This window comes from Rhipicephalus sanguineus, chromosome 7 (assembly GCF_013339695.2).
Source record: "Rhipicephalus sanguineus isolate Rsan-2018 chromosome 7, BIME_Rsan_1.4, whole genome shotgun sequence".
In the NCBI taxonomy this organism is placed as follows: Eukaryota; Metazoa; Arthropoda; class Arachnida; order Ixodida; family Ixodidae; genus Rhipicephalus; species Rhipicephalus sanguineus.
The window spans coordinates 165,975,019-166,113,306 of NC_051182.1; the positions used below are offsets into that span (position 1 = coordinate 165,975,019).

A 138,288-nucleotide genomic window follows, 5' to 3' on the forward strand; every position below is an offset into this window, starting at 1 on the left:
TCCGAAACGGATATATACTGGATTCCTGAGGGATATCTGTGGTTGCTTGGGAATTTCGAAGCATTTTTTCCTTTGATTTTTAAAACGGTGTCATCTTAGTAGATAATGGTCGATATTTTCGGGTTCGTTACAGTTGGGACACAAAGGGGATGGGACCAGACCAGACCTGTTTAAGTAGAATGCATTTGCCTAGGGTAACACCGTGGCCTAGGGCGACTCGAAGGGAAAAGCCATCTCGGAGTCAAGTGATATAACGTAAACTTGACGTCACAAGATTGGCATCTGTGACGTCGTGATGACGTCATCATGTGATTTTTTTTTTTTTGCATCACTCGTGTTGTCGTCGCCGACAGTAAATTCTCGTGTTTGATGAGAAATCTAGGGAAAGATGCTGGACATTGCGTCGTTCTGATCAGGCCATAGCTGCAATGGGGAACTCCGTCAGGTGGCAGGACGTAACACTCAACGGCTCAACGGCATTTCAGGCATCAGTTGATACAGAAGTCCAGAGCACGCAGAGAATGTTAAAGGGACAACAACATAAAAACCGAAGCTGCGATCGCGCGAGCCGGCGTCTCACTTTTCCAGCCAGGTAGGGGATCGGGACCGGCCTCTTCTCTTTTGTTGCCCGGCTCGCGTAGTGCCTAGCGGCTAACGTCGCCACCGTGCACAAACGTCGGCTCTGCGCCTTTGCGCGCCTCGGAACGAAGCTACGAGTCGCCGAGAATTAAAAACAGCTGTCCGCGCCCGCAGGGACTGTGTCGGCGACGACCAAAGATGAGCGCACATGGCTGTCCGCATCTGACAACTCTCAAGGAAACCAAAGGCACTCAAGCCTACCGGCTCATCCACTCTTACTTCGTTTGCTGCGTCTCGAAGGAGGCCCGTGTGAAAAAGGTGGGCGATGACGCGACATGGACCCCCCTTGTTTCCATGACAAAAGCAGCGTTCAATCGCGCTGTCTCTCCGAGACGTTCGATCGGTTTAACACCAGCAAGCTAGTTGGTCCAGATGCGATTCCATCGCATTAACGCACGCATTTCCGTCGAACGCAGCACTGTCTCGGCGGTCTTGTTATTGCTGTGCGCGAACCCTGAATATCGCGAAATTATCGATGTCGTCTTCTCTTACGGCGTTCAGTGAAGGCGACTCAGTGCCGGCATTTCCGACGAACGACTGTTCCTTCCGTAGTCGCATGCTAGTCAGTGCTAGTCGATTCGGCTAGCTTTAAGCGTAGAACGAACCCGCTCAACCTTTACAAAATAAAAAGAAACAAAAAGAGCGCAAGGTCAAGTTCAGGCTCGCGAAAGAAAGAAAGAAGTTGCGTAAACAAGCGCTCCATGTCATGTATGTTTTTTGTTTCTTTTTCTCGTCACAGTTCTCTCTCAAACAAAGCAAACATGGTTGATTAGTGCGTGCGGTCGAATTGCGATGCCGAGACCTGCCTACGGGTTTAGCTCTCGTGAAACTGCGTAGTTCAGCGTCCCCAGATATGTGTTTTATCTTTGTAGCGTATCGGTGTGAGGGCGTTTGATCAATCGATGATTACGCTAATCTCTTGCCAAAATTTACAGCTTGCGCAATTGAAAAGCAAGGCATATTAAGCTCCTTTAGCGCATGGCACTGCATGGCGTTCGTTTCTTGGTAGCGTTTGCATCTGGTCTAGATGAGCAGTACATGTAAATTACCAAACTGGGCATGTCATTGTGTGGGATCAGCTTTCCTGCCCTCAGCATTGACAACTGTTGTGCTAAGTTTTTCTTTCACTGTTTCATACTTTCAGTATTTTATAGGTTGCATACGTGCACATTACAATGTAACTGAAGCTGCCACCGGAAATTTCAGGCAAATTTCCAGGAATAGCCTTGGACATAAAGGTGTGATGCCATAAGGCACGATTCATTTACGTGGCATGTTTTTCCAATATGTGATTTTGACATTAATGCCTCTTAACTGCATCTCATTCCAAAATGAATAAATTCTAGAGTGTAAGGCATTGTATTGTTATTGTTGTTTGTCAGTGTTTAAGACTGGGGCCTGAGTGTTGGTACTGCAAGTAAAGCAGCAAGAACAAGACAAAAAACACAGAGGGAGAACACATGTACAGATCCCTTTGTCCATGTGTTTTTATTTGGCACTTGTATGTTACCTGCCATAGTAGCTTAGCAAGTAAGTACTAAGCTCAGGGGTGTGGGTTTGATTCCCAACAACAGTGGCCGCATTTTAATGGGGGTGAAATGCGAGAACACCTGTGTGCTTAGACTTAGGTGCACGTTGAAGGGCCCCTCACCAGGCCACATAGCAAATTTTAGTTAGACGCTGGAAGTTGTTGTGTGCCGAATGAAGAGCAGTATGCCGCAAGAATTTTTCAAATCGGTTCCTTACGAGCTGAGAAAAACAATAATTTGTAGCGGCGCGAAACCATGATGCGAGGAGGCGGGTTTCGAACCCTTGCCACTCGCCCCGTGTAGCCTTCGCAAGCCAAATCCCTTCCCTGCCCTCTTCACTTGACACATACGCATGAACACGTCATGCGCATCCATGGTTACATGCGCATGACGTGCCCGAGCCAGCCGGAGCACGCGAGCGGCGTTGCACGGCCGCTACCTTTTTTTTTATGTAGCGGCCATGGGCATTTTGTCGGCGTTCTCTGTGGTGTACTGCCTGTCTCTGCGGGACGGGTATGAAAGTTGAGACATTTGTACGGGCACGAGAGTGGCGGTATCATGAGCCAGTGCCGCATTAACGTTCCTTGGACGCCGTAGAATAAACGAGCATAATGAGTGCTCGAACGCGCTAGAACATTACTTTCGTTTCCAGGGCTGGCACCTGCTCGATGCGCTAACCGCGGGGACACGAACGCATGGGAAAGGGAGGCACATTAGTCCCGCATGTCGCTGCAATTTACGAAAAAAAAATGAAAAAGACGCACACATTCCCTTTGTGTGTCTCATTATTTCTCTCAAGTTTTATAAATCTATTCAAGCAACAAATTACACAAACTACACATGTCGTGTCAAATAATTATCGCAGCGTCACGTGCTACTGTTGGCGACGCCAGAGCACAGTCGTCTACGTAGAGGAGCGACGTGACAGCACTACCATCTACGTAGGGCCATTTTCTCATGTACGTCATCCCCTCATTCTCTAAAGCGCGCGCCCGCGAGAGGAAGGGCAAGCAGCGTTCACCTTGAAATTTGACCCATTTCCGCGGCGCGTAGCGTCGCAAATTTTGGCAGACGTGATCGTGGACGCCCAGTGTATGCATTGCGCTCGTTAGCTCAAAATTGTCAAACCTGGTGAGGGGCCCTTTAAAGAACCCCAGGTGGTCACAATTAATCTAGAGTCCCCCACTATGGTATCCCTCATAATCATATTGCAGTCTTGGCTCGCGAAACCCCAGCAATTATTACTATTATTATTATTATTACTTACTGTACGTTGTACTAGCGAGGCTGCATTTCTACGCTTCTGAACATGTAATGTGCAGGCCCAGCTGTGCACTTGCCACACTTGCCATGCAAGAGGTCCTAGGCTTCACGCATGTCTCCAGTGTGTCTACTTTGGCTGCTATGGGAACCGGCACATTCACGAGCATGCCCGTGCCAATCAGCATCTGTTAGGTAAGCACTCTTGTCAACAAAAGTCATCACGAGGGAGGACCAGAATATGCTCTATTGACAATGGCCAAAAGCTAGCCTACACGCTACCCATGGTTGTCTTCATGATTTACGGGAGTAAACATGTTTTCTTCCATAGACTTCCAAGAGCCCCCCCTCCCCCAACCTTTTTTTATTTATGAAAGCCTCAGAAGTGCATTGTAATTTATGTGGTACTTTTTAAATATCATATCGCCAAAATATGGAAGATGTGTAAATGTTGATCTGGCTCCTCTTAGTGCAATGAACAAAATTAGGAGAATAAATCGACAGGCCAGCTTATTTGCATTGGATGCTACCTTATAAAGCCAACAGACAATGAACCCAAGAAAAGCATGGGGGCGTTATTTGTAGTTTATTAAGTGAAGCTTAGTAATTATTAGATAAAGAGAAAAATAACTATCGCTGCCAATCGGGAGTTGTGAGTGAGCAAGCAAATTAGTAAATAAATGTTGGCCTGTATATTGAAAGTGTGATGGGGCCAGGAGGAGTTATTCCTAATATAGCGAACCTGTGAAACTGCTGGAAGTGCACTAAGAGGAACTTTTTTCTGTTGCCTAACTTTTCAGCTGTTGATATTTCGTACGGAGTGGTGTACTGCTTCACGTGTGCCGACTATGTGTACGACCGTGAACTTGAAGCCATGGCCCGTAAGCATCGCCGTCGTTGTGCCAGGCTACTTGGTAAGATAAGAATTGTAATCTTTTCTCCTAATTGTTGTTTATGGTCTCATATATCGAGTGTTTTAGTGAATGCTTGCTTTCTTTTATACGGGGCATTACGATAAATTATTTGCCTTATTGTTGACCTGTTACTTAGATTGCCAAACATATTGCGCAAGAAATAATCAGTCCAAAAATATTATGCAATGCACAACTTTAGCATGATTATCAGGTGACATGTATGAATTACATTTATTTATTTATTTATTTGTGTGTTTATTTATCTATTTATTTGTTCATTCATTCATTCATCTATCTGTGTCATAGTTCCACCAGTGACGCTAGTAGAGTTATGGATAGTTATGTGCAGTGTGAAAATAAGTGGTGTACATTTATTAACTGGATATAAAAGGTCTGCCAATTATGTTACAGGCATGAGAAAGCGAAAACAAATTGTAGTTTTTAAGAGGCACATATTTGGTTTGTGCCTCTTAATTGCAGAATTCTACATTTTTCTCTTGAATGAATGTACAGGCACTCGTGTGCTTCACTGAACCCTTTCAAATTGAAATATAAAGGTTAGCTCTCTCTTGCAGATGTCTAGAGTGTAATGATAGTATCAATGTTGGTAACTTACTTTTTTCTGGATAATTTCAGCAGACGGTGGCCAAGAACACTCCATATTTAATGGAAAGTAGCCAAAATTTTGGAGATGATGATGGCTTGCTAGGAGTTTGCTCTTTTATTTTATTTGTCCCTGGACTTCTGGCTTTTGAATCTATAGCTTTAAACTAACTTCTGTGAAAAATAAAGTAAACGGAACATTTTCTGAAATGATGTGTCCAAAATGGTGACAGTGTTTTCTGAAGTGGTGTCAGATCTCAAGATCTGACACCACTTCAGAAAATAGTGGTTTCGATGCAACCAGGCAGGCCCAACTACGTAATAAGCACTTTGGTATGTCTTTAGAAGTAACAAAGAAGACTAATATATCTTCCCTGGGATAAAATGGGGCCAAAAGTCAAAACTTGATTGAAATTCCCAGACAAGCATTAACCAGGCAGTTTACTTGCTATTTAGTATGTTACTAAATAGCTGGTAAGACACTAGAAAGGTGGAGTTGTCATAAAGGTGAATATTGCTACTTAGCAAATTTGTCACTGTTAGCAACACTAAACAGCATCCTCTGCTTCTTTTTTTTTTTATAGTATTGGTTGTGATAAATGCATCAGCTAAGTTGTCAGTCCTGTTCACTGTGAGCACAGTTAGCTGTACATTTTTAATTACAGAGGTGTAAGTTCATGAAACCAAAGTTGTGGTAGATCAATCATTGGCTAGTACCCGTGTTGCTCCATGATAACTTTCGAATGCTTCAGTATTGCTTTTCTACTTGCCGTTTTCTACAGAAATTATGCTTATTGTCATTATCAACAACACTTACTGTCATTGTCTTGAATGAATGTTACACTTGTTAATGTTACATTTATAGCTTTTGTAATATTATTAACAATCTTGTATAAATGTATTGATTGTTCAAGTTTTCTTCTTATTATTGTATCGAGTGTTTTTTTATTTTGGTCTGTAATATGCTTCTCCCTTCTGTAGCCTGCAAACCCCGATGGTTAAAATGATTGATTGGATTGATTGATTGATTGATTGATTGATTGATTGATTGATTGATTGATTGATTGATTGATTGATTGATTGAGCAGTCATTTCGGTTAGGCACAAGCATATGAAGGCAAGGAAAGCACAGTGGACATTATTTGTAGTTTTTTTAATTGACTTATAGCAATTATGGAATAAATGGAAACGAAATTGATCGGCAATGCAGCTTGCTGCCAGTGGGAATTTAACTCGAAACCTCCGCATTATGGAGGTTGCAGCATAAAGGTGGTGTGAGTTCATGTGAAGCAACGCCTATTCAAAACAAATTTGAATGACTGTCAAGCGGCAGCATTCTGTGAGTCATGCAACTGCCTCCCTGTTCAGGAACACATCAGCTTTAGGAATGGTTGCACATGAAGCTGTCTCGAATGCAGGTCTCCAAGAGTATTACCAGCACTGGGAACCCAGCAACTTCGAGCTGGACTTGCTTCGCAGAAATCCAAGGAGAAAGCGCATTGCTAACAACTCCTACATAGGTCTGTGTTTTTATTTCGTTGCTTTGAAGGGACACCAATGGGAAACACTGAGTCTGTTCAGCGTAATAAATGATTCATTGAGAAATATATTGTTATTAATTTCATGATTATAGGCTCATTGTAAGAACAGAAATTGGAGTACAATGTTTCACCCTTGAATTTCACACCCTAACTTCAGCACCTGAATGTCTGCACCTGAACGTCAATGTGACATTCAGGTGCTGGAGGTGTGTGGAGTGTGGTGTCAGTGTGACATCACACTCCACCAGGCTCCACTGACACTTCCTAGGGAGCCAAATGACTTTTCATCAGTGTGGCATCATAGATTTTAGTCTTTTGTATTTTGGCCACATTACCTTATCAAAATTACCTGAAGCTTGAAATTTCCCGATTGTTTTCCAAAGCTTGCTGTGTTATGTCTCTGGCTCCTTTAGAACACAAATGTTAATTGATTTTTACTGATAATAATTATTGCAAATCAGTTCTGTGGAATAATTATGTAGACCCTAGCAGGATGCCGTCAAAATATATGACATCACGGCGGGTTGGTGTGTTTGATTGGGTTTGATGTATAACGTCCATGTGGCAACACATCTGAAAGTGGAAATGCTCTGACACGATCTGATAGCACAAAGACAAAGGACAAGAAAAAAAGGGAAACAACAGTGTTTGTCGTGATCCTCTTGTCCTTAAAATGTTTCTGCGCTATGCATTTACATCATGGAAAGCCAATTAGCCCTGTCTGTAACATGAAAAATGCTCAGTGTTGTTCTGCATGTCTTGTCTTTCTTTTTCTCACCAGGCCTGCGGGGGCTGATCAACCTCGGGAACACATGCTTCATGAACTGCATTGTGCAAGCTCTGACACACACCCCACTGCTGCGCGATTACTTCCTGGCTGACCGGCACGTCTGCCAGTTCCGCGATGATCCATCCATGTGCCTTGTCTGCGAAATGTCAAGGCTTTTCCAAGAGGTGATGCCTCAGTCACTAGTGCAGAATGACTGTTACCAATGCCTGTGCTAGCATATTAACAGACATTTATTTACATTTGTTTGCATACCTAATGTGCAGAACGAAAAGAGGTTCTCAGTATTTTGACCCGTCACGGTGGTCTAGTGGTTATTGTACTCGACTGCTGACCCGCAGGTCGCAGGATCAAATCGTGGCCGCATTTTCAATGGAGGCGAAAGTGCTTGAGGTCCGTGTACTTAGCACGTTAAAGAACCCCAGGTGGTTAAAATTTCCAGAGCCCTCCACTACAGCGACCCTCATCAACATAACGGGGTTTTGGGATGTTAAACCCCAACATTTATTATTATTCTAAATATTTTGTTGCTTTTAAAGAAGGGGACACAGCAGTGATTCTGACATCTTCATTTTATCCATGCATCTCAGAAGTATGGTACCTGTATTAGCATTATTGGATGCTGTGATTTGCATCATACTGTATTTAAACTAAACTTTCGTTATATCAGCCTCTAAGTACTGAAGCCTCCCTAAAGCATTTGCATGTCCTGTCCTTTCCATTCTGAATTATATCGTAGCCACCTTATGTTACTATTACAGACGCCAACTGTAGGCACTGTCCGATGGTGCGTGGTTGCACTTTCTTTTTCAATGGTGTAGGAGTGCCGAACATGTTTCTCTGTAAATCTTAAGTGTACTCAGGTAATCACATTCAAGCACTCTAGAGTGCTCTGAAGGGGCAGCATGTTTGGGTGGCCCCAACCACATTCACTTGGTACGGACATAGTGCAACCGTACGACTGAAAGTGTTCCCAACTTCTGTTGGTTCAAAGTGTTGGGGAGCCAAGAGGAGCGCTCGTTCCTGCATGATACGACGTGATTGTGCAACATCGTGGCGGCAACCATGCTGTCCTCCTTGGTGAAAATTCGCTCTTTGCACTTTGTCTCTGCAGTCACAGCAGGAAATAAATCGTTAAATCATCGTTTGCTTTAACCCATCTCACATGGACGACAGTGTTTCATCATTCTTATTTAGATCAGTGGTTTGTTTTGGCACTCGCCACCGACAGCTGCGAAATTGTTTTGATTCATGGCACCACAGCAATTCACATCTTTGGGTTGGAACACATTTTTACCGGCAGTCATGGTGTATGAAATTAGATCTCTTGTAAAAACGTCGATCTCTCAGTACGTTTGCAATATTTTTTAGTTTTGCAATTGTATTTGTTCAGACAACACAAAGAGTTGTTGCTATGTTTTTTCACGATGTAGCATGCATGTTATGTGCGCCGCGATGCGACAGTGCATAATTCACGATGTGATGTGTTTGCCTTTTTCACTGCTGGTGTATTGTGGGCATGTAGCGTTAAAGGGCTGTGACTACATTCACATGTGTCCGAGCTGGAGGCCATAATTTCTTTATGTTGCACACACATGTTTACCTCGTGGCTTTCCACGCTGGCTGCGCTGTGGTGCCACAGAAGCTTTCACCCTAGGGTACCTTGATGTGCACCTTGATATGCATCAAGGTACCCTAGGGTACCTTGGTGGCACCCTAGCTGTTCCAACTGTTCAGATATCGCTACAGCATTAGGTTGAGATGCTGCACCTTCCACTCCGATTGCGGGTTGCCCACGCATTTGCCTCCTTAGTGTGGGGTATCTGAGCAGACCAATACGGTGCTCATTTTTCGTTCAGACGTTCACTTGTGGGTGAGTTGCACTTTGCTGAATTTTCGCATGGTCTCTGCAGTTCTACTGTGGCAAGTCGAGCCCCCACATTCCGTACCGGCTACTCCACTTGGTCTGGACCCATGCTCGCCACTTGGCCGGCTATGAACAGCAAGATGCCCACGAATTCTTCATTGCTACGCTGGATGTGCTACACCGGCATTGCAAAGGTCAGCTTGCGGGACAGCATTTCATGTCACTGCAATGGCTGCGTGCTCCAAAATGACCAAAGTAGTTGAGATGTCAAAATTTTAAGGGAAACTTGTATTCGATTGTGGGTTGCTCGTGCACAAATTGTCATGCAGAGTTGACCAACTCGAAGTAAGCTTGTATGACTGATGTCTTAAGACCTTATGGTCACAGCTTCTTATCCTTACTAATGCTGTTGGGCAGTCATAGCACTAATGATGCACTTGAGGACAGTGGCTGTTTTTACGCACAATGGTCATCAAGGTATGTACTATACTCTCAGGCCCAAAATATCCCATGACACGGACTCCGTGGCAGATACAAGTTTCTGTTCTGTTGACGCAAGACATTTCTAAGTTAATGGAAAACTGTGCAGGCCACAGCAACAACTTCACTCAAACTTTTATCGAGGCTATGTTCTCAGGCTAAATGAGAACTCGTCTTTTTCACAAATCGTGTGTTCTGGGCACTGTTGCTTCCAGCAGTACATTTATATAAAGGTGGGTACTGTAGCGCACACAAGTAACAAAATACACTCTCATTATGTTCATGTACATAGGGTAGTATGTAAAGCATGGCACAATACAAGCAGGGCTGGTTTCTTATTCCTTCGCAGCAGAACGCACGCATTGTGTTACATTGTCATGAAAGTTTGCCAACGTGCCGAGACACAATTGTAAAAATAGCAGTGCAGAGTGTGACAGGCTTGTTCAGTGCGCATTGGTGCCAGTGAAGTGTGATGGTTGCACTTCAGGCACCAACGGAATGTCCACCACAAATCCGCACCACTGCAACTGTATCATTGATCAGATCTTCACTGGAGGGCTGCAATCAGACGTGGTGTGCCAATCCTGCAAGTGAGTTGCCGAGCGATATTTGATTCACTTATCTTTATCTCGCTACTGGATACCTGACTGAACTTTGTACAGGCACCTTACGAGCCACTTTTTTGTAGGTATTATTATTATTATTATTATTATTATTATTATTATTATTATTATTATTATTATTATTATCATTCTTGTTGTTAAAAGAACTGCTATTGGAAGTGGCAGGTAAGAAATGACCAAGTATTATATTTGGTCCACTATATTTCTATGTAAGCTTCTTGTTTATGGGTATCTCTATTCTGTTTTTCGACCGCAGCATCAGTTTGTGTTTGAGAACTTGTCGAAATTAAGTACAATGCCTCCTATTACCGCAGATTTATTGGATCAGAAATTAGATTTTGGGCGCAAGGGACCAATTATTAAACACCGTATTTTATTAACCACCCATGAGCCAGCATCCTAACTGATCTCTCCATAAAGCTTAACAGCAGGCACTTCACCACGTGGTGAAGGCCTATAGCTTGCAGGGGCGCAGCCGGGGAGGGGGGTTCAACTGTACTTTACGCATGTCCCTGCGTACGTTTGTGTGTGTGTGTGTGTGTGTGTGTGTGTGTGTGTGTGTGTGTGTGTGTGTGTGTGTGTGTGTGTGTGTGTGTGTGTGTGTGTACACATGCAAAACTGAAAAATTACAGGGGTTGGGGGAGGTGTTGAGCCTCCCCCCCCCCCCCCCCACTCCCTTCTCCCCCCTGGCTACAACAGTGGTCAAAGAATGGCTCTTCTGGATAGTAAAGAGAATGTATGGAAAATTTGCACAGCTTGAGCTTCCAGTACTTCAAGTAAAAAGCATCAGGAAAAGTTGCATTCATCTACAAATATGATATGGATTCTGTGAAAATGTTAGGTGGCCCAAGGTCACAGGATTAAAGAAACATAGGGCTGTCCGCAGAAAAACAGAGCAGTAACTTTATTTCATCTTTTGGGGTATTCATAGTAAGCATCAGGGGCGTAGCCAAGGGGGGGGTTGGGGGGGGGGTTCAAACCCCCCCCCGAAATTTTTCAGTTTTGCTTGCGTATATATATACACACACATACAAACGCACGCACGAACATACATAAAGTATGGTTGAACCCCCCCCGAAAAAAATTTCTGGCTACGCCCCTGGTAAGCATGTGGTACAACTGCTGCAGCTTAGAGATAAATACTTGCATTCGGAAATTTTTCCTTGGTAATTGCTCCAAGAGGTTGTTATGCTGCTCTAAGGTGAGGTTTTAGCTGCTTCAGAAGTTGTGCCGAAGTGGCTTCAGGTGATCACATCACTGCATTACGTATGATCATTTATTATTGTGATGCCTCCTTACCCAATGCCTCTTACGAGGCTTGCAAGGACTTTCTAAGTGAATAAAGAAGTAGTATTGGCGCTGGCAAGAAAGGGTGGTGCACGCATGCAAATGTTACTCCATCTTCGACAGACTCCACCAAGGTGCCCAGGTGCAACAGTGATTGGACGGAACGGCACACCAGGGTACCGTGGTGTGTACCAGTGCAATTTGTCAAAGATGCCATTAGTGATCACAAGCCCTCATTAGACTATGCCTGTAACTGGAGGCATCAGGAGGCAGGGGGCTGAAGGGGTGCACTTGTCACCCCGCAAAGCCACCCCCTACCGAAAGCCTTACAGTTCCAGACGTGTAGTACTACTGTGCAAGAATGAAAGTAGCATAAATAAACTTAAATTTTTATCGTAACAATGATTTGTTTGGTGTGCCTCCCTCAATACACAGCTTATTTAGCCTTCCTCTACCCTGCCAAGATGGGAGAACTATGCTTCTGCCAGTAACATGTTAGTATATTTACGAATATTTACGATGTTTGAATGTACAGGCTCCCTTGATGTCTTCATAGAAGGGAGTTTTAGATGGGAGCAAACCAACTGGAAGTCAAACCACTTGGCATTAATTCAAAGCTCAACATTCACTTTTCAGTCTTGCAGTACATACGTCGTCTGTTGGTAATGTGTCACTGAAGATATTACGTAGTAGAATTAATGTTAATTAATGGTGCTGATTAGTATAAGTATTCTTCCTGAGGTAATGTATCATCATCATTTGTTTTCCCTTAAAGACGCCTTTTAGGATGTTACAAAAAGGTTGTGTATGACCCCTTTGTCGCTGTCATTATCCCCTGAAGACACTTCATACTCAATACCAAGCAGGAACACACAATTTTTTCTTTTGTTAAAAAAAAAATGAATGGGCTTTTTTTCGCTGGTGTGCCATTGAAAATGAGCTGTGTAAAACACTGACAGTCTCTAAATGTTGTGCAAATAAAACCTACCATAAAGTTTTAGTTTGACCAACCAATAGAGTAGGGAGCACAACCAAGCATGCTGTATTCTTCTTCTTTTTAAATTGGCAAATAATATTGGGCATGGTCAGGGGTCTTCATTGCCAGCCAGATGAGTATACTAAGGTACACTACCTGATGGTTCAAGTCTGGAGTACTTTTGGGAAGTCATGCATAGCACTGCGGGTTTGTCAGTCACATTACTAAATAGTTTTATTGGGTGCGTTGGTTCATTAGTTTTGAAGACAAAAAAACCCATAGCACTAAAGGAACTAGGATGACACAAGAACACATGGGACTGTCTTGGGGGGTCCTGATAACTCTGCGTTTCCTGTCTTGATTATCGCGAAGGGGATAGTAGCTGATGCTGGTCTTGTGATGTGTATAATTTTTTTTTTTTTTTTCGACAATAAGCCACAGTTTGAAGTTAGCACCAGTCCTGTGTTCTTGTGACATCCTTGTTCCTTTGGTGGTACAGTTTTTTTTTTCTTAAAAGTCAGTCATGTTTTTATCATTCCTAGAAGGGAGTAGGAAGGTACCTGTTTATCATATCCCAATTTTGTGTCTGTGTCTTGTCCTGTTGTAGGGGCGTGTCAACAACCATTGACCCGTTCTGGGACATCTCTCTAGACTTAGGACCGAGCAGCCACCAACAGCAGCAGCAGCAGCACAATTCTTCCCCAGGTGAACAGCCTTTCCTTGGAAGCCAACCGAGCCACGTTCTGAGGGGGCTGACTCATTACCATATCGAGCTTCTGGCATGTAAAATATCGGAAAAAGAAAGAAGTACAAAGAGCAGCTGTGACATTAGCTTTGGTGAAGAAGCACTTGTATAGTGGTGCTTCTTTATACATTGCAAATGGTGTTTGTACAGTTCATTGTTTAGCTAAGTTGGGCTAAATTAATTAGGAAAGTTAGAGGGCACAGAGCTTGCATAATGATATTTCTTTATAGGCATTCAGTGGTGTTTGTTTTGTTCAGTGCAATCACAAAAGAAATTTACCAGCACCTTGATTCAGATGTGCAATAGTTCATCTTTGCAACAAATGTGCATAAATTAAATCTCAAGCATTGCATTCATACTGCGAGGCCAGTGGCATCTGTTTGCTTAGTATGATGAAAGCTGCTTAAGCTTCACTAATTCGCATAGGGCATGAGTTTGTCAAGTTTTTTTATACTTATTAATTTTTCTAATTAACAACTTTTCCGCCCAGCAGTAGTTATCTTTGATGAACAATCAGCATGTTGCTTTGAAGAAAAGTTGAATAAAAAAATGTTCATTGTGAAGGTTATTTCACAGTCCTCTTCCTTTGCTTTTACAGAGGCAGAAGACTCGGAACCAACATCTCTCTTAGACTGCCTAGAAAGGTGAGCCAGGGAATTTTTGGTTATCGTAAAATCTAAGGAAGTCCCTTGAATATGAGTGTTCTTGTAATGTATATGAATATGAGTGCTCTTGTAGTGTAGTGAATATGAGTGTTCTTGTAGTGTGTGCACCTTATTACACTTCGCCTTGGTAGCCGTTGTGTAGTATGAATGTCAACAAAGAAAATTGTCTAGCAGCACAGACTGATCTGTGCAGGACTTGTAGCAATAACCTGTAGCAGTAACTTGTAGCAATAACAAGCTATACAAATACCTTTCTTCCACAGGCCAACTGCAAGTTGACCTTTTATTTTCTGACGTTGACGTGGCGTGCATCTAGCTTAACACAGTACAGTAAAAGCTCATTAATTCAACCTCCATTAATTCAGAAAATCAGATAATTCAGACGTGTTCTCTGGTCCCATCAAGCATATGTATTCTTTAATGGCATCAACTTTCGTTAATTTGGTCATATCTTGCCGCAACCCCATTAATTCGGACTATGACTGAAGTCTTGTTGGCGACCAAGACTTCAGTGGCTGCAGCACGCTTGCTTCGTTTTCTGTTTTATTCGGTGCACGCGAACCGCGTGGGCTATATATTTATGATCGCCTCAATAGTGACTGGGGTCAAAGCTGCGGCGAGCAGTAGTTTTGTTTTCGCCGCACGCCTTCAGTGCGTAGTCGCCATCCATGATTGTGCATTAGCGAGCCAGGTTTATTCAGCAGCAGATGCGGTGCTGAGCAGTTTCGTTTCGACTCTGGACGTAGGCTGTGCGCGTGCCTTCATAACTTTGTGCTTGCAAGGATCGTGTCTTTAGCGACCACGGTTTTGACTTCAGGTAATGCGCGGACAATGTCACAAAACTCGAATGTGGTGGAAGCTGTTGAAGATGAAGAGCTTCAGCCGCAGCCCACATGCTGGCATAAAACTCGCTTGCTACATTGTGATAGGCGAATGATAGTTGCTGGCCTTTTTTCTGGCAAAAAAATTAACGTAATGTGCACGTGGTGGTGTTGGGGTTGGCGGTACATAATGGGGATCGGTTCAGCGCACGTTTCGGCTTAAGACACGGTGGTATTGAGCTGCGGTCACCTTGTGAACGAAGTTACGAATGACGAAAATTACGGCTTTTACACTGCTTTTATGCAAAATAAGTACTGGATTTACATATTCATCACAAAAATGAAAATACACTGATGTAATAGACACTTGTTTATTATTTTCTTGGTACTTTCGAGAGAGAGAGAGAGAGAACTTTATTAAAAATAAATGAACCCCAGTTAATTCGGCATTCGGTTAATTTGGACATTTATTCCAGTCCCGTTAAATCTGAATTAACAAGCTCTTACTGTTGGTAACAGTATTTGTCTCTTTCATTATTACACTATAAAAGCAGTAACACACAGTATTATTAGGCCATGTGGAATTTCAGAAACATGACTAACTGCTTGGTATGAAGCCATGCTTGATAAGCAAGCTACAGCTTTCAGTTAATGTGGAGATGGACTTCACTGGGAATGTCCAAGTGTTTTTTTCATGATGTGCAATTTCAGGCAAGTATTTAGAAATGATGGGATGTGAAAAAGTACTGAGGACATTAAATGACTAAGTGTCAAATTCTCAATACAGCGAGCAACGCCTGTGAACAAAAGATGTACATGAACATGAGTACAGTACCAAGGCAGCTGCGAAGATTTCTGCTTGAGAAACCATATAGGCTTTCTATATTGCTGCCTGTGTCTGTTGTCCTCGTTTGTCGTTCTTTCACCGTCCCGTGTTAAGTGCTGTTTGTTCCCGCCTTAATCATGTACCAACAGGCCCAGTTAGGTGCACTCCTGCCTACGTCTTCACACTGAGCCCACTTTCGTCTGGATGCTGACATTGCTCTCGAAATTAAAAAAAATATACTATATGTGCCGAATTACCGGTGAAGTGGCACACTAGTTTATTTCTCATATTTTAAGAATGACCTCTTTATGTTGTGCTTTTGATCACATTAATATTTGTGTGAAAAATAGGGCTTCATAGGTATTGGCCACCAGAAGGCTGAAGCTAGAATCTTGTGGGAATCACAGTGCCACTCCTAAAACAATTTCATTCCTTCCCTGAAGAGGCACTAAAGGCAAAAATGATTTTTCTCACGTGAAATTCTACTCTTGTCTCTTGTAAATTACCGGTTCAAAATTTGAAAAGCCCCGCTCTTGGCTCGAGAAGATGATTGGTAATCCAGGAAGCGCGTGATAAGAAAATACAGGGGCCGATGCCGCATTAAGCTTCCTGCCCCAACTCGCTGTGACATCATAGATTTTGATGGCATCAGCTCGGGGCCTTGAATTCTTTATACGTAAAAGCAAATAACATTGTGTTCTAAAAGGAACCAGAGGATTGACGTAGAATGTTTTATGAAGTTTTATTGAGCCAATATGGCTAAAATATGAAGACATCACAATGACATTCTGGTGCTGATGTTTTGGCGCTGAATTTAAAAATAAAATTTTCACTTTAATTTTTTTTTTTGTAATAAGGAACCTATTATGGTGATGTTAATGCCAATGGAGTTCTTAGAGAATTAATTGACTTAGTGTTGCAACTTTAATGTCCCTTTAAAGGGATATTGATTAAAAATAGGAAAAGTTTACGAGGACATTGAAACTCTACTCGGAAGATGTGACTGTTCCGATAAACAGTGTTTATTTCACATATTTTTTAATATAGTTGGCTGTATTTTTGGTGGATTGACAGCGCACGGCGGCTGCATGCCAGTGCGAGCCGTGATGTCAAAGTCACCACGACGGATGCAAGGTGCACGTGTTCCTGTCCTGCTACTTCCCTTTCTCCACCTCTCCTTTACGTCCCACTTTTCCCATTACACAAAGGCACTGAGACTTTCCCCACCATTTAGGGGCTTTAGCCCACCCAAGAGCATTGTGCGCTACCGGTGCCATTCGTAGTGGTTCTAGGAACCGTAGTGGGAGCTGAGCGGATTGAGAGGCGTGGGCAACGGCTGGCACGGTTGGCACGCCTGTTTTCAGTGACATTAAAGGCCAACTCCGGTGATTTTTTGGCCATGTCAAAGTAATGGTGCTTTTATGTTCCTGAGACGCTCCTGTTACGGGCCCGATAGCAGAAATACTCGGCAAATTGGAGAATAATTTTAAATAAGCAAAAAAGCGCAACACCGAAACCGAAACCCAACCGAGTGTACTGTCTACGTATGACGTAGACGTTGTTACGAACGAACCGGAAGTCGTGCAAGGCATGCCGGTCACGCCGGCGCTGAGTATCAAAACTGTGACAGCCGGGACGACCAGCGAAGCGCCAGCCAAACCAACGCTGTCTGTGGCCTGGTGCACAGCAGACGCTCGCTGTAGCGGCCTAAGCGCCGAAGTTAGCGGTGCCCTCGGCTGCGTCACTTCCGCCGCCTTGCCAACACTGACGTCACAGACGCAATGTTGCCAATAATTGTGGGAAGCCAGGAGGGCGTTTGCAGACAATCTTTAAAATTCATTTGCAAACAATCTGCGCATGTCTCAAGCCTGTAATTTGGCATAAATGACGGAAACGTGCAAAGGAACGTACCCAGCGAATTTCACTGAGATCCATCGACCTCGAAAAATCGCCGGAGTTGGCCTTTAAGCATCACCTCCGCTAGCTCATGGCGCGGCTGCTAGATATGGCAGTTTGTGAAAAATGCATTAAATCCATTATTTTCCACAAGTTTCTGTCTGAAATGAACGTTGTGTCTGCCGATTTCAGCACCCAATTTTTCAGTTTGGCTGAAAATCTCGGCATCAAAAATTTTGTCCAGTATCCCTTTAAGGCAGAGTTTCTGCAAAAGTCATTCAGAATAATGTAATGTGGGAAGAGTCATTAGGCGGACGCTCTTTGCGTGTCACCAGGTTCACCCGTCCCGAGCACCTGGGCAGTTCTGCCAAGATCCGGTGCGGCCGGTGTGAGAGCTACCAGGAGTCGACCAAGCAGCTGACCATGAAGCAGCTGCCCGTGGTGTGCAGCTTTCACCTGAAGCGCTTTGAGCATTCGTCCCGCTTTCACAAGAAGATCTCCTCGCTCATCAGCTTTCCCCAGTACCTGGACATGAGCCCCTTCATGTCGGGACCCAGGGCTCCGTCGTCGTCTTCCAAAGGGGCACGGGCCGCCTCCTCTTCCACCCCAGCCAATCCAGCTCCTCAGCCCTGCCACGACAACAAGTGAGCCACAGAGCTGTCTCAGATTCTCGTGCAAGTGTGAGGTGTTAGCCAGGCATCAGCAGTATGCAGTGTTTACCCTGTTCTTGTATCAATTTGAAGTACTGTTTTTGTCTTGCATTAAGAAGTGGTACGAACTAATGAAACCAACAGACAATGAAACTCGGGTACGTACAGAGGACATTACTTGTATGTTTTAACTGTAGGGCTAAAACTGTAGCTTTAACTGTAGGTTAACTGAAGGTTGCAGCTACGGTGCCCTACCTGCTGCAGGTTGATTTGTCATCCGCTTTAATTCCTTTCCATTTCTGTCTTAATTCCCTATGAGACTACAGTTAAAACGTACTACAGTCGATACCGGATATATCGAACTCGAAGGGGATTGTGAAATAGTTCGATATATCGATAATTCGAAATGCGAAATATGCGTATTTAAAGCTTTAATTAAAGCACTGCAGGCCTCGACACAGTTTTCTGAAATCGTAAAAAGCGCGAACATTACGATTCGCTCACATATGCTAAAGACCAAGGCGAGAACTTTTTTTGCAAGTTAGCGCACTTTATTTCGCATGAAAAAAGTCTGTCAACTTGTCTTGCTTCTTGCGCACCGTGAATTCATGAAGTCATCGTCAGTATTATATAAGCTTTCCAAATAAGTAAATTCAGCACCTTCCGCCACAACAGCGGTGATCGACGCTGAACGCTGATGCGAGCTCTGTAGCGCGGTAAAGGGTTTAGCGGTGGCAGCGGCGGCTGGCATCTTCAAACCGCACAGGTCCATTTCCGCAGCACCGGCAACGTCAGCTATGATCTCGGCATCGACGCAGTCAGAAACAGCTACGTCATTATCTGCACCGATGAAGTCACTTGCTGTACTCCCGTCTGATACGGCGCCCGGAAACGTAAGTCACAAAATTCACTGACGCACCGTACGCCGTAGTCGGCGATCATGACGCGCCCGAAGTCGTCACCTGGCACCAAGGCCCGTAAGGAAACAGTGCACGACGGTGCTTTACTTGACGTCGTTTCAAGCACCGGTCATCATTTTTATCGCTACGAGCGGGACAATGTTTAGTTCGACTCCTGAATGACGATTTATCAAGAACAAAGCGCGAAGTACACACAGTACACATTCTGCAAGAGGCAACGCTGCACCGCTGCAAGAAGAAACATTTCTCCACTGTCAACACGTTGGCGATACCGATGGCACTTGTGGCTTTGCAGAAGGCAGCCGCTACTTTGGCGAAAAATGCGAAAAAAATCGTAGCCTCTGAGGTCAACGTTTTAAAACCGAAAACACTAAAAATGCGTCACGAGATTGCGGATCTCGAAGGCCATGCTTTGCGGGCCCGCATGCCATCGTGCGCGAAGAGACAAGGACGGGAATGCAAACATTACAACAAGACTGCGAAGTCACTTCGAATTCTCATTTTGGTGCCCTCGGCAATCAGCCTCTTTGAAAAACACTAGCCCATGCGTTAAAACCTGCGGACCGCGCGTCAAATATACCGGTGAACTGACAAGCGCTGCGCAGTGAACTAGAGCAACGCAATTTCGTCACCTGCGCGCAATGAGGGAGTGGAACTTATAAGAACGCGGCCGAAAAATGATCAATAGTTGTTAGGAAAAATGCAATTTCTGGGCTTCGGCGCGGGGCAGCGTTCGATATAGCGGATGTTTCGCTGTGCGGGAGTTCGATATACGTGCACACCAACCCCATACTTTTGCATTGGAAATTCAAGGGGATTTCTCAACTGTTCGATGTAGCCAATAATTCGATATATCCGAGTTCGATATATTCTGGCTCGACTGTAGTAATTTGCTCTATACCTTCCTTAGCATCGTTGTCTGTTGGTTTCACTAAGTGGCGTGTAGCAAAAGAAGCAATCCCTCGATCAATCCCCCCTCTTTCGTTTATTAAGAAACGGTAGGCATGCTCCGTCGGTATGTGTAGGTAGTGCGTGGTTAAAGAAAAACAACTGTGGAAACATCACAGAGGGACAGAGTTGTACATAACGTGTTACAAGTAATCGATTACATTTTCTTGCAATTTTGTATTATAATCCATTACTTTTTCTAAACTGTAATGTTCTGGGTAATTCAGTCACATATTCTTGCAATTGATTACCGGTGATCAATTACTTTTTTTTCCAAAATCAAGTTGTAACCAGTCTTCTATGGCAGTTCTCATCCTGAAGATGATGCGACCGCAATGTAGGGAGCCCCGTCCTGTCAGACGGGTGGGTGGGTCCCTACAGAGCCTATCTTCCCCCCCTTTTCCTTGGCCTTACCTGCAACACCTTACCCGAGCGAATATGGCGAAATATTGCGACATTAAGGCTCACTGCTCACATGAATGCCTGTCGGTGCTTGGTTCTGGAGTGATCAATTAATTCTGTTCGCTGTTAGAGCTCCATGAACTTAATTTATGAAATCACCTGCCACAAACTTATAGCAGCACCTTGTTCTGCCTGTGCAGTGTGGCACAATGTCTGTTCATTCTAGCGCCCAATTCGAACTCCGTTTAATTAGAACAATTTTAAAGTCCCCTTTGAGTTGGAATTAATGAGCTTTTACTGTAATTGTGATCAGTTACTTATTTTCTGTAACGTGTACAATCTGCGGAGTTGGATAAAGACAGCGTGAATTGTAGCCCATTAATTATACTCCATTGTCGTCGTCACCATGGGTGATGACAAAAAATGCACCATATTTATTTGAAATTAGAGAAATGGCTCGGTTCGACATTGGCTATGTTTGTACAGGTTCCACTAACAACCCCACTTGTTTGTGGTATATAAAGCATTAAGTGTCTTGCAGCAGCCAGCCCTGAGGAAGCCTTGATTTTGCAGGTATTGCCTATTTGCTGTCGTGAACCACAGTGGGACTATTGAGACGGGCCACTACACGGCTTATGTGCGGCAACACCGGGATCACTGGTTTAAGTGCGACGACCACCTAATCACGCGGGCCAGTCTACAGGATGTGCTAGATTCTGAAGGGTGGGTGTGCACAGCCGTGCCTGTTTCTGTCACTGCCTTTGCTTGAATGTGGGGAAGTTTTTTTCTGGTAATAAATTCGTCTTTCATCGAGAGGAACCTGGTCTCCGACCAAAATACAGCTGTAATGTTGAAACGTGTGTGTGTGGGGGTGGGGGGTGGGGGATGGGGGGTGGATGTTAACTGTATTTATAATCACCTTTGACTATAACTTTCTAAGAGCGCTTTTTTTGTTCTTTTGTTTTTTCAGCTACTTACTGTTCTACCACAAGCAGATCCTGGAGTACGAATGAGAAGAACCCGACTTTACCGTCGTCCATTCCTTGTTGCCATTGAGAAGTGGAGAGGAGAGTGAACTGGCCCCAGTTTGAAAACTCGCGTGCATTTACGTACATGTGTGTATGTGTGTGCTTGTGTAGGGACTTATTTTCCCGTGTTCTTGTTTCTCGTCACAGTTTCGCCGTCGGTTGTGTCTTCTCCTGGTGGACGTTAACACACAGACGCTAGAAAACGTGTCTGCATCATCGAGTTTTTTCGAGCAAATCATGGAGAGTGCGACTTAGGTTTTCCAATTGCTGTACAACACGCCCCTTTCACCAATCATCGTTACTGTCCTCTGAGCTTGGCAACACTGTGCCACTTCACTTGCTCAATAAATTATTGCTTCCTCGCATACCGTTACTCTGACTGTGCTCACGTTGGTCTAGGGGGGGGACACTGCTCTTTGAAAACTTCTTAAAAGGACACTAAACTGAAACAATGAATCTGTTTAGATTGATAAATTGTACTCGGAGAACTGTAATCTCATTAATTTCCCCATCACATTTTTTATTAATAGAGGAGAATATCAAGGTCAAAGCTTAATTTTCAAGTTTCGCTTCGAGATTGCCGCACGTGATATCCCAGACATCAAAGTGTATTTTTTGTATTTTGACGGCATTGGCTCAACGAAATTTCCTGAAACTTGGTATGTTAACTCTATGGCTCCGTCAGAGGACAATGTACTACATTTTTACTGGTTAGGAACTAGGTAGGGCCTAGTAGATGGCGTCAAAATCTAAGACGTCGCAAAGTTCGGTGCAGGAATTTGAAGATGGCATCGCCGCCCGTATTTTATTTTTGCGCATTTTCCTGCTCGCCAAGCATCTACTTGCGGCAAGTGTGGTAATTTTGGAATTGTGAAAGAGTAATTTACTAATATGAGAAAATTTCTTTTTCTCTTCAGTGTCCCTTTAAATTATTGATCAATTTTTATGAAACTTGCTGAGCTTATGTATATTTATGCGCTAATTTCAGATATGCAATTATTTTTCTAGAAGAAGATGTAGTTTTTAAAATATCAAACATTCCCTGTGCCATTTTGGGAGCCAGAATTTGCCTAAACTGAGAGAGTTTCAAAATAAATCAGTGCATCATAATAATCAGGAATAAGATCTGTATGTAGTAAAACAATAATGGATGTTGTAAACCCACTTGTAAACCCACTTGAGCAATAGTTATATGTTGAACATTTGTGAGTGAAATGTCGGCTGGACATCGACTCACTGGCAAATTCTGCCTTGACGAAGACAAGTCCACTTGTAGAAACGTTGGCTCCAGCAACACTTCCTGTTCAAGGATTTTGTTCATCTCTTCAAGTCTCTGTCTTCCCCTGAACTTCCGTCTTGTTTGAACAATCGAATTGTACATACAAAACACTGAGACAATAATTATGTGAACATCAGTTGGTGTAGCATGTGAAATAATATGTAAAACTCCCAAGATGTACAATAATGTAGCGAGGTTTCTGAAATGCCATATCTAGATGCTGATTGCAAGAAAAGCACTGATAAAATGGAAATATTCTCAAGGCATACAGATTATTGTTGTTTTGGAATGCATATGCCTCAAAGAGGGTGAATCTTTCTTGCAATTCACATCTGTTACCTGAATGTTTAACTGATCACGTAGCGCAAAATTTGACACAGGACAAGAGAGGGGGACGAAGACGAGCGATCAGTTATGCATTACCAACATGCCCAACTTCATACTCTTGTCACCTGAATGTTGTTTGTGGCTTATCTTGACGCCAACAGTAATCGTCATCTGCCTTGTGCGTCTTTTTCTGACGCTGTGTGCCCTGTGCTTCCACGTCACAAGCACACACAGGCGGCGCCAGCGGGGGGCGTGGGGGGAGGCAGCTGCCCCCCCTAAGGTTTCCGCCTCACCCCCCCCCCCTCTTCCCCCAAGAGTAAATATATTCAAAACACAGCGCCTAGTTTCACAGCCTCTCTGCCCCCCTGAAGGAACTCCATTGTCGTGGGTACCCTCCTCCCCCGGTAAAAAATCCTGGCGCGGCCACTGCGAGCAGGGGCGTAGCCAAGTGGGGGTTCAAACCCCCCCCCCCCCCAAAATTTTTCAGTTTTGCTTGCGTATATATACACGCACAGATACAAACGCACGCACGAACATACATAAAGTAAGGTTGAACCCCCCCCCCCCCCGAAAAAAATTTCTGGCTACGCCCCTGACTGCGAGCAAGCTTTATCGGGATGACGCAGCGTTCTCGAAAGAAAAAATAGCCAGTGCAGTTTTCAAAAACACTCTTGAAGTATTAGGGGCGTATTACCGCCACACGACAATAATCGTCTCACTCGCCTTTCGTTCGCGCCCGATACATGCCAGACACGAGCGGCGTGCTCGCTATCAAGTGTGAGATGACATTCTTGATGCACTCCTAGAACAATTTGCGCCCGTTGGGAAGTCTTTTCTATCCTGCAACGATCATTGGCATTCGCCCTGCTTGCGTTTTTTTTGAAAGACGCGATGCAGGTGTTGTCGTTGTGGGACAGAAATACTCTCCAAATACGCCCTTTTCTTTTTATTTAGTGTGTACACGCTAAAAGAGTTAACTTTCGGGAGGTTTTTTGTCTCGCAGCGGTAACCGTCACCTTGCTTCTTTGCATATTCCTGGAGCATAGGCGACCGCGCGAGGGGGGCAGCCCCCCCCCCCCCCCCCCCCGATCATCTGAAGGGGGTGCCCATTCTGCCCCATACCGTTACTCAGTCGGCTTGTTTGCAGACCGTTTACATGCCCGACGCCCTCTTATTTACAACCCCATTGTTTCGTTTTCGTGTGCTTCTTAAAAAAAAAAAGGAAAAATGGCACCATCTTTCACTAAAGGGAACCATGTGGGGATGCGAAGCAGCGCATGTTCCGTTCATTACGGGCACCTTGCCCGATGTTAACGCGTCCTTGCAAGTGGAGCACACCATGAATCCACTGTAGTTACTGTTGCTGTTACTCGTCCCGAACTCTTGTTGGAGCACGCCACGCGGGTTCATCGCGCGTCTGCAGAATCTCGTTCGCCGACGCCATCACATGATTGCTCAAAAGATGGAAGCTAGAAACCAACTCGCCCAACATATTGCCTTGTGGTTTTTCCTGTGTTCGTGTGATCTTTGCGCACATATCCTATAATAAGAGTTTAAACCCCCCCCCCCTTTTCCCCCCTCTGATGGGGAACCCTGCGCACGCCTATATATGCAAAGGAGAACATATATGCTTCACAATGGATGAAAAAAACAATGTAAGATGAAGCGATGACGTACGTGCATCTCACAATGGCCTGCCTTTGGTCCCTGGCCTTCCGGCAGCTAAAATGGAAAGTACACAGTTCTATATTCGGATAAAACTTTAGAAGTCCGCGGCATTACTGTCAAATACCTGCGTGGCCCTAGCTTGCGCCCCCCCCCCCCCCCCCAATTTTTAATGCACACCAACCCAAGAAGAGAACATAACTGGTCGCTCTGCCTATTCCCCCTTTCCCCACTCCCCTCTTGGAAAAATCCTGCGTCCGATTCCTGATCGCGGAGCGGCGCGGCGTTTGTTACGTGCCCCCCTGACACGGGTGACGGGCCAACTGGTGACACCAGTGACACGCCTTTCATTCAAATTACACAGCGGCGCTGTGACGTCATACGTGCCGTTTCTGCTCATCACGCGATGAGGTGCAAATAGACTATCCCGCGAAAAAAAAGAAAAAACGTGGAGCCGGCCTCGCGGTGAACGCGGTACATTCTTGAACATCTTGAAAACAACGCAGAAACGACACGGTGTCACGGATTATCCTTCCATCTTCTCCTGTCCGCGTCGTTTTCGCGCTATTTTCAAGATGTTCAAGAAGTGTCACCAACTAGCCCAGCTGTCAGTTCTTGTACGCGCTACATGCATGTGTCGCGGTTTGAAGATGGAGGTTGCCGCCGCCTGCTGTTGTGTATTAATGCGCCCTCTTCCCACTCGCATACTGGGACGCGGGCCAAAACTCCGCGTGGCCCGTGACAAGACCCGCCATATCGTGCGTCGTTCTTTTGTTTGTTTGTTTGTTTGTTTATTGCCATTCGGTCTCGTCAGCGTGACGTATACACTCTGGTGCCAATTCGGGCGGTGCGAGGTCGGGCCTGTCCCACACGAGACGGGTCGCGCCGTGCTGAGCCACGCTCTCTAGGCACACGTACCTTGGTTTTGCGTTTGTATTGTGGTACGCGTTGCTATGTAAAGCTTGCTGTAGACGTACCCAGGAGCTGGCTGATGAGTTCGAGGTAAGGATACTTTGCGTATTTCTAAAGAATAGAGGTATACATGCTTAAATTTGATCGTAGATCGCTTATAGTGATGGTGTCGATGTCCTCACAAGGGATGAGCGGAATGTCACCTTCCTGTAAATGCTGCCTATACACCGTAAGGATACTGTAGCCATGGGCGTCGGCAAAAGGGGCATCCATCCCCCTCCCTTTCCCCCAAGCCACACCAGCGATCCTCCTCTTCACCCACTCCCCCACCGCGATGCATTACGGGTTTGCACCCCCAAGGTAAAGCCCAGCCGACATTTTGTTCTAAGTTTATTATTATTATTATTTGTTGTTGTTGAACTGTGCACCATCAGTACTTATGTCGCCTATCCACCTTCGTTTATACACCGATTCATGTATGTCAAATGATAGGAAACATTATAATGTACATAGCCAGGGCGTACACAGGGCCCGTGCCCCCCCCCCCCCCCCCGCAATTTTTTTTTTTTTTTGCCGTGGCATACAGACGCCAAAATGACACGACGACACCTGCCTGCCCGTCCCCCAGTTCAGATCAAAAAGGTGCTCCCCCCCCCCCCCCCCCACCCGAAAAAAATTTCTGCCTGCGCCCCTGGCATGTACGTATATATACATACTGTGGACCTAAATTTCTTGCATGACGGCAATTAAAAGCACGCATGCAAGATGGCCGGATGACTGTTAACAAAACATGTTGCGGGGCTAGCTGGTGTCGCGCTACGAGGACAAGAAGAAAGGTACACGACTGGAATTATCGCAATAATTCAGCTGAATTATCAAACCGGAGGTATTTCCAGCTGGAAATGGAACTCTTTTCTCCTGGGGCGATACCGTTGCAAGCGGATGACTGTTATATCGTTGGGACAAAGAGGCCATAAAGGGCGCTACTGTTTTTAACTCTAAACACCCTAAAATAAGTTTGTACCATTTGGGGAGTCTTTCGTCTCGCAACGATAATTGTCATCTCGCGTGCCTTTCCTTGCACGTCACGTCACAGTTATGAAAAAAGTTCCATTTCTAGCTGTATTACATAATCGGAAAATTTTCAGCTGGATAGACTTTCAGTTCGATAATTCAGCTGAATTATGAAAGCGGAGGTATTTCCAGCTGGAAATGGAACTCTTTTTCTCCTGGGGTGATACCGTTGCAAGCCCGCGGTGCTTCCACACTCCTAAAAAAGAAGGCTTGTTTAGGGTGTATATCTATCTCAGAACAATAATCGACATCTTGTTTGCTTGAGTTTCCTTTCGTGAAAACTCCGCGATCTCCTACCAAGAAATGCGAACAATACAGAAGTTCAGGAAAAAAAACGGAGGCTTGAAGATATGAAAAACCGTTGAACAGCTAGAGAATGCAGCCTGTTCTGTTCAACATACGTTCGTCACTTCGAGGTAGGGCATAGCCAGAATATTTTAACACAATGAAATTTTCGCGAACCAGGTCAGAGCTGACAATCGCCTTTGACTGTGTTCAAGATATGCAATTTCCTTACTAGTGATCGAAGGGCGCAATGCGTTCATGTCACCAGTCTATCTCATGTCACTAGAAAAATCTTAAATGTGCGCTTACGCTCATGTCAGATATTCTTTCGACGCAAAAGGCTTCGAAAATTTTGCGTGCACGTGTCGCCGTAGAGCCTCAGTAAGAAGACTTCTTCGCATCCACACTGAGAGCTGTGTGCGGCTAGGTGACAACTGACGGGGCCCTTCATCAAATTCTTGTGTTCCCTGAGACAATCGTTAACACATCGGCCAGTTCAATTGGCCAATGCAACATCGATCCAACGCATGGGTGATTTCATAAACACCACCATGACAGCATTAAGCAAGCTTCATAGTATGCTTTATTTTCTTTTTGCACACGTCTTGTCCATAGTCTTCCCTTTTGACCTCATGAGACATGCTCGATGATGTCTTGTGCAAAAAAAGAACAATAAAAACATATGCTTGCTTAGCTTGGCTACCTTTTTTTCATACGTAAGAAATAAGTGCATGGGAGAGAACCGCAATGGCAAATACTCGATAAAAGTGCACTTTATGTCATCTCGTTGAGAAATTTTGCAGTAGGGTAGGTGCCAGATGAACAAATTATAGGAGAGTAAAAACTTGAGACCGAAGGAAGAATAAAGTGCCACAAAGCACTTCAAATCGCCCGCGCTCACCTAAGCAACACCACACATGCGCAGGGTAAAAAAAAAAAAAAAAAAAAAAACAAGCTGCGAAAACCATTTCTTTTGTGAGAGTAGGGTCAATCGAATTGCTGAAGCAAAGCCAGGCAAAGCGGTCAGATAAAGAAAATACCCTGCCAAATATAATCTATTTACAAAATTTTGAGAGAATACAAACCGCCGGTTCATTAGCGAGGACCATTTCACACAGTATGTCTAGTTTTTCACTGACACAATCGGATAGTTTGCTTGCGTTGGCTACAGTACGTTGGCGCAGTTATGTTGACGTTGCTCTAGCAAATACGATGTCTGAAAGTTCATCCGTTCATCGGCCATCATCTGAGAACTGTCGCCGTCGTGAAACAAGACTTCACGCGTCAAAAGTGAATAAGTGTGACGTAACCTTCCCGTAGAGCTTCCAAGGGGCCAGAACACTGCTGTTCTACGCCCAGAACTGCCAGAAAATGGATATGCTGAAGTGACACAGACGCATTCGTTCAGGAACGAACTTTTTTCGCTGTCTCGCACTGCAGTAGCTTTCGTAACCTTGGCGTGCAATGTCGAAGAAACTTGGGGAACGTTGTGAACACGGCGACGACGATGATTCGGACACGTCAGGTGAGAAGAAAAAAGTGTTGAGAGATTACTACAGCTGGGCTCATAGCCCATGCAAATTCGCTCTTAACACCTGTTGCTTTACATATCTATAAAGCATAGGACCTGTTAGGAAGTTTCTCTCTAGAGTTAGCTTGGTGACAGTAGGCTGACATTCAAGAAAAACTGAGCGTTTATGTCGAGCATGCAACACTAGCTAGTTTTCTCGTCATTTTCCATATTTTGCACCGCGACCGCGCCTTCGCGTGCACCGCTCTGCTCGAAGGCGCGGGTTCGGTTCCCGGCTTTCGATTGGGGCGAAATGCAAATACAACTCGTGTACTTAGATTTAGGTGCACGTTAAAGAACCCTAGGAGGTCGAAATTAAACCGGAGCCCCTCACTACGGCGTGCCTTATTATGATATCGTGGTTTTGGCATGTAACACCCCAGCAATTATTATTATTATTATTATTATTCGTGTGCGCTGTTGTGATGCGTGTTACATAGCGGCATAGCGCTGTCGTTTTTCAAAATCTGAAAGTCATAGCGTTGATTCAGAAGAAGCACGAAAACTTACAACCAGCGCTGTAAATCCACGACAGAAAACTGCAGCTCTGACATGACGTCATCTTATTTACAAACCTCCACGCCTCCACTACCCTGCCGAGATAAGCTGGAGATATCAGGACCGCACAACTGACGTGCCGCACAAAAGGGAGCACTCGAATTTTAAACAGGAATCTGATACACGTGGCTGATAGCCATTTGAAGTGTTACAAGTGCGATTATGATTTATTATATAATGACGTATATATCGTAGTGAAGCCAACAGACAAGGAGTTCCTTGGTTCTCATTGTTGTCTTATGATTAAATGGGATTAAGAGAAACTAAACCAATTAGTTACCCTTCTTCTCCTTCGTACTCATGCATGCATGTAGCCAAGAATAAATGAAGGTGAGAAAAGCATAATAATGATATCATTTTTAGTTCTTGATTGAGACATAGAAATAAAAAATAAAGGAATGAAAATGAACGAAATAACAACTTGCTGCTGGTGGAAGCTATACGTAACCGTCTATATATATGTCTTTAGCCTAGAACAAAGCTTTTCTGGGTGCAGTGAAATATTCACAGTAAAGCAGAGGGGCATGTGTGAAGCAATTGAAGCAATGCATGGATGGGCAATTTATTTTATGTCCACTGCAAAACGAAGGCCTCTCCCAATGAACTTCAGTTTGCACTATCCTACGCAGGCTGATTCCATTTTGTCCCAGCAAACTTCGCTGTGACAAAATGGAAAGAAGCTTGTTCAGATATAAGTGGGTATCACATTTTATTCATGGCATATAACAAAAGGAATAATGAGCTATCACCTTATTCAGAATTGCGGGATAAAAACTTTCATGGCATTTTTTTAATGCACTCGTAAGAATTTCTAAATTGCAGTCTGTGTTATGACACTATAAACTGACTTGCAGGACCTCTTATGAGCGGAACTCTGTTATTGGACTAGAAAATATACTGGTATAATATATTTGGCAGGAAAAAAGGCAGTATTTACAGGGAGGTCAATGCGGATAGGACAGGCAGACCATATAGCAAGAGCATCTCAAATCATTTTCAGCCACTCGCAGTCATGGTGGCAGGTAGCCGACATTTGCTGCGAAGTTTCATGCTTGCATGCAGCACCTCCACCAAAATGTTGCATGAAACGGGTAGGTGTTATCACATAAGATAGAAATGCTGCTGGAGTGGCAGTCATTCATCATCATTAGTTTAAGTAACCTTCTTCATTCTCCTTACTGCAACAGTGTGGGTACACTCAAACCTCATTATAACGAAGTTACATCGTACACGAAAATAACTTTGTTATATCCGAAAATTCATTATAAAGGTATATTACTAACACTGTATGTATTGCAAGACTATTTCTCACTTACTTCATTATAACCGATGTTTCGTTATATCCATGTTCTTTATATCGGGGTTTCAGTGTAAATCTGTTTAGTTCTTCGATTCAAGTACAATCAGTGACTGACAGGCATATCCACAGCGAAATGAAATTACCAGCATACACCATCAACTACTTTAGAATGCAAGAAAACATTGGCAAAGCAATGTATATGAATTTGACCAGAAAGAAAAATTACATTTTGTAACCATATATAATACCATCTCAACCACTCACAGAATTCAGTGAATATACATTGGCGTGACGATAACTAAAAAATTCACTTGGAATGAACACATTTCTAACATACATGCATCCATTATTTGGAAGTTATGCTTCCTCAGGCAGAAACTCTGGAAAGTTCCAGCACGTGTTAGGCTCATGGACTATATGACCATCATTAAACCTACTCTCAAATATGCACATATCATTTGGCACCTGCATGCTAATAAAAGCATTGACATCTTCAAAAACTGTTCAGTGGAAATCTGTCCACTTCATTTTTCATAAATACCACGTGACTGACTCTTCAACATTACTAGTGCGTCAAAATAAAACTGGCCCTGTTGGCTATGAGCGGCACTGGCTAACACTCTGAGGGATTACACATACAGAAATACCCAATAAAGTTGACTGAGAAGGGCTTTCCGGCTTAGCTTAATTGGTAGAACATTGGACTCCTTATTCGAAGGTTGTAGGCTCAGATCCCACCGACGGAAAGGGTGATTTTTTGTCCACTTTAGTTCATTTTAATTTCGGTCATTATTGCTACATGACAGTTAAAGGCAACAATTAATGTCCCCTATTCCTTTCCTGGCCTAATTGTCTGTTGGATTCATTTGGTTGCTTCTAAAATAAAATCCCACAACTTCAGTTGTGGCATAAAATGCTCAAATGAAAATTTCTTGCTCACCTTAAAAACAACCACCTCATCTAAACCCTGATTCGTATATCAAACCTCTGATGTCAAGTATAAGCCGAAATCATCACGCTCATTCAATAACACCATTTAGAATGCAAGCTAATGCATTTAAGTGCTCCATCTTCCCTTGTATGACTAAAGATTGGAACACATTGCCTCTACGTATCCTTCATAATAGCGATTAATTCTGAATGATAGCGTCATGTTTAGTGCCTTCTTTTTTTTTTGTTCTCCTTTTACCACTCTTCTTTCTTTTTATTCATGTCACAGTAATCCAGGCCCTAATTGTGCCTTATTGCTTTTTAAGTGAAGCTTCTATGAGTTAAAGATTTTGGTGGTGCCATCAGCAGCATAATTTGCAAAAAAGCAGCACCAGCGAGTGTACGGAAATGCGGGTGTACACAAATAGGCCCTCGTAGGTGCGGTGGTCCCATGCATATTTGTGTACGCCATTTTCCCATAACTGATGATTTATCGTTCGTGGGCTTATTGGTGATCGGCCGTTTCTGGTCTGGTCTTTTATCGAGATCACCTGTCATTTTTATATTGCCACATTTCGTTGTTGCCTTTCACTGTTGCATTTCATTGTTTGACACATGAGCGTTGTTACCGCCTGCAGCAACCAAAGTGTTGTGCTGCTAAGCATGTGGGTGAAGGTTCAATTTCCGGCATCGAGAAAGGAAAAAAAATTGAAGCTTCCACTAAGCCACGCAAGGCTTGAAGCAGTGAAACTGGAAGATTCTGAAGACTAATCTGGTTGCTTCTAGGTTGTTTCTAGGCCTTAGCTAGGTGATGCAGGCTCTAGGTTGCTTCTAGGTCATTGCTAGGCTTTAGCTAGGCGATGCTAGGTTGTTTCTGCGTTGCTTTTAAGCGCAGAGAGCTTCGAGTTAAACCACAGATAGTCACAGACACGACACGGTTGTGCAAACTCCAGAGACAGATGCTCTCGCTGAAACCAAGCATTCACACCTCTCATAGATCTACGGGCACGTCGTCATTGGCGTAGGCCTTCCATCGCTTCGGGGTCTTCTCATAGCCGCCGTTGCCTTTCCTGTTCCCTAGTATTCTCTCGTACGTACACGGGGTCTTCAGCTTGCCGCCATCGCTTTGCAGTCATTTGTGGGGCTAACTGTTGCCTTCTTAATTTTTAGTGGACTAGTGGTGAGTAGTGGGGTTTACCCAATTTCTATGGCACATCTGCGTTTATGATGATAGCTTTCTGGTAGGCCACACAGTGGCAGATAGCCGTTAAGATGACGATAGTTTTCTGCAATCCACTCACAAGGAATGATTTGCTAAACAGCTTCCCTGTTAAAAATTAGGAGAGAGCTTTGTGCATTGCGATAGAAAGAAAGAAAAATAGTGGGTCAGGCATGCACACGCCAAGCTTCGCTTGCCCCCATTTTCCAGTTAGGGCTCCTAATTTCTTTTTGGCATAATGGTTATTGTAAGGGGTTTCTGTTCTTGATGCCCTTTCTTCAGATCCTGAGGAAACTTCGTTTTTATGAACTGTTATTTTTTTATTAATCTTTCTGTATTACTTCTGCCTTTTTTTTGTTGTGTTGTATTCTTATTTGCTACTTTTTTAGGGAACACAGTTATTGTAGACAGGCAACTCATGTGCTCCTTTTCTGTGCTGTCCGTAATAATATGCGGGATGGGAACACTGCTTTATAGTAATGGCTAACACGACCGTCCAGTGTTCAGAAACTGCTTGAGAATTATTTGATTTGATTTATGTGGGGTACTCATTGTTTTGTATTAAATTCTGTATCAAAAATTACTCTTTGCATGTCCTTACTGCACACATTTATGATTCTGGACCAATTTGTGTATTGGCATCAGTCTTACTGTCAAGGCATTGTTCATCTTTTTTTTTTTTCTTTACAGGAAGGCAGACTGCATTTAACTTGCCCATTATTCTTAATCTGCGCAGCTTTCATACAGTACATCATGAAGAGTGAAATTTGTTCCTATCTTTAAATTATTCGAAGCTAGTTAAGCTTTCCATACATAACATTTCTTTTAATGTAGTTTCAGCTCTCTGTTGTGACGCTGTTTGCGCACAAAACCAACTTGTGATGGCTCTGCTGCCATACATAGCGCTTTCGAAAATGACACACGAGCCATTGTTGTGTCAAAATGAGCCAGTGAGGAAAGTACCTTGTCGCAGAACATAGTTCCACGTGGTAGCATGAGCAAAAAGCTTTCTTTTTTTTTTGCTATGGATTGCTCACATGCATGTTGGATTGTTTTAAGCTGCATTGTGTCGCTCTAGCCCAACATGCTTTGTTGGCTTTTCTTGAAAGCCTCTGTTCCTTACAAGCTCAGCCAGATGCTATCGGAGGTGTCTTGTTGTAGGCTCGCTTTCCTGCACAGGTCAGTGTAACTTCATCAAGTACATTCTTACTTTTAGATATCCTCCTTGTTATTGTTTATATATATATATTTATAGTCCTTGCTTTACACCATGACAACAGTTTCACCGACATGGTGGCTTTTTCTAGACCCAGCATTTTTGTTAAGCCAGTGAGCATAAAGTTGAAGTGATAACCACTTCGACTGTTTTTATATCATGAGTGTAATTTGTCAAGGAGGTCGGTGAATGCAGAAATTTAAAGCTGCGAACATTTAAATATTTTTATGGCTCACCTTTCGTCGTGTCTACACTTGTAAATTTTTATAACTCTTCTGTGCAAGTTTTGTTTTCAAGGAATTGTGACACCTATGTCAGTTTTGTTTTACAAGCTTATATTATTTACACTTTTTGGACATAACAGCTGGAGAGTGGGAAGATAATACACATGACCCTCTGGGAATTAAACAGGACTGGTGAAACGTAACAAACAAGAGTGTGCCAACGTTTTGCTGCACATGTGAGCCCACAAAAGAGTATTTCATCAGACGGGCCAGCCTCTGTTCCTCTGGTGAAGTCTTCTCAATATATTGCTGTTCCTGCTGAGTGAGCCTTTCAGATTTCTTGGGGATCTAAAAGGTACAGTGGTGTTTCACAGTATAAGCTGGAATTGTTCAGTGAGCAGGTATATCTTATGAAACATGAATTTGTGAAATGTCCTTATAGGAGACTTATTAACCCATACTGAGACATTGGTCAATGGGTGAGAGCACAAATATTATTAGAAGCATTAGAAGAAAAAAAATGAAAAGTAGTATTAATTTACCAAGTAACGAGGACGTCTGGGAGGCACAGATGGAAGTGTCGGAACAGGGAGAAAGGGAGACTCTCCACACTAGCGTTTGCACCCTCCTTAACCCTTTCAGACTTGCCCTGTGAAGAACTCTGTAAATCTGCAAATGCGTCAACCTACACAACATTATTGCAACGCACTCTACATTCCATCACAACAAAAATGTTCTCATAATACGTTGATTTGTGTGGTTTACACTAATTAATCTTATTTAAGTTGTAAATAAACATCTATTTATTCTGAAGTCACTCAAGTTCTGTTCCCACATAAACAGAATCGGTTATGTTTATTTCGAGCAAAGAAAATTTTACTTTTGATGTTGCTTGCAGAAAGCGGCATGTTGAACGACTCGTCGAACATGGTAGTGCCTTCAGCAAAGTGATCGTATGCTACAGTACTCTGCAAAATGAAGTTAAATGAATACGAATTTATTACGCAGGAGGTCCATTTCATCCACACCTCAATGTATCATGCTCTTTCTTAGTGGCGTGTTGGCGCAGGTGGCAAAAACAAATGATGTGCGCAATTGTGTACAAAGCGTCTCAAAGAGTTAACATTTCAGAACTGAAAACACTTCTTGGTTCATTCATAGTCATCCTGAAAGATCATCACTCTAGAAACACACAGATGCTGGATTGAAACAAAGTAAGGGAGAAATGTAATCGAGAATATGCACGGCCAAGATAGATGCAGACACCACTGCGCATTGGTACACCTTCTTTATTTTTAAGGCGAAAGCCTTCTATGTCTCGTGTGAACGTGGCCTTGAATGAAAAGCTGGTGTGAGAGAAGTGAAGTGAAAAAGATCACGTGATGCCTAGGGCAGTAAAAGTCACACAAAAGTGTGTGAAAACATGACTGTGCATATATATATGATGATAATTAATATGTACTAATTAACATGCTAATTAGCAAAATGAATTAGTGGTCATTTAGTGGAAGATAATTAATGAAAGACAATTAGTGAACATTGGATGTCGATATGTAGTGCATGGTAAAAATAGCCATACCTGATGGCTTTCACCTTCAAGTCATCTTAGGCGAATGCACAAGGGACCCTGTGAGTCTTTCTTTTAAAGCAGCTGGTTTCACATGGTGAACGAGCCTGGTAAGTGTTGCAAAACATTCACTCAGCAAGGCACTCCCTTAGTGAGTTGGCCTTTCTTATGTTTTAGCGCAAGAAAAAACGACGCAACAAGAGGCATGACAAACCGGCAGATGCCTGAATGACCGCATGCGAGAACATTCTAATAATTTAAGCAAACTGGCAACAAATGATCATCTTGCCGCACACTGCATGCGTTGTGGTTGTAAGCCCATGCTGAATAGAACTAAAGTGATCGCAAGAAATTCAGATCAGATCACCAGAGAAATTGTTGAGGCTTTTGAAATGAGCAAAAGCAAAGGTTGTGTGAGCTGCCCATCAGTTTTGTTGTCCCAAAAAGAGATAGTGTTCTTGTCACGGTAGCGGTGGCGCTGTTGCTGTAAAGCGATATGTGGTGCGATTGTGATTTTGACATGCTTTCCTTCCTTCTTGTACATTGGCATTTATGCTGTTACCAAGTGCAGTAAACCCCACTTGTTGGTAGCGCTGTGTCCTCACGTCTTCTTTTACGCCTTAGTTTTTTTCTTGCGCTAAAACATAAGATATGCCGTACCGACTACATACCAGCAGGTTTTGTTAAGTTGGCCTTGTTGACTTATCACATCTGAGAAGACTATCTGTAACAACTCATAAGCAGATTCTTCAGAAGTGTTTATCAGCTTTTGGCTCACACAACTCTTTCTTCAAGTGAGAGTCTAGTGGAATAGTTACTGCATTCTTCACAGAGTACGTTGCTGCAGCAGATGAATGAGCATTTGTGTGACCCTCGTTTATTGCAGTGCACATCATCATGGGTTCAAAAATAGTTGTGGATCATGCTGTCATGGAAAGGGAGTCAATTTGACATATAAAATATGAATTCTTGCTGTGTTGCCGGACCACTTGGCATTATCTTTGCCCTCTGCATATTCATCTTCAACTCCACTTTGATCCTTTCTCGGTTGAACTCATCAGTAATTTTTTTCATGCTTGACCTGCAGATCATATTTTGTCTGTGATGGTTTACGTACATGTCTCCCAAATTCTTTGCTCAATATATCGTGAAATGAAAACATGCATTATAAATGATTAGGATACTCTCTCTCGTGCAAAATTTGAGTACAGTTCTACGCCGTGTAGAGCTGCACTCAGATTTTGCATTATGGAGTATCGTAATCGTCGGAACTTCTTTTTTAGCTTTGAATTTAATGGGTCTTTTTTGCTTGGCAATGCAGACACCGAGGGGGAAGAGGAGCGGGTGCAACTCTGGCAGTACACCCTTGGGCGGCGGTGTAGCAGGACTGACCTTGGCGAGCTCTGTAACACCCTTTCGCACTGGAGTGGTCACCGTGACTGGGCACGGGCAGTTTGCACCTTGCTGCCATCACGGCGCCGAAGCACTGCTTATTCTGAACGGTTTGCTGCTGCAACCCTGCCAGCCATGTCAAGGGTGCGTGCAGATTTCCTAACATTGGTGTGCAGCTTCGATTTGAACCTGTTGTGTGTAGATCATCCAGACATAGCCTTCTACGCTAAATACTGTGTTATAGCATGTCACAGGTTGCCTATAGATTTGATGATTTTATTTATGACCATCTTGTGACATCACATTTGTAATGACATCTGCAGCCTTGCTGCCACAGTGTTATCTCCTTGTAATGAAGATGTATGTGGCATGAAAATAACTTTGTTATATTCAGCATTTGTTGCAAACCTGTGTCTGTTGCATTCTAATATGAGCAGCAAATATTTTAGTGTTATTTTGTTAAATTCAATAATTTGTTATATATTCTTCACTGTTGCATTGACGTTAGTGGCAAGAAATGTTTCAAGAGTAGTATTGCCATATCAAGATTGTACGCACAATCATAGTCACTCTAGTGTCGATGTGAAGAGGTATGCTATGCGAAAATTGAATTTAATGTTAAAATAACTTGACACTTGGTCAGAGCCATCTCTGCATACAGGAGATTTGTATAGCATAGTAAACTCAGCTTGGAAAATTGTTGTCAGTATCAACTTAACATAACATTATTTTTATACCGCCGAAAGTAGTGTGAATCTTGGATTTCATTATGTTATACCACACCTGCAATATGTCATAGACAAGTTTTATAATTGTGCTCAAGAAACCTGGAATTACTTGTTGTGCTTTCAGACATACTTTTTTGAAACTTGTGTTGTGCAGGCATCCATTGAAGACCCGGACACTCTAAACGTGCGGCGGCAGTTGTCGTCCGCATCACATAGACGGCGAACTGGCTCCAGCTGCTTGAATCGTGCCTTGAGTATGCGTTCACCAGGTGGTCTTGATGCCTATGATTCAGTGGTAAGTGATCAGAGAGGAGTCTTGACACCAGGATTTCACTGGCTAATTAGTCCCCAGTCTGTATGTTTTGGGAACAACCACAGCTTTTGTGGTTGTTCTTATTTTAACTATGTGACAGCTGCCATAGTGTATTACAGACTGTAAACACTACGGCAACTTACTGCAAATCTACGTCGTTTGTCCAGCTGTAAGACCTTTGCAAAAATTTTCATTTGCGTCGGTGTTCTCGTCAAAACAAAATAAATCAGAGTGCTGTGAGTTAATGGTTATCTTACTGTCAATGCTTTACACCAACATTTAAGTAAAGAGTGTTAAATCACTGCAATATTGTGTGTCTCTGGTTAGGTTCTGCATCATCAGGTGTCGCTACCAGCATTGCCCATTACAAACCAGTGTTGCCCCCTGGTAACCCTTAAAAGCATGACCGGTAAGAAGTCCATGAACAAACTAAAATTCTCGAATTTCTCCTTCCAGTTTGAGTCGGGACTGGAGGAACCGCTGAGTGAGGAAGAGCAAGCGGAAATGCGGGCCGCCATTCGCAGCCTCCCTGTGCCACTGGCAATGCGTAGATTGTTTCGGTGAGTATGGGCCAAGACAGTGGCGCGTTTTTTTTTCTTTCTACATCCTCGTTCAGCTTTTCTTAAACATTCTATCATGATATCACAGGTAGCCCTTTTTGAAATGTTAACGCCTCAACTGTGGACACTGTTGTTATGACAGTGTGCTTTAGTCGGGTGCAGTGACCTGTCATCAACATTATGCAAATTTTCTTAACTCATCAAGCCATTCCTGATATCATATTTTCTAGGAAAAAATTGTAGCGAATTCAGATGTTAAAAAAGTTTGTACATTATAAACTAAATTTTTCTAAATTTATTATGGCAGTTAAGCAGCGATAAGCTGGGAGTTTATGGTGAAACTTCAGTGCGCATGAAAGACATACACACAATCAAGTCGACAAAATGAGCACTTAACTCTCGGCTGTTTAACAGCGCAACTCTCAACATCCACATTCTTTCAGAAGAGAAAATTATTTACACCTGTCTAGGCACTGTAAACAATAGCATTGTGATTGTGTTTTTTGTGACTGCTGTTTTGTTAAAAATAAACATGTGGAATAACTGAGGCTTTCCACACAAAAAAAGCGTGCAGACAGATGTATTAGTGAACCTTCGGTTGTAATCAGTGACAAAGAATTAGCATTATCGAATTCTGCATAAACTTTTTTATCTCTTTATCTTATAATTCATAACTTGTTTTGTACGTTGGCAGTGCAGACCACTGGTGCTTGTAGGGTCTGTCTTCTCTAAAATAAAGAGGGTCAAGTGCTTGTTTTGCCCCGCAATGGTGGTCTAGTGGTTTTCATATTAGGGTTTTGGGACGTAAAACCCCAACAATTATAAAGTGCTTGTTTGTATACTTCACCGTCTCTCTTGTGTGCTCGGAGATACCACCATAAATAGTGACCAACTCGCCCAACTTTTAGTTTTCAGCTGGGAGTTGTCTTTTTCTTTTTCTGGCCATTCTCATTTAAGCTGCTGTGAGTTACACATCAACCTTGACCAGGACAATCAGTGCTGTTGATCAGTAGGTGCGATGAGACAAGGTGAGCATGTGTGCCCACAGCTCTTAAGCAAGGTTGCAGCTTGATATGGATGCTCGCTTCAAGCTCACAGATGAAAAAGCAAGATAATGCACGAAGAATATGCCTGCACGTTTCGGGGTCTTTTCACCTACATCCCGATATGTTCATCTGTTCTTACTGACATATTAGACCATGTGACGTTTGTCTGCATACGTACATTGCATTCACTTGTATATGCTTCGTTCGCTTCGATAAATGTTTAGTTGGGATCTTTAAAGGGACACTAAAGAGAAACAGTGAATCGGTTTAGATCAATAAATTGTGCTGTGAGAACTCTAATACTATTAGTCGTTAATTTTGCCATCATAGGCTTATTAACAGAGGAGAAAATCAAGTTCAAAGTTTCATTTCTAAATTTCACCCCGAAATCTCCCTGCGTGATGTCACGAATTTCAAAGTGTATTTATCGTATTTTGGCGCCATTTGGCTCAACAAAATTACCCCAAACTTGGTATGTTGTCTATGGCCCCCTCAGAGGACAATGTACTTCATTTTCACCGATTAGGAACTACGTAGTCCCTAGCAGGCGCTGTCAAAACATGTGACGTCACGGCGAATGGTGCGGAAACTTCTAGGTGGCGTCGCCACCCACATTTTGTTTTGCGCGTTTTCTCGCTTACTAAGCGTCTTCTCGCAGCAAGCGTTGTGTTTTTGGTATCGTGAAAGAGTACTTTACTAATATGAGAAAAATCGTTTTGCTCTTTAGTGTCCCTTTAACAAACAGCGTAATAGTGGACAACAGACAAGGAAGGGAACAAAGACAGTGCTTGTGTTTGTTCCCTTCCTTGTCCATTGTCCACTCTGTGCTGTTTATTGAAGATAGATTACCAACTAGCTCAATCTCAGACCTTGCTTTAGTTGAAAGTAGGGGCTCATCCTGTCATTATCTTGTCTTGGTCTCTGTCTCTTGGTGCTCTAATTTTCATGTATGATTAGGTTAGCATTGGCTGAATGCACTGATTTAAGTTTCTGGTGTGTTATTGTGCAAATACAAGTATTATTAGGGCAGCCGCACTCTTTTTTATCATAGGTGCGGTCTGTCTGGCTTTGGGGAAGCATTGCTTATCTCACAGTTGAAATGGCAGAGCTGTTATCGAACATGCGTGCCGAGAGTGAGCAAACTCAGATAAGCACGAGGAAGTGTATGCACGTTATCTCTTGGCTTTCTGTTGGCCCATCTTTGGTTCCTTGTGTGGTGGCTTGGTGTTTCCATTTGTGTGCAACAGAGATTGTATGCATGAGGGCTACATTGGGCAGTACCATTCAAATAAATCATATTTCTTTGATTGCTACTTTCTAAAAAAGAAAGGGAGAAAAACAAATTCAAAGTTTACAAATCACATTCTTTAAACAGAAATTTATTCTGTTTTAATAAGCGCATGACAAATGACATACAGAGCAGGAAGGCCTAGTTGGGTGCTGACTACGGCTGATGCTTAGGATAATCGGTGTTTTTGCATCAAATGCAAATAATAAATGTAGAAGACAGCTCTCATTTGGCACACTGTACCCAGTATGTAGTAGGTCCTCTTGCAGTGCAAAGTCATTGCATTTATGTAGATGGGCACATGAACATTGTGCGTGCACAGCAGGCCCGTAGCCAGGGGGGGGCCCAGGGGGCCTGCCCTCCCCCTCCCCGAAATTTTGATGACAGATGGTGTTTTATCGAAAATAAAGTATGAAAATAGACGTTTTTCTCAAATTATTAAGGTTTCCAGCAAGTGCCCCCCCCCGAAAAAAATTCCTGGCTACGGGCCTGGTGCACAGTAACAATGAAAATTAAAGATAGGAAATGTATGCTATGTTTCCACAAAATTACTGAGATACTGAAACTACTGTAAATGCATAGACAGTAGCCTAGAAACATTCAGGCAGAGAACAGCTGTAGCAAGGTCTATTTTCTCTGTAGGTGCTTACGTGTACAATCTATTGTATGCTCATCAAGGCATTTATTATTGTTCAAAACCGTGATTATTTTGTAATCGTTTTGTAATTGCTTAAGAGCAATAATGGGTGCTACCTTAATATGTTTGTGTAAGTGAGGAAAACACAGGTTGCCTGTGTAATTAATGATGCTGTAAGAATCTAACAGTAGAATTAACATAGATGGCTAGCATACCCAACCTTTACCAGCATTGTGCAGTTCTGTCTTGGTTGCTTTATAATTGACTACTGTTGTTGCTCTTTTTTGTTGTTGTTTAACTGTTGTATTCAGGCTTGTATGAGTCCAGTAAGCAGTAGCCTGGGTGTTGAAGGCATTACCTAAGAAGCTGGGCTGCGGACATGCACCTATATTATTATTTAATAATGATACTCTCTGGGTCAACAGACATTACAGAGAGAAGTGGTAAGAAAAAACAGAAAAGTAAGATTATGAATTACAAAGAAGGAATAAAATGTTCATAATGGTGCGATTGTAGTTATTAGGAAGCAGAATTACAAGATGATGTTACAAACTATTGGTTCATAAAATCATGACACAAACACCTAAAACAAGCATTGAAACAGTACATTTAAAACATAATCTAGGCATTCTGACTTTATGAACGAAATATGTTAACTTAATAGTTAGTAGAGGTTGTGTGCCAATTTCTCTTTTTTCCCTTATGATTGCATATGCTTGTGCAATTTCTTTATCCCAGAAATCGTGCGCTGCAGCTTCTCAGACGGAGTACTAGGAATCGCTTCATACAGTTACCTTATCTAGAAGGTGCATGCTGCACCCTTTTAGACTTTAGACAGCGCACTAGGCATTGCATTGTTTGAGGCCACCTTTGAACACTTATCGGCACAGCTGTCAAGGAGAGCCGGTCACCGGCTTGAAGCTCTCAAAGGGGCCATTATCTGCGCGGCTCTGATAGGGTAGCACACGTTATGCTGAGAGGCCCGTCTGGCACATTCCCCAGTTGTCGTGGTTCCTGCATGCTGTACTCCTAGGACTGCGCGAAGCAGTCTCTCATGGATCGGAGAAGCAAGGATAAGCTCAGGCAACATCGATCTCATGTGTCGGATGCTGATGGTTACGAGGACGGTGGATACCAGGGTCCAAGAGGCCGCGACGATCGTCTATACTTGGGTGCTGCCGGTGATTCGTGGAGGCAACGTGAGTGTCACGAGGGAAGACTGAGATGGGATTATGAAGCCTACGAAAATCGAGGTTACGAGCCCGAGACTTATGCGCATATGAGCGACGAAGAGGTGAGAGAGTGTGATTATTATCGAGATAGTGGACGCGAGGAGAGGCATCCTCAGAAGAGGTATGTCAGCGAAAGAGACTATGAGGGCTACTGTAATGATGGTCAGCGCACGTCACAAGATTGGCTTGGCAACAGCTATGATGATGACTTTTATGACGAGCAGCAGCAGCAGCAACAGAAGTTGGCAAGACGCAGCGGTCACGACCAGAGAGGTAGCGGCGGTCAACAGAATGTGATAAGAGATGAGAGCAGGGATCACGAGGTTGAATGTTACGATTGTTACGGTAGCACTCAAAATGTACGCAAAAGGAAAGAAAGGGAAGATAGCTTTGCAAGAGGTTACAATGGTCGCAGAAGTCAACGACCAGCTATCACAGATTCTGAAATGAGCTATGGGAGAGGTTACAGTCACGGCCAAGATTACAGCCACTCTTTGACAGATGAAAGACGTGAGAATGACATTAGAACTTCTGATGACTACTGTGGCAGGTTGAATGGAAAGTACAAAGCTGAAGAAGAATATGTCGAGGATAGTAGCAATCGCTACCACGGAAGTGGCCACCACCACACAGATTTGAGACAGGGTGCGCATCGCCATGCTGAGGTTGGCTATGACGAGCCTAGCAGCTACAGTCTTGAGGATGCTAGAGAGTGGAGCTGCGACAATTATCACAGGGATGAAGACCAGCACCGTGAGAGGAACAGAAATAGTGTCTATGAGTACGATGACACTCATGATACCCATGACACTTATCACGGCCATCATAGGAACCAGGAAGACAGTGACAGTGAAGAACACTTGTACTATCGTAAGCGAAGGGATGATGATGAATACCTGCCACACCAAAGTTCACAGCATGTGGACAGAAGAAAGAGCCCCGTTGGGAGTTTTCGTCAGCGTGGGTTACGCAGTCCTAACCCTCTGTCGGTGCAACAATGTGTTGATCGTTACAGCAATGAACGTGAATCACACATGTACAGAAACAGTGCGTACGAAGGTGATGGCGTGTGTGGTAGCGAAGACGTCTTCAGAGCCCAAGATCTGTACCGAGAAGAAAAAAGCAGTGACAATCATACTCCTTACTCTATACAAACACTCAGGGATGACAACATTTCGGATCGTAGTTCAGAAAGGTTTGTGGGCAAGAGTTACAGCGGTGAGGATAGTGTTGAGGGTCGCCGAGGGGAATCGCGAAGCGCTGACATGGAGTCCGAGTGGGCGATACTGGACCAAAGTTCTGCTAGAAAGCGACATGGAAAGGTACTCCCTAAGCTTGCACTCACTCCGGAACCAGCAACGCACGAAGGTGCAGTCGTTCCAAGGCGAACACCATTGACACCAACGACGTTTTCTCCCAATGGCGATACCAAAGATGGTCTTCTCGAAATTCCGCGATGCAGAGAAAGAGAGAGGCAACAGCGTGGGGCATCGGGGAGGCGCGTCGGATCCCTCGTGGCTGGAGGGTCGCAGAGGTTTGCGACGATGAAGAATGCGAGGAGGATTGCAATGGAAATGGGAATGGAAGAAGCTAGAGCTGAGGCAAGGGCTGTAGAAGAAGAGGCAGAAGAACTTTTGGAGGAATTTCATGGAAAAATTAAGCGCACAAGTTGGGCTAAAAGGTATGCAGAGGTGCTTGGGGTGCACATTGTGGTTGTGGCGAATGCTTGATCTGTCTGTAGTGGTAGCCATTTACGCAATCCTAAATGCGGTATTTGTTGATGTGCGAGTCTGTTTTACTGAGCAAAACGGAATTTTTTCGTCTCTGAGATCAGCTTGAACTTGAGCCAGTTGCTCTAACAACTGTACTGTGCCATTTCCATCCATAGTGAAAATTCAAATGCAGTACAAAGACTTATGGCCTGCTTAGTTACCGATCTTTGCATTGGTGTTTTAGTAATAGATAAATAGGGCAAGACATCTCTGGGTCTACCAACCTGCCTCAGCCATCCTGCATTAATAGATGCATTAGGTAATAGGTGAGCTTAAATAACTTATTAAGCACGTCTCGCAGGCGTTCAAAGTTCATGGTGTCATAAGGAGTTAACAGCGACTGGATGGTACATATTAACAACAACAACGTCAATGTGTAGGCCTCACACTAAACCAACTAGAGCTTGTGCTTATAGTGAGGTGTGGCATGCATACTGTGCAACACTAAGACTCATCAAAAGCGTTTTATTGTAGTGGAATGCCTCGATTAGGCAGCTTGCATGTTTTATCGCATCACTGGTTGTCTCTTTGGTGTTCACTTTAGAGCTTGTCCTTGTTCTCACAGGCAGGCTAAGAGGGATAATAGAAATCAAAGTTGGCCCATTGGTTATTGAAGTACTCGGTAAGAGAAGTGCAAAACTTCAAGGTTGTGAAATAATTAGTACAGCCTTATTTATTTGTTGAAAACATATAGCATTTCATTGTATGCTGTAAGGTGCAAATAAATAAATAAATAAATGGACAGACGGGCGGGCGGACGGGTGGTCGGGTGGGTGCCAAAAATAGGCAGGCTAAACAGCGTTTAGGCACAAAAAATAGGCAGGCAAAGCACGTTTTACGCCTCCCAATGTTGTAAATGCAGGCACAATAAGTGTTTGCATAAATGCAAATAATTTCAAAACAAAGACATGCGCGATCTATGGCAGAAAAAAAAGAAAGTTGTTTGTGACGGCAAAAAGGCGCAAACAGTTTAACATAGCCTTGCTATCGACCTTTTTCCGCATGGTTTGCAGAATACAGTCTCTCCTTTTATTCTACAGCATGGTGAGTAAAGTGCCTACTGTCAAATCAACACACTCCTAGGTCTCTTTTTTTTTTTCGGCATGGCTTAGAAAGACAGCATAGCAGCAGATAGCCAGACCTCTAAAAGACCAGAAGGGAGGGATGCCTCATATTGGCCGGGTCTTATCATGTATGGTAAATTTCTTCTCTGTCATTGAACACCTTAAGAAGTAAATTACAAACAAAATAAAAGCCGCGTGCTCATCACATCTTTCTTTCTTTCGCTCTTCACTCTCCTTTCCTCTGATGGTTCTCCACGGTTTTGCATTTGGCAACTGCTTGCACCATGTTAACGTGGTGGCGTATGGTGGCCGGCACGTCCCATTGCACGTGCTGCTAGCGGTTAAATAGACAACCACCCATTTGTAGCACGAAGCCACCAGGAAATTCATACGGATTTCACAGAAAGAAAGCCTCTTAGTCTCTTGGTAGAGCGACCGCCCCGGAAAGGCGTTGGTTGCGGGTTCAAACCACGGACCAGGACGAATTTTTCGGCGACTAAGAGGCTCTTGTGGCTTCGTGCTACAAATAGGTGGTTGTCTATTTTTCCCTTTCTTAACGCTTCCGCCACCTTGCAGAATTCCGCAGAACTGATTTTCAATATGCTGCTAGTGGTTGTTTTCCGGAAGTTGGTGGAACCTGAGGACTAGGTTGAACCCCAAAGAGTTTGGAACAGTCAATGTCTCTCGGTCTCAGACTGCACTCGAAAGTGATATTTGAGGTTAAATAGTGTCCATATAGGTGCTGATTTTGAAAATAGGCATTTATAGGCACTTATAGGCATTTATAGGCGCTATAAAAACACTATAAAAACCCTTCTTAACCTCTAATTCATGCTCACATATCAAAGTAGGGCAATAGGAATGCAAGGAACAAAATAGGCATATGCCTAAAATCCGGTGTCTGCTGATAACTGATAAGTACCGATCTCAAGTGCCACTCTGTCCTCTAACAGCTGTGGCTATCAATCTATGAGCAAGATGATGCAACGAGAGAGAAAAGCTTTTTTGTCCCTGAAGTTGCATTGTCCCACCGAAGGGCACACTGTTGCTGCAACTCCAAGGCCAAAAATGTTTTGTCTTTTGTTCCTACAGCAACGACTGCTTTGTGGGAAAGTCAGAAGTGACTGAGCCGTGTGGTGATAGTAGCTCACTGTCGGAGAGGCAAAAGGTGCTTATGTTTTGCGTGCGCCCGACAATGGCTTGACCACGCTGAGGTACACGCACGCGCTTGTCTGTCATTGAACTTGGATTTCCCGCAAAGTGCCAGTTGCGAGAGCAAGAGGAGATAAAACATCATACACAACACTGGTCTTACGGCACACATCTAATACACGTATACACACAAAGTAATCTGTCGTTAGGACAAGTCTATATTGCAACTAAAAAAAAACACCTTTCCTGTCGTGTGGTCTTCCTGCCAAGTTGCTGCTGTTGAAAGGCCAAAGGGCATGCGCCGTTAGTACTTCATCTGGTTGATCATGCCTCACGAGTTTCCTCACATGAAGTACCGTATTCTATGTCAGTAAGGTAGAAAGGTGGGCAAGTTGGAATCCATACATACGTGGAAAACCAGTGCGAAAACAACAGAGACATACAGGAAAAGAAGGACACAGGACGAGCGCTGTGTTGAACAACTTCAACACAGTGCTCATAAAAATGCCTTAGAGCATAAAAATACCTTAAAGGGAACGCTGACATCACATCTTTCAGTTCATTGCAGGTCATGTGGGTCTAACCCTTTCTTCAATAACACAATCATCATCTTGAAGCACAAACTTAAAAAGGCTCGGAACTTGCGGAAGCGTTTTTCATGAAAATGATGCGTGATGACTTTATGTCGGAACTTTCGTTTGTTTGTTAGATTGCAAGGTACACATGCTTAGAAGATTTTCTTTCATGTAACCTAGAGTACTGCACACGCATGGTGTTGGTTTTTCATTTCTTCTGCTTTGTTCAGTAAATTTCAGTTGTTAGACAGCTGTGTCCTTATTTTCCTGTGTGTCTCAGTCATTTTTGAGCTGGTTTTCCAAGTATACTTTGTCTTACACCGTGGTTTGCATCAAACTGAAATCCCATCAAAAAATATATATATTTTTTTGATTGATCATTTTATGAGATCACTGATGACCAAGTATCTATTTATGCTGCCTTGCATCTATTTATGCTGCTGTGGGCCTCCAAATGGGTGGCTTATTGTGCCAACACAGTGCTTATGCTGTGCACTTTTACTTGCAGAAATCAACTGCAGAGGTCGCCACCGCACGAAGGGGAGAAATTTGATGCCTGGAACTTGAAAAGCTTCAAGGTTTAACATTTTACATTTCATTTTCTTTATACTTGCCTTTATTAGTGCAAAACTCTTACTATATGAAGCCTACTAACAGTGAAGGCCATGGAAGCACTGGGGAATTTTAGTATAGTTTAAATTGAAGTGCTTAATTTATAAGCTAAAAGGGAATGAAAGTGGAAAAATAAAATGTCAGTGCAAACTTTCAACCTCCTCTGTGCTGTGTGTACATTGCACTACATAAATACCCAATAGTGTGGACAGGACTGCAGCTGCCACCATAACGCAGATAGTAGCGCACGTGCAGTGTGAAGGTTGTGTGGTTTGGCTACCACAAAGGCTGCATTATTTTTTTGTGCACTTTCATTTGTCTTTAGATTATTATTCCTGCACTTCGAAGAAACTGCAATTTACTGTTCCGTTTGCTCTCCTTGGCTTCATTATCTCTCGACTTTGTGTTGTTGCGACCAACAAGAACTGGTATCTTTGATTTTCCTGCTTTGAGGGTTGTTCTAGGCATTTTATGTAGCTATGTTCACTGGTGTGGCAGTGCTCTGCTGTTCACTAATGTAGTGTTCAGCAACTGAAACGTAATACTCTAAGCATGTGGCTGCTAACTGTTACTGTACAGGGTGTCTACCGACCGGGAAAACCGGGAAAACCGGGAATTCTCAGGGATTTTGGGTAGTCTGGAAATTCTCAGGGAAAACTCAGGGAAATTGTGCTCCCATCAGGGAAAATCCACAGTATCTTTATTGAAAGGCGACGAAAGTCGCGGTAGCGCTTGCTCGATATTTTGTGAACGCATTTTTCAAATCAAACGGCCGCTGCGGCTGCGGGGAAGTCATGATGCTGTCATCGCCTTCGGAGCGGTGAAGTGGGAGAGAATCCGGCTAATGCGTGGCATGCGGGAACCGCGAACCACGACACATCGTATCGCGCAATGTTGTCAGGATGTTCTGGGAGTACGCGGTGTAGTTCTGTAATCTTTCTCGCGCGTGCTGTGCGTTAGCGCCCGATATGGTGTTTTTGTTATCGCCGCGTGTCAAGTAACAAGCATGATTAGTTGTAGAAGCGGTAGCAGTAGATGTAACGAGCTTGAGTTATCTTGCAAGCGATCGCGATCGCGCAGGAAGCGGATGTCTTCGACAAGGCTCGTATCTGGCAAGCCATCCCGATCGGCGAGAAAAAAGACGCTTGTTGGCTGTTATCGGAGAGCTCACTCGCTCTGATCCCGAGCTTCAAAGATGCTATTTAGGACTCCGTGAAGAATATAATAAATTTCCAGGCGAGAGCTAGCGTAACTAACGGGCCCATTCACAGCAAGTGAAAGCTTTTTTATTTCTTTTTTTCCCCGGTGAGGGCACTGCTGAAACAAGTTTTAGGCAGTCGACTGAAATTTTTTGCGGCTGCAGCTGGCAATTACCAGCCACACCACGTGGGTGTTTGCTATAAAGCCGAATTACAAAACTTTTTAGAGCCATGGCATAGCGGCGACCGAAATTCGCGACACCAGCACGGGTACCACATGCTCGATCCGGCGCGCGGTGTCGGAAAACGGTAACGTTTCCACCATAATCGGATGTGCCGTAATTCAGGCTGTTGCCGTGCTTTCATGCGATGTTAGCCCGCAGCTATATTGCTTTTTTTTTGTGCGATAGCAATTATATAGACACTCCGACGCGAATTTTTTGCCTTCGCCATGATCTTCCCTATCAAGTCCAAATTGCGATTACATCACCTCGCGCGTCGCATGCTCCATGTGCGAGTAAAAATGCGCGAGCGCTGCCGACGAACGGGGCTTAAGCAGAGATGAAACGAGCCGACCGTCTCATTCGCACGATGGGCACATGGATAGGAGCCGGCGCGTTGGGAAGGGGGGGGGGTGACTGCGTGAGTCCGACAGTAAGTGCGTACTTTGTACCAGCGGGCGTGGTCGCGTGCGCCGCGGTATCTTTAGTGGGGATCAGCAGACGGCTCATACCTTTGCAGGTGTTGTGCTCTAATTGCAAAACTTCCGTTGAAGCCATAGCAGTGGCAGATCCCGGGGGGGGGGGGGCGATAGCGGCGATCGCCCCCCCCCCCGCCCCCAAGCCAGCCCCCGCCCCCTCCCTTCAGTGCCTGTCGTCCACCTCCTTTGTCAGGCTTGCTTGTCGAGTTTGCCCCCTTTGTCAGGTTGCTTTGCCTGCCACTGCCCAAAAGGGGTAAAGAGAATCTTGTCCCTGCTCTCTACATCTCTCCTCATCGTTCCGCTCTTTCCTGCTTCCCTATGCACATTTCCAACGAAGGCTTCTTAGGCACCGCCATAATCCCCTCTGGGCTGTTGTAAATATGCGTGACCCACCAAAATGCACTGCTGAGCGTTGGCTTCAGCCTTTGTACCCCCCCCCCCTCATTATGTACCTGAATCCGCCCCTGAGCCATAGATCATAGATAGGGCACTTCTCTTAGTGCAGCGGCTGCGTTTCCTGAAGGAGCGAGCTGCTAGCCTATATTCATATAAAATTCCTCTTTGTTGCTATCGGATTTACTATTTTGCTCTCGCGGTGAAACTGACTCTTTTTATGTTGTGCGTTCGTGGAGAGCAAATTGTTCGGTTGGGCAACATGATAGCAAAGGCGTTGCATTGCTCTGGGCAACGCGCGAGGATTTGACAACAACCCGCAGCAGCAGAACAAGCGCAATTCCACAGTGCATTAAACCCGCATTTGTTTCGTCTTTACATGTGACACTCTGGCAAGGCATCTAACTGTGATTGCTGCATCTCAGGCTCAACAAAATTGATTTTTTTCACGCAAAAAATAAAAAAAAAAGTTTTTTCATGTTGCCATATTAGTCGAGCATTCTTGTGGCCTTTTCAGTTTAAGATTAATCCTTCGGTAACTGTGCTTGCATGAAAGGTCGAATTTCAGTTTAACGAAGTTTCGATATAACAAAGTGAGTTGCCGATTTTACCAACTTCGCTATATTGAGGTTTATCTGTTCTATGTACTATTAAAATGGGATTAAGTCGTTTTCATTTTCTAAAATGCGTATTAGAGAGTGACATCACCGAGCGATATGGTCTCTACCCATCTTGACATAAAACAAAGTTCTGTTTCACTCAGGGAATTTCAGCAAAAACACTCAGGGAAAACCTGGAAAACTCGGGGAATTTAGAAATGTCAACTCGGTAGACACCCTGTAACACTTTTTAAGGCTAAAGGCTCATATAGCTCACGAGAAAAAAAAAACCCAGTTTTCAGTGTTGTCAACACAAATAGTACCAAAAGGCACATGTGATGTACATGGGCGTCGGCAGGGGGGGGTGCAAATGGGGCACTTGGCCCTCTTGCCCCTTTTCCAAGCTACACCGGTGCTCCCGATGCAACGTGGATTTGCACCCCCCAAAACAAAACACTGCCGACGCCCATGGCGGTGCACACTCTCAATCCCTGGTTGAGAATTCAAGCTAAGTAAAGGTGAATAAATTGTGAAACAAAGTGATCTAAAGTAGCAAGTGTATGCAAAGTAATCAGAAGTGATCATCAAGTGCAAAATGTGGATGAAATATGAAGTATGGTGAACTTAAAGGAATAAAAAGTGAATTAAAGGTGAATAAAATGTGAACAGACAGTGAATCAAACATGAGAGCATATGCTTTTGCCTGTGCTCTCCTTAGCATTAGCTAAAGGGACTGTCAGATTATTTTATGCTTTGGAAGGCGCTGATGACAGCAAGCTGATGTATTATGATGTATGATGGAAGCAAGAGCCTTTGTGATGCATTATGACTGCATTTGCACCCGCTCAAAGTGCAGCCATTGTGCTGTCTGGTTATTGCGTTTCAATGACTGAGCACTGTTTAACAGAGATCTGTATCATTGCTGCTATTTTTTTACTTCATTGGTGATGATGGCTGACGTGTGGCGTATGATTCCTCACACTGCACATTGTACAAGGAGAATGCATTTCTGACGTCAAGCAGGGGATAGAATTGACACTAAAATAACTGCAATAACATTGCTGTCATCCACGTATAATGAATGAGAAATGAGCCATTTAGTTCAGATGATTTTTCGATTGCCGCCAAGTTAGGTTATATATCTGCTTAGAATCTCTTCATTGAATTGGATCGAAAACCTAACATCCCAGTTCATGGGCTTAAATGTTTCACATTGAAGTTCAATAGGGTTGAAAACTGGGCTGGTTGGTGTTTGATCATCATACCTTATAGGTGAAGTTGTGCACTTTTAATGAGGACAAAGAGCCTTTGTGATGACAAGACAGACATGACACTTGCTACGTACTCTAAGTATGTGGCTCTAAGCATGTGCTCATGTTCATGCTGCCACATTAAGGTAGCAAGTGTCGTGTCTTTCTTGTCCCCTTTGTCCTCGTCAAAAGTGCGCTACTTCACCTATGAGGTATGATGATTTCACCTTGAAGTTTACTGCCATAATTCTTTCATGTGTAGTACCTGGTAGCTTATGTTGTCATTAGTGCCTTAGTTTTAATAATTCGTGCTACAAACAATAATTCAGAACGGTAGTGCAAAGAAGTGCACGGACGGCGACAGATCAAGACAGGACACAGCGCTGACTAACAACTTGGTGTTTATTGCACGTGATCGCATATATATACACACGACACCGCGCGAAGAAAAAAGAGGGGGGGGGGGGGTCACACACTGTGTGCTTTGACTATTCTGAATTATGCACTACCAACTAGCCCATCAGTCTGTCCTTTTGAGCAAACAATAAGGTGCTTGCTGGGGCTCCATTAATCACTGCTTGGTTTCTGCCGACATAAATAGTTTAATAAGCATCAAGCCAAAGTAAATACATTGTTTGATTTTTTTTCCCCCCTCAAGGTGTCCGTGACTGTGCTGTCCCCAGCATCATTTTTTCTTGTGGCTCACGCAAGGCTGACTCTTCCCTTTTTTCAGGCAATGAAGAAAGCCTCAGAACTTGGCAGGGATATCACAGCATGGCTCACGATGTGGTCAAGTGCACTTAAAACCATCGAAGGTATGCCTTGCTCTCATGGCAATGTTCTTTCAATTGCTCTTTCTTTCCCAAGTAGCATCTTTTCCACTGTACTGTTTCCACTGTGTCAGAGAATTTGTGCACGTGCACGAGGACGAATTAGCGATAGAAAGTGCAAACTAAGGTTCACCAAAGGTACAGGACACAGCACTGCTGCTTGCCTGATCTTGTTGCTCTGTTTGTGTTGTACCCAGGAAGCTCAAGCCCAGAATATGTTGCATATGAATATGTTGCATTGCGTATCCAATGAAACCGACAGAGCTAGGTAGGCATGGGGGACATTATGTGTTGTTTTTAACTGTAGTGTAATGATTATGAACTAAATTGGAAGGAACTAAAGTGGAAGAAAAATCGCCCTTTCTGTTGGTGGACTTCGAACCCAGAACCTTAGAATATTGTGAACCCACCACCTTTGAATTTGAAGGTTGTGGGTTCGCATCCCACCAATGGAAAGGGTGATTTTTTGTCAACTTTAGTTCCTTTCAGTTTAGGTCATAATTATTACACTACAGTTAGAAACAACAAATAATGTCCACTATGCCTTCCCTGGCTTAACTTTCTGATGGTTTCATTGGTTGTATCCAACAAAAAGAAATTTCACTGACGATTACAATAATGCTTAATGCAAATTATTTCCGCAAGGTGTCGACTACGCCATATATCATAATTTTCGTGAAGTAGGACAGCACCCACTATGCCGTTATTCGTCTTTCTGCAGATAAGCGAGGTCCCCGCTACACACCTGCAAGGTATTATGTGCACTTTGTTGGTGCTACATGTAGCTGATGACGATGAAGAATTATGGCTGAGCACTTTGCAGTGGGTAGGAAGCACTAAAACACACTCTTTGCGCAATTAGCATTGTGTGACGACTGGTTATTATTTTACTCTTCTGCCACGCTATATTACATATGTTAATATGATTCCTTGCCCGACATGACGCCTGTATAGGGTCTTTTTGCTAATGAGTTTCAAGCACCAGCATGGCTCTGTGGTAGAATACACGACTGCCACGCAGAGGGCCCGGGTTGAAATCCCATTGGATCCTGGGTGTTTTTTTCTCATTTTATTTTTTCATGTCTATCGGTTATGCCACCGATGGTGACGGCACCGCCACCACTCAATGCAGGAACACGTGCCTAAGAGCTGTGCTCTAAAAATGAGCCTCTCAAGCAATTCCGCTTCTTTCATATGCTGCATTTCATATGTTGCATTAAGGGTGCAAGTATAGTTAAACACATTTGCATGGCACACACTTTAAAATTGATATGTTCTAGGATATATCAGCCACTGATTGGAGATGTATGAGTGTCCACAAGAAATCTGTCTTGCAAGTTATCTCACCTTCAAAATTTTTAAGGAATTCCCGAGTGCTGTTATTGTTGTCAGTGGTCCAAAACTTCCTCAAGAGTCTCTGTCTGGTGCAGGTCACTTTGGCACTGGGGTGGTGTCGTACTTCCTTTTCCTGCGCTGGCTACTGCTGCTCAACCTGCTCATGTTCATGCTGCCGGCACTGTTCATCATCACCCCGCACTGGATTCTGCCAACTGTGTTCGAGCCAAATGAAACAATGGCTTCCACTGCAGTTACTGGGTGAGATCAACGAGTGCTGAAATTACCGTATTTACTCGAATCTAACGCGCACCTTTTTTCCGGGAAAACGAGTCCAAAAATCGCATGCGCGTTAGAATCGAGTACCGAAAAAAAAAGAAACTCGGTTATCGTATTGCCATCGACATTTCAAAATGGCCGCTTCCTACGCGCCTTGGCCATTTCTGCGATTTTTTCAGTTCGTACGTGTGCTGAGGAGATTGTCATCCCGTTCTGCGTTCGCATCGACGGCTCCAAATACTCGACTAGTGTACCACGATGCCGCATTTAAGAGAATAGTTATTACATGTGCAGAGAGACGGACGGAAATCGGGCCGCATCGCGGTCGTTCGGAGTTCCCAAAACGTGCGCGCGAGACTGGCGCAAACAGAAGCAGATTTTTTACAGCAAAGCTTCACGAAAAAGTTTCTGTGGACAAAAGCAGGGCCGGTTTCCCGAAATCGAAGAGTGATGACAGCGACAAGGAGTTGTCCGACAGCGACGAGGACTGATCCATTACGCGACTCGTATCGCCGCCGTAGTGGTGACAGTTTTAGCGGCAAGGCCCGCTTTTTGACTTTGTGTTTTACTTTTTTGAAACTTTAGTTCTTTAAAACCCAAATACTTGTTCTTCTGGTTGTGCGAAGTTTGACTCCTACGGACTTTTTTTGTTCTTTTCTCTCACAAAAAATGGGTGCGCGTTACAATCGATGTATTACTTTTTTTTTTTTTGGTGGCGGAAAACGGGTGCGCGTTACAATCGAGGGCGCGGTAGAATCGAGTAAATACGGTAAACTGCGATGTTGTTGTGGTCCTAACACACCACTGACGACCGAGGTGATGCATTTAGTTTTGATGCACTCTGTCTTGGCAGGGCTGGAGCAGCTCTTGTTTTACTGATTTCTGTTAATAATTGTTGGGATTTAACGTCACCACGATATGATTATGAGGGACGCCGTAGTGGAGGGCTCCGCAAATTTCAACCGCCTGGGGTTCTTTAACGTGCACCTAAATCTAAGTACACGGGCCTCAACCATTTTTGCCTCCACCGAAAATGCAGCCGCCATGGTTTGGAACGAGTTCCTGTTACCGCATGACTTCCAACATATATACTGCTAATTTTTGCTAATGGTGATCCCCACAGGCAGCCTGAATAATGCATGTTGCTGGGCGAGTCAGTCGTGCATGATTAAAACAAGGTGCTGCGCAAAAGAAACACGGACAAGAAGAGGTGCTGCAGCCAGTCCTCGTTCTCTTCTTGTCCTTGTTTCTTTTGCACAGCACTTTGTTTTAATTTTTGAAATTAGGCAACCTGACAAAGGATGTGGATGGCACGCATTAAGAAAGGAAGGTGCTGTCAAGGGTTTTGCCTCCCCCTCCTCCCCCCTACCCCACCCCCTGATCAGCTTGGTGTCTTGGCCTGCACAATTGCACACACAGAAGCTGAAAGAATTAATGGCCACATAGAACACGTTGCACAACGAAGTCGCAAAATGAGAGCTTTCCCTTTTTTTTTCGATTTGAAAGAAATCAGTTTATATATTATAAGTAGAGCTGTGCGAATAGCAAAATTTTGGGTGCGAAGCGAATTTGAATATTGAAGTGTGAGTGCGAATCGAATAGAATAGTTTTCGAATATTTCTAGAATATTTCTAGAATATTTTTCGAATACTTCGAAGCTAAATTGCATAAAAAAAAAGTTAGACAGTATTCCTAAGCATATTCTTATGAGATAGCAACATGAAAGTGTTTCTTTTCGCTAGGTTGATGAAGCACTGGCAGGGTGGTCTTTCATAGTTGTCTTATCAAGAATGAGGCAATGTAGAGGCCGAATTCTATTTATGTACATGATATGGTGCAACCAAAGTGTTGCCGACAACACTTTACATGTGATAGGCAAAGATGCCATTTCCTCAGCCTCTCCTCCTCTTTCAACTTCTTTGAAAGCCCAACTGATGTGGCAGACAAGGGTGTGCTCCCTTCAAGTCCGGAGTTCCGAATCTGCCTTGTAGACGTTGATATATAAGAACATCTGAAATTTTGGATGCTAAAAAGCTTCGGCGACCGATTTTTCGGACTTCCTACCCAAATTTCAGGCCCAAAACAGCATTAATTGAGCCCCCAACTCTTCCACATCTTTCATCTCCATGTTGGAACCAACGTTTTCTTGAGTTAATACATTTGCGACCGTAGCGAAGCTTGAAAGGCAGCTTTGCCGCAATACGCCGGTGTGATGAGGCGAAGCGTACTGAAAAATCTAGGGACCACTTTCAATCGGGCGTTGACAGTGTCTTGGCAAAGTCCGACCGTAACGGAGCTTGAAAGGCATCTTTGCCGCAATACCGGGGTGTGATGAGGTGAAGCATATTGAAAATCTAGGGACCACTTCCAATCGGATGTTGATTGTGTCTTGGCAAAGTTCGACTGTAACGTAGCCTGGAAGGCAGCTTGGCCGCATTACGAGAGTGCAATGAGGTGAAGCATATTGAAAATATGAAGGGGTCACTTTCAATTGGATGTTGACTGTATTTGTTTTTGGGAAGTTCGAATAGTTCGAATATTAAAATTCCAGTGCGAATCGAATCGAATAGCAAACACTATTCGAAAAATATTCGAAATTTCGAATATTCGCACACCCCTAATTATAAGTAATCCTTAGATTGGAGTATCTGGGGTAAAGAGCGAGACCATAGTGAGGCATCAAACAGCTTTCATTTGTGTGTGCTTTCTTTTTCTTGTGCCTACTGATATCAGTAATACTATCCATTTAGCGAAATGATGAGGTACCTGTTGCAAGTTCTCATGACAGTGACTTTACTTTCAGCATGCCGACACTGCCACGAATGATGGCATGGTCAGTAAGGCTGACTCCACCAAACCAGCTTTCTGTGAGTGAGAAATTCCTCATTGTCTTCTTGAAAACTTACTGTACCTGTTTTAACAATACACGTGTAAAAGACATTTAACATGCCTAAAAAACATGATAAACTAGTTTAATAGGCAAAGAGTAAGAAGCATAGTTTTTGTGCCCGTCTTGAGAGAGCAACATAATCTACGTCAGCTGAGCTATATGGCGTTAAGGAGGCTCTTACGTTTATACTACGACAGCAGCTTCCAAAAACATGGGTGATATTTAGAGATTCCAAAGCAGCCCTACAAAGTATGTGTAACACGCATAGGCGAGGTAATCATGAACCTGTGGCATCTGATATTGCCTATCTTCACCGCAAGGCTAAGATTGCTGGACATGGCATTACGTTTCAGTGGATCGTCCTGGTATTTCGGGAAACGAAAAAGTGGATAAAACTGCTAGAAATGGACTCCAACCCGGAATTTTTCAAGAATATTTTTTACCAAAGCCAACGCCCTAAACAGCAGAAAAAGATATGCCTCTCAAGAAAAAGACCGCTGTCACTGATCTCGGAGGCGTGTGCGTTGGAGATAGATTGAGAAGGCGCAGGTTGGCACAGCAAACATAATTTAATTGCACACAGGGAAACTATAAGAAAACACTCAAAATAACTAACAGTGAAAATCTTATAAACACAAAAGAAATATGCGAAAGTCAACAAACACAATTCTCAGTACTTTCAAACCTACGACTAGCGTCGCTACCAGAGTGTCTGGCCACGTAGGCCTCGCCGTCGAATCGTAGTCTGGATGGAACACGCTTACTTGGTTCCGTCAAACTCCATAAGTCCCGCCTCCGTGGGGTTGGATCCGCAGTCGATGTATCCGACGATCCTCTTCAATTGTCGCTCCGATACGGGGCGGCTAGCCAAGCTGCCGTAAGCCTCTTCCCGGTCGCTGACGTGGCAAGGCGTCTCTGTCGCTTAGGCCTAAGTACGAGCTCGGCCCCTGCTGTACATGATGACGTGGCGTCCCGGGGATTGTTGCTGGCCGAAGTTTGAAGGGGGACTGCTGCTGGGGCGTCCGGAATTGCCGCAAGGTGCTGCAGCACCTCCGAGGAGCCTCGCCCGAGCGCCGTCGAGGTCAACAGCCACGCCACGGAGTGCCAGCGTCACGGCCTCCGGAATCGAATGCCCGCTGCCTTCCCGTTGACAGAACGTAGCTGCCAATGCGACCTTCTTCTCCAGTAGCCACGCAAACAATCCCAGCTCATCGAACTGCTGCCTTCGTTTACGGCTCGTGTCACGCGCATCGCGCCGTTTGCTACCATGCACGCGCTCGTGCCTGTTCCGGGTGCTTCTCCTCCTACTTGGTCGTCGTCCATACGTCCTCTCCTTACTCATGACAACCGCCTTTTAGAATCTGTCGCTTCACCAAGACAACTTTCTGGCGTTTTATTGACCCAGAAGTGCGTGTGACAGTTTCCCAAACACTTCCTCGACACCTAGAGGCACTGTATCATCGTGCATACACAAGCATTTATTTGTACCGCATAGGGCGTACCACTAATCCCTACTGTGATAACTCTGGCAGCTTAGAGGCAGTGCAGCATATATTACTTGAATGCCACGACAAGAGACAGTTGTTTGAGCTACACATGGAGGTGATTTGCCACGATCCATTAATGTTACGGAGCATATTAGGTGACAGCGATGGGTTTTAGAGTCATAATTTAACCTCAGGAATTGGCCTAATTGGAAAGCTCTAATGATTGGCTTTTTATACAGAAATCTAAACTTACCTGACACCCGAGTTGTAAATATTTATATCAGGTTCACTTGCACATTTCGTATTTGTTTATATTCTTTCTTTTTATTATTGTTTTTTCCTCTCTTCAAAAATATTTTAATTCCATTCCCCATCCCTATACAGAGTAGCATGCCAGTGGTTATATACATGCTGGCAAAAATCTGTTTTTCCAATGAGGAGCCGCTCTGCCTCTGAGAAAAGCTGTCACGGAAATAACTTTTCATTGCTCTAAAGCTCTCTTTAAGACCATGTTACAGTAGAACCCCGCTGATACGTTTTTGAAGGGACCGTAGGAAATAAACGTAAGAGACGGGAAACGTAAGAGCCGAAAAACAGCAAAACGGCAAAATATTTAGGGGTACAGAATTTTATTTCAATTCTCACGAGCAGCACGGAAATTGGCGCGCCAGCCGCGATCTAGTCGATGGATAGAAACGCGGAGCTTAGGACGGCCTCATCCACAGAAATGTAATCAACGTATGTGATTTTTTTAACACCAACAGCTGTAGGCATGAAAAAACTAAGCACACGCAATCACGACCGGCGCGGCGAGTCCGACCGCGAACCGCACGCACGACCATGCGAGCTCCAACCAGCTCGAACTCCTCCCGTTCTCCGACAAATAACGATGATGATGAGTCTACGCCAACGCGATGGCAGAAGTGAATGCCAATCTCGAAGGCCTTGCTTTCGCAAGCAATTACGTCATACACGCCATGTTCGTGCAATACAAATCTCAAAGGCTATGCTTTTGTCAATAGTAAGTGCCAATCTCGAAGGCCTTGCTTTCGCGAGCAGTTACGTCATAGACGCCATCTTTGCAATTTGAATCTCGAAGGCCATGCTTTTGTTTGCATCAATTGAAAGATTCTGTTGCTTGCGCCTCTCACGCGGCTAATATTACGGTCAAACGAGGCCAAGCTGCGTGAAAATGCACCATGGCCGCTCTCTTTGGTAGTCACTCGGTCGGCTCCGAGCGCACTTCGCGACGTATCATACGGGAACGGTTCGACAGTTACGACGTAACAGCGGGGTTCCCAATACATTGTATCCTATGGGAGCTATGCCGGGACCAGCGGAAAACGACGTAACAGCCGGGAAAACGCAGCAGTGAGGAACGTAACAGCGGGGTTCTACTGTATTCGTACACCTAGGAAGAAGCGATGAGTGATGTCTGGGCAGCTGGCAACCGCACCTTGCAGAAGATGCAACAGTGCTACGACGAATACCACCTTCAAGTGACCGGCCAGACCAAGGGGGGCATCTCACCGCTACAGGACTTCCTCCAAGGAACGGTGAGCTCTTTGCTGTCCTCCATATTGCGTGAAAGACTTGCTCATTAGTGAAGTTATCTTTAATGCTTTTAAGGCATTAGAAGAAAGTTGAAACGTGATAAATATTAACCCGTTCAGGTGTGACCTGTGAAGAACTGTCTGTAAATACGTCAAATTTAAAACATTATTCCGAGGCGCTCGATATTCGATTGCAACAAAAATAATCTCATAATACTTTGATTTGTGTGTTTTATAGCAATTAATCTTAATTAAATTGTAATTAATTATCTATTTATCCTGAAGTAATTCATGCTCTGTTTTTGTATAAGTAGGATTAAACCTCTGGCTAGAAGTATTGTTCAACTTCGTTTCCGGTTATATTCTTTTTGAGCGAAGCAAAATTATACTTTTATTAGCTCGCAGAAAGTGGCACGTCAAACAACTTGTCGAACATGGTAGGGCCTTCAGCAAAATGATCATATGCAACAGTACAGGAAAATTAAGTGAATTGAAGAGACATATAATACACAGGAGGTTCAAGTAATCGAAACCTCAATGTATCTTGCTCTTTCCTGGCGACATAACTAGCACAAACATGTTGTGTGCGCATTTGTGTACGAAGCACCTCAAAGGGTTAAAGAACAAAAATAAAATTAGAATACGAAAAATGAGCTAAAGAACTGGGACTTCAAACCCGCGACAGATGCCCATTGCTTTAACTCTTGCAGCATAAATGCAGGTTGGTATAGTTGATAGAACAGCCTTAAGAATTTTCTGCATGCAAACTAGTGCATTGAGATGCTTGACATGTTTTCATTTCACCGTGGATGTATTGACCCCCAACAGCTTGACTGTGTGTCTGCATGTCATGCTGGTTTATGAAAAAGTTCATTATTTTTTCCGCACGAAGCTACAATAAAACCCAAATGGATTTCCTTGTAGCTTTGTGCTGGAAAAACAGGTGGACAACTATTTTTCCCGTTCAAAAAGTAATCGATCAATTACACACAAGAAATTGGTTGATTATAAATAATCATGACATGTCTAAACTGTTACGTACAAGTCTGGTAAAAACCTACTGTAAAATTCCGAGCAAATTCCCCCACCTGAGCAAGCGCCTTCTCCAATTTCACAGCTTATATCAAATTTCCACGCCATTACGGGAGAGCGCCCCCCCCCCCCCTGTCATGCTCCACACCCTGATCACACACTGTGTCCAGGCCTGATCTTGAAGCGCCTGTGGCCGAAATTTGTCGCCGAAATTGTCGCCAAAATTTCATTTTTTTTCTTTCCCGCATAACGTCCTTACCCAGAACTGGGCGCATGACACTCATGACGATTTTCAGTTTGCCGCGAGCAAAAGTATGGCCTTCAAGATCTGTATTTGCAATTTGACATCTGCTGCACGCCGACATGACAGCTCTACGTAACTTAATAAAGTCTGACCTATGAAGCCCAAAAAGCTCTCGTAATATACGGTAGTCAAAGTGGCCTGTTTCGAGTGGTGTAGGAGAGGTCGACTGACTTCGTGCGAAGGCATGACATGAAGATGCTCTTCACCCTTTGATCTTCTTGCCCCTTTCCCACCTTATACCCAACAACGACCAAGAGTCGTCCTTTTATTTCAATAAAGGTCACATTCATTCATTAATTCATGATGGTGTCTGTGACAGACTAGTTAGCAAAAGTAAGGCCTCCAAGGTCTGTGTCTGCTGCCCAAAATAGTTGCATTGGCGGGGGCTCATCATCTGAGGTGCTTCCATGCCATGCTTCCCGCTGTCTGATTGCATTGCCTTCGTGTTTTTGAATTGGTGTAAGGCACCATGCCATGAGCGAGAGCCAGGCGACTTTTGAGGAAGTCCATGTGCACTCTGTTTTTTTCTTTTTCTGGCTTGCCGCTGCCATCTTGAATTTTGGTGCCGTTCCGGAAAAGCACCCCCTCCACTCTGCTGGTAATTTCAAATTGTTGAAGGAGGGAAGGGGGGGGGGGGGGCTGCTCAGAATTTTATAGTATTTGGACTTGACTCTTGAACTTTTCACATTTCAGGGCTGGTTGGAACTGACAGCCCTGTTTGCTGGTCGTTACATCAACTCGGTTGACCACATCGCAGGCACCAAGCTTCGCTACAACTTTCCCTTGGCCTACGTGTTGACCAATGTTGCCTGCTTTGTGCTCTGTCTGCTGCTTATGGTTCGATAGTGAGTCTTAATTCACTTTTGTTGTGACTTTGCTGCAGCATATTACTAAAGAGCCAACTGGGAAACAGCGCAGCGCGCAATAAGAGACACACAGAAAGATACCCACTGGTTTAATGGAACCTTAGGCATTAGTTAAATAATACAATAGTTGCAATATCCAAGTTATGTCTCACTCGTTTTGTAATTCCATTGTTTGTATTTTACTGTGTGAAATTTTATTGTTTAGTTAGCTGTTACGATCAAAAGTGTATGTTCTCTTGCCTGTTCAGTTGTATATATTCCAGCACAATACTGCTAGTTTTTTTCGTGCGCATCTGTTACTCTAACATTTTCTTCTCATTTTCATTCCTCTCTATATTTGTGTTGCTTCTTCATGTTTTATAATTATTTTACATGTTATGATCATTGATTGTATTTTCCCTCTTTATGCAATGCCTCTAGGGGCCTGTAAGGTATCTTTAAATAAATAAATAAATAAATAAAATAAATAAATAATGTATATGACAGTTTAAATGCGCAGGCACAAACAAATCAAAGGTACCCTTCTCCCACATCCCCACAGGGCTTTCTAATGCATCTGATTAAATAAAAAAATCTGCACCTCCCTGAAGGGGATCGTGAGGAAATGCGAATGCATTTGGGTGCACCCGATTAGTGTGCGATTAATTAATGAAGAGAGACGAGAGTGTGCACGTAGAGGCGTAATGCTCGAGTTGCATTGTGTTACATTTCGTCCTAGTGGTATCGTTGCCGCGAGAGATTCGACTTTACCGACTTCCATCACTATCAAGACACCAAAGCGCGCTCTCCCTGCATGATATATAGGTCCGAGCGCGGAGAGGAGGAGTGCCCGAGCTCTCTCTCCGCCGAGCGAGCTCCGCAATGCGAGCGCCCTCACCGGACACAATCCTCCTCTCCCTTACCCTCCGCTGCTCCGCGATGCGAGCGCCATCACACGCCCGCGCGCTCCTCCTCCCCCTTACCCTCCGCCGCTCACCACCTGCTTCGGTTGCTAGGCGCGGCGCAGCTGTTGCTAGGGGCGAGGAGGAGCGCGCCGAGAGATAACACCTGTGCACATGCCGGCCAGGGACGCAGGACAACCCCCGAATAAGAAATGCATTCGCATTTAAAAAAGATATTTCTGCACTAAACAGTGATACAAATGGGTCACTTGCACAGGCACTACCTCTTTTTTCAATAAAAAAGTAGGGATGGGTGAATAGTGAATTTAAGCTTTGAAGCGAATCCGAAGCGAATAGTGATTTGGTCGAATAATTCCGAATCGAATAGTTCGAATAGTATTTACCACATATTATTAAGAAAAATGAGCATTTTTGTCATGACCCTTTACCGATCAGCGCTCGCCCGTTGCCGATCGGGCAAGGTGGCTACTTACTAATACCACTGCAGAGGAGGGAACGACCCACATCCTAAGGAGCTTCGCCCCTAACGAGAAGAAAGCAAGGAACTCGGGCACTCTGCTTGGCAGTGAAGTACTCTGCCACAGAGCCACAATAATGCTTGAAGCTGCTTCGAAAGGGGACCCTCTAGAAGCTTCATGAGAGGTGAAAAGTCATGTTAGCAGCTATGAAAATATTGCATGGCAGAAGCTTAAATTCGCACCAGGCATCATGCCTTGTGAATTTCCTAATGAGTGGGTTTAAAGCTTCCCACTCATTATGAAAGGCTTAGCCATCACTGATAATCATCATCAGTTACAGCATCAACAAAGTATGCAGCTACGTAGGTGCACATATTGCCTTACAGATGTGTCGCGGATACTTTGCAAAATGATGATGAATTATGGCAGAATGGTACTTTGCAGCTGTACTTGCGGTCGGTACCCTAAGAGAATTTACAGCGGGCTCTAAGAAGGCTATTCCTCCTGCTTGCGCTGTGACAGTGCTGCATGTTCCTTGCAGGCCTGGAGTTTTTTGTGCACCTGTTCTTGTGAGGTGCCCTGATTCCTGATTTGTGCATTTGGATGAACAATTTTTTTATTTTATTTATTTATTTCATTTTTACATGCTGCAGCCCTGTGAAAGGGCTATTGCAGGAGTGGGATTATACAGTGCAGAGGAGGTCGCAACAGACAAAATTTAGCTCCACTTTAGACATTCTGCGTTGTGGCATGCAACAGCAAGTGCTGACATCCTGTTGTCGTGTTCAGCACGACAGCTGGAGTGCGGGAGTCACTGCTGGTGTCGGAAGGGAAGCTGCATCGGTACTGCAACATGGTGTTTGCCTCCTGGGACTTCTGCATCACCGACGAGCGAACTGCACGACTGAAGCATGTCAGCATTGTTCAGGAGCTCAAGGTAACCATTTTGTCCTTCTCTCGAGCTACTGCTTTCACAGAAGGCAACTGTAACTGTAGCTATTTATTACTTGAATTATGGTGATGATGGAATAACTATAATTGGCAAATGAGTTCTGTGGAAACCCAAAAGCTGAAGGAAAGTTCATGAAAGGGAATTGCAGTTCACCTGATTGTGGCATGAAACTACATAGAAAATCAATCAATCAATCAATCAATCAATCAATCAATCAATCAATCAATCAATCAATCAATCAATCAATCAATCAATCAATCAATCAATCAATCAATCAATCGATCGATCCATCCATCCATCCATCAATCCGTGTGGATTTCTCACATAATAAAACCTTAATTTGTGAAGAAATAAACTAATCTGGGACCAGGATGAATTTTTAATCAACAAAGAGGCTTTATTTGTGTTTGATGCAGTGCTTCACTTGTAGTGACACCACTGTCTACTACAATTTCGTCATCTGAAAATGACAAATAGGAAAGGAGCGTGTGTTTCAAATGTTACCAGCTACAAGGCCGAGCTTGCATGTCTGTCAGCTGCTCTTTCCTTGCATGGATATTCAGATACATGTGGCCACGGTCACCTCGCTGCCAACCCTCCCTCATTAGAGATGTGAACTAGTGTATAGTTGATGACGAAAGCAAAATAATTAATGAGCGAGGAATAAGGAAGATAGTCAAGTGAGCAAATGAATTTTCTCAACAGAGTGACCTGGCGGAGGAGCGTCGCAGAGCAGAGATTGCCAGCTGGACTCGGAGCAAAAAAGTTGGCCTGTTCGTTGTGCGACTCTTGGTCAACCTCTTTGTGGTTGCTGTCGTGGTGGGCTCTCTTTTCGCTGTCTACCATGCAACTAAATTCTCATTTCAAGTGAGTTGGTTGTCTTACCCAGTCTTGCACCAAGTCCCAACCGGTGTTGCCGTCTTAGTTAATTTCTCAGTAGCTGCAACAGTTTGTCTTGTTTACCAGCTTGGATAGCAAACATTGATTAATGGGACACTGCGCTGAAAAACCTCTGAAATTTGTTGATCGATTTTGATGAAACTTGCTGAGTTTATGTATATTTGAGTGCTGATTTAAAGTGTGCAAACATTTCATGTGCCTTTTGGGGAGCAAGATTTTTCCTAAACTGACAACAAAGTGAATCAGCACATCACAATAATCAGCACCGTATGCAGTACAACAGAATGGATGTTCTAAACCCACTTGAACTAATGTTCATTGTTGAGCATTCATGAGTGAAATTCCAGCTTGACATAGACTCACTCATGAATGTTCAACATGTCATAACTTTTAAGCGCTCGTTTTCCTGCTTCACTGTGTGCACTGAGATATCACCATGAATATCCATTGTCCATCCTAATGGCTAGAGTCACCCATTAGGTGACTGTGACAAAGATGAAACCGGTGAAACACCTGGCACTCGTTGCCTAAGAAAGAAGTAGATGGACATGTATGCTCCTTTATTTTCTTATTCTTTTCACACAAGCTATTTATTCTAAACTGATAATTTATTTTTCTGACATGAACGAAGAATAACAGTACATTGTCTCAGTCAGGGCTTCCTTCTCACTGCACTAATGTCCGTCTTTTTGTACTCTTACCTTTGCATACCAGGAATAAATTCTGAAACAATTTTTTTTCTTTCACATGAAAACTCATAGGTACTGTTCCTTTTCTTGATAAAAAATGTGCATTGCTTGTCCTGGTTTTGTTTTTAGCCTAAGCAACTGTGCAGCCATCTCATCATCTCATTTTGTCGCTGCAAACCTGGCTGATGTGTTTTCGCTGCTTTTACAGAGGCAATCTCAGGCCCAGACCACTCACAAGACCCTGGCACTGGTGATTCAATTTGTGCCTTCGTTGGTCATCACGGGCCTCAACATCATTGTACCTGCACTCTTCTCGAAGCTCATTCGGCTGGAGAACTACTCGGTTGCATATCAAGTCAAGCTCACCTTGCTCAGGTAACCTTCAAGATGCATCGGTGCATGTCAGCAATGTTTTAAAGGTACCCACAACTGGCCAGAACATGAGATTAGATCCTTGTGGAAATGATAAGACCGTGAATTATTGGGCTGATTCAGGCATCCTTTTTGTGATGTGAGTTGGATTTATGTTTTAAGTCACGTTTAAAAGTCATAAGAAACTGGTATGTCGTGCAGCCTAGTGTAAGAGCCTTGAAGCTGGATTATGGAGTCTTTCACTTTGTTGTCCGCACAAATCTATCTCACAAGTCATCTTGATATCCGCAAAAATATTGATGGCTAATATAGCCCAGAACATGTTCAAAATCAATTTTAAAGTGTGAGCCGTACGACTGCACATGAAACGGACCACCTCGTGACATCGACGTCAACTTGGTTTGAATATGAACAACCAACACAAGTTTGAACAACCAACACCTTCGACACAAGTTTGTGTTGCATGAAACCCTTGTCCTTATTATCTTCTTTGTACATACAGCTGGGAGCCTGCACTTTGTTGTAACTCCTCAGGACCCCACAACGTCTGGCACAGCTTTACAAAATTACTCCCGCTAAACCTTGTAAATTGTTCGTCTGCTGTATGGGTTGGACAGTGTTTGCAGTGAGCAATATCTGATAACCTGCACGAGAACTCTTGCAGTACATGACCCTGTAATGCGAAATGGATCGTAATGCGTGCTATGCAGTTTTGATATGTCTATATTTCTGACGTGTTGGAAAGGTTAATCAGTGGCACATATTCAACAAGCCAAGGAATCAAAGGTTAATCAGTGGCACATATTTAACAAGCCAATGAATCATTAATTGCTGTACTGATAAAGTTACAGTTCAGGTAACATTTCTTTGTTTTTCTTTCGGGCAAATGTGAGGCTCTTTATAGCCAGAAATAAAGGTGAACTAGTAGCTTTAATTTTTCTTGATGTGGAAAATATGTTTAGGCTTTACAGGGTTAGGTTTGGGCAACATATATGGAGAACAGTGCTGAGTAATCAGGAAGCGATGTCAAATTGGCTTCACATTTAATGAGCCTCATGTAAGTGGGCAGCGCTGAAAGAGTCCAATGAGCTTGCCCTTGCCTTTCCTTTTTCTAGGACAGTGTTCCTGCGCTTCACATCCATCTTTGTGCTGCTGCTGTCTCTGTACAAGCAGATCAACTGCTCCCCCGTCAAGGAAGACAACTGCCTAGAAGGTGATGGGGATTGCAAAAAGCCAATGGTGAGTTTATCCAGTTGAAGCTTCAGATGGAGATTCAGTCGGGGATTCAGTTGAAGATTCACTTGGGGATTCAATTCAGCTGGAGATTCATTTGGGGATTCAGTTGATTCACTTGAGGATTCAGTCGTGGATTCACTTGAAGATTCACTTGGGGATTCAGCTGGGGATTCGATTGGGGATCCAGTTGAAGATTCTCTTGGGGGATTCAGTTGGAGATTCACTTGGGGATTCAGCTGGAGATTCAATTGAGTCACTTGAGGATTCAGTCGTGGATTCAGTTGAAGATTAACTTGGTGATTCAGCTGGGGATTCGATTGGGGATCCAGTTGGAGATTCACTTGGGGATTCAGCTGAAGATTCATTTGGGGATTAAGTTGATTCACTTGAGGACTCAGTCGTGGATTCAGTTCAAGATTCACTTGGGGATTCAGTTGGGGCTTCAGTCAGGGACTCAAGTCGGCAATTTAGCAGGGGATTCAGCAGGGGATTCAGCTGGAGATTCACTTGGGGATCAATTGGGGCTTTCTATTATTGCTTTTTTTGCAGGCCACCACCCGAAAGGTTCATGTCAAGACCCAAGTCTATAGAGATCTAATCAAGACTGAGGTTATAGAAAAGATAGAGGCTTGAAGTGATGAGAGCCCCTTCGAATGAAAAATGTCACTGGAGCCAATGTTTTGATAGGGGACTTGGCAAAGCACTGGCTCCATTGGCATTGTTTGTTCAATCTGTTCACGTCACTAAGTGTCTAGAGACGTTATGCACCATCAATACCATGACAGCACAATGATGCCAGTAACGTCAATGAGCCTTTAGTGTCTGTGTAGTCGCTATCGTCATAAAAATGAAGACAAACAGTGGCAGTGCGTTATCGTAATGGTGCTACCTTGTGCAATGTTTGCGGGTTGATATAATGTGCCTCTTATCTAATGTTAGTGCTCCTTTTTGACCTTGTACAAGATAAAAGTCAAGGTTAGAATAACAGAGCACTTTGGTGCATTTCAATGCGTGGAAATAAAACAGCTCTAACAACAAAAAGAGCGAAGTTTGTGGTCACTGTCCCTGTGAGTGTGGGATGTCTTGCATTTTATTTGTTTAAAGGAGTACTGACAATATCTTGGACCTCTTTCTTTTTGCATTAAAGGGATGGTATCACCAAGGCTTCCTCTGTATGCAAGGACACTGAGCATGAAGTGTTGGACACAGCAAATGTTTAGAATATATTTTAATTCGCTTTCAAAGTGTGCCTAAATGCTCATTCTCGCTATCAAGACCCATTGCTAGCGCGACTGACATCGACGTCACTGCGTAGGAAGCGTAATGAAAGTTTTAGTGGCGTGGAACGAGCGGTGACCCACAGCTCCACTGCACTGGGCAGGCCAAGAGAGCATTGGCTGCGAACTACACTCATTTTGTCTGAACTTTTTGCTAAAGTAACCAAAGTTGCTTGCATTTTGCAAAGTGTTTCGCGTCATCACGCAAACCTGTGAAGGCGACATTAGAGAATTTAGTTCGTTCGCACACTTCTTCGTTTTTGCATACCTGGTTACTGTAACCATAAACGTGAGAGGCCGGATAGGTGGGGCCACCTGGTGGCGCTGAGATGAACCAGACAAGCACAGAATTGCTATTGCAGAAACATAATGTATTCCATTTCTCTCTTGGTGTAAATTCTCGGCAGCGGCTTCGTTCCAAATGTATTTCATTTTAAAACATTTGTTCGCCATGGTCACTCAGCACAAACAAAGAAACACACCTATAATTGTGGTTGCATGAAGCGTCACAAGATGTCGATACCATCGTGCGGTAATCCAGTACTCTGGAAACGTCTCTGCGCATACCGGAATACCGTACGCGCTAACACTTTGTTACAGAATTTTAGCGAGTGTTGAAGGCATCCGGATGGTTGCTTGCGTATGTGTGGGAGAGAAGACAATGCAGCACTGCATGCGTCACAGCTTTGTGAGCTCATGTGTTCAAGTTTCCTACACAGTGAGGTCAGTGTCCAAATCGGCACCCAGAAACCGAAACCAAATGTCGTTGACATAAATAAGGTGATAATAAATTATTTACCGAGAATACATCAATCTTGGAGCGTGTATCATGCTTCCTGGAGCAATAAGAAACATTTGAAAAAAAGAATGCCCAAGCCACAAATTTGATGACATCACCCCTTTATCACCAGCTGTGCTGTGAGCCAGCCTTGCGCGACTTAGTGCAACCTGTCTATATTTTTTTTTCAGTGCTGGGAAACGGCCGTTGGTCAGCAGATCTACAAGCTCACTATGTTGGACTTCATTGTTGGAGTGACTCTAGTCTTCGTTGTGGAGTGCCCGCGAAAGTGAGTTTGTAAACTGCTCTGTGTGTCGATTTGTACGGGTGGCGTTAAGCTAACCAGCGTAACTGATGTTATTTATTGCTACGTTTACAGCACAAACACCACTGGAAGTTAACGTCGCTATTTTTTTAAATGCTACATGGGGTCTTACCTTCACAAATTTTTTGTGAACATTTCCTCTAAATAGGCCTCGTCTGACACCATTTGCCCACTTGCTATGTGTCTTTATTGGTGTGGTGTTTTGCAAATGTTGTTCATCAGCACTGCTTTTCATCCGCTACATGGTGAATCAAAGTAATTTCACGTTTTTTCTTTTAGGAAGAGACGATCCACCTAATCTCTGAACATATGCTTTGCACTGTTGTACTTTAACCTGCCTCATTGTATCATTGAACACTTATGTCATGGGAAATGCTTATTCCATAATTGTTTTGTTTTCTAGTTAATTTACATACATACTTGAATATTATATCATTGAAAAATCGTTCTTGATTGCATTCGATTTTGCAGGTCACAGTTTCCTTTCACTGTGCAGCTCTCTAACACCGTCTTTTTGTACAGGTTGATAGTCACTCGCTGCCAGTGCAAACTGGCGAAGGTGATTGGCCAGCAGGAGTTCAACATTCCAAACAGAGTCCTGGATCTCGTCTATTCTCAGACACTTTGCTGGTAAGCGCAACACTTGTGCTTGTTCCTTCTAATTATTTTCTGTGATGATTTGCTGTAGCGCTGCGGTTATTTTCATGATTTGAATGTAACCGCAGGTTAAATCATGCTGAATAGTGGTATGCTTAGGGGCCCTGATATTTGAAATTTTCTTTTAATTCTCGATTGATTTTCATGAAACTTGCTGAGTCTATGCATACTTGTGTGCTGAATTCAAGTGTGCAATCATTTTCCCATTACGGCATGTAGTTTTTAAAATATCAGACATTTCATGGTGCCTTTTTGAGAGAAAGATATTTTCTAAACTGGGAGATTTGCGAAGTAAATCAACGTATTATAATTTCTGGATTGAGAACTGTATGTAGTAAAGCAAGAATGAATGTTGCAAACCCATGATGTGTTGAACATTCGTGAGTGAGTTGATGTCAAGCTGGGATTTCATTCATGAATGTTCAACATATCATAACTTTTGTTCAAATAGGTTTAGAACATCCACTCTTGCTTTACTACATACAGTTCTCATTCTCAATCATTGCGATATGCTGATTTACGTTTAACCCTCATAATTTATGAAAAAATCTTGCTCCTAACAAGAAACATTGAATGTCTGATGTATTAAAAACTACATATTGTACTTGAAAAATAATTGCATATTTGATGTCAGCGCACAAATATACATAAACTCGGCAGTTTCCATCAAAATCGATTCAAAGATAAAGAAAAAAGCACCAGGGCCTGTGCGGAACATGCAGAACAGTCACAGCGAAAGCTGGAAGAACGGCCTTTCTAGAGTCTTTTGTAAACTTTCTTGGGGCAACTACAAGTATACCTGCATGGCACCCACTGTATCATAAATCATCATACTTCTTGTAAAGAAGGGAAGCATCCACTAGGCCATTATTCATTATTCTGCGGATAAGCGAGCTACCCGCTACACATCTGTAAGGCATTATGTGCACCCGATTGATGCTGTCGCTGATGATGATGAAGAATTATGGCTGATCCCTTTGTAATGGGTTGGAAACTTTAAACGACCCACTTGTTATGCAGTTCATAATGTGTGACGCCTGGCTGTCATTTTACTCTTCTACCACGCTATATTACACATGTTAACGCGATTTCTTGACCGACATGACGCCTGTATAAGGTCTTTTTTGCGAAGGAGTTGAAAGCACCGGCATGGCTTTGTGCTAGGATACTCGACTGCCACGCGGAGGGCCTGGGTTCAAATCCCATCTGATCTTGGGTATTTTTTCTGATTTCGCCTGATAGTGGTTACCTACGGCAGCAATATCGGCTGTTGTGATCTCATAACAGCTTTCGCTGTAAAATTTAAAGAGCAGGGTCCTCCCACGGCTGAGGCATAACTGAACAGATGAGGATGATGGTCAAAGTTTTAAACTCTGTTGTAGTCGCAGCTAAAATTTAGTGCACTGTTCTTGTATGTTATGCCATGTGAGCGTTGCTTAAAGGGAACAAAATTTTTAGCTGCTAAGATTTTCAGCCAGATTGAAAGATTGGGTGATGAAATCGATAGACACAACCTTCATTTCAGGCAAAAACTAGAGGAAAATAATGAATTTAATGTGTTTTTCACACACTGCCGCGTCGTGAACTAGAGGAGGTGACGTTTGCTGACGTTACATACACCAGAAACGGGCATGCCAACGATGCCAGCCGTCACCCGCGTGCCTCAACCCGCTCGGCTCCCACTAGGTTTCCCAGAACCACTACGAACAGCACAGGCAATGAACGATGCTTCTGGCTGGGGTAAAGCATCAGGGCTTTTGCGGAAGGGGGAGTGTGGGATGAAACGAGAGGTAAAGAAAGGAAAGAGGAGGACAGGAACACATGCACCCTGCATGTGCCTCGGCGAATGTGACGTCACGGCTCGCGCTCGCGTGCAGCTGCTGTGCGCTGACAATCCACCAAAAGTACAGCTAACTGTTCAAAAATTTGTGAAATAAACTCTGTTTATCGGAACAGTCGTGTCCTCTGAGTAGAATTTTGATGTTTTCGTCAGTTTTTCCAATTTTGGTCGGTATCCCTTTAGGTTTTGCTTTCAGCTGAACAGTAAACTGCGGCATTTTCTCAAAAGTGCTTCTCTTACATCTTTTCTCTGTATGCATAAACATGTAGCCTGTGGCTGACAGTGAAAATATCTTGTTGCTGTTTCATGTCAGGCTTGGGACTTTCTACTGCCCACTCTTGCCTGCCATCACCCTGATCAAGTACTTCATCATCTTCTATGTGCAAAAGGTTTGTAACAGCTCCACGTTTATTGCTTATCGAGTATAAAGGCTGATGCCTCGAAGCTTTTCGTGGAAAAAGCATTTTCTATTACATTCATTTCATTTCTATAAGGCACTGTCGAAACAAAGATATATGGACGAAGGGACTTGCAAAATGGTTTTGCATACTGGTAATTCGAAATGCAGTGTATGCTTGTCTGAAGCTTATCCGGAAACTCTGCATGTCTGGGACAGTCGTGGGATTGTGGAAAGTGTGAATTTACTTATTTGCTTCTCTGTGATTGTGTGGTGTTGTCTGCTTGTCTGCAAGAATTATTTTTACGTTATCTTCCAGTTCACACTGATGAACAACAGTGCGCCATCTCAGACGCCATATCGAGCCTCTCGATCCAATACGTTCTTTGTCATTGTCCTGTTGTTGGCTCTGTTCCTTGCTGTGATCCCATTCTCTTATGCCTTAGTCGAGTAAGTATGCTTCATCTCTTCCTTATTGAGCTTTCTCAATTTCTCTCTTTTCTGTTCAATTTTCTCTTAAAGGGGCATTAAGGCAGAATTATTTCACCTGTATTAATAAATTGGCCATCCACAATACCAAAAGCACTACTTGTGCCATGATGAGGCGCTTGGTTAGCCAGAAAATGCAAAAAATAAAAATACAAGTGGCAATGCCACCTTGAAGTTTCTGGTCCCCCTCATGTGAAATCATAGATTTTGATGGCTTCTACTAATGGCTGCATAATTGTCTTTCAATATATCGATAAAAATTTATTGTGTTGTGTTCTGAGGTAACCAGATTGTTAACATGGCAAGTTTAGGAATCTTATTGAGCTGATGCAGCGAAATTATGAAAAAAGACCTTGCAATTTGTGATGTCACATTGACACTCAGGTGCTGAGATTTTGGCGCGCAATTAAGAAATTTATCTCTTGTCCTTCACATTCTCTTGTAAAAACGAACCTATGATTGCAAAATGAATGGCACTAGAGATCTGTCTAAACTGGGTTACTGTTTCACTTTAGCATCCCATAAAAGGGGAAAGGTTATGAGGCATTTAGACCCCATTGATGCTGTCATTACTTATTTGTTTCTGTTATGAAAGTTATTGTCACTTAAGGTGGTTGCCAATGCAGGGACCAGAAATTCTTCCAAGCAGCCTATTATCAGCTAGGTACTTGCATTATAACACCTAGAAACACACACACACACAAAAAAGACTTTCTGCTGTCTTTGACTGTGCTTACCTCCCCTTGACAATCATTCTGCTGCTCTCGTGGACAACTCGTTGTCTGCCCTATGCACTTATTTTTCTTAACATTATTAACGCGATAGCATTAGAGAGCTTGTGTCGCGGAAATTCCGGTGTCGGTGATGGCGTTGCTACCGATGCTTGTGAGTGAAAAATCGTCCGTGACCGAAAAATCGAGAAAGATGCAAATAAAATAAACAATAAAAATCTTCGGTCCCATTGAGGATCGAACCCCGGGCCGTTTGCGTGGCAAGCAGATGTCCTACCACAAAGCCACGATGTTACTTGCAGCTGCTTTGGAAAAAAACACTACATAAATGCCATGTAGTGGAAGGAGTCTCCTTAATGCATTTTGTTCGGCAGGTGTCACCACAAAAATGAGCCCATTCGGCGATTTGTAGGCGCATTGGCGAGGCCATCAAACTACGTTTTTTGCGCGATGAAAAAGGCCAGGATAGTGCAGCCATCGCCGCTAAAAACACACACTAACTTTCAAACAGCTCTAAAAATGGACAACTATGTCCATCTAGCGGAAAATATATCAAGCCAACGCCTGCTTTCCAGAGGAGGCGTTGATCAAGCAAACAGCAAACGCTAGATAATGTGCTTCCATCTTTGAGGCATTGTGAGAAATATGTATCGACTCTTGCACAGAGAAGTGCTTTAGATCGAAAACCTGTACCATTACTATAGATACATCGCGCGTGTGCACGTGTTCGTCTGTGTGCGTGTGTGTGTAACAACACACAATAATAAGTATGCACTTAGTGGTTGAAGTGCGCACTAGGGGCCGGATTTCGCTATCGTGTTCAACTCTTAAAGGCGAAGCTTAAGGGTCCCCCAATTTTTTTGGTGTAGCCGCTTGAACACTTTGTTTTGTTTTTCAGAATTTTATGCTTAAGAATGTTTGGTTTTCAGTGAGAGGGATAGGGAGATTGCCAGCTTGAATATTTTATTGTTTTGGGTACCTCACCTATTTTAGCCCAGTCAGCCAGAAAGTTGCTTTGATGAAGCATGCTGGGAGTAATTAGTTGATGCGTGCTAGTACTCTGCGCGCCTGTGTCATTGGTTCTTCAGTTCTGTCACACACATATATATATGTCTCACCTTGATAATAAATTCAGTTGGAAGTTTGTTATGCCTGTTCGTGTCTGTGTCGTCCTTTGTCTAAGAAAAGTTTTTCGTGCAAGTAGTAGTTGAGCATAGAGTAGCAACTAGCTCGTACCCTCACCTTGTTATGCTAGAAAGGTCTGCTCAAGCAGTAACGTTGTATGCTGCTGCACTTGTTGAAAAAAAAGAAGGGACATTTTGCTGTTCTCAGTGGTGGAGTGTTTTGATTGTGTTTCATGTGTTCCAGGATACAGCCATCGCTGTCGTGTGGGCCATTCCAGAAGTTTTCTTTCACGTGGGAGGTGGTGCCTAATTTAATCAATTCGTGGAAAGATCATCCATGGGGACGGTATGTGGTCAAGGCAGTGAACTTCCTCACCAGCGTTGCATTTGGCGTGCCTGTGGTCGTGGTGTTGGCGTGAGTATCGCTTGCCCCCTCATACATAACTGGCCCGAAAGGGTGTACAGTCGGCAATTGCAATCTCTTTGTGCCATATCCAGACTGTCGTTAAAGTGATCACGTATTAGCACCCAAACGCCTAGCCAAAATACAGTAGACTCCCGTTAAGACAAACTCGAAGGGACTGCGGTCATCTGTTCGTCTTATCAGGAGTTCGGCTTATCAGAAGTGCCCTCAAAAAGAGACATGCCAACATGCCAAGTGCATCCAGATATGTTGCTTGAGAACACTGAATGGAGTAGACTTATAATGGAAGCAGAAAGACAAGAAAAAGCATTTATTTGGCTCGTCTAGATAAAAACTATGCCTTCAAGCAGAGTATTTACACGAATCTTACGAGCACCCAATTTCGCGTGTTCAAAAATAAAAATGCCCATGAAGATATTTGCTACCACATTTTAATGATAAAACTGTAACACGCTCCTATGTTGACGATTAGAAAAAAAAAATTAAGAGACAAGCACAATTTTCCTTCAAAGAATGTAAAATTTATTGTCCTGGCAGTTCCTTTTCTTCTGTGAGCCTGTTTTGCTGGCTCTAAGATCACTTCTGGATACGCCTCAGTCGCGTGCTGTTGCCTTGACAAAGTCATTATACGCTGAGTTGCTTAAGATAGTCTGCAAGGTTTTCTTCGAGGTCCGGATATTTTCCCGTTTTCGGCCCGTAGTAACTTTTCCTGATCGACGTGCAGCTGAAGATATCCCATCGGGCTACTCCTAGGTGGTGTTGGCTACTCACGGTCACAAGCCTCGCCACGAAAAAGACACAACGTAGCTACATTCACTGTGCAAAATAGCCTTCCTTGGTCGTGCGCTTCCATAATCAAAATGGCTCATCACAATTTGCACTTCACTGGGAACAGATACAATGCGCACAGGTCCTACGCGAACCAACACGAACTGACCACAAAATACGTGTGCTGGGCCACCATTGTGGGATGGCGATGACAATGCACCTGACCCCTCTGACGGGAGTGCGCCGCGATCGTGGTTTCGGTTTCGTACTCGATTGTAATGCGCAGACCATTTTTGTTCCTGTTGTCTCTTTCTTTTTTTCCCCCCCGACTCCCCTTGCGTTTGCCCCTCTGACCATGGTGGAGGGGCCCCAAGCTCTTGTGTTCTTCTGTTCTCCTTTGTACTAGTGATGCAGAACTATCGATGGTACTATCGATAATATCGATAGCTGAACCACTATCGAACTATCGATGGTGAAAAATACTATCGATAGCGCTATCGATAGTGAAAAATTCGATGGTACTATTGGTAGTATAAAATCAACAGCGCGGACTCACTGCAGAGTAAACTTGTTTCCCCGCTCTCGTGGTACATAGAGGAGCCGGATGAGCAGGCTGAAGGGCAAGAAAGTTGACATGATTGAGTTCTTCACCAGGGTACTGTGCTGACACATGATTATAAAGACAAACTGTTCAGCTGTAGCGGAAAGGAAGCCTTTACATGCGGTGGGACTGTGCTGCTTCAAATTGATATTGCATTTTATGATTTTAAAATTAAAAAAATATCAAGAAGTTAATTGTAAGGTCAAACTGGTTGCTTTTGGATATGAATTTATTGATTAATATATTCAGCCATTTTCAATGCGGAAATATTTATTTTCTCTGCCGAAAATTGCTCGATAATTAAGCGAAGCTGGTAGTAGGCTATCGCAAATATTTTCGCAATATGACCGGCCAGCAACCGCATCACTATTCACACCACTATCCATAGTATCGTCACGTGGTTGTGACGGTGTAGAATGCTGCAGCAAGACTGGGAAATACGGAGCTCTTTATTTGGGCGAACTTGTGCCCAGAAAATCAAAGCTCAAGATACAGCAGGTATGTGCTGCGCACTGATAGCGGCGGGAGCAGTCGTCAGCCGTTGAGTTATTTGATCATTGGTGCAACGCGTCGTCCTTTATACATCAGTCATCAAACCTTCCAGTGTTATCGCTGGCGCTCGCGTAAGCTCTCGAATAAACTTGACTATTCGCGTACGGCGCGTAATCTTAACAGAATGATCTCAAACAATTGTGAAGCTTCTCAAACATTACGGCGCGGTCTGCGTCAAACGTTGCTAACAGTCTTTGTGGGTGAAACCCGATTAAGTCAAAACGAAGCAATAAACACGCGTGGCAGTAATATCGCTAGTAATATTACGATGGTACCACCAATTGCACTATCGATAGTTTGTCGATAGTAGCACTATCGATAGTTTGTTTACACTATCGATAGTTTCAAAAAAACTATCGATACAATCGATAGTCAATTTACCAATAGTTCTGCATCACTACTTTGTACACCAGCTGGGAAACCGAAGAACGGGGGGGGGGGATACAAAAGGACGCAATGGCTTGGGGGTCCACGTTGTAAATCCCCCACTCTTTTTGTTGCTTTCTTTGCTGATAAAGCCCACACCTCCCCCACCCACAGGTTGGGGGTGAGAGGGGATACCGGCCTTATCCGCTGACCGGTCTTCTTCGTTTATCTCGCGCCCTCCGCGTCGCGATTTGCTTCGCGTCTTTGCTCCAGAAAGCGCTTTTTTTTTCATCTTTTTTGCTTTTTCTCGGTCGCCTGAATGCCCCACCAAGACTGCAGTGTTCGTTTCGCAGAATCGCTAGCGTTGTTGATCACCGCGCAAGTTTGTCTTAACAGAAGACTACAGTTGGGCGGTTCGTCTTAAGCGAATTTTTTTTTGCATTGAGTCTATGGGAAACCAAACAAATGGCCCCGTGTTGTTCGGTATAAGCGAGAATTCGTCTTAACCGAGTTCGTCTTAACGGGAGTTCACTGTATGTAAAAAGGTCAAGGTTTCTGAAGTGGTTTTTGAAATTATGTAAGCGATTAGGCTACAGCTAGAGTAAGCCATTCCCACCATAATATAAGCAGAGCACCTTGTATTGAGTTATAGCCATTGGCGTAGCCAAGGGGGGTGGGGGTATTGACCCCCCCCCCCCATGGGGGATTAAAGTTCAATCTCCTCCCATACCATTCTCTTTCTTTTCAACTTTCGTACCAAGCAGTTGGAAATGAGCTCTGCCTTAACAAAAGTTGTGATAATATTTTTTCTAATGCTTTTTGTTCAAGTCTTATTCTTATTATGAAGCCCTAGTGAACTTAGCCTCTGTGTGCATGATGTGCTCTTCTTTACGTTTCAGCATCAGCATCTACTACTACTACTCTGTGGCAGCTGCACATGCTCACATGGAAAAGGTCCTCAAGGACAAGCTTGTCCTTGAAGGCAAGGACAAGCAATTCCTTCTTGCCAGGATTACTGAAGTTGCACGTCAACGACCTTCATCAACAGCGTAGCCTTGGGTGCACTCTTGTGGCGACACTATTTGATGTGGCCTGTTCGCATCAAAGCTTGTTAAGTACCACCTCAAGTGCCCAAGGCGGATGCCGTGTCTCAACTTGGAATGCAGTAGCAGCTGCAGTTGAAGTCTTTCAATGCCTGCGATGAACTTGTAGCTGAACTGCACCCAGTGTGGCTATGGTATTTAGGCATCAGGCCTGCGTTTGTACCTATACAACCTTCCACGGTTGTTTTTTATCGTTTCGTGCAAGTTTCATTGGACAGGTATGGGCTGTTGCAACTGCATTTTGAGCAGGAGTGGTGAGTGGTTAGCTTTCAAGATTGCTGTTCTATGATCTGTAATCTCTATCCACAGCTCTCTGGTAGAAATTAGGCATTTGTACAGCAGGTTCAGAGCACAGTGGTGATAACCTGTTTGTGGCCACATTGCAGGAACAGTTGTAGAGTTAGCCAAGTTTGTGTGGCATGGCTTCATATGGCTACAACTAACGAAATCGATCCTGCAGTCAGTTTCACCTTCGTGTTCATGGCTGCGTGAAGTTACTTGATCCTACTTTCCCAAGCAACCACTGCTACGTTTTTTGCAACATCGTCTGTAAAGCCCGCTATAAGCTGAGAAAGACTAGCTGGCTGCCTAAGTGCATTTCGTGCTTAATTTTATTATTAACTCTGATGCGTCCTCTCTCTGGACAGTTTTACGAAACATGTTTGCTTTTAGGGATTATGACTGCCTATTACTTTTAAGCGACCTGATTGAATTTTGTGCCTTAATATGGAAGACTGTGATACATAGTATTTAAAGACATATAACCTGTGTAATGGCTTCAAGTCCATAAATCTGTAATGGCATGGGTGAAACCTGCGCAATTGCTGCTGGTCAGATATCCTGGACAGGGGTGTTCATGTTCTTTGGTTGCATCACGCCTAGATCACCTAAGGTTTGTGGTCCAGCTTCGTATTACAAGCTTTAACCAAGTGTCAGTTAAATGTCTGCCAACTCACTTCGTGTGGCCACATTTTTATCAAGTTTCCCTCAATTTATCCGGATCATCTCTTTATTGGGAATTCTAGTGTGTGTGACGCTTTTTGATTGGAATTGCTCGCACTGTTCAGATTTAATCTCTCCTTGCATGAAGAAGTCTCAGTTTTCAAGGACCACATTGCTACTGACTTTTTAGAAACGGCATTGCTTGTGTGTTCCCTCAGGGGATCGAATGTCTTGCGGTAAGTAGCTGATCTTTGCTGAAGGAAATTGCACACCTGGCTGTTCTTATTATGACACTTTTGTCACAATATTTCCTGCACACGCTAAAGGTTGTGTTAGCCCCTAGTTGGGGTTACTTTTTAGCATGTTGTTGTTCTCGGTTGCTGACCTTTCAGTGGAAAGAAAAAAGTTTTATTGTATATACTGTTGTTTTATACTTGAATGCAAGTTTTTGTACTTGTGTGTATTGAATAAAGTGTAGTTAGTGTTAGAAAGACAATCTAAAAAAGCTCACAGGCTCCCTTGTGCATTCGCCTAAGATGACTGGAAGGCAAAAGCCATTTTCTTCTTCTCAGTCGATGTATTGATCCTCTACCGCGCCACTCCGAAAGCTTTCTGCACATAACATGGTTTGCACTGCCTCCAGTGTCGGAAGTATCGCAAGCTTTCTACACATCATGTAGTTTTGCACTGCCTCCATGATCGGACTGCCTTTGACCAAGCGACGATGTCACGCGATGACGTCACCATGCGACTTCATGATGGCGTCGTAATGACGTCACGCATTTTGGTGATCTGTGACGTCATCGCGTGGTGATGACTTTTTTTTTTTCCATCACTTGCGTTGACGCCGACAGTCAATTTCCGCGTTTGATCAGGCATCGAAGGCTTTCGCCTTAAAATGTTTTCTGTGAGTGCATTGGTTCAGCAGGTGTGGTAAACTGTTGCTGGGCACAGCATAAGGTTCTGTGCTTGATACCTGGCCACTACACGTTTACTACAATTTATGTGGGACTTGAAAAGATTCTTTGTTCCTGAAATTTGGATGTGTAGCGAACGATCTAGGTGTCACGCTAGCTTTTTTCGTGGTCTTTATTTAGGATATGAATTATTGATATTATGGCCCGGTGCAACAAAGCAACGGCATTTTTCTCTCATAGGCGAATGCACCCAATGCTACACCACTCTGCGCGTGCACTAGATTGACGTCATAAGCACATGTTTGCACACGTCATAAGCACACGGTCGGCGACAGGCCGTCGGAGAGCATCGCTGGGTACATGAGCGCGACTAGTTCTGTGGTCGCGGAGGCAATCGGCGGCCGCGCTTCGGTCACAGACTACATTGGTCGAATTATCCGGGAGGCCGCAATAAAAGATGCAGCGAAAATTCGGGAAAATATTGCGATGCGAAACATTCAGCAAACATTGTGATGCGGCTTGACGACAGTAGCGGTGCACTGTCGACAGCGCACCGCTACTGTCGTCAAGCCGCTCGTTGTCGCTTTGAATGAAATGTAATTGCGCTGCGCACTACGGATGGTCACTTTCGTTTCTTAGAATGACTGCGCAATCGTGGCGAACGATGGATCATACGGCAATTCGTTTTGCGACTCAAAAAACTTGGAGGACGTTTGAGCTTCGCCTTCAAGAGTAGAAGGCGATAGTGTTATCGGGCCCCGTGCGCATCGCCTTCAACCGTGCCGCTATAGGTAAGGAACGTCTGTGCACGTAACATTGGCCGTTCCAAGCTATCCTGGAATGGCCTCTGCACGTACCGTTGCGAAGTGACCACTGCGCCATAATTCTTCCTTTTGCGAATTGGCGAAGTGCCCACTACGCGACCGTAGGGTGCCACGCGCAGCTGCACGCTTTGTAGTGTGCACGGGCAGCTTTAAACCACCCACTCGTTGCGCAATTCAGATGTTTTGACGCCTGATGAGATTCTCTGCCATGCGATATTACATGCGTTAAGGAGACTCCTCCCACTACATAATTTCTTACTGAAATGCAAAAAATTGTATATCATTACTTTCGGCCAGTTGTAATTTGGAATGTTTAACTACAATTTGAAAAATTCCTGGAAAGTAATGAGCAATGTAATTTAATTACTTTTTAAGAGTAATACCGCCATCCCTGGTCTATTGGCACTTCTTCATTCACACACGCATGTACTCGCGACTACAGCCCACAAACAGCAAGTTCTAGTAAATAAATCACATGGACAACCGGGCACCAATGCTGGATGTGAGCGCCGCTCATATCCAGAGCGCGAGCGCCGAGAAAAAGAAGGAACAGAGACGGAGTTGATAACGCCTGCTTTCTTTTATTGTCTCGACAACGTCATCGAAAAATAACGAAGCGATGAGTGCTTATGTACATGTTACAAATATTTCCGTACTGGTGCATATCTATAAGTTCGGGCTCCTGCATAAAATCTTGATTGAATGAAAACCTCGGTTAGACGGGGTGCGTTGGGATGAAAGCCGGCGACGGAGAGACCTGCACGTTAAACTCCGGATGCTGCTGCCACCCCTCGAATCTTAGTCGAGCTGTTTACTCCGCTAAATAAAGGTCTCGTTCAAACCTGCGACAAGCACCGCTCTCGCGGCCATTTGCGACTGGCGACTCAAGGCGACAGATGTTCACACCTGCATGATACTTATACCCGTTGCTACAGAATTCACGTCTGCTCGCATTGCTGTTGCCCCTCAAAATAAGCTGACGTCATGATCCTGCGCATCTGATTGGTTCGGATGTTTGCGACTGAAAAATCGAGCAGCGAGCGAATGAGCCAAGCAGTCGCTTTGCGACCAAAGCGGCCATTTGCGACCACTTGGTCGCGCGATCGGTGCTAGTGCAGGTGTAAAGGCCCGAATACACGTACGCGTTGCAGCGCGTGAACGCGGGACTTTTTGACGCGGCGCCGCCCCTGTCCCTATGGAGAGGGAGGGCGCCGCGTCTCTCTCCGTAGGGAGAGGGCGCGGCGCCGCGTCAAAAAGTCACGCGTTCACGCGCTGCAACGTGTACGTGTGTTCGGGCCTTAAACGAGCCTTTAACGAGGCATGCATTTCGCGCACGGTTCTCAATACAGCCAAACCTCGTTACAACGAAATAGCATCGGGACCATAAATGAGTTCGGTGTATCCGGTATGTGTTGTAGCAGTACATACAAGAATCTGCTCTAACTAATCGGTACACACTAAACTTGACAGCTGGGCGAGTTGGTGATAGTTCGTACTAACGTGTGAAGCAGCGCACGGGGACACGGCACAAAGAAACGAAGCGACAGGACAACCAGTGCACTCGCAACTAGTTTATTTCGAAGAAAAACATTGTTAATATACATATATGAAAGCGTACCACGTGTGACCATGACGTTCAAGTTACCTACAGTTTTTCGGTGATCGTCCAAAAAAAGACACTTGGCAATCGCTTAGAACTATTGATGCTTGGCTGATGCAATCATCTTTTCTTTTAGTGATATGGAAGGCCTCGATATTAACCATGTTTTTCCATAAACTAGTTGCGAGTGCAGCGGTTGTCCTGTCGTTTCGCTCCTTTTGTGCCGTGTCTCCGTGCGCTGCTTCACGCGTTATTCTAGGCATCGAAACCCCTATAAGCGAGGTAATACTTACACTTCTCTTTGTGGTATTTCAAGCTTAAGAAACCGCGTCATGAGAAGGTGAAATTACAATTAAACAAAGTGAGAAACAGGCGCGCGTTCACATTTGTTTGATCAAGGGTGCGATCTTCGACTTGGCGGCTTTTAACACCAATTCATGACCACAAAAAAAAAAAAAAAAATGTTTCGAATTGTCTTACAATATTTATTTTGCCTTTTATGCTAGCTGTCGAATTTTCAGCCTCATGCGAACCGAATATTTATTCGTTACTGCCGATCTTGCCAGTTCTCGCGTTTTCGGTCTCATCCTAGAGCAGGTAGCGCAAAAAATACGGGGACACAAGAAAGCAACATAAACACCGGACGCTTTTTTGCGCTACCTGCTCTATGATGAATTCTTACAAACTCGCCCAGGTTTCCGTTCTCGTAAGCATAATTTTTGGTTTCGTTATATAAAGAAAAGATGTTACTGAAGAGCGACCAAATTGTATTCAGTTCGCTTTAACCGATGATTCGTTATATCATTGCTCGGTATAACGAGGTTCAACTGTACTGGCATAAGCGATGGTGTTAACTCTTAACCAAGCCCTGCGTAAAGTGCCATCTATATATATCCAGTTAACTAGATCCATTGTTCTAGTTTGCGGCACCTTTCAGCACATAACTACGGATGAAATGGCAGTCAACTTCGAAATCGCAATTTCAGACCAAGGTCTCTCCGTCGCCAGGTGTGTCGGCGTTTTCGGCCGTACAGGACTCCGCGTACAATATGCATGGTTGCGCGGATTGCTATACTGTGCATATATTAACTGTACACTCGTGGTGACGCGGGTCGGGTGGTGTTTTGCTATTGTATATATATAAAACCTTTTCAGAAAGTATAGAATGTATGAGGCAAGGCACGTATGAGATGACGCGCGGCGTGATTAAGGGAGCGCGCCTTGGCTTGGGCGATTATACAGTATGTGACTGCCGCGGTGCGCTCCGTTTAAATTGTGCACTAGCTGGGTGTTCGCGTGGCCTCCGAAATTAGCTCCTGCAGCCAATCTCGGAGGCCACTGTGTTTGATTTTATGCTAACGCGCGCTGGCAAGCATCTATGTGCGGGCATATTATATGCATCGTGTAAATCCTCACTTCTACGAATCGAATCTCTTTATAAGTTTTCAGCATTTCCCGTGTCGTTTTCAGAACCCTCCCGAACGTATGCATGCCGTACCATGTTGAATCGTGCTAACGCCTATGTGTGTGAGCTTGTAACTTAATCTCGTCAAACGTGGTTTCCCGTTGTAGGTTGCGAGAAAGTTTTGAAGTTTAATGATATACTGAATGTAACCACTCGGAGGTGGACATTGAGGATCGCTGTGCAGTGGAGGGATTAATTTTGGCAGTTCTCTAACGTGTGCCAAAAGGACGGTACAGTTTGCATATTTGGGAGACCGGAGCGCCCCTAGTGGAAATGAAGCGGAACCTCGTTGATAAGTTTCCCGTTTCGTACGATCTCCCGGTGCCAACGTTCGCGATATCGTTATCAAGCGCAGCTGCGCGATGTTTTAGTGAAGTCGGATTGTACGTTTTCCCGCATAGTACGTTTTTTCGCGCGTCGTTTTTTTTTTCTCTCTCGAAAACGTGTGAAAGCTTATAATGTGTTAGAGCTGTAGATACCATGGAGGGTCGAATGAAGCGGTTATGAAGTTAGGCCAAAGCAACGACGAGCGCTCGTCGTATACCAACATGTTGCGGATTAACTTACAACTCTGCGCCGCCTGTTGTGCACTAGGGTTATATGTATATAATGGTGCATCCAAACGCATATGAATGAGACCTCTGCGATCTCGTGTCGAACCCGTTGCATTGGTGGTCCCCATGTGTACTCTGTATAGCACCATCACACGGTACGAGAACGCGAAGTTGTCGCTAATCTTAGCTCACGTTTCCTATTTATGCCGGCACGTTCTGTTTGGAGGGAAGCGAAATGCCCAGTAGTAGGGTCGCGGGCGCGCCTCCCTCGTTTCCGCTGCTGCACTTGGTCCCTCGCCGTTAACCAAGAGTGAGGATTTACGCGACGCAGCGAGCAAGTCGAACGGGCGCTGTGCGATCAATCTGCGTGCGTGGAGCAAAACGTTGGGAGGATCGTTTCGCTGCGTCACGTGACGCTTAGTTTGTCTATTGTTTATATCACCATACTCGTGATCTCACGGTATTTGTTGCGGCTCAATATACAGAGCGAATATTCCGTCGTGTTTTTTTTTTGTAATTAACGCAAATTAGTTGCATAATTCAAACTTACATTCTAATGAAGGCATTATAACTACTGCAACGCATCACGAAATATTCAGATCAATTATTCATTATTCATAAACGTTGCTCATCAGAAAAAAAAAAATACTCGCAGGGTTCCCTATGAATTTGCCTTAAACGACTGGAAGGCGAAACGCATTCAGGCGTGGATATCTTACCGTGCACTTTATATCGACGTCCAACGTTCACAGAGAATACTCAATACTCACGTTCACGAAGTGATACACACTTCATTTGCGTTGTTTATCATAATGTAAATAACTTTCGCTAGTTGAATTGTGAGCTGATAACTCACATTCAATTAAATTGCTTTGTCATAATTAACATCTAAAAATTATACTTCGTTGATTAACTCGCTAGTTACTTAATTTGTATTATCATCACGTATATGCACAGTCATGCTTTCACGCGCTTTACTTCTCTCACGCCGGCTTTTCGTTTATGGCCACGTTCGCATGAGTCATTCAAGGCTCTCGCCTTATATATGAACAATTGTGAACAATCGTCCTGACGTTTTGCTCCATCTGACCAAACATTTCTGTACACTCTGAAAGAAAAGGAAACTTGCATCGCTGGCCTGTGCAGTGGCGCTATCTGCAAGCATCGCTGTCTACTCTGTGCTGCTTAATATAAGTTGGAATGAAATAACGAAGCGACTGTGAGAAGATAGTATAAAGGAACGACGTGCATATTAGCGTGGATTGCAAGCGCAATGGCTGTAAAATTGGACTGTGCTATAGGTGATGCATTTGCGGAGAGTATAGGCAGCATGTATTGCTCGGGACAAGTTGTGTGCATGGTGTCAAAAAACTGCGTGCACCTTAAGGGGTGATAGTAAGTGAAAGGCGGGCACTATGGTGGTCGGAAAACTTTGTACACACTCGCTTTATGAATGCGCAGCGTTTTTCCTCGCTGCCACAGACGACTCGTGCAGTTTCATGGGTTGCCGCGAACGTAGGCGAAAGTTATAATCGAGGTGCAATATGATCTGCTATTGGCGTTTGCGCGAAACGCTGCGTGCTCGCCGGTTTTCACGAACTGCTGGCTTTCTGCCAATGCCACATAACGTACTCCGCACATAATTGCAGCACGTATACACATGCGGTGCATATTTCACTGCGGGAAAGCACGTTATAGTTTTAGCATGCCCGAAAATGGATCACTTCATGGAATTCCGGGTTAAGGTAGAATGGGATTATGGATGATAGCAGTAACGTATCCGGGGGGGGGGGGGGGGGGTGTTCACCCGGTATCATAAGCGGACACATATATGTATATTACGCACGAACAAAAATAAAGCGTACTGGATTTTCGGACGCGCTTGAAGAAAACGAGCACACAGTGAGACACACAGAAAACTACAAACGGAAGCACTTCCGTTTGTGGAACTGTTGGTGGTAGTGGTTTGAAGAGGAAAAGGCGCCTAATTTCTGATTTTTTCTCTTTTTTTGTGGAACTAGCCCGAGAAACAGCACCCCTCAAATACCTGTATATAGAGGACTCTCCCCCCCCCCCCCCTCCCACCTTTTTCTCATTCACTCATACATTTTTGCGTTTGTGGGTGCGCTTCGAGAGGAAAACTAAAATGAGCAGCACGACGTTGCTGACGCATTACAAGTGCAAGAAAGTTGAATATGTGCTTGCGCATAGCAATAGCACATTTTTTTTCCCACTCTGGCTAAGCTCTGTGGCACTAGGCGACGCCACCAACCAGACCGCTCACATTTACGTCTCTCTTAACCCGGTATTCCACAAAGGCCAATACGTTTACGTACAAGCTGAAACAACCTAAATTATACTTTTGTGGCAGCGTTTTTTTTTTTTTTTCGTCTTTGAAACAACGCTTGAACTCTTGAGCTGCTTTGGTGCAGCTTTTATTGACGTCTCACTTGAGGTCGCGACTGCAGCTCTTTACTTATTTTTCTTTTCCTTTGCGGAATCAAGTTACCAGGCCCATGGCCTCTGCGATCAGATCCGGCAGCGCGCCGTGCCGGAGCTGATCGCGGAGGCCACGCCAACCCCATGAAACAACACGAGCTCGATCCTTACGGGCGAGTCGAATGCACCGCGTCTTCGCTGTAGAAAGGCGGATTATAGCAATGAGGAAAAAAAAAAGTGCGAACAGACGCTGCATCGTCGAATGTACAGCTGAATGAATGAGTTGAACAGCTCGCCTCAAAGGCGGTACAATACTGCACGCAGCATCGCTGGTCTGTGTTTGTTCGATACGCGCCCTCTGCGAGAGCTCCGCGATATCTACATCTATACGGCGCATGCTCGGCTCCGAGTAAATTGATTTTCCCGGTTTGCATAGCGCAACTCTTCTGTCCGTGGCTTCCACTGTCTCGGCGACTTCCTCACTCGTGCCATTTGCGATTCAAAACCTGCACAACCCCTTTGACCAAGAGTGATAGCCTCGACACCGTCAAATTCGCCATCTTGTCAACTCTGTTTGGCCGAGAAGGCCACTACGGCCTCTGTGATTGGCTTAAAATGCCAGCATTACGAAATTTGACAATATGGAGGAATCTGACAGTGTCCGGCATATAGCAGCGTAGTTTAGTAACGTCATTAAACCAGAAACGCCTTACTTAGCTGATGGCTGACTCTAAGAAATTGGACATTTGGCTCATTTTTATAGGCGGCTCTTGGATTTCTTTGCAGCAAAAACTAAATACGTATTTCAACAGGGAGTTTTAGGTCTAAAGTACGCAAACGACTCTGGGCGTTTGCGCATCCCCACTGTTTGCACACCTCACGGTTCGCGTCCTTTAACTTTGGGTGTTCAAACTTAGCGAACAGTTGAGAGCAGGTGTCCTTTCCATAGCTGTTAATGTTTCCCAGGCGAGGATGCGATTCTTTGAGCTCGATGCAAAAACTGCTAGGTAAACACATTGTAATGACAGTAGTACGGAAAGCCGAGCTAGTTGGTACGAATTCATAGTGCAATAGCGCAACAAACACAGGAACACATCGTCTCTCTTGCCTGTGGCCCTGTGTTTGTTGCGCTATTGCACTATGCCATTGTAATGATGCTAATGAGCTCGCAGAACATTCAACTGACTCTTAAGCTGTCTACTTTGAGCCATATTTTAGAGTAATTTTTTCGCTCGTTTAAAACCGCAATATGCAGTCTTCCACTGAGAAGGCTGCACAGAGTCAATTTTCTGCTACGCGATATATTTCCCGCGTAAAGAAAGAAAATAAAAATAAATACTCGATGAAAAAACAACGAACGATGCAGATCTGACGCAGATTCCGTACTTGATATTTGCAAAGCTGACGTTCCTGCTCAGCTCGCGTCACTCCGAGCTGTAGAGGTACAAACAGACTCTCTCGTTTCAAACAAGAGGCTTGCAGTGCAGATATGCTTCGCAAATGGCTGTGACGGAAGCGCCCATTGCCACGACACGCTAACTACAACAACGATCACAGCACCTTTTAAGTCATCATCGTCTCCCGGGTTATAAGACGCTTTCACTCGCACCGTGTGCCTTGTATGAGGGATTTGTCCTGCGAGGCTATTTGTGGCAAGTTCGAACGGTGTTCAGGTGATACTATATGTGAAACCATCGCGCCGATGACTGCCTACTGACGCGCCAGAAAAACTTGCCCGTCATTTCATGGTCCCTTCAGTTCCTAATTTTAGTGGAAAGTCTTGCGATGAAATGCCCTGTATCACGAACAGATATTCGTTTGCGAGGCTGAGAAATGTGGCGATCGAGAGTTTTCGAACATTTTGTATGTATTTGTGTTTTAGTTCATCTTCGCCACAAGATAGTGGTCGAACTATCCAACAGCGGAACTCTGAAACCTAAAGAAAGTTTCAGAGTTTCGTGCAGATTTGACCAAACTACGAGGATATTTCAAGCGGAAATGATAGGCCGCCCTTGTGCTGCCTGTGGGTAACTTCAGAACCTGACACAGATTAGTAAGATCATTGACGTGTGTGAGCTGTATTCTTGTGTCTCGTCTGAGTGCATAAAACACGCCCAAGTGGTGTCCGCAGCGCTTCACTGTGCGGTGGGAAATCCCTGTCAACGTGTTGTGTAGAATGTGTTTTTCTGGCGTCATCCCGGCAGCAGCGCCCGTTACCTGGACCGACTTGGAGGAACTGAGGTATTATATTACCGAGGTGATTACTGCGTGGACGCGAATTTTGTGCCTCTACCCGAGTTTCGTAACGAAATGTCTGAACGAAATGGCACGCTGTCGGCACTTGGCTGAATCCTCATTCAACTATGGTTCTCCTTGAGTGTGCGCATCGACGCTGTGGTATTCTGCTAAAGGCGGGAACGGCGTTGCTATTCAACGCATGACTCGGCTGTTCGGTAGCCAGTTTTCTCGAGGCTGAACAGTCAAGTTCTTCCTTATTCTCGAATTCACCGTCTTATCAGTTCTAATTGGCTGACAAGACTGCTTGGTCTTTCTGAGTGGATCAAACACGGAGGAATCTTAGAATATCTGAAATGGTACACAATCCGCCTTTTTCCAAAAGGATCACCACGCGAAGCTCCGCCCCCCTACCAAAACGGCCCTCTGCCGTTTTGGTAGGGCGGCGGAGCTTCGCGTGGTGATCCGGGACAACCGGGATCGCCAGAACCAAAGCCTCCGAGATCGAAAGGCGTGCGGTGACTCCAATCCTAATTGGGAGACCCTACCTAGTACACTCCACCCTATCACAGCGTTTCGCGACTTTCCCGCCAGGAGGAGAAGGGCGCATGCGCCGTGGCACCGTGAGAAAGGCGGATTGGTACACTTGTTCGAGTTCCCTGACCTCGGCTAACAGCGAGTATCTAATGGCAATACCGTGCGCCTTGTGTGGTTGGGAAGGCGTGAGATCGGTACTCGCGTCCTCCTTTTCCTTCAAGCCGGTCCGGGTACTTGGCAGTTCGGTTCAATGTTGGGAGTGTTCGCATTGAGCGACGCATTCCAGTCCTCATCCTATTGGCTGAAGCTCGAAAGGCACGATGAGTTTTGGTTGCGCGGTCACCGCTTGCCCATGGCTGCTGCTGCCATCTGCACCAGCTTCCGGGTCGAACGCTTCCGGCCGCTGCTCCCTGACTGCCCGTTCCTGCGAATGGAGTTGATGCACTCGTTAATGCGATACTCAGCTGAGAACGGATACATGACGGATAAGTAAGAGACAGTACTAACTGCTTTCGAGACTGCGTGTACTTGTCGACGTGCGCCCAGAGGCCGGAGAGCAGCGCCGAAACGTCGTCCAGGGCGTACTCCTCGACCATGTCTTGCACGGTACGACCCAGCGCGTCCTCCACCGCCAGGTTGGCGCCCCACGAGAGCAGAGTGCGCACGCAGTCGGCGTAGTTGCTGCGAACGATGGGGAGCAATCCTTAAATGACATTGCGTAGAGCTTGTTCTCTAGTGCCCCTCGAATTTGCGCCTTACTGTTGGCATTGCACGGCAGCGCATGCACGAGACCATGCACACTGGAGACCACGCCTGTGTTTTATAAACTGTTCGTGGAACTTCAAACGCATTTTGACTTTCGAAAAACAAGAATGTACCTATTACTTCCCTGTCGGGGTATTCATAATGATATGCAAGCGATTAGTGCTATTGTTTTTGTCCTAAGTGAAGATTGGATCTACATACAACATTGTACGAACACAGTCGTACAGAAAGTAATGTTATCTCATCATTTACATGGACAGTTCTGCCGATTCCAACAGATCTACTGGAGCACTAGTTATTAAATTTATTCATTTTTCGGACAATACAAGGCATGGCCCGCGGTCAGGACAAACGGAGGTAGTTTACCTCCTGACGTGGTCCTGTTCGCGCTGGGCGTAACCGCAGCAGTGCTTGCTTAGCCATACAAAAATATACAGAATCACCAAAGCAGCAATCAGCTTGACCACAAAACACTTATCTAACATTATCTCTTATTTTAACTCTCCTTGAAATTTCTAGTCTTCCTTTAACAAGTGCACCGTAGCACTTGACAGGGTAGGACTTATCGCCCTTCAACTTTATGTACGAAACATTACGGCGACTGCGAATTTTGCTCGGAGTATCCCTCTAGTTGCTATCGCAGAAAAGGGACGAGAATGATACATGGTTGTGTCGTAACGAAAATACGCTTGACAATCCGCTTGACAACAGATAATGCCAATCAAGACTCAGCCTCGCGGCGATGCCGAGATGGATGTGTCGCCAGCAACAGCATAATATGGATTCGCTACGCTAAATTGTACAGATAAAGCTCAGCCCTTGGCGTTTCATTTAAGTTGAACACTGAACAGGTGTTTAAAGGTGTATGTTTCGCAAACAGGTAATCCTGGCGACTAATGGAACGAGCGCGTGGGGGATTTAAGAAACAAGAGGCTCACTTGAGTGCGGCCAAGTGCAGGGGCGTGAAGCCATCGGCAGTGATATTGTCCACGTCGGCTCCCATCTTCAGCAGTACCTGCACAGATAAGGGATGTGTCCATCAATTAAGGCCGTATCCGGGCAACTTTTTTCCGGTGTTCGCTGTAGACAGTTAACGGTGGCTATTTTGAAATGTTTGTATTGTTAAGCGGTTTATTGGACAGCACTCGGCGACAATGCACTATGGCGACAGTCCAGGCAAAAGCACGGGCTCCGAGCGCGAGTGGCGTTTAGAAGAGGACGACCCACTAGGAGCCGCTGGAGAGCGCAACCGTTAAGTAGTACCAATTGCTTCGCCACAATTACCCCGGGTACGAAAAGGGAGCCGTCCGGCGACCTAACAGCTCGTTACTATGAGTGGGTCATAGTAGGCCTTGAGGCGCTCCACGTTGACTATGTCGCGCCCTCGACGGCGCATGTCCGAAGCTGGTTCGATCAGGTAGTTGACCGGGGATGTGCGCTCGACGACCCGGTAGGGGCCTTCGTATTTCGGCAGTAGTTTTGAAGAGAGGCCGGTTGCAGTGGTAGGGACCGAGAGCCATACGAGCGCTCCGGGGAGGAACGTGGACTCAGAAGTGGAGGCTCTTCTGCCGCTCTTGTTCGTGCGTTGTAAAGGCCTTTGCAAGCTCGCGACACTCTTCAGCAAGCCTGGCTGTGTCAGAAATAGGTGCACAATCAGATGGATCCGGCTTGTAGGGTAGTATCGTGTCAATGGTGTGCAACGGGTGCCTTCCGTACAAGAGGAAGAAGGGTGAAAAACCAGTAGTGCTCTGAGGGGCGGTATTATAGGCGTAGGTGACGAAGGGCAGAATGGCATCCCAATTTGTGTGATCGGCGGCGACGTACATTGAGAGCATGTCGCCGAGCGTGCGGTTGAAGCGTTCGCTTAGGCCATTCGTCTGCGGGTGGTAAGCAGTAGTTTTGCGATGAACAGCATGGCACTCTTTGAGAATGGCTTCGACGACTTCCGACAAGAAGACACGGCCTCGATCGCTGAGAAGCTCCTGGGGTGGACCGTGACGCAGCATGAATCGGTGTAGCAGGAAGGAGGCAACATCACGCGCTGTAGCCGCTGGGAGGGCAGCGGTTTCGGCGTATCGCGTTAGATGGTCAACGGCGACGATGGCCCAACGGTTACCAGCCGACGTCAGAGGGAGTGGTCCATACAAATCGATGCCCACGCGCCCAAACGGACGGTTAGGGCAAGGTAATGGTTGTAGACCGACTGGTGACACGTGCGTTGAAGGTTTTCGGCGTTGGCAATCGAGGCAGGAGCGGACGAACTTCTGCACGTAGCGGTACATTCCTCGCCAGAAGTATCGTTGTCGAATGCGGTGGTAAGTTTTGGATACCCCAGAGTGCGCGCATTGCGGATCAGAGTGGAAGGAATCGCATATTTCAGCACGCAGACTTCGGGGTATCACAAGTAGCCACTGGCGGCCGTCGGCGTTGTAATTGCGTCGGCGCAGTAGGTCGTCACGAATGGCGAAATGGTGGGCTTGACGACGCAACGCGCGAGTGGTTGGTGTTGTCGACGGATCAGTGAGCAAGTCTATTAGCGAAGCGATCCATTTATCTTTGCGCTGCTCGGTAGCGATGGTGTGAACATCGATAGAAGAAACAGCAGTGTGAGACACTGAGCAGGAGGCATTGTCGTCAGGCAAGGGGGAGCGCGAGAGGGCGTCGGCGTCAGCATGCTGACGTCCGTTGCGGTACAGCACGCGGATGTCATAGTCTTGCAGGCGAAGTGCCCAACGGGCGAGACGGCCCGAGGGATCCTTCAATGACGACAGCCAGCATAGTGCGTGGTGATCGGTGACGACATCAAATGGGCGACCATACAAATAAGGTCGGAATTTTGTAAGGGCCCAGATGATCGCCAGACACTCTTTTTCCGTGACAGTGTAATTGGTCTCGGCTCTAGTAAGCGTACGACTTGCGTAGGCGACGACATATTCGGGGAACCCTGGTTTGCGTTGCGCAAGAACAGCACCAAGGCCTACACCGCTGGCGTCCGTGTGTACCTCCGTTGGGGCCGTAGGGTCGTAGTGGCGTAATATGGGAGGAGACGTCAACAAACGACGGAGCTTTGCGAACGCGTCGTCGCATTCGGACGACCACGAATGTAGGGGCCCGTTCCTTCCAAGGAGCTTCGTCAGCGGCGATATGATGGTGGCAAAGTTGCGTATGAAACGTCGAAAATAGGAGCACAGTCCTACGAAACTGCGCAGTTCTTTGACGGACGTAGGTTTGGGAAATTCGGCCACGGCCCGAAGCTTGGCCGGATCGGGAAGGATTCCGTCCTTGGACACGACGTAGCCTAGGATTGTTAGCTGCCGTGCTGCAAATCGGCACTTCTTCAGGTTCAGTTGTAGGCCGGCATTGGTCAAACACGTCAAAACATGCCGCAGACGTTGAAGATGCGTGGAGAAGTCCGGAGCGAAAACGACAACGTCGTCCAGGTAACACAAGCACGTGTGCCATTTCAAGTTGCGCAGAACGGTGTCCATCATGCGCTCGAAGGTCGCGGGCGCATTGCACAGACCAAACGGCATGACGTTGAACTCGTACAAGCCGTCGGGCGTGACAAAGGCTGTCTTCGGTCGAGCGTCATCAGCCATGGGTACTTGCCAGTACCCCGAGCGCAAATCGAGTGATGAAAAGTATTCTGCTCCTTGGAGGCTGTCAATCGCGTCGTCGATTCGCGGCAGGGGATAAACATCCTTCCTAGTGATCTTGTTGAGCCTTCGGTAGTCCACACAGAAGCGCACAGAACCGTCCTTCTTGGCAACGAGAACAACAGGAGACGCCCACGGGCTGTCCGAGGGTCGAATAACGTAATAATATCTGGGGTTTAACGTCCCAAAACCACGATTTGATTATGAGAGACGCCGTAGTGGAGGGCTCCGGAAATTTCGACCACCTGGGGTTCTTTAACGTGCACCTAAATCTAAGTACACGGGCCTCAAACATTTTCGCCTCCATCGAAAATGCAGCCGCCGCGGCCGGGATTCGATCCCGCGACCTTCGGTCGAATAACGTCGCGTCGAAGCATATCGTCCACTTGCTCATTAATTACCCGACGTTCTGTGGGAGACACGCGGTATGGACGTTGCCGCAGTGGTGGTTGGGCGCCAGTGTCGATGCGATGCGTAACAGCGGACGTGCGGCAGAGAGAAGTTTGCCCGACATCGAAAGAAGAACGAAATTCTTCCAACAGGCACAGAAGCTGGGAACGCTGGACCGACGTAAGGTTGTCAGCAATGGAGGGACCAAATACATCCGCGGGTGAGGAATCAGACGTGGAAACGGCACTGATGGTGCGGGAACTGGTGCAGTGCGAGTCATCGGGTGCGTCCAGAACTTGTGCGTCTTCGAGGGGCTCCACTCGGCCGAGACATTCCCCTCGCACCAACGTAACAATGTGCGGGGATGGGTTGGTAACAAAAATAGCGGTGCTACCCTGAGTGACTTGCACGGTCGCGAAAGGTACCAGCAACCCTTTCCTAGTGCAAACGCGGTCAGATGGCGAAAGGAGTGCAATTGTGTCGCAGAGACCGGCGCAGTAAACTGGCACAGCCGTCGACGAGTTTGGAGGAACTTTGGTATCGTCTTTGACGAGGGTCTTGGTGAATGCCGATGGACTGTCTGCCGGCGTCAAATGTGAGAACGGTGAGAGTTCGAGGGCGGCTGGTGCGCAGTGAATTATGGCGTCGTGGCGGGAGAGAAAATCCCATCCCAGGATGACGTCGTGGGAGCATGCAGCAATTATGATGAACTCGACGTCGTACAGAACGTCCTGAATGACGACGCGAGAAGTGCATACTGCTGTAGGCCTAATACTCTGGGAGCTGGCGGTACGGAGGGACAACCCTGAAAGTGGCGTCGTCACTTTTCGAAGTAAGCGGCTAAGTTTTGCGTCCATAACGGATACGGCGGCTCCAGTGTCGACAAGGGCAGATGCGCGAACACCGTCCACAAACACGTCTATGACATTCCATGGACTTCGCTGAGGGCTTTTACAGTTCGATAGCGTCGCAGCCCTTGCCTCGTGGACTGCGACGACTAGTTTTCCTGCTCTCGTGCGACAGAACGTGGCCGCATTGGTGACAGTGAGCGACGGCGTGGAGACGGAGAGCGGCGAGTGGATGGAGCTGGGCGTGACGTCGGCGACATAGGCGGGTCGTAGAATGCACGGCTGGACTGGCTGGTGGTGGTTGACGCGACTCGAGGCGGCTGCACGCGATGGCAGTAACGGGCCACGTGACCGGCATAACCGCATGCAAAGCAGATGGGCCGATTATCGGGTGTGCGCCATCGGTTCGCCGGGGCAGGTCCCGTCCACGTCGCAGGATGCGATTGACGGGGCGGCTGCTGAAATGACTGCAAGGGGGGTTGCAGTCGGGGCCTAGGGATGACGGCAGCATACGTAGCCGGCACGCCCGCTTCGAAGGACGGAGGTCTAGCGGTGGCTTCGGCGTAACTCAACGGTGCAGCAGTAGGGATTGCCTGGTGCGTCCTGGCGACAACCTGAGCGTAACTCTGTGGTGCAGGAGCCGGAGGTTGCTGGTGGTACTCAGGCATCACCTCCGCGATTTCCTGCTCAATCGCTCGGCGGATGGGAGGAAGAAGGGTCGTCGACGACTGTTGAACGTGCGGCGGTTGGGCGAAGGCCAGGAGAGAGAACTGGCGTGCGATTTCCTCGCGCACGAATGCCTTCATTTCTGCTAGCAGCGTGGCCTGGTCAGGTATGGCCGCCAAGCCAGCAAGCTCTTTGTCGCGTGATGGAGAGCGACGGGTCATCGAACGTTGCCGGCGGAGCTCCTCGTAGCTCTGGCACAGTGTTATGACCTCGGCCACGGTGGAAGGGTTTTTAGCGAGCAACATGGTGAAGGCATCGTCGTCAATGCCCTTCATAATGTTGCGAATCTTGTCAGACTCGGACATGGTGCCATTGGCTTTCTTACACAAGTCCAGGACGTCTTCGATATAACTGGTGAAAGATTCACCGGCCTGCTGAGCTCGTTCGCGTAAGCGCTGTTCTGCTTGCAGCTTACGAACTGCAGGGCGGCCGAAAACGTTGATGACGGCGGTCTTGAAATCCGACCAAGTAGCAAAATCGGACGCGTGGTTGTTGTACCACAAGCTTGCTACTCCCGCGAGGTAGAAGACAAAGTTGCTCAACTTGCCTGCTTCGTCCCATTTGTTGGGTACGCTCACGCGCTCGTAAATTGCGAGCCAGTCCTCCACGTCGGTGCCATCGGCGCCAGTGAAGATAGGTGGATCGCGGATGCGTGGGACACCGGGACATGTGGTCGGTGTAGGAGGCGGCGTTTGTTGGGCGGCGTCTTGAGGCATGGTAGATGGCAGAGTACGGGAACGAAGCTCCAGAGGCATTGAATGGGAGCACAGCACTCTCCACCAATTTCTTAAGCGGTTTATTGGACAGCACTCGGCGACAATGCACTATGGCGACAGTCCAGGCAAAAGCACGGGCTCCGAGCGCGAGTGGCGTTTAGAAGAGGACGACCCACTAGGAGCCGCTGGAGAGCGCAACCGTTAAGCAGTACCAATTGCTTCGCCACAGTATCCACATAATTTCGAGCCTTAATAATTTGCACATCGGTGACATAACAGCATAAATATACTCACATATACACATAACCGTAATATACCCGCTTACAGTGCAATTATCATCTGATGGCATATTTGCATGTGACCGTCGTGTGCTGCCAGTGTGTCTCCAGGGAATCGTCAAGATGCATAGAACAGCTTTTAGCCTTGAACACCTTCCAGATTTTCCGGGTGAAATAAACTTTCATTGATTGATTGATTAGTGATATACATGAGAGTTGTGACTGAGAAGTATGTCGGCGCAATGATTGCTAGAGACATTCATTGTTTAACGATTTCTCGTCAATTTAATAGCCTCAACAACTCATGTAGTCCTCACGCGGGTTCTCAATAGTCGAGGTGTCATTACGGTCATGCCCAAGGAGTCCTCATCCTAAAGTACACCCACGCTGGAAAGCAATGAGAAGAAAGAAGTTTTACCTCAAGGCATGCGTTGTGACCGTTCATCGCGGCCAAGTGCATCGCCGTGTAACTTGTTGGGTCGAGTGCAGCCACGTCGGCGCCTTCAACCGCCAGGTACTGCGCGATGCAGTCATGTAGATGATGAGTAGACGTGCGAACAAAGGCCCTGTTTTAACACCTTTTTACATGCGAAGCATTTCTCGGCGAACCAAGGCCATTATTACCGTATCTATCTATCTATCTATCTATCTATCTATCTATCTATCTATCTATCTATCTATCTATCTATCTATCTATCTATCTATCTATCTATCTATCTATCTATCTATCTATCTATCTATCTATCTATCTATCTATCTATCTATCTATCTATCTATCTATCTATCATCTATCTATCTCTCTATCTATCTATCTACTCTATCTATCTATCTATCTATCTATCTATCTATCTATCTATCTATCTATCTATCTATCTATCTATCTATCTATCTATCTATCTATCTATCTATCTATCTATCTATCTCTATCTATCTATCTATCTATCTATCTATCTATCTATCTATCTATCTATCTATCTATCTATCTATCTATCTATCTAATCTTCTCGCCTACGTCTGAGTGCTCCAGTGGTCGTTTCGATAACTCTTAATATATCTAAATTGGCATGGCATGACATGAGTGTATGGCGAACATGATTACATCATGCTTATGAAGTACGTCGTGACATCTATGACAAGGTCTTGGTAGCCACGTGGTCGTTAACTTTGATTTGTCTCTTTTGTCTTATCCTTATCCTATATCTTTGATTGACAGCGTTGCTTGTGTATTAATTTGTCAGTGACACATCGCATCGTTTCGACGTTGGGACTTATGGCATCTTTAATTTTGTGATACCAGTATTATCAATGCACAGCTCTGTAGTCAAAAATCGACGCGAGCGTTACGAGTCTCAAGTCGATGTGACGCATTTAGACACGACCGCGTTTATAAGCATCTTGCAGAGAACAATTCAGCCGAACCATTAAACCTATTGCACTTCGATTAGTCTCTACGCTCGCGCTCATCCCGACTGTATTTTTGGCCCAACAGGCCGACTCAAATAGACCATATCGGGTTCATTTAAACGCGACTCCTGTAGTTCTCGGCTGGTCCTGAGAATGGCGGTAGTAAACTGAACCTCACAGTGTCCCTTATGCATTTGGCCCAAGATGACTCGAAAGCCGTCCGGTGTGTCATTTCACCGCGCAATTTATATCGACTTCAGACGTTCACTAATTATTGTATACAAATTAACTTTCACTAATGAACTCCCACCGATCAAGTTTAAAAAATTAACTCATGAATTACTTAATTGTTTATGATGATCACTACACAATTAACAATAGTTAAATTAGCTTTCGCTAATAAACGCTGTACTCAATTTGCTTTAATTATCATCACGTATATACACAGTCATGCTTTCCAGACGTCACGTGATCTTTTTTTGCTTCACTTCTGTCCCGCGGCTTTTCGAGGCCATGTTCGCATGAAACACACAAGGCTTTCGCTTTAATAATGGTGTATGCGCGGGAGCAGCAAACAACTCACCCGCACAATCTCTGCGTGCCCGTTTGCTGCTGCTAGGTGAATGGGTGTCCAGCCTCGTTCGTCGACAGTTCTGCAAATAGCGCGGAAAGGAAAACATGTTCGGCATTCACAATGAAAGGTGTGCAAGGAACACTGGGCTAGAAATAAATAAGAAACAGGCGATTAGGTTGACATAACGTGGCATTCGAAGGTATACTTGGGCTAGCCGTCTTTTTAGCGCTGTAGCATGTGATGACGTCATCGTATGACTCTATGATGGCGACACAAATGATGGAAATCTGTGGCGTACGTCACATGATGACGTCGATGACGTCTCGACAAAGCGTTTCTTCTCCACACGCCGCTCACTCGGAAGTCACATCGGTTTTGTACCACTGTACCTGCCGTGTTTCACTCAAGGCCGCTGGGCAACAAGCCGCTTAAGCATTTCGCTTTAAAAAAGAGCTTTGGCAAGATACTTGCACGTGATGGCATGTCGAACGCGTGTGTGCTGTGCAGTGGTCATTGATCAAACGAGCTACATCCGCATAGTTGTTGCATAGTTTATCTCTCCTTTTTCAAAGTTAATAACATTATGTGAAAAGAAGTAAGTCTTGCAGGGCATGTTAATACTGCCCTCGGACACGATAAAAATTTGCAGTGGCTTAGCTCGGCTATGCCAGGATATACGTAGCGTTAGCAAAGGTTCAGCTGATTATTCTTAGCTTTCCAGATTGTCTAGGATTATTAGCCTTCTTGTGTTCATTCTTCGTACACTGAACCGCTAATTGCCAGGCAACTACTTTGGGATCCGATGAGATAAGCTTCTCGGCTCTTCTGCGCCGTTGAGCACCATTTGCGCTCTCCTTCTCGATGTCGTTACCCACCTGCAAACGCCAGTCAGAGGCGCTATCAAGCGGCTCCAGCGCAGTGTCAGACGGCGACTGCACAGCGAAGGCGAATAGCTGCGCGCGCTGGCGCCAGTGTGTCTACCATGGCTACGACGTCACTCCTCTCGAATGCCAGACCAGCAGCGTCGAGTCGCGCGCGGCGGTGGCGGAGTCTGCGCGCGCGCCGGCGCCAGTGTGTCTGCCGCGGCTACGACGCCACTCCTCCCGAACGCGCAGACAAGCAGCGGCGAGTCGCGCGCGGCGGTGGCAGAGAGCGCGTGAGATGCGGGCTCCGGTGAGCCAGCTGTGTGACATCACTGATCCTCGCGCATGCGCAGCACGGCTCATGAGGATCCACGCGAAATCGGCTCCGGCTAGGCAAGTGTAGCTAACGCTACAATATGCTCAACGTGGTGTCGTAACAAAAGCAAAAATTAGCACTGACGCACGTAGCATGAAATTCAACATACGTCGTACGCTACGTGCGATGTTCGACCGCGTTTCCTGTATGATCGTGCTTGTGTTTGCGTGTGTTACACATGTAAAATGCAAAGAATTTTGGGGGGTTAAACCCCCTAACTTCCTACCCCCCCTTTCCCCCCGTGACTACGCCACTGGAACAGAGACATAGTCTCCTCCGTAAACGCGGTCATGTTCTGGCGGGAACTCATTATAGGTTCCTGAAATGCATACGGGGACGTAACGGTGTAAGTAGTACTCACTCCATTCGCTTGGGGTCGCTTTTGAGCAAGAGCTTGATGACGTGGAGGTCGCCGGTGCGGGCGGCTTCGTGGATGCTCAGCCGAGCCACGAACTCCGCCTCGGTCATCTTGGTGTACGAAAGACCCACGCCGAAGTCCCCTTCGTCGATCTCGGGCTGCATGGGCGTCACATTCACGGGTGAGCGCGTTTCGGCACCCCGACAGACAGTTGTACTTTGGCGCAAAGGATTATGCTACATACAGCAAGCATAACTTTGCTACAGTCCCCGACAATACAAACGAGAAGGAAAATTGTGTATTGCAGAATAAATGATCTTGAGGTTAGCAATAAACTGAGATGGGACGAAACGAAGGTGTAAAACGACGTTCTGTGAGTGCTGTATATCTCTTGTTTTTTTTTTTTTTCGTCCCATGTCAGTTTAGTGCCAGCCTATAAGACCATGCACAACTACCAAATTGCCCATTCTTTCTAATGCGATTATATTGCTTATTTAACAGCACCTTCTTTAGTCTGGCGAAACCAAATTGCATTGCATGTAAATAGAGTGTGAGGCCTCGAAATATCAGAGCAACATTGAAGGTGAGCAAGGAAAACAGAAGGGCCGATTGTTTGTGCAGCGACTAAGCGAACGGCAGGGTGAATGACAAGGATAAGCGCACATAAAAGAACAAAACGGACAAGGACGGGCATTCGTTCTTATTTGCTTTGTTCTTTTGTGTCCACTTATCCTTGTTTATGCCATCCCCTTATGCGCTGTTCGCGAAGTATGCATAATAAAGAGCTGTATAAATAAATATGAGACTGGATATAGAGAGCATAATACTCTTTTAAATGAGGGCTGGAGGTACGTTTGGGAAGGATATAATGGAGGTAAAGTTAAGCTTGGCTCAGTAACAAGGCCTCATATACGAAGCTTCATCGTGAGCTAGGTGTCTCTTTGACAGCCAGGCGTTCACCTTGGCCGTGTGCAAGATGTCGCTGCTGTCGATCTCTATTGTTGGCCTCAGGAAATGGGGTGTCGGCGGCGCAGACAGTTCGACAGGTTGCATGGCTTGAGCTTCGCCTTCTGTCTGGCCTTCAGCAGGCTTCGTGTCATCGTCTGCTGGTACCTCGCTGGCCGCCGTCATCTGGGAGACGTCCTCCGTGTCCAGCGACTGTGACTGCTGCTCTTCTGTGGACGTCACTTGCTCGCTCGTTCCAGGCTCGCTCTCCTGCTCCGTGTCTTCCCTCTGGGCAGACACGGTGACAACTCCGTAAAGAGACAATTCGTTGCCACTTTCGTTCGGTTTCAGCATTGTCTTGTGAAAAGACTTAGCTACCCCGAAGTTACCCTTCTTTGCAATCATTGCACTTTACCAGTTCTAACATGTGGGGCAGAAACCTGGAGATGAGGGTGGCGATTTGGGCTTGTTGGTATGGTTGCATGATAATTGATGGTAGCGCAGGTTAAAGACACGGACAAAAGAAGGCACATTCGAGACACCACAGCGCTAAGTTTCAACAACTATTTTATTACCAGCTGATCCCGCTAGTATATGTACTCCCTCACCGTCATACGTCACGAGTGCATGGCTCTGACACCCATAAATTATAACCTACACGCATACATCACAAACATGACACCACTGTATCAAACGCATTTTTCTTATAGTGCTTATCCACAAAACCTGGAGAATAACAAAGAAACTCGAGGAGAGGCTACGCACCACCTAGAGTGCAATGGAACGAAACATGATAGGCGTAGCTCTAAGAGACAGGAAGACGGCAAAGTAGATCAGAGAACAAACAGGGGTAGCCGATATCCTAGTAGACATTAATTAAGAGAAAAAAAAGTCGACCTGGGACACGTTCGGAAGAGATACCAAGAGATGGGAGGCGCCGCCGAAGATGACAATGGGTTAGGTGGATGGGGCGACGAAATTAAGAAATTTGAAGGCATAAATAAGTCAGCTCTCCCAGGACAGAGTAGGTTGTAGAACATTGAGAGGGGCCTGTGTCCTGCAGTGGGCATACGATAGGCATACGGGGATTATGATGATGATGACAGATTAAGGGCTTAATTGGCCTGCATTCCTGCGTGGATGTTCAAAATTAGCGGTTACTCTGCCATAATGTTCTGATTGCGATTAGGTGGGCGATGCATAGCAATTAATTTGGTCCTGCAAACGTTTTTGTCCTGTACACAAAGAGTAGGCTTCCGGATAGCACGATGAAAAGAATTCTTCACCACAGTTGACATCGTCTGCCACAGGGTATACGTAAAAGATTCTGTGTGGTCTAAGAAAAACAAACGATTAAGAGGACAGAGAGAGAGAAAGTGGTATTTCGTGGTACAGCATCCTCACCTCTCCACTCGGCGCATGCGAAATGGTTGTCGGCGGCCACGTGAAGGGCGCAGCTTGAGTTTGGGTCTCCAGTTTGCTGCAGTGAAAACAGTCAAGATAAACAAGCATCACTGGGAAATCTATATATCGTAGTTATTGTATGCAATAGCTGTGCAACATTATGTAACAAGTATGTTATTACAACTAGCCCAAACGCAGTTTTCTTCGAAACTATCGTCATACCCCTCCCTCCTCAGCAACGTAGCCTTGAGATTGCTGTACTCACCTGAGATCGACCTCGCCGTTGTCCTCGTCGTCGTCGTCGTCATCCTCGGCCTGAGTCTCGTCCTGGTCGTCTGACACCGAGGCCAGCGCCCCGGAAGCCGTGTCTGCCGATGGCGACGACGAAGAGGACGGTGCTGCCGACGACTCCGTGGAGCGACTCCAGCTCGACTCCTGTTCCTCTGAAGACGAGGTCTCGCCGTATCCCGTGTCGCCGCCGCCGCCGCCGCCGCTGCATTGCGCGGCTGCGTCGCCGGCTCCGCTGCTGGGGCATTGGACCGACGACGAAGCGCCCCTGACGGGACTTGGTCCCTTCGGAGAAGAGGGGGAGAGCATATTGTTCAATAGCCAGCGTATTTTCGTCTACATGTCTATCTGTCTATCTTTCTTTTTTGTATGCATTTGACTGCAAATTACTAACTGCTTCCGTTCTCATCCTAATGTCTCAGTCCGCTTTCCCTGTTCCTTGTGCAAAATTGCCAACCGGGATCGATCAGCCTGGTCAACCTCCCTGCTTTTCCTATCTATCTATCTATCTATCTATCTATCTATCTATCTATCTATCTATCTATCTATCTATCTATCTATCTATCTATCTATCTATCTATCTATCTATCTATCTATCTATCTATCTATCTATCTATCTATCTAATCTATCTATCTATCTATCTATCTATCTATCTATCTATCTATCTATCTATCTATCTATCTATCTATCTATCTATCTATCTATCTATCTATCTATCTATCTATCTATCTATCTATCTATCTATCTATCTATCTATCTATCTATCTATCTATCTATCTATCTATCTATCTATCTATCTATCTATCTATCTATCTATCTATCTATCTATCTATCTATCTATCTATCTATCTATCTATCTATCTATCTCACCTTTACCTTTTCAGAGTGCACTGACGCACTGGCTCCGCCACTAAACAGGACTAGCCTCGCTGGTGGCGCTCCACCCGAGCCGCTGCTACTGCTCACAAGGCTCGAGTCGAGGTCCGAGGTACGCGGGTAGCAGACGCCGTCGGCACAGCTGCTTTTTCGTCTTCTCGCCTGAGGAGGGCTCGGGTGATCTGCACAGGGAGACGTACAGGAAGAAAAAATGTCAGCTCCGCCCACATCTATCGCTGTCCACAGTGAATTTGCATAATTGCTACCTTCAATAGCGCTTACTTATTTTCGTGACGTGAAACACTCCTCGTGAGCTTCAGATAGTTGACTTTCCTATACAGACACACGTTTGCGTCACTGGTTTTAGGTCGCAAACTGTAACTTCGTGGTATTTTTCGTAAGGGATTGTGACAACGCTGCTCAGCCAAACGTTATGTTTATTTAGCCCTTTGAGGGTCGAATTTTTTTCGCGAAATGCAGTCCCAAAATGTGTAACTTTTTTATTGCTTAAATAAAGTCTTCAGACGATTGTACGTAAGAAAAAAAATGTCTAAAGCTTCTTTGCGTGACCGTAAAGTGACAAAAAATCATTTTTTGTTACATACACATGGTTTATTCGTAGTAACATCAAGCAAAATCCTGAAGAAGAACACTTATACGATATTTTATAAAGAAAAAGTATGCATTGCAATAAACATAGGTCACAGACATACAAAAATAGGCGCACCAGAGTACTATCCCGGTAAAAAATGTTCGTGCTCCCCAAAACAGGAAACGCAACCATGGTGGCGTCGTTTGTGTAATTTAGTGCCACACGGAAACAGATGTAATCGCGCCCCGGGGAGCAATAAACGAGAGAGTCACAAGCGGTCACCCTTTGAGAGATTAGAAACCGGACAGCCATCAGCTTCGCGGGCGCGAGAAGCGACAACCACCCGGATGACGAAACCGGAACCTGCCGCACCGCGTGCGCCAGTTCTGATGCGCAAGATAAAGCCGCCGCGCCGCTTCGGAAGGAAAAAAAAAAAAAAACAACAGAGAGACATCGGCGCATGAAAAAATTTCCACGTATTCCCGAAGCGTGGCAGCACATGCCAAGCAAGAGAAATGATCGAAAGAAGGCGCGTGTTTTAAACATACATGCTAAGCCGTACGTGTACGACGACAACCCTTTCGTGCCTCTTAGGTGATGCCGTACAAGTACGGCGAAAACCCTCGAAGGGTTAAGGTAGTAACGATGAACCTTTAACTCTTAATATACGTAGTATTTACATTAGCCGAGATACAGTACTTAGGGTTTAGGGTTTGAGCGGAAACCAATTAGAACTGCTGTCTTGTCCCGGTGTAGGGCAGACGCGCCGCGGTTCCGTGGGCGGAGCTTACATTTTTTATTAGGTTGTAAGCGAGTGTTGTTATAAAGCGTCCGTGCTGAGGCTGATCACTTTCGACGACACATTGTCGCGGCGATAAGGTCCATAAAGGGGTCTCATCTTAAGGTCATAATAGGTTGAGCTTAGGCTTGGTGTGGCCTTTGCCAATGCTTAATTATTTCGTATTTTAATGGTCAAAAACTTTACGTGCGACAGCTGAAGCAGCGAGGAGACGATTGTCCATATTCTGTGAATATACCACTTTCAGTCCGCCCAGAAAAATGCTTTAGGCAGTCTTCACAATCGCCATTTGTCCGAGGAATCACCGGACACCAGTCAGGAGGTGTTATTGAACTTCTTGATGACAAGAGAACTGAGAGACAGACTCTGAGAAGTGTAATGCACTACACCGGATTCACGTCATATTTAAGAATGATAAACTTGCCCAATCCTCAACACTAGGGCTCATCATGTTCCATGAGTATATACTACGCCAGTACGCTTCTACCACTTTCGGTGCAAGTCGAAAAAGTACCGTAATTGCAGCGCCCGTGTAATGCATTTCTCTGCCTCCTATTTTTGTGTTGTTTGCCGTATCGCAGTTATGTCGATAAACTCCCCGGTATTGAATGACACAAAAGTTTGCAATGTCCGAGAAATTCAGCTTGCACATTTTGTCGTGCCGCCGTACAAGCAGCAGTCACTGTGCTCGTATCGAAATAGCGGCTCGGTAAAAATGCAAGATGCTCACATTTTTGTAAGGGAGAGCCACAGCTTCCCTGAGTAGAGTCGGTTTCTGTGCAGGGATCTTCCTCCGTTTGCGACGAGTGGTGCCGCAGCAGTCGACGCCTTAGGTAGTACACAGAAGGCTGCGAATCAATCAATCAATCAATCAATCAATCAATCAATCAATCAATCAATCAATCAATCAATCAATCAATCAATCAATCAATCAATCAATCAAATGGACAGTTCTTTAAATGCTCGTCATTTTCTAATTGAAGAAAGGGCCCAGTTGTTGTTAAATTAACTTTATTCTGGTCCAGAGGCCCATTAAATTTATTTTTGGAGAAATTAATTATGAGGCAACATAAAAAAGCTGTTCCGTAACCAAAGTGCGTGGTGACGTCACAGACTGACAAGCGTGCACGCGCAACTGTAGAGAAATAAGGACGAACAAGATAAGCTGAGCGTTCCTTTTTTCTCTAACGTCTTTAGAAGTGTTTGTCTGCAATATGTGCTAAAAGCAGACATTATTTCACCACTGCACAACTCCAGTTTGGCAACTCTAAAATGTGTTCACCCTAACAGTGGACCGGCACTGTACATCATAAAACCGAACTACAACAGTACAAGTTTGTGCTCTGAATGGTTGGGTTTGTGGCGTGGTAGTTACAGCGCTACAAACTGGCGTGATTTCCGTGACGGAAATGACGTCAGTAAAATCTTGTTGGACCCCGACATGAAACATTTTCGTGTTAAAAAAGAATATAGAGGAGACGCATTTGAAACATAAACAAAAAAGAGAGAGAAAAGTGTATGCCGAAGTACACACAGATCTCGGAAAATCACTTGACATTGAGCATTGCCCTGTTTTACTAATGATGCTTTTACGTGTAAAAGTCGGTGTGTTGTTCCACTAGAGTTTCACGTACCATGGCATATGCGCTTGTCGTGGCTGCCGGGTTTGCTGCAGGCTCAAACTCCTTCCTGTTCGTCTCCGACGGCGGCTGATGAGGTCTGGTTGTCGTGCTTGCCCACTCCGACCTCATAGCCCTGTTTCTGGATACAAGACAGATTAGTCCACGGGAGAGTTACAACTTTGGATGGTTGCTACGATATTCCGGTAATAAAACTAGCACAGCCGGTGTTTCATGTGTCTCGCGTATTTCCTGTACCTTGGCCTACGATTTCTTACATGGACAACGATTCAAGAGCCCAACTGCGCTTCCTACAGTCGACAGAATACTACGAACGCTTGTGGACTGTTAGCATGCGTTCTTTGTATTCAAGGGGCCCTGCAACACTTCCAAGTAACCATCGAATGGCTTCACTAAAGGGGTTTATTGCCTCACGAATAGACCACCCAAAAATTTTGAGAACCCGTCAAGTGCGAGCGGAGTTACAAAGATTTGTCGCACGCTTTCTTTCGTATCGACGAGCGCGCGGACACGTGGTGGCCTCTCGCGGAGGCCTCGGCAACTATGCAGTTCACGATGCTCAAATCAGCCAATGGCCGTGAATTTGGGCATATGACATCATTTGTAGAAAGAAGAGGGAACGATTTCTAGCTGACTTTGAAATTTAATTGTAAGTTCCAGGCCGCGTGCTGCGCCATAATGTTTGGCTCGCGTGTTCTCACGAGCCTCGACTACCGATCGGCAGCGTTTTCTGGCCACGCTGAAAAAGTGTTGCAGGGCCCCTTTCACGTTAGCCTCCGCTTTATTATTTTTACAACCTTTCTTTTCTCCTTTCTTTTCTAGCTATTATTCCACCTCCAGAACTGTAGCGTAGTAAACTGGCTTGACCTCCCTGTATTTTCCACTTCATTTGCTTATCTTTCTCAAAAGAGAGAGAGAGAGAAGGATTGTTCCAGCGTGATTGCGAGTTGATCCTCCATGATCATCGGAGTCTGTAGCCGCGCAATAGAAGTATGTATGCCAGCGTGTATGCATTTGTGATTGTGAACATTGAGTGTATTACGTAGATGTCGCGGGCTCTTCTGACGCCAGCGAGAATTTCTTTCGTACGCTGATCTCCTCCATGCATTAATTCAGTCTCTCTTTTCCTTCTTCCTCTTTCTCTTTTCTAAGCCTACGGTAGCCAATCACAGACTTTTCTTTCCGCTTTTTAGCTTTTCCCTTTTTCTCTCTTTATGCTGCATTGTTGCCTTTTTAACAAACATGAAAACTTTATATGTCAAATGCCTCTTTGACAAACACACTGCCATAGCGCATTTGCGCATACGTTAACGATACTGTAGGTTTCTGCTCTTTTGGCTAACTCTTACATTTTTTTAATAGTGGTCAAGAAGCTTTGATGTTTAACCGATGAGTTATGTTATAAAATTTTATACTTGACCATAGAACCGTTACTTTTCCATAAGGCAGAAAACTGCAAAACTATTGGCCCACGTTTCGTTGTCTCTTTTGAAAGCAGTGAAAAATAAAAGTGGCCATTTGTAGCGTTGATAATGTGAAGTGAACCGACTGCGCGATTCATTCTGTAATTAAAGTGGCTGCACATTTGAAGACTTACGATAATAACATTGCAGGCAAATAACGCTACAAAGATTAAACGCAACTGTTAGGCTGACCCAATCAGCTTAATTATTCGTGAAAAGACCGTAAGGCTGTGTTCAAAATGTGTAAAACTCTGCGTTTACCTTCTTCTCGTCGAACAGGTGCTGCTCGCGGATTCAGATGAGTCCCGACTGGATTCATAGTTCTGCCAAAAGAACACAAGAACAATGAACAGATAAGTGCCGCGTTTCCGCTTATACGTCTACTGTGATGAAGCGCCGATGTGAAGCATGCGAACGCATAGAGAAAAAAAAAAAAAAAAGAACACGCCGTGCGGTTTGGCTTACGTCTTTACTTCATTGCAAATGATATGCAGAACGAAGAACGCTCACCCTTGCAGATTGCGGAGATCTCCTAGTCGTGCGGATCTTAAGCCGTGGTACGCTGTTACTTCGCTGCAACGAAAGATAAAATGAGGCGATATTATTTCGACATGAATAGTTGTCTTTTCATGGGACGCTCATGTTCGCATATATATTTTAATGAGACGAAAGCCTTATATATCTCACCTGAACCCGGCCTTGAACGAAAAACGCGACGACGACACAAAAGGGTCCAAACAAATCACGTGACCTCTCAGGTGAGTAAAGAGTAAACGCCACGCAAGGCGTGAAAGGCATGCATAGTCATGGCCATAGTGATCAATGCAGTCATAAGAAATCCATAAGTGATCATGAAAGTTAATTCATATTGTTTTTAATACACTTCCCACATTGTCTTATGAAATTAATATAGAAATTAGTTTGCGCACTAGGCTAAATCTATCCAGGTGTAAAAAACTCACAGATTATCTTATGCGTTCGCCTAAGACGACTCGAAGGCGAAAGCCATCCGGTGTAGTTAATTTACAACGCACTTTATGAAGACGTCCACCTTTTCACGAATTAGCTTGCACTAATCAACTTTTTACTATTGTCTAATGAACTACTCACTTGATTAGTTCTGAGCATTATCACATAATGAACTTTCACAAATTAATTCTCACGAATTATTAAATTTATTTCCGTTGATTACCACAGTGCTGCTTTCACACGCTTAATTTTGTATGGTTTTCACTCCACTGAATGTTTTTCTCTCACGCCGTCCTTTGGTTCTAGACCACGTTCCCTTGAGTCCTGCAAGCTTCAGGGATGGGCAAATAGTTAATTTGAGGTTCGAAGTGAATTCGAAGCAAAGAGTGATTTAGTCGAATAATTTCGAATCGAATAATTCGAATAGTATATACCACATATTACGTGAAAAAATGAGCATTTTTGTCGTGACCCAACTAACTTGCACAATATTTTTTTTTAAGTATTGGAACAAGGCATGTGCGAATGTCACTTTTTTGGTTCGATAAGTGAAGTGGAAACAACTTTGAATAGTGGCAAGATTTGAATGGCAGTAGGGTGCCAGTTATAAGCGGTAAAATTCGTTACGTTCTAAATTTACTATAGTTAGCGCCTACAAGCCCGTACACCAGGCTTTTAAACTGTAAAAAATAATTAATTGAGGTGCAAGTAACGTGTACATTTTAACCTCGAAGTGTGGCTTCGCGGCAGTGCGTATTTCTTTTGGACAGAGGGTTTCGCGGCATAGCATTCCTACCCTGCAGTGAAACAACTTTTACAGGGCGGGTGATTATGCGGTCAAATTTACGTCTTTCGTACTTCTTCAGCTTCCTGGGAGCGCGGGAACACACAACAGACGAAGGAAGAACCACAGAACACGAGCGCTCGTGTTCTGTGCTAGCCCACCTTTCGATACTTTTGCAAGTTACGTCTTTCGTTCATTTCAAGTATTTCGGAATTTTGAATAATATAATTTCGTGTCGAAATCGAGTACTGTAATATTCTTTCGAATATTCGAAACACTCGAATATTCGCCCATGGCTAGTAAGCTTGCTTTCGCCTCGATAATATTATACTCACGATGGCCAGCACGAGTGTGGCTGCAGCCGGCGCGGCGTCGGCCCTGCAGCGCCTCGCAGCCGTCGATCGGTCGGTGTGGGCCAGCCAGAGTGGGCTCGCCGGGGGCGACGATGACCACGGCCCACCGCACCAGCCGCCGGCCGCCAGGGCCCGGCTGCACAGAACAGTTATTGTGTCGGCGACCACGGGATGTGCCTTGTCAAACTATAATCACGTGTGCTTTGCGCGTTGTAGACAAATATCTGAGAGATAATTGGCGCATAGTTATCAGGTAGCCATTCCACCGCTGCCGCCAGTATTGTGACATTGGTTTTCAGCAATTCTTGAAAAAATGCTTACGTTAAAGGTATGCTCCATACACTCGGCATGTATTATTTTTAAATTTTTCTTTTAAATGCGACATACTTGATCCAATTAGGTGTAGCGGATGTCAAGCACAATTTAGGTAAGAAGTAAGGCGGCGGCAAAGCTCAAGGAACGTATTGTCTGAAACACTGCCAGCGCTTCAGTGAAAAAAAAAAAAAAGGCGAAGCTTGCACTAAACGGCGCAAGGCTTGCTAATTTGTTTATATATTATGGTTTATCGAAAGCTTCTGCCCCTTTCACTTTTTTTTTAAGGAATGTTATTATAGTTCTTATCTAATTTCTCTCTTTTTTGTTATTTTTTAGCAAGCGTTGTGTAAACCATTTACATTATAAAGTACAGTGTGGCCAATCCCCCTTGTGGGTATGAGCCAAGATCTAGGCGACAAGACAAGACAAGACAAGGCTTGAAACAACGAAACTGGACGATTCTGAAGACTAATCTGGTTGCCTCTAGGCTGCTTCTAGGCCTTAGCTAGGTGATGCAGGTTGTTTTTAGGTTGCTTGTTGTTAGGCTTTAGCATGGTGATGCTAGGCTGTTTCTACGTTGATTCTCAGCGCAGAGAGGTTCGAGTTAAACCACAGCCAGTCACAGACACGACACGGATGTCCAAACTGCAGAGACAGAACCTCGCGCTGAAACCAAGCGTTCGCACCTCTCATAGATCCACGGGCACCTCGTCGTGGACGTAGGCCTTCCATCGCTTCGGGGCTGCCGTCGCTTCGCAGCCATTTGTTGGGCTAACTGTTGTCTTCTTCATTTTTAGTGGACCAGTGGTGAGTAGTGGGATTTACCGAACTTATGTGGCACATACCCGTTTATGACGATGAAATGGTGAGTAGTGCGATTTACTCAATTCATGTGGCACATACCCGTTTAAGATGATAGTTTTTTGGTTCGCCGGACAAGGAAAGATTTGCTAAACAGCTTCGCTCTTAAAAATACCGTAGAAAATAGAAAACACGACAGGATGACAGGGAGGACAAAAATGACTAGTTTTGCTGCGTTAAAGCTATACAGGGTGTTTCAAGAAATGTGCCCAGTATTTTTTAAAAATCACAGAAAGGAGGTATCTGCGTGCTACCTCCGGCGTTACCTTTACTGTGGGAGATGGCATTTTGAGATGCGTACAAACATTAATTACGGCAGTAATTAAAAAATTAAGAAAATTAACTTTTTAACCGATGGAAATAAGTGGTCGAGTCAAATGGGCGAATGGAAGTCCTTCCTGATAATAGCCTATAGCCGCTTTGAAATTTTTGAAAGACGGCCACTGGTAATCAACGTGGAGCGATGACATCTGGCTAATTTTGCTGGCGATACCGAAACCTACGCACCAAAAAGCGCGTCTGCCATTCACTGCGGAAACGCCCTCAGTGACGACACTGTTTCTCTCGCACTGGGAGGGGGAGGGGGGGGGAGAGAAGGATAAGCGTTGCCACGAAACGATTTCATCGCTCCGCGGTGATTACCAGTGGCCGCCTTTCAGAAATTTCAAAGCGGCTATGGGCTATTCTCCGGAAGGGCTTCCATTCGCCCATTTGACTCGACCACTTAGTTCCACTGGTTAAAAAGTTAATTTTCTTAATTTCTATAATTACTGCCGTAATTAATGTTTGTACGCATCTCAAAATGCCCTCTCCCACAGTAAAGGTAACGCCACAGGTAGCACGCAGATACCTCCTTTCTGTGATTTTTAAAAAATACTGGACACATTTCTTGAAACACCCTGTATATGCACACCAGAAACACCATTACACTTTTCAGTGGACGTACACCTCTCAAGTGGAATGTGCTAGGACTTGTGTAAAATGAAACTCTAGAGAAGCCATTGACTAGATGACATATACACTACACTGCAGTGCGCACCCGAGTCGTTATTGTCAACTGATTCAACGTGTAGCGCAATGCAGTGTTTATATTTATGCACTGCACATGCCTGAACGTTAGACTGGCTTGTATCTGGACTAGTTGGGGACATTGCGGCGATTACAGCAGTGTCGATGATGATGATAATGATGATGATGACGACGATGATGACGACATCTTGCTTATGGCGCTCACCCACAAATGGGGATAGGCCAAGAACCGGGCGCCAGGATCTTTGAGGTAAATACTTATGAAGCTAAAGACAAACGCTGTAACTTTAGACTAAAAGAGAGAAAAAAAAACATAGTTAATACTTGAAAATTCCATAGAGCAAACAGTCAGACTATCATATGTGATATTTGACGGATGTAACAACAGTTGTAATTAGTACTGAAAATAAGCCAATATACACTAGCATGGTAATCTTTTTCTTTCCTGTATGTAACCAACGCTGCAGAGTGGGCCTCCCTGTGGCTATAACCTAATGTAATGCCAAGAAATGATAAAATTTGCGCAACATCGATTTTTAATCCTAACTTTTGAAGGGGAGCGACGAGGCATCTTTTTCTCTGATTAGAATACCGGTGACAGAATAAAAAGAAATGCTCTATTGTCTCTATTTCACCGCAAAACTGACATAACGGTGACGCGCTGAGTCCAGCTTTATCTAAGTAATAATTCAACTTTGGAATTCTGCAGCGTAGTCTGGTGAAAGTAACTTCTAATTGCCGTGATACACACCACTGCTTATTCCAGCAAAATCTTAGATGTGCGAAGTCGCTGAATCGATTCGATGAAAATATGCCTATTTCATTATGCAGACACGCATTTCGAAATCTTATTGCTGTCGCGTAAGCAGTATCGGGTATAATCGGTGTAATGGGTCCGCTTAGAGATATTGTGGCTAATGAGTCCGCCATCTCATTTAAATATATTCCGCGGCGGCCTGGTACCCGTAACAGCAGAATTTTTCGCAAGTTTGCTGATGAAACATATTAATGAGCGGTAAGTTTGTCGCTGAAGAGAGCGCCGAACATACTGAAAGAGCATCTCGTGTGTCTTTCTATCGGCCACCGTCTCAAGTTAGCTGCAACCACTCGACAACGGTGGTGAAGTGTTTAGATGTATGGCACTGGGCCGGTTCACAAGCTGTTCCTAAACTAAAAAAAAATAAATCCTTTTTCTAAATATTTCGATTCCTAAGTTCACAGTAACAAAGTAAGCCACTCAGCGGGAGTGATAGCGTTTCTTTTTTTAGTCAAATGTGTTCAAGGAGAGGCTGCAGTGCCTAGGTGTTGCTCCGGCTACTCTTCTCTTGCATAATAATTTACATCGTGAAGTTGTCAATAAACATAAAACAATACAAAATTTACACATGAATGGACATTGACATTCCTAATTCCAAAATTTTTTACTAGCGATAGAGGTCGTCTATTCAATCTATTTAGTTTTTCTGAAAATTTCTTACGGGGAACAACATATTTTTTAAAATGTCGAAGTAGCTGTTCTCTGTCTGCCTCTTCACATGAGCATTTTTCTGTGCCTTACAGTAATTGTTTTTGTCTTCGAAACGCATAACCCTTCCAGTATACGATTCCTAAACGCCCAAGAGGCAGCAGTCTTAAAGCTTCTCACCCGCTACGGTGGTCTAGTGGCTATGGTGCTCGACTGTTGACCCCCGGCCGCGGCGGCCGGATTTCGATGGAGACATGGAGGCAAAATTCTTGAGGCCCATGTACATAGATTTAGGTGCACATTAAAGAGCACCAGATGGCCGAAATTTCCGGAGCCCTCCACTACGGCGTCCCTCATAATCATATTGTGGTTTTGGGACGTTGAACCCCAACAATTATTATTATTAAGGCGAAAGCCTATAAATGCCTCATCAAACGCGAAAAGACAAAGAAGCAGCAGTTTCCTCAAAAGTGCATTCGTATACTGCCCGCTCCTTGTAACAATTCGCTCACCCCATCTACAAATCTCAACTGCATCTTTATTTGTTGCTGGAAGCAGCGTGCACAACTTTACCTTCCTTTCGTGTGACTCTCTCTGCTTCGACCTGTCGGCCATGACGTGTTTCTGACTCCCAAAATTGAATCCGGCGCCAGCAGTTTGCAAAAAATTGAGAAAAGCAGCCTCACCGACTTAACGTGGCGAATGCTGCTTAAACAGAGGCTTCGCATTGCTAGGCAACGTCCACATCGGTATAATGAGGCCATATATATTTTCCTCCAGTCTTCCCTACCAAATGTCTTGCTCAAAGCCTTTCCTTCTATCTTTATTTCTCTCTCTCTTTCTTTCTCCCTTTCTTTCTCTGCCTCTTTCGTTCTCTATTTTTCTTTCTCTATTTCTTGTTTTCTTTCTCTCTCTTTTTCCTTCTTTCTTTCTCTTCCCATGGCACATACGCTTTTGTCCGCGGACTTACTTCTTCATTATTAGTGTACCAGTGGTCAGCAGTGGGGCTTGTTCTATTTCTGTGGCACATACCCGCTAGGAAACTGCGCGCTACTGTCCCCAAGGATTAACCTCGACCTTAAACAGCACCGCTATTAAAACATAGCCTCTGAGACTCGTGAATGACGCGCGCTGTGGCACATACGTTTGGACACTACGTCGACCTATGCAATGCACCGGTTAGAAGAAGAGAACGATCGAAGTTGCGGCACACGGCGCCTTACAAAATGCAGCGACCGCATCGGCATCGACATCAAGCGTTGGGACGGTCTTATGCTGACGCAACGTTGGCTGACGTGTCGTTCCTCGCACACTGCTGTCCGAAGTCATGCACCTCTACAGAGTTTCGAGGTCCATCCATGTCCATGGAAGGGTCGACGGACGTAGCACCAGCAGGTCGAAGTCGTGTGAGGCAGGAGCTAGAAGGCGACGTCGCAAGGAGGACGGCGCTCGTAGCCGTTCTTCAGCAGCTGCGCTTAAGGGGGAGTTAAGCCGAACGAGACGCATCATCAGCTCCAGCCGGAGGAAGAGGCCGCAAGTTTTGGTCGCGGAAGCCATGGTGCCTCGCCTCCGACCTCGACGTTCCTATGCTTCAGGCTGAGTGGTACCTGGGGCGAAGAAGAGAACGCCACTGAGGAGCCGGTTGCGGTTTGGTCAGTGCGTGGCCACAACGCAAGACCGCAGCCCCGGAAGTTGCACGGCTCTCAAGAACGACCATGTCGAGCAGGTATGTCCACATCATAGGCTTGCGCACATGGGGGTGCTTCCCCTCTTGCTGCCTCTGTGATGCCGTAAGACTGACTTGGGCGAGTTAAGTCGTACTACTCAAAAACGCCGTGTGATTGAGACCAGACGAAGAAATATCAGAGCACTTGCGATGTGGTTTTGGGTTTCTTCGTGTCTTGCCTAACTCGCGATGTGCTTTTGAATAAGAGCGGCTGTGCCAATGTGTTCGAATCTTTTAATTTGAAATGTTTTTGTTTTTATTTTATGCAGTTTTCTGCTTCACTTCTCATTGTTTCTAATTTTCATATTTCCATTCGTAATACTTCTCTTAATTTAATTTCTTTTACGTTACTCTCAGTAAGTTAACCCTCTCCTCCTACGCTTCTATCTAATATCCGGCTACGTGAGAATTGGGATGAGGCTTAAGATGGCCTCTGTCCGCTGAAGTGTCTTATTTTGCCGTCTATAAGGCGAGTGTTGGAACACACCTAAAGTTTTAAAGCTCACCGCGAGCATAGACATCCCATGATCAGTGAGACCACGATACGCATTGGTACTGACTTTGCCAGAGTGTACCTTTCCTTTCAGCTGTCACAGATAATCATAAACTCGCGTTCGTTATTTGATCATAATTTTCCAATCTTCACTTCATTCATACAGCCCATGTTTTTCTATTGCAGATGAGGTGAGGAGGAAGCTGCAGATGCAGTTTCACGCCCCACACCCGACAGTGGCTCTGAAGAAGAACGGACCATGGAGGAGATGTCTTACCGAAGACTTTTCTCTTTCTTCTGTCAAAGAATTCCACCTAATCATCCCAGCACCTATGACATAAGCAATGTCGGCGGCTTGCAAACAGACTTTTGTAGAAAAACGTTTGACGCGAATGTACTGCTATTGCAAATGTTTTTATTGGCTTTATTAAATTGCGAAATATCGGAGTGCTTGTGTTTATTGAACGAGGTGAATGGGAATCAAAGGGCTTGATTTTTGTTGGTTGCATTCTAGAGAAGGCAACAGATAACGTAGCCAAGAGAATTGAGAACATATTTTATCGGCCATATTCCTTGACTTTCCACGGGTTGTAAATTTGTTGTGACATTAGTGATGCCCAGAATGTGTCATACATCAATTGCAGCGCTGTGGAAGCTATGCAAAAGTTCGGCCGGCAAAAACTCGCAGGATCCTTTATGCTCTCACCTAAAACGACTCGAACTAGAGGGGTGTTGAGGGGGTTCTGACGCCCCCCAAATTTTTTTCATGCTTTAACTTTTCGGGTGATACTAAAATATTTGCACGCCTTCACATCGACCACCAGTTGCCAAAGTTAGCCGTTCTAGACACAGACACCCCCCGAAAAAAATTCCTGGGTACGGTCCTGCAAGAAATCATCACGTGATGACATCACCACAAGACGTCATCATGACGTCACAGATCGCCAAAATTCGTAGCGCCATCATGATGTCACTGTGACGTAACGCAACGTGATGAAGTGAACACATGGTATCGTAGCTTGGTCAAAGGTGGGCCGATCACTGGAGGCAGTGCTTCGGATATTGGAGACAGTGCTAAACGTGATGAGGTGCCTCCGATCCTGGAGGCAGTGTAAAACACGTTAGCCGCGCACTAACTGTGAGTGAGTGAGGCACAGCAGAAGTCGAGATAGCGAATAAAAAATTACTCGTATTGCCCGACGCAGTGAGAATTGGTTTAGGTGAAGAGAGAGATAAAACATGTCTAATTAGCGCAAACGCAATGCAACACGAGCGACCTATCTCTAGATCCAAAATACACGCCAGAGTGGAGAAATTACAAAAAAATCACAGCATATCCACGGAGTGAATGATGATGAGTGGGCGAAGCTGCGGAGGTTCATCGGTAAACCGTGAATCTTCCGTGAATTCTGCCTAGTACATCATTACCGACGTGAGATCGGGCGCGTTTATACTAAACGTTCGATGAGTTATGACGACTTGCGCACTTTAATTTTACATGTACGCTGTGAATTTTCATTGTTTAGAAAACCATTGCTTAGAAAACATCTGGCGTCTTTCGTTAAGCAGCTGGCGTCTTTTCGTTTTGCTTTAGAAACATCTGGCGTTCTTTCGTTTTGCTTTTACAAAACATCTGGCGTCTTTTGTTGGTTTATTTCATCAATCAACGGCGTTTTGAACAAAATTTTTATTGTTTAATCACGCACAGGAGAAATCTCACCAGGCACTACCTTGGAGGTAAAGAATGGCTGCTAATGGGAATGAGAGACAGAAGAAGTCGGCTTTTAGCTAACGCTGCGAATTTTTTATTGTTCAACAACGCACAGGAAAAATCTCCCACCGGCACCACCTTGCAGGTCAAAGCGTAAGACTGGTTACATACTACGCTACGAGGGACGAACGGGTGCCGCTATAAGGAGCTTCGCCCCTAAAAGAATAACGGCAGGCTACTTCCGTTTTTTTTTTTCTGTGCGCTTGCAAAATGACTTCCTCTATCGCTCCATTAGACGAGAAAAGACTCGTTAGGCGGCGGCACGGTCGTTATGAGCGGAACCCGATTAGGCGGAAACATTACCGAGCTCGAAGGGGAGAGGGGGTTGACTCGGGAAGTTCAGTGCCAGGAACGTGACTTCGTCGTTGCTTCGCGCTTCGTTGGCTCCCATGCTTTGCGCGGGGGAGAACGCGCGCATAATGATGCCAAACAACCCGACCCCGATATAGATATGGCGCACTTGCCGCAGACTTTTGGTCGGGTCATGTCGCGACGTAATTTTTACGGACGCTATACACCATGGTTAGGCTGATAGAAGAAGGAAAACGGGAGATAGGAAAGTCAGCGATGTTAACCAGTTTAGCATAATCGGTACGCTACCCTACACTGGGCAAATGGATGGGGGAGACTGAAAGAAGAATAAAGAGAGAAAGAGAGAGGGGGAGCACACAGACAATGTCACGGTCCGGTAGTCTTGTGCTATCATCACTATCATCACTATCAGTCTACATCCGCTCTATCAAGTCTGTTGTGCTTAGAAATGTTGACAATGTCTTCGTTGCTTTAATTCTCGATGTCTTTTCAGGATGACATCGCAGGATGGTTGCTAGCGACATCGGTCTGTGCTCGAGGCGAGCGAGAGTGATTGCGAGTGATCGTCTCTGCACAGCATAGCGAGGACAGTCGCAGAAGATGTGCTGCAAAGTCTCCTCGATACCACAGACGTCGCAAAGAGCGTTGTCGGTCATTCCTGTACGAAAAGAAAATGACTACGCTAAGGCCATTCTTAGCCATAACCGGCATAGCAGGGTCGCCTGTATTAGGCAAAGTCCAGTGAGCACTGGAGAACGTATCAACGCGTTCGTAGGCTGACAAAAGGAATATTAAGGCCTTATATGCCTCATCAGACGAAAAATCCGGCGTGATCAGGAAATGGTACAAGAAACACCAGGTTACCTCTGAAGTGTGGTGTTGTACGAGGCGCGCGTTCACTTCGTCTGTGCGGCGATCGCGTGACGAAAAACAAAAAAACAAAAACGGCGTTCACGTGACTCAGCCATAGAGTAACGCGGAAAGGGTGCGCGATGGAAGACGCTCAGAATGAGTGAATGGGTAATTAGTGAAAGGTAATTACTTCCTAGTTTATTTAGTGCATACCAAGACACGCAAAAAGAAAAGAAATTGAATAAATTAGTACAACGAGCACTATCGGCGCAGGTCTTTAATAATGCGTTCTGGGCACGTCTTTAAAAGGCTGTATCGCTAGCGCACTTCAGAAACCATAGCGCAATAAACGAACACGAGGCAAGATGAAGACCGGACATCTTGTCTCGTTTATTGCGCTGTGGTTTCTGAAGTACGATGAACTACGAGGCACGCCCAAACGTCCTTCCTTCTGATGTATCGCTAGCGTTCGATCTGAAGAAACAAATCGAATGTCTATTTCCAGCATGTATAAATTCACAGATGGAGGACAACGGAAGAGAGCTGTCAATAGGCGGCGTGACAAGTCCGCAGCCCCACGGTTAAATAATCTCCACATAGGTATCTGAACAATGTGTGACGTCTGCGAGAGGTATCGTGGCCTGAGTAGAAGATGGAGTCAAAAGACATCTGTTGAAACGAGCGGCTCGGCGAAAACCAGCCGCACAGGCCGGTGAAAATAAGAGAGCGCTTTCCCGCAGGGTAGTGCTGCATCGCAGTGGAGCCAAACGCGCATGGAACCTCGAATCGATGAGCGTGCGCGCCCTTTTGCTCGAAGCACCCTCTCTGTGCCCGGTCGTGTCCTTTCTCTTGTGTCTCACCTCCTTTTTCAGCTGCATGCATGTATTGACTCTTTCTTGTTGCGCATGCTTTAAGAGAGAAAGTGTGTGTGGAGAGGCGCACTCCAGGGCTAAGAGGGCTCTATAGAGGTGGGCTAGTTGCTGCTGGCTGACTTGAAACATGACTAAAGAGGGCACAAAAAGGCGAAGATATTACTGTAATTTCTTTAAGCATTTATGTGTTTACTTGTGTATTCGGCGCATGCAAGGATTAGTTTGAATTTTTGTTTTTAACTGGAGATTACCATACGCGCCCTATGCCGGGCATTCATGAGGGGAGCGTCACAACAATAAACAGTTGAGACCAATGGGAACAACCTTGGTAACACGAAACAACAAATGCAGCGAAAGAAAAAAAGCTACACCAAATAAAAGAAATGTTGTGCACAGGCATGACAGCATTGCGCGAACAAATAACGTTCGTGAGTCATGGTTAACTTCCTTCGCACACGTTAGAACCTGCCTTGTGTTTACTCAGACATATACGCAACTCGCTCAAGTGGCCTCGACACACAATTTCTCGTCTGTACATTTCTCACAACGCGCGACCGGCTACGAGGCGTGCAAATAGACCGAGATTACTTCGAGTTCCTAATCAACTTTGCCTCTTTAATCTGCAGTGCAAACGGAGGAGCTACGCACGAAGCCATGTGCCTGTGATGCTCCAATTTCCTTTGAACTCTGACATTGTTTCATGATGTAGTCGACAGTTATCTTACTGAAAAAAAAAGAAAGAAAGAAAACTAACACGATCCTTTATGAATTCACCTAACACGACTCGAGGGCGAAAGACATCCGGTGTGGATATTTTACCATGCATTCTATATCGGTGTCCAACGTTCGCTAATTAACGTTCACTTACTATATTACAAATTAACTTTCAATAATTTCACTTTCACTAAATAGATCGTCACCAGTTCGCTTTCACTAATCAACGTTTTATATTGACTCAGTACTCACTTCGTTTGCTTTCGCTACGTCACACATTAACTTTAAAATAGCTGATATCCCGGTAAGGAAGTTGTGTTACGTTGAAAGATACTTGGAGACCAAACTATAACGCTTCGTTTATGTGAAAATGGTCTTCCATCGCCACAAAAAACTGCTTCTGTGAGCTAAACGTAATACCGTCACCACGTCACATACAGATATCTAGAAAATTACGTATCAGGCTTGGATAGCGTTATTCGATTAGTAACTGACTTGTGAAGCTGGCGAGGTTCGCTAAAACCCTCCTCGCCCACAAAAAACCCTTCTCGCCCACAGCTGGCGAGCACTAAAAAAAGCTTAGCCGAGGGTCATGACAAGGCACGGAGACAGTACAGCAGATAAAATAAAAAGTGTCCTTTGCCGAACGAAGCGTAGCTGAAGCCGTTGCGGCAACCCTCTCTCCCCCTCCCCCTCCCCTCCCCTCGCCCACCCCGCCTCGCCGTAGACTCTGCGGGAGGGGATGATGACACGTTACTTGAAATACGTGGCGCAAGGTTGCAACTGAGAAAAAAGAAGAGTTGCAACCCAGTTGCAACTCAGTTGCAACCTTGCACCACATATTTCAAGTAACGATGCACCAACTAGCCCAACATAACGTACTATTAAGGATGACACGTGCTTAGCCATAGAGAGCCTCTCTTCTTGGACGCTCGTAGCTCTTTTGGGGGAACCGAGCAGGGGTTGGGCTGAATGGGGAAGGGGGGCGGCGGGTTTGTATGCGCTAGTATGACGATAGGGAGTGGTCTCATAAACAGAGGAGACTCGAACAATGCTCTCACCCCCCGCATCTTTCAAGAACGTATAGTCGGATACAACTTAAGAAGTCAGTGGCATTTTTTCCTCAAAGTCGGATGAACACAAGCATGCACCAATGGACGCGCACTCGGGACTGACGTCATGAGCGGGACGGCCGGTGGTTTCGCCTTCGGAGAACATCGGCGCGTGCATGAGCGGGACTATTTGTTTAGTCGCGGAGGCGATCGGCTGCCGCGCTTCGGTTGTCTGGGCGGGGCCTCTCCTGACTTCTTAAGTTGTATCCGACTATAGCTTTGAAGCAAGCAAGAAAGAAACACGCATGTCCTGTCTTCTCGTTACTTTTGCATTCGTCCTGGCGCTGTCTTTCCACCACTATGAAACAAAACCAACTTGCCCACCTATCTGTTATTCCGCAAAGAAAAGCAGCACGGCTTCGCTTGCTCCCACTTCCCCGCTAGGGTAAGGGCTCCTGATTCCTTTTTCAGCTGTTCAAATACAAATGGTTTATACGCGTCAACATGGCTCTACATTAAGGAAAGCTAGAACAACTTGTTCACATCCCGTACTTTTCCTCTGCCCCTTTACCCAGTGTAGGATGGCAACCCTCCCCACATTTTTTTTTGCCTCATTTTATTTGTTTGGACTTAGTTTGAAAAGTACGCAACCTACGACTGGCTTTTACTCTCGTGAATTCATTACAGGACTGACGAAACGTGAAGTTAGTGAACCTTGAATCGCTTATCGATATCTTTAGCAGAGTGTGACGTTGGGCGAGCTGGCGCATAGCTTAACAAAATATCTGTGGAGCAACTGAAACAAGCAGGAAAAAAAAAACACACACAAGAGAACACAAGAGCTAGCTTATTTTCCGCCTATCACACTAATATATATGTTTCCAGATATGCGCACAAAGAGATGGCGCAGCACGAGCAACTACCACATACAATAAAAAACAACAACCTATCGCTCAGCGCTGTCTAAAAATATGCGTTCATTCTTGTACAAAGAGATCGAAGGGACTCAGGCTCATTCATTCCCCTTCTTCTGTACTTGATTTGCCTCGAGTACTTCACGTGCTAACGTTTCGCTACTTCGTCCTATCACACGAGTTTCTCCGAACGTTGGTGCGCAGCCGCACGATGCACAATGGAACGGCAGGTGTGAACCCACACCATTCTTAATCGATAACGTATGCTCCCTAAGGCGACCATTAACACAGCGGCCTGTTTGGCCTATGTACGACTTGCCACAGCTCAACGAAATTTCATAAACAACGCCCACCATGCAACGCAGAACTGAATTTTGTTACACTTATTGATAACACACTTCTTCCCTTTGTGATCAATACGCCCGTCTTGCTTTTTTAGGCAGTGTTATTTATTTATTTATTTATTTATTTATTTATTTATTTATTTATTTATTTATTTATTTATTTATTTATTTCGTGATACTGTCAGGGATTTTTACAGAAGTGGGTTTAAGGGATCTGTAGACATTATGGCACACGCATTCGCACAAGTATACGATAGTTAGATAGGGTTACATAAAATAATGATAAAAATAATAACCATAACGGGCCTATGTTATCAGGCGGGGCAATAAGATAACGTATATCTCAGTTGCACATGAAATTGCATATGAAGCATAATGACACACGCAACAATGACAGCGTCTCTAACTTGTTGCTGACAGCACAGTTTGGCCAGCAAGTTGAACAAACCTGTCAGCAGTGGGCTGTACGATTACCGTCTCAGCTAAAGCGTTCCAGTCCTGAAGAGCCCGCGGAAAGAACGAAAAACTAAACGTATTGTTAGCGCAAAAGTATCCTTGGAGTGTATGGTGATGCTAGTGTAGCTGGACTTTAACCCACAAGTTTTAGCTGCTGTGGCAGTTCTTTACGCTGAATGGAATGACACGTGTTATGGGAGGACCGCGCACTTCAGCGAAGCACGCGAGCTCTTATCTTTGTAATTGGAGGCGTTCGTCAATGCCCGTCATAACCCCTGGGAATACTTCACCCGCAGCAACATGAACAGAAGGCATAGGTCGTGTGAGCGAACCTGCTGCTCAATGTAATTGCTGTTGTGTTGTGAGCTTTATCTCCGGCGTAAAGACGGCAACGCAAGGTAGGCTGATGTGATGTGGCATGCAGACACGCAGTGTACGAGCTCAATCATAAAAATAGGCTCTATCAAAGGATTATGACCTATATATACCTACTCGTACATTACGAGCCTAATAAATAATATGATCATTAGGCACGCCGTATAGCGGAGGGCCCCGGATATTTCGACCATCTGGCGTTCGTTAACGTGCACAGACATCGCACAGTACTCGGGCCTCTAGCATTTCGCTTTCTTAGAAATGCGACCGCCGTGGCCGAAATCCGACCCGCGACCTTCGAGTCGGCAGCCGAGCACCGTAACCATTCTACCACCGAGGCCAGTGAGGCATAAAATGGAACCAGCTCGCGCATGATTAGGTTTCTTGGAGATCATTGGGATAGGCTGTCGTCCTGCAGAGGACATAAGAAAGGCTGACGATCATAGGCGCGCGCACGAGGGGGGCAGGAGCGCCCCCCCCCCCTCATCACTTAGGGGGGGGGGGGGCACAAAGTCTGCTCCATACGTTTACTCAGTTATGGCCACGCAGGTTTTCGACGATAACGGCGCCCGAAGGCCGTATTACAAGCAAGAACTGTTTACTTCTCATGTTTACTTCAGGAAAGCCAGGGACCAAAGGCAGGCCATTGCGAGAAGCACGTCATCGCTCATTTAATTTTTTTTTCATCCTTTCTGAAGCGTGTTGTCCTTTGGTCTCAATAAACGGGAGGGGGGGGGGGGCGAGTGTGATGAAACTTCGCCCCCCCCCCCCCCTAATGGCGAACCCTGCGCACGCCTATGCTTCTGCTGCTGATGATGATAACGACCTCACCCTCCACCGAATGAAACCGATTTCATTATGCAAGAGGTTCGCCCGATTGGAAGGGTTGATGCACGAGTGATCACGGAAATAGTTTGCCGCGCCAAGCTCCTCTGATGATGTGTAGAAAAACATTGTTCTTCTTTGACGAGAGAGTTCTGTCTGCCCGTTTGAGCTCCCGCTAACGCATCGCGAAAGAAAGAGTTCTTGCGGCTCGTGTCTTCGAATTACCCGTGCTGGAGGAGAGCGGCGTGTGTATATCCTTTCCCGCCTACGTCCCCTTTTGTTCTCCGCAGCGTGTCGTGTATGGCCCTCCAACGTGGCGGATATTAAAATCGATTAAGTGCGCCTTTGTCGTCGTTGTAGCGCGATTGATTAAACGCTGCTGCCCGCGGGCGACACCAGCAGGACAGACAGCGCCGTGCATCGCGCAGTCAACCACCGCCCGCTTCTTATTGAGCGCCACGCGATGACGATGGCTCGCCGTAATCGAAGAACAGGCTTGAGCAAAAACAAAGTCAACGAAGCACTCAACGAACCGCTCTGAACTGTGACAACTTTCCTTCTTGACTCGTCGGTGACATGATGTCTGGTCGCATGGCAACGCGCAGCACTCGCGAAGCCGGAAGGGCGTTAATTTTTTTTCTTAGCGCTCTAGCAAGGGAGTCCGTGCTAGCGGTATTCGTTTCTGAGAGGTGATTGTGATGAAGCCACGCACGGAGCTTGCCATCGGCAGCTGCGTTGATGATGGCGTACCGGTACGCTTTCCACGCTCAAATGACGGGGGCAGATCCCGTTGCGTTTCGTGTATGCAGATGGCGGTGCACGCCCACTGACCTCTCTTGCAGGTATCACGGTGGTGTTCCGAATCGATGTCGAATCATTCGCAAAGACCGCGGAAATAACTGCGCACGTGCTTTCCCAGTGTCTACTGACCGTATGTTAGTATCGTCATTGCAAGGAGCCTTACGACAAAACACGTGCATACGAAGATATATTATTGGAGCGATAGTTCTCCCGGTACAAACCAAGAAAACGTGCAAAAGTGCATCCTGGAAATCTGGTGTGTTCCATAAGAATTTCACGGCTCCATTTGCAAGGGAAAGAATTCGAAAAAAGGCGCGCACCTTTGTATTCAAAGTGTGACCAGCTCTATAGCGAAACGACGGAGCCCCCAGTGATGTATGGCATATGGCCTCGATTGCCGTGTCCAAGTGCGCGCAGCAGCAGCAGCCTTAATGGGTGCAGCTGATAGAAATCCCCCGCGATTAGCCTAATAAGATTACACCGTGGCAGAGCGCCTCACTTCGTCTTCCCTTCTCTTTATTTCTATCGTTTTACTTTCTCCCTCTTTCTTTCTTTATTTTATTTTTAGGGAGAGAACGCACCAGCGAGCCTGTACTGGCGAATTCGGGGAACTGCCAGTTTACTAATGCCACGTCGGTCACGATCCGCCCATAAACAATCCTGCGTGACTCGATTCGTAGAAGCGAGGGCGAGAGTAAAACACAAAGTGGGAGCGGGATGGGGAAGGAAGATAAGCGGCAATAACAAGCGGCCTCGCTCAACGCAAACGAGAAGTGCTGTTACATGTTTCCGCTCACGAAACCGTGCAGCGCCGCGGCAGCTGCGCATGTACTAGTAGGCATAGCCGTGTGCACGGGGGGGGCGGGGGGGGGGGGGGGCTAAAGGGGGGCGCCAATTCTTCCCGTACTGTCGGACCTTTTTCACGTCATTTCTAAGCGTTTTGACCACGCACGTTTTTTTAACGATAATGGCGGCCCCTGGTGTTGGATTCGAGGAACTGTTTACTTCCCACATTTACCCCCCGGAAAACCGGGGATCAATGGGGGGCCATAATAAGGAGCACGTCATCGCTTCATTTTCATTCTTGCATCCATTGCGCAGCTTGTGGCCCCTCCCTAATGACGAACCTTGCTCACGTCTATGCTAGCAGGTAGTATGTACTGCGTAGATAGGTAGTATGTACTAATAAGTAGTATGCACTAGTAGATAGGTAGTATGTACCAGTAGGTAGCTTTTCTGTTTAGGTGCGTAGCATGTACTAGTAAGCAGTATGTACTGCGTAGATAGGTGGTATGTACTACCTATACGTATGTACTATAGTGCTTAGTGTATGTACTGTACGTAGTATGGTATGTATGTAAACTTCGCCTTGTTGGTACATAACGACCGAGCAAGAGCGCAAATTTCGGAACGGGACAGATGAGGCAAGACAAAACAAGAGCTAACTCTCAACTAATGTTTATTGGAAAGTTTTCTTTTAAACGACGCCACAGAATGACACAAACACACTTATGTCTACATCCTGCTCATTCGAATAAACCTGAATTGAGAGCCGGCACTCCCGTTATTATATCCTTCCATCTTTTCGTAGTGTGCTGCGGCGTCGTTTAAAGAAAACGAATCCTTACAAAGTATTCTTTCGATATTGGATTGTGCAATGGTAACCTGTGTCGCGAACTGTGCACACTTCATTGCTTTCCTAATGTTTTGTGCTTCAAAGTGTTCCTCTTTTTATTGGATTTAGAAGCAGAGGAGTAGCTAGTACCTTCTCATTACATACATTTAATTAAAACGACAAAAACAATAGGAAGCACACAGATAACGTTCGGTTCGGTTAGGTTAGATTAGCTAGTTGCCTGTTCTATAGGTCTGTGTGCTCTGTGAACGTCATCAAAATGTACCGCTACCAACTTGCCTCAGTTCTCAGACTTGTGCGCGATGTTTACTGCCGTATAACTGCCAAACGACGTTACACTGCGACGTGCTCGTAGGAGAATGCTTCGGCTGCGACGCGCTCCGTGTCCAGAGGTCGTATTTTGTAACAATATCCATTTCATCTGCGCAGGGCCTCACCGTTTCCGCGATACTGCACATTTTTTGGAGAGACTAGAGAGCGCTGTTTTCGTCACACATAGGGCTGTCGCCGGCCGTGACGGGAAAGCCGCCTCGCTGGTAGCGTTGCGAGGGGAAGCCCACCGTCGGGGCTTCGAGGTAGGTATATGACCTTTGCCGCGACTCGCCTGCGCACCGACCAAGCGTTGAAAATGAAAACGGGTACTCGTGTTCCCATCATTGTTGGACGAGTATATTAATCGGCGAAACATTATGAAGCCGTAACAGGCCGCCCGTCAGCGACGTGACCGGTCTTACCCAATACAATTTTCTTTCTTTCTTTCTTTCTTTCTTTCTTTCTTTCTTTCTTTCTTTCTTTCTTTCTTTCTTTCTTTCTTTCTTTCTTTCTTTCTTTCTTTCTTTCTTTCTTTCTTTCTTTCTTTCTTTCTTTCTTTCTTTCTTTCTTTCTTTCTTTCTTTCTTTCTTTCTTTCTTTCTTTCTTTCTTTCTTTCTTTCTTTCTTTGCGAAGAGTTCTATTGAGTAACCCTGACCAAAGACCATTCACAGAGGGTTCTTTGTGCGTTCTCCTAATACGACTCTAAGGCGAAAGCCATCCAGTGTGGCTATTTTACCGTGCACTATATATCAACGTCCAACGTTCGCTAATTGATTTTCACTAATTTTGCAATCTCTAACTGTATACAATCGCTAATTAATTCCCTTAATTTGTACTGATTATCAGCATATAACTATCTTTCACAAAACAATTTTCACTGATTCAGGTATCTATAACTACCTTTCATATCAACTGGCTCCCTGATCACTAATTAACTAACTAATCTCTTGAACCAGAGTTTCTGCGGTGGCATTCGTTCTCACGAAACACCGGATCATGTGTAGCATGCCTCACGAAGAAATCGGGTGGCTGAGTGTTGAGTTTCGTGTTTACTCGCACCGGCGGATCATTTGCGCCTCGGCGCTCAGTGGCTGAGCACGAGGTCGTGTTTTAGATCCGCGGTCGACTGGCATTGCGATGAGGGTTGAATGCAAATGAGCACGTGCACTGCGCTTTGGACGTACTTGAAAGAACCCCGAGGTGGTCAATATATTGATTCGGCGCTTATTTACTACTCAAGCGAGGCCTGTTATGACTCGCAGATTTCGGTGGCGGTGAAGTACGCGAAAAACCCGGCGCCGGCGAGAAATGGGGCCCTCGAAGGTGCGCCGGTCACGTGCGCATATTTGTACGCGCTGTTTCCCAATAATTGGCGATCAGCCGTTTCTTACATGGTAATCCGATCTGTTATCGAGGTCACTTGTCCTTTCATGGTGCCACATTTCATTGTTGCCTGGATATGAACGCATGGCCGTCGTTGTTGGCCGTAGCAAGTGGAGTATTGCGCTGCTAAGCACGTGGATGATGGTTCAATATCCGGCATGAAAGAAAGAAACCATTGCGCAATGCGGTAGAAAAGAAAGAAAGAAAGCCTTGAAAGAAAGAAAGAAAGAAAGAAAGAAAGAAAGAAAGAAAGAAAGAAAGCGCTTCGCTTGCCCCTATTTCCCATTAGGGCAAGGGCCTCTGAATATTTTTTTTTTGACTCGCCATTTTTTTTGGTAATCATGCAGAACATATGGGCATATGTACAGTCAACCACAAAGGTTTACAGACCACGCGAGCGCGTGGCCAAGAGCCTCTTCGCGACATTTCCGCTACATCAGCGGCGATCTACAGCAGCGCTACGCCCAACACACGTCCATCCCTAAATCGATGGCCTGACTCTTTTCCCACTGGGCACAAATATTTTCCACTTCTTAACGCGACGCGCTCTTCAGCAGCCGTAGCTACGCACTTCGATCTCGAGAGCAGTCTATCAGCATTACTGTTATCAGTCGCAATTTTTCACAAAGTGATATCTACCCAACGGCACACCGTTCGAAGCGCGCCGAGATAGCTTTGATTCTGCTATCAATATACAAGTGTGCCGCTCGTTCCGCAGATAAGCGCATTGCGTGAAAACAACGAGCTAACAATATGCTGCGCGAAAATTGATATACAAGTGAATAACAAGGAGACCTGTTTCCGGCCTAGCGCTGCGGTCGACGGTAGGTGGCGCACCGCTAGGTGGCGCTGACAGGCTGTCTGGTATAATAACATAGATTTAATCAATGTAGATAAGGCATTAGGACAGCATGAAACAAGGAAGTTTTTTTTTCTTTTTTTTTTCTCCTTCGAGCCTGGTGGCAGACATGTCACCGTCCCGTTATAAAGGGGACGCTCATAGCATCCGTAAGCATATACAGTAACTCTAGTCTGGCATAAAGTCCCTGAAAAATAACTATTTTTTCATGGACTTTAGTCTGGCACGCATTCGCGTGGTCCGTAAACTTTTGTGGTCGACTGCAACCATCGATAACGTGTAGTATCACTCCTAAGCTGTCTTCGGCATGCACGCGCACGCAAACGAACGCATAAAAACAAACGAGCAAACACCGGCATTGCCTTCGATTGGAAGAAGTCACTGAGGGCAAAAATTATCAACAAACACGCGGAGCACGTTCACCTCTATATGCGGCGGCGGCGTTTGCATTAGCCGCCCGGGCTCCGGGCAGTTTCTAGCTCGCTTAACCCAGAGCACGGAACGGGTGCCAAGCGCGGCGCCGCTTTCCGGAATGAAGTCAATTTTTCTGGCCCCGCGCCATTTCTTCTCCGTGCCGTGACTCTCATTTGTGTGTGTGTGCTCTTGTGTGCCTGTCTGCAGAGATCGATCCTCGCCGTTCGCGTGCACAGACGGCCTATCAGGCGCGCAGAGAAATTCGCGCGCGCTATTCTTTCGTGTTCCTGCGCCGTTATACAAAAGAGGCAGGAAATCAACAGCGTCCGCCACTGCCGAACGCATTCGGAAGAGTCGTGCAGCGCTGCTGAGGCTGGGCTGCGGCCCCACTTTGCACTGTATACCGCATGGAAGAGTCCATAGACATGCGCAGGGTTCCCCATTAAGGGGGGTGGGCGGGGCGACCTCTTTGGTCGGTCGAGTCCAAAAGACAACGTGCTTCACAATATGATGTAAGGCCGGGCGAATTGGTTCAGGTTCAAAGTTTAAGAAAGAAGACCACAGCGCCTTGTCCCCATGTGGTCTTCTTTGTCTTGTGCTTCCGTCTTTTGCGCTGCTTAAACAATGCTTCCCAACGGATAAAAAGAAAGAAAGAAAAGGAAAACGAAGCGATGATGGGCTTTGCCTGCCTTCGGCCTCTCGCTTTCCAGGGGCAAAGATGGGAAGTAAACAGTTTTTGCAATGCAACGTCAGGGGTGCTTCGGCCGCCATTATCGTCAAGAACCTGCAGTGGTCGTAACCCTGTTCTTTAAATAATGAAGGGACAGGCCCGACTGATTAAACGTATGAGACAGCCTTTGCGCCTCCCTTTAAGTCATTCGGGGGGAAGCGGGGGGGGGGGTGTACCTGTCTCCCCCCCCCCCCCCGGCCCCATGCGCGCGCCTATGGGAGAGTCTGTTTTGTACATGAACAGCTCGGGTTCACGTACCTGAGCAGAAACGTCCCGTAAGACGTCATATTACCGCCGTGCAACTTGAATGAAAGGCGAGGTTCTGCCATGGCGTTGCATAAATATCGCTATTCTGCAAGTTTCGGTGGTTGGCCCGTGTCGCTGAGGGGACAGCATAATCTACGTCGAGCCGCTTCGCGGTCCTCACTATATTTTACCAGCATCACTACTGTCAGTGCCAGGGTCGACAGCGGCGCGCTGCTTGACCAATGACCTGTTCTGGTTGAGAGGAGTGTACGAAGCATACACGCACTATCGCGAGCAGTACGAGCGGGAACACGCGAGCGCGTGGCAAGGGGCCTCAAATCCCCACTCGACCGATACTAGAATGACGCTGTGCAAAATAAAGTAGAAATGGGGACGCTACTTCTTGAACTGTGGTCACTCCCACCACGCGTCTGTTTTTACGACACGTGAAACGTATTACACGTATAACGGCTTATTGTTGCAGCGCTTCTTGTAGCTCTCACGCGCAGCAAAGAGAAGTCCAGTTTTTTTTTCATCACATTTTGTTATATTTCAATGTTGTGCGCGATGCACAAGCAAGCGAATGAAAAAGCGGTATTTAGCACCGAGATATCGACAGCACACTGCCGCAGTCTACGTGGCATACTCGGCTTACCATGTCGAGCTGCCGGTGACACGCAATCAGCTGCCGTTTTGGATCAGCACTGGCAAGGCGGGAGCGCTCACGCTTAGCGGGACAGCTGCTGAGGTGCAATTTTTGTTCTTAAAGAATCATGATGCTGGCCGCACGCTAACCGAAACGAGGTGCAGAACAGGCATTTTCTTGCAAAACGACCTTGAAATTATGTCGTGTTTGTATTCCGTCTTTGTCTCACTCAATCAACTTTCCAATGAGATCTAACTGAATGGCATCGATTGCTTTTGCAGGGAGCATATACGTACGCTTCTTATAAGTGCACGCTAAAGAATCCCAGCTGCCATTCAGCTTTCCTGCTCTATATACCAACCCTTGATGGCTCATGTTACACAGAACAAGCTGTAGCTAGCTTAATCTCGTGAAAACAACGTTCGTTGGTTGCATTGTGTGAAAGAGCAGCGTACCTGTGTAAATTAGTACACGTGGAAATTAGTCTAAGCGATGTCGCAGGGATCCGGCAAGACAAAACAGTGCATCAAGAGAGGCGCAGCAGAAAAAAATCACAGCATATCTACGGAGTGAATGATGATGAGTGGGCGAAGCTGCGGAGGTTCATCGGTAAACCGTGAATCTTCCGTGAATTCTGCCCAGTACATCATCACCGACGTGAGATGGGGCGCGTTTATACTAAAGGTTCGATGAGTTATGACGACTTGCAGTTCACTTTAATTTTACATGTACGCTGCGAATTTTCATTGTTTAGAAAACCATTGCTTTAGAAAACATCTGGCGTCTTTCGTTAAGCAGCTGGCGTCTTTTCGTTTTGCTTTAGAAACATCTGGCGTTCTTTCGTTTTGCTTTTACAAAACATCTGGCGTCTTTCGTTGGTTTATTTCATCAATCAACGGCGTTTTGAACAAAAATTTTATTGTTTAATCACGCACAGGAGAAATCTCACCAGGCACTACCTTGGAGGTAAACAATGGCTGCTAATGGGAATGAGAGACAGAAGAAGTCGGCTTTTAGCTAACACTTACACTTCTACTTCTACTAACGTTTCCTACTGGAACATGCCAATGGCTGCTAATGGGGAATGAGAGACAGAAGAATTTGGCTTTTAGTTAACGCGCACGCTGCGAATTTTTTATTGTTCAACAACGCACAGGAAAAATCTCCCACCGGCACCACCTTGGAGGTCAAGATCTGGTACTAGCGTTACGACTGGTTACGCACTACTACGACTACGAGGGACAAACGGATGCCGCCTTAAGGAGCTTCGCCCCTAAAAAGAAAAGTTTCAGCATTAGTATTCTCACTCGTGGGACCCGAGCTCCTTAGGTAGAATGTAGGCGCATTGCTGGCAAACACATCGCAGTTAAAGAAATTCTCTGAAACCGGCGCGGTGGTCGCGTAGTTATAGTGTTTGGCTGCTAACCCGAAGGTCTCGGGATCGAATCCCGGCCGCGGCGGCCCCATTTCGATGGAGGCGAAATGCTAGAGGCCCGTGTGCTTTCATTTAAGTGGAAGATGAGAACCCCAAGTGGTCTAAATTTCCAGAGGCTGGACTAACAAGTGTGACGTGATTTGGGCGGGAACGTGTCACGTGACTAGTGGTACGTGATTTTACGTCGCGTTTCCCTCATCGTCCTTTTTCCCTTCTTTTCTCTCTCTCTTTCTATTCCCCGCTTCCTCTTTTTTTCTTAGGAAAAACTTGACAATGGGCTAGTTGGTTAGACATGATCAATGTTTCTTGCGCAAACTTTACAAAAACGAACTGGAGACAGCGATGAAGGACGCACAAAACACATCAGCGCAAAATGTGTGCGCTGATGTGTTTTGTACGTCCTTGATCGCTGTCTCCACTTCGTTTTTGTAAAGCTTGCGCAAGAAACGTTGATCTTTTTTTTATCTCTCTCTCTATTTCTTTATTTCTCTTTCTTTGTTTCTCTCTCTTTCTTTCTTTGTCTTGATATCTCTTTTTTTATCTCTTTTTTTGTGAGCGCGCGCCTGGCGCGCGTGTTCGGGGAGCGAAGCGAAGATGGAGAAGACGACGCTGAGGGAGCGCGCCGGCACGATGATGATAGTTTTTGCGAACGCTTTACGTAAGCCGAGCATAAACAGCTCCGCTGCTAAAAAATTCTGCGCAAGCTCGAAATCACAAGAAACATGTGCAGTTGATAGATACGCTTCGTCTGTGCGGCTTGTTTCTACTTCGCAGCTCGGCTTTTGTTATTCCAACTACTAGCACCAACGCAAGCTTTAATCAGATAAGCTAACCGAGTGTTTTGGCGTTGCCAAGCGCTTGGGCGCAGAGCTGCGGAACTTCTCGTCTTTGCCACGTCGTCCCCGCTCTGCACAGTGTACAGGCGCATCCGTGCAGCGGCGGCGGCGGCGGCGGCGGCGTTGACCGGCCCATCGACCCGCTGTGCTAGCGCAGCCGTGTTCCGACGCGCCGGCGGCTGTTTGGCCGGCCTCTCTTCAACTGCCGGTCGTCATGGGACGCGCGGTGCAAAAACACGCACCTCATTGCGCATCACGCCATGAGGTTCCCCGTTGTTATTAGTGCGCCTTAGGCGTCGTCACCTGTAAGCACGTTGCGCCGAACATTTCCATACTGATGACAACAGCGCCGCAACACGCCTGTGGCGATCTTATGGCAACGAAACGAATAAACATGAGATAAAAAACAAAACAAAGCTATGCGGTGGATTTACCTGAGGGGGAAGTGCCGTGCGAGCGAAGCATTAGCTGTTCGTGCACCCATGCAACGTTAAGCAAACAGTAGCGGACATCAGCCGGCGTTAAGACAACAGTAGCCGGCGACAGTCAATGTCAGCTAACACAAGCCAACGACAGGCAGCAGTCAGGCAACATTACCCAGTACTGGTATTATGCGCCTTGCATTTAGTTCATCTTTATTTCGTCTCGGCTATATCTTTATAGGACAGTCCCTATGTGCTATTTCCTTAGCGCTTTTCTGTTCAATTTTAGCCCTGCAATTTGTATTTGTCAGGTGAACCTGAGCAGCTGCTTCAGAGACCCACTGCGATGGTCTAGTAGTTATGGCGCTTGTCTGTTGACTCGAAAGTCGCGGGATCGAATGCCGGCAGCAGCGGCCACATTTCGATGGAGAAGAAATGCGAGAGGCACGTGTACTTATATTGAGGTGCACGTTAAAGAACACCAGCTGGTCACAATTTTCGGAGTCTTCGGCGTCTCTCATAATCATATCGTGGTTTTGGGACGTAAAACTCCAACGATTATATTAGAAACGGACACAGGGACTAGAGAGAGAATAAAACGTTTATTTGACGTGAACGAAACCGCTCACGTGAATCGCATCTCTATATCAACAGTTTATTGAAAAAAAATCGTAGGGTATGTGCATTGCGGGCAAACAGCGCATGCGCACATTGAATCGCGAATTGAGCTCGATACGTGCAGCCCATGGCCATATATAATAGAGCCTTACTGTGCTTCTGAAGACCCCGAATACATACAACGAGAGAATACTAGAGAACGGGGAAAGGCAACGGCGGCTGCGAGAAGACCCTGAAGCGATGGAAGGCCTAAGTAGATCTATGAGAGGTGCTTGGTTTCTGGCAGCGCGAGTTTCTGTCTCTCGATTGTAAAAAGGTAAAAACAGCGCAAAATAGCCGAGACGAACGAAGAACCACACAACGCTGTTTTTTGCGCTGTTTCCACCTTTTACAATGTGTGACCAACTATAGCCCAACGAAAAACACTTCTGTCTCTCGAGTTTGGACAACCGTGTCGTGTCTGCGACTGTCTGTGGTTTAACTCGAACCTCTCCGCGCTGAGAATCAACGTAGAACCAACCTAGCATCACCTAGCTAAAGCCTAGCAACAACCTATAGAAGCAAACTAGAAACAACGTTCATCACCTAGCTAAGGCTTAGAAACAACCTAGAAGAAGCCAGATTAGTCTTCAGAATCGTCCTGTTTGCTGCTTCAAGCCTTGCACGTCTTATAGTGCAAGCTTCGCCATTTTTTCTTCATGGGCATCATTGTTTTCTCCATCCTGGAGTGGGCTGAGTGGGTGGATGAGTCCTACTTAGTAGTTCCTCCCCCCATCCATCTTTCCCTTTAAACAGGGACCAATAAAGCTGTTCATTCATGTGTTACTGCGTCACTTACCCCCACTCTTCACCTATTTTCCCAACTCAAGAATCTCTCTCTCAATAATTCATTTATTGCTGGCTTCATAATGTTGTTTTTATCAGCAGATTGTCATATTTAGCGTTTCCGTGGGTAGCTTTTAAGTTTGCTCAATAGACGTTCAGTCCTTAGTTATGCCGGTGGTTTAGGGGTTATGGCGCTCGACTGCTGACCCGAAGGTCGCGGGATCGAATCCCGGCTGCGGCGGTTGCATCTTAGATGGATGAGAAAATGGTCGAGGCCCGTGTACTTAGATTTAGGTGCAGTGGTCGAAATTTCCGGAGCCCTGCACTACGGCGTCGCTCATAATCATAGAGAGGTTTTGGGACGTTAAACCCCAATAATTATTAATTGTTATTCTTAATTATGCGCATGTCCCGTGGTCTATATACTCCGTCTCGTCGCACGTTACTTTCAGACCCATTTCCTTCGACATGAATTACCAACTCGCCAACAGCCTATTCATCTAAACTACAAATAAGAAGAAATAAGTGAGAAAAAAATATACATTGTAGGAAACAACAGTGTCACAAAAAAAAAAAAGCCGGCAGATCCCACGCATTGTGGGAATC

General features: G+C 45.2%; 3 protein-coding genes across 5 annotated transcripts; 2 read left to right on the top strand and 1 right to left on the bottom strand.

Annotated features, from left to right (window-relative positions):
* Positions 1-573: 573 nt before the first annotated feature.
* LOC119400487 (ubiquitin carboxyl-terminal hydrolase 22) lies at positions 574-21,780 on the top strand. The gene is made up of 12 exons (XM_037667545.2): positions 574-897; positions 3,491-3,623; positions 4,229-4,342; positions 6,364-6,465; positions 7,268-7,440; positions 9,187-9,334; positions 10,108-10,210; positions 13,114-13,211; positions 13,850-13,895; positions 17,795-18,103; positions 20,953-21,102; positions 21,350-21,780. Exons 1-12 carry the CDS (start codon positions 778-780, stop codon positions 21,390-21,392), a joined length of 1,539 nt encoding a protein of 512 aa, XP_037523473.1. The 5' UTR covers positions 574-777; the 3' UTR covers positions 21,393-21,780.
* A 6,404-nt stretch (positions 21,781-28,184) lies between these two features.
* On the top strand, positions 28,185-80,994 carry LOC119400489 (transmembrane channel-like protein 7). 3 transcript variants are annotated; one of them, XM_037667547.2, is made up of 20 exons: positions 28,185-28,474; positions 36,855-37,069; positions 37,808-37,948; positions 38,423-38,526; positions 47,801-47,870; positions 52,779-52,860; positions 54,306-54,471; positions 57,293-57,356; positions 60,282-60,422; positions 62,449-62,600; positions 64,771-64,918; positions 65,639-65,800; positions 66,731-66,897; positions 68,010-68,133; positions 70,377-70,474; positions 71,033-71,140; positions 73,321-73,396; positions 73,724-73,854; positions 75,993-76,163; positions 79,359-80,994. In XM_037667547.2, the coding sequence occupies exons 1-20, from the start codon at positions 28,414-28,416 to the stop codon at positions 79,510-79,512; spliced, it is 2,535 nt and encodes an 844-aa protein (XP_037523475.1). In that variant the 5' UTR covers positions 28,185-28,413; the 3' UTR covers positions 79,513-80,994. The 3 variants fall into 3 exon arrangements, with proteins under 3 accessions (XP_037523475.1, XP_037523476.1, XP_049274042.1); XM_037667548.2 differs by lacking the exon at positions 28,185-28,474 and adding an exon at positions 33,488-33,705; XM_049418085.1 differs by lacking the exons at positions 28,185-28,474; positions 36,855-37,069; positions 37,808-37,948; positions 38,423-38,526 and adding an exon at positions 43,980-44,410.
* A 6,887-nt stretch (positions 80,995-87,881) lies between these two features.
* On the bottom strand, positions 87,882-116,330 carry LOC119399239 (uncharacterized). The gene is made up of 15 exons (XM_037666056.2): positions 116,326-116,330; positions 112,126-112,279; positions 110,299-110,360; positions 108,569-108,695; positions 107,665-107,782; positions 105,538-105,725; positions 104,644-104,951; positions 104,379-104,454; positions 102,990-103,262; positions 102,033-102,187; positions 100,442-100,511; positions 98,873-98,971; positions 92,779-92,855; positions 91,583-91,756; positions 87,882-91,499 (listed from the first exon to the last, which is right to left on the bottom strand). Exons 1-15 carry the CDS (start codon positions 116,328-116,330, stop codon positions 91,415-91,417), a joined length of 1,971 nt encoding a protein of 656 aa, XP_037521984.2. The 3' UTR covers positions 87,882-91,414.
* Between the last annotated feature and the right edge of the window lie 21,958 nt (positions 116,331-138,288).

Bases quoted from the DNA above. Each gene is read 5' to 3' on its own strand.
- LOC119400489 (XM_037667547.2), top strand. From the start codon at position 28,414: ATGTCGAAGAAACTTGGGGAACGTTGTGAACACGGCGACGACGATGAT. The intron at 38,527-47,800 runs GTGAGTATGGGC...TTTTACTTGCAG, and splicing joins GCAATGCGTAGATTGTTTCG to AAATCAACTGCAGAGGTCGC. The intron at 62,601-64,770 runs GTGAGTCTTAAT...TGTCGTGTTCAG, and splicing joins CTGCTGCTTATGGTTCGATA to CACGACAGCTGGAGTGCGGG.
- LOC119400487 (XM_037667545.2), top strand. From the start codon at position 778: ATGAGCGCACATGGCTGTCCGCATCTGACAACTCTCAAGGAAACCAAA. The intron at 898-3,490 runs GTGGGCGATGAC...TGTAATGTGCAG, and splicing joins AGGAGGCCCGTGTGAAAAAG to GCCCAGCTGTGCACTTGCCA. The intron at 4,343-6,363 runs GTAAGATAAGAA...TCTCGAATGCAG, and splicing joins TCGTTGTGCCAGGCTACTTG to GTCTCCAAGAGTATTACCAG.
- LOC119399239 (XM_037666056.2), bottom strand. The intron at 110,361-112,125 runs GTGAGTATAATA...TTCTTTTGGCAG, and splicing joins CCACACTCGTGCTGGCCATC to AACTATGAATCCAGTCGGGA. The intron at 104,952-105,537 runs GTGAGATAGATA...TCTTCTCCGAAG, and splicing joins TGCACTCTGAAAAGGTAAAG to GGACCAAGTCCCGTCAGGGG.